Source organism: Stegostoma tigrinum, chromosome 30 (genome assembly GCF_030684315.1).
Source record: "Stegostoma tigrinum isolate sSteTig4 chromosome 30, sSteTig4.hap1, whole genome shotgun sequence".
Taxonomy (NCBI): Eukaryota; Metazoa; Chordata; class Chondrichthyes; order Orectolobiformes; family Stegostomatidae; genus Stegostoma; species Stegostoma tigrinum.
In genome coordinates, this window is record NC_081383.1 from 13,941,675 (window position 1) to 14,085,853 (window position 144,179).

General features: G+C 41.4%; 1 protein-coding gene across 4 annotated transcripts; it reads right to left on the reverse strand.

The window, feature by feature from the left end:
• Nucleotides 1-11,704: 11,704 nt before the first annotated feature.
• On the reverse strand, nucleotides 11,705-89,815 carry LOC125465888 (mesoderm induction early response protein 2-like). Of its 4 annotated transcripts, none has more exons than XM_048559840.2 (13): nucleotides 89,782-89,815; nucleotides 73,317-73,404; nucleotides 67,967-68,088; nucleotides 64,441-64,575; nucleotides 62,051-62,174; nucleotides 55,131-55,219; nucleotides 53,736-53,808; nucleotides 39,653-39,804; nucleotides 38,520-38,601; nucleotides 35,374-35,468; nucleotides 30,543-30,670; nucleotides 23,696-23,826; nucleotides 11,705-22,377 (listed from the first exon to the last, which is right to left on the reverse strand). In XM_048559840.2, exons 1-13 carry the CDS (start codon nucleotides 89,788-89,790, stop codon nucleotides 21,908-21,910), a joined length of 1,698 nt encoding a protein of 565 aa, XP_048415797.1. In that variant the 5' UTR covers nucleotides 89,791-89,815; the 3' UTR covers nucleotides 11,705-21,907. The 4 variants fall into 4 exon arrangements, with proteins under 4 accessions (XP_048415797.1, XP_048415800.1, XP_048415798.1 ...); XM_048559843.2 differs by having other exon boundaries at nucleotides 89,621-89,795; XM_048559841.2 differs by lacking the exon at nucleotides 89,782-89,815 and adding an exon at nucleotides 88,390-88,565.
• Between the last annotated feature and the right edge of the window lie 54,364 nt (nucleotides 89,816-144,179).

Consider the following 144,179-nt stretch of genomic DNA (forward strand, 5'->3'; position numbering starts at 1 on the left):
TTCACTCAGTGATTGGCAGGAGGAGCTCACATGGTATCGTGGCAGTGCCCCTATCTCCGAGCCAAGAGACCTTGGTTCAAGTCCCACCTGCTTCAGAGGTAACTGGTCTCCGATTGCAAAAAAAAATTAAAAATGTGTAGGAGAGTCACACGTGGGAATCATTTGAGAAGTAAACCCTGGCATATTTGCTTAGGGTCCTGGGAACATGGGACACAGTGGGTGCTCATGGTGATTGTCAGGCCTGACATAGGGACTCAGCATTGGGAAATGGTGAGAATTAGTTGCTGTGAGAATCAGCCTGCTTCCCTGCCATCTGCAATCCCTGCTGCAGACTTGACCTACCCCTGCCATCCACTTCTCACTGTTACTGACTTGTGCCTGAGACCATTAGCAATTACTGGCAACAGCTACTGCTCCCTCTGGTGCTGCTGAGGAGTGAAGGTGGGGGGTGTCAACCGCTGATTAGCCACCACTATTCAGCATGTAGAACTTCTACCATAGGTCCTGGATCCTAGGAAAGGCCTACTGCTGTCCAGTTAAGTGCCTGTTTCACAGTTAATTCAGTGAGTCTTCCGAAACAATCCAAGGATCCTGCCAGCTCACCAGCGGGAGGGGACATTTCTTGCCATCCCAACCCACCCCCCCCTTACCTTCATCACATACTGCCCACACTATGAACACATTAAAGTTTAATGAATGGAGTGCAATGTTATAAAGAAATATTCTGTGCTACCAGTTCACCAATGTAACTTCAAAAATTCAAATTATCAATGTATCAAATTATAACAAATATGCTTTCATATTTGTCAATTTGTTCTTGAAAAATATGACAATGAAATAAATTTACGGTATGAAGTGTTGGTCCAATGCAAATAAGGAAATAGCTTGTATTTAAATATTGCCTTTCACAACCTCAAATAGAACCTGTTAGTACTAAGCACTGAAAGACCTAAGTATTCTTCCTTTAATAAACTCAATTAAGCTTCTGAGTACACAAGTAACTCTGACCCACTGCTGTTCTGTGTGAGGTCCCACCTGGGACAAATTCTTTCTGATGTAATCCCTCCTCTACTCCTAATAATCCACCTGTGATCTAGTTCACAATGAGAGTCTGATGTGTTTCCAACTTCTACCACTGGCCAGTTGCAGCAGGATATCCACAGCTCCCAAAGCTGGCCCCAAAATTTCTTGCATCTGTCTTCAATGTGGTAATGGGTCAGTTGGTAATACTCTGGCTCTTGAGGTTCAAATCCCATTCCAGGCTTTGATCTCAAAAGTCATGACACTTCATTGCGGGCTGATGGTGTGCTGCACTATTGAAGGTACCAACTTTCGAAGAAAATGTTTCTGAGGCTTCAAATGCCTGATTGGGTAGGCATAGAACACCTTTGTACTATTTTTAAAAAGAGCTGAGGAATTCTCTCATATCCTGGCCAATATTTATCTCTCAATCAACACCTGCAATATAAATTGGCTGCCTTATTCTCTTCATTACAACAGTGACTACATTTTGAAAATATGTCATTGTCTGTGAAACACTTTGTATCTCAAAGTGCTGCATTAATGCAAGTCTGTTTACTTATTTTAAAAAAAAAATTAATGGTTGTCCCCAGGCATGACATTAGCAAAGATTTGCACCAATCTTAAGAGGGAGATGTAAAGCTAGGTGACCAAAAGATTGTTCAGGCATGTAGATTTTAAAGAACATCTAAAAGAGAAGAGTTAGAGATCAGCATTAAGGTTTAGAGAGCAACTTCCAGATCTTAGGATGAAGACGTAGTTGATGAGGTGAACAAAGTTGGCTATGCACAGGTCAGAGTTGATGGAATGCAACATGGCTGGAGGAGGTTACAGAAATTGGGTGGATGGAGTCTTTTAGAGTATAGAGGGATTTTAACATGGATGAAACCATTCTTAATAGCACACCTCAATCTAAATTCAATCCTTGCAATGTGGTTTTGAGAGCTTTAGACAGGAAAATGACGTGTTAAAATGTTTGTTGTAGGAGTCATTTCATGTAGGGTAGTTAGCTGACTCAGACCTTTTGCAATTCTGAATTAAACATTTGAATTAGCACATAGATCAAGGATATTATTGAACAGTTACTTTAATTAATCCTTTATCTGAGTCATGCATTCTTGCATATGCCGTTTCAGGCTGCTTCCATTTTTTTTCTTTATTAAAATTGTTACATCACACAGAATGATGTTTTATTTTTTAGTCTATACTCATGTTGTTGCACAATGAAGTATTATATTTATTTTCCAGGGGACAATGAAATCTATTGTTTCTTTAGTGAGTTTGAAAATTTTAATAGTGAGAGAGAGAGCTGAATAAATCACTGCATTGCGTGGTTAACAAACTGTCATTGAAGATTAAATGGAAAACGCAGATGATACAGAAAAGAAAGCTCTTGAAGCATGTATTCAGTCATAACAATGGCTTGATTTCCACTAAATAAAGTGGACGAAGGTCAGTACGAAATGACTGTGAGTTGCTAAAAGAAACTTTGTTCATTTGTACAGCAACACAAGTATTTGAATTCTAAGGAAGGTTCACTCAACCTGAAAATCTGATTTCTCTCCACTGATGCTGCCATACCTGTTGAACTTTTCTAGCAATTTCTATTTTTGTCAAATATTTGAATATTGTAATTGCCAGTACATGTCCATGAACCAAAGAGTGAAAGAGGTGGTATAGCCAATCTTGATAGCGTGGAAGCAAATGTAGAGTCACTATGGATCTATTGGACTGTTCTTGCATTAGAGAGACACAACTGGTCATGAGTTAAACCTGAGGGTCACCACACTTTGAGAAGGTGAGATGTTTATGGTGATCACAACCAGTGTGAGAATTGAACTCACACTTGTAGTCTCACTCGGTATTGTAAGCTAGCCATCCAACCAACTGAGCTAACCCGCCCCATTACTTGGTGGAAAGAAGTTAACATTCTTACTGCTTAATAGCCCACCACACGTGCTGGTGGAATTTCAACATAATTAATAAATCTGAATATGAAGCTAGTCTCAATCATGGTGCCATGAAACCAGCATCAGTTGTTTTAAAAGCTCATATGATTCATTAATGTCTTTAGGGAAGGAAATCTGCCATCCCTAACCGATCTCGTCTACATGTGACTTCAGACATGGAGCAAAGTGGTTGATTTATAACTGTAAGGCCTAGCAAGCCACTCAGTTCAAGGAGAAATTAGAGATGGATAACAAATGGTGGCCTTGACAGCGATACCTACACTCTTGAAAGAGTCAAGAAAAAAATACGTTGATTATATTTTCCAGCATCTGCAGCCTGTGTTATAGTTTTGTTACAACAAATTGAATAAGTTGGGCTATTTGCAGGATTAGAGAGGTGACTGTATCAGATGAGATGGGAATGGTAATGTATTTTTCATACTCCTACTGCTTTGCTTTTATTTGTTGGTGGAGGTCATAGAGATTGGAGATGATGCTAAAATAAACTAACCATGCATTTCACTGGAAATTCTGCAGAGGTTAATCCCAGTGCCCGAGCCACCTGATTGTGGGGCAAAACGAAATGGTACCTGTCATGCTTGTGTCTTTCTCAAGGGATGTCAAGGAACATCATTGTTTTCAAACATGTCATGGGATGAGAGTGTCAAAGGATGCCAGAGAAGTATATTTTTTATTTCATCATTGGCCTGACTGTAGAAGATGGCAGAAAGCTCCTCCTAGCCTCACTGCAATAGGCTGCCTCTGTTATGCCCTCATCCCATTTGTTAAATGAGATAGTAGCTTTTATTATGTGAGGAATTGAACATAAAAGTAAGGAAGTTATTGTTTCAGTTAATAGGGCACTAATGAAACCACAGTTAAATGCTGTGTACAGATTTGATCTCCTTATTTAAGGGTTGATGCAAATGTGTTGGATGTCATTCAGATGAGATTTATTACACTGATTCCAGAATGAGCAGGTTGTTTTACGACAAAAAATTGGGCAGGTCAGGCTTGTTTTCACTAGAGTTCAGAAAAGTGTGGGGCAATTCCATTGAAGTTTATATGATCACGAATGGTAAGGTGAACATGAAAAGGATGTTTCCTCGTGTTGGTGAATACAGAACCAGTGGAAAGATGTTTTAAATTTAAGGTGTCCCTTTCAGGAGAGTGACCAGGAAAGATTTGTTTTCTTTCAGATGGCTAGGCACCTTTGGAACTCTAGGCCTCAGAAGCTTGTGGAGAATCGAGTTGCTGAATCTTTTTAAGGCAGAAGTCAATAGATTTTTTTTAATTAGGGAAGAGAGTTAGGTCCAGTACAAAGGTCTGTGTGCAGGATCTCACAGCTCTCTTTTTTGGAATCCTCTATGTTCTACTGTATCAAGGACTATGGTAATTTGTATATGATGCAACTGCTCACTGCTCACATCACTGAAGGACCTGCTCCGTTTCTGATATTCTGTGCACAGGTTCATTGGAACCACATGCAACAGATGCAGCGACGGCAGGGGATCATTGCCACAAAGGGGCAGAGACATTGAGGAGAAACAAATACAAAGGAACAGCCACAACCTTCAGTGGCTGTTGAAAAACCTTCACATGAAGAGATCACAGCTGAAGGTTTTCTCTGGATATGCAGGAGGTACAGGACGCCCAGGGTTTATCATCTTCAATACCATTTCCTCCAGATGAGTGAGATACATTGTCACCGCAGACTGATGGGATACTGTCACAAATCTGTAGTGGCTACTGGAGCAGGATTTACAAATTGAATGGGTTTATGGGCCATCCAGCCACCTGGCCATCAAAATGACAGCTGTGCTAAATTTTTTGCGCAACTTTTTGATTCCAAGGATCCACTGGGGACTGGCATGGAATGTCTCGATCTTCAACCCACAAACGAATCCAGGTTGTTATGTATACAAGATAATGGGAACTGCAGATGGTAGAGGATCCGAGATAACAAAGTGTGGAGTTGGATGAACACAGCAGGCCAAGCAGCATCTTTGGAGCACAAAAAAGTGTCTAGGCCCCCAAAGATCAACTTTTGTGCTTCTAAGATGCTGCTTGGCCTGCTGTGTTCATCCAGCTCCACACTTTGCCATCTGTTATGGATACGATTTGTGCTTCATCTGGTTTCCCTGCAACAGGGTCAGTGCTGCAACCCATGCAGCAGGCTTTGCCAACAATGCTAGCTTCCTCCAGAAACAGGATGTTATTGCTCCACCATAGTTGCATTGAGAAAGGCACATCAGAACAAGGCCAACTTCTCTGAACAAGGCCGATTTCATAAATAGAGAAGTGCTCATTTGTGTCAATGTACAAGTCATCTGTGATCATCAGTACCAACTCTTAGATGTTTACATCAGGTAGACATCATAGCAGCTTCCAGTATATGTTCTTGAGAACTCTCTTGATCCTGTTGCAATTCAAGAGCCAAATGCCTTCAAGGCCAGTTAAATTGGAGACAAGGGCTAACCACTGCAACCATGTCAGATGACTTCATGAGAAAACATTGAGACTGAAACAGATTGCTGATACAATAAAACCATTCTTCTAATAGGGTCATCCTGGACCAGATGTTAGGCCTGCTGAAAATGAGATCCTGATACTTGCATTGATCTGGAGGTATCTTGCAACATACCCCAGACAATGGGTGTTACATAATTCTAGCATGCTGTACTCTACACAGGCAAAGAGGGATGTAATGGATGCTGGAAGAGTCAAGAGCTACAGTCTTCTGTGAAGGAAGGTGGTGACAATGAGCAGGAAGCACATCACCTTCAGCATGACAGAGTGGCGCAGTGTCGAGCGCAATCAACCAGACACAAATTAATTGACACCCATTTCCAATAGGTATGAATTGGACCTAGTAATCATGCCTTGACTGCAAATTTGTCACTGCTTAAAAGGCAAGCATCCCTGTTCATTCCCAAAAGCAAATGCATCTGTTCTTTGTCCCACTTGTTTTCCTGAATTTTTATTGAACAAGCAAATATTTTCAATTGTTTAAATGGTTTCTAACACTTAATGCTCCCACATGGAACAATGACAATGTAATGCAATCCTGGGTATTAGTGAAAAAGTAGCACTCGCTCAGGTAATGTTCTAACATGGTACAGTACTAAGGATGGAGAAGCTGGGCAGCTTCATTTTTGCAGCTGCAGCTGCTATTACTGTGGATTGGACAGGAAATGTTGCAAAGAGGCAACAAATTTATGATTGCAATTCTACTTGCAATGAAGTGTCTTATGTGCCACTTACGTGCTCTCAGGAATGTTTCTTTTCCTATCCCTCCCAGTGTATCTATCATGAAAGGCTGCAGGAATTGACCTGGTCCATAGTTATAGCTCAAATATGGTAAATCGCGGCTATCCCATCAATGGCAGGTTCTTCTGTGAGCACAGGATAGTGTGACAGCAGCACCGCAGAAGTACGGTGCGCACATAATGAGGTGAGCAGTGCAGAATAGCATGATATAATCACTGGAGCTCACTGAGAGAAACCCTCCATATAACTCCCTGAAAATGATACTTTGCTGATTCTTGGTAAAACTCAGACTTCTAAATTTGATGGGTATCCCCCAAAATAGAATTGAAAATGTATGTAAAAATTAAACCTGAAAAGGCACCAAGTGTCTTGCAATTTCAGATTTTACATTTAGTTTCAAATAGAGCTCCTCAGATTAACACATTTTTAAAGAGTGTTGATTTAAAAACTGTAGCCATTTTACATTACTGAAGCACAAATCTTTTCTTTATATAACAGTAATGCAATTCCATCTACTTACTCTTCAGTATTTTGGATTGTGCAAGCGTTTCTGGCTGAGACGACAATTGGTCCCCGGTGAAAAGGGAAAACATCTTTTCGTTCACCTCAACTATACATTTTTCATATGAATCTTTATGTCATATTATGAATATTCACTCCATAACGAAGCAGGAACAGTAGACACCAGCGTCCACTGATGCCCGTTGTGAGGTTATTCACTTACAGATCACTGGTTGAGTAGTTCTTACTGTGTGGCTGATTTTACTTTTTCTTACCTCCAGACTCTTGGCTCACTGGAGTCTGCTCAACTTTGGAAGGTTTTCATGCTACTCTTTTCCATCTGCATGCACTCTGACCATCCACAAAATCTAAGCCTAATTTGTGCATTTGATTTGTCTGACTTCTCTTATCTTGGCTTCCTTTGTCTGATATTATTTGCCACTTTCATCTCATATTCTCCACTGAATACCTTACTGGTCGTATTTCTTACTTTTACCTCAACCTTATAAAAATCTTTACCTTGAGCCCTCTTGTAGCACAGTGGTAATGTCCCTACCCCTAGACTGGGAGATCCAAGTTCACATCCCCCACCCCAGAGATGTGTACTAGCATGTCTGAACAGCCTGATTAGGAAAAGAAGGTTAGTAAAATAAAATTCACATTCTAGTTCTGATCACTGACATCTGAAATATTAACAAAATTGCTGGAAAAGCTCAGCAAGTCTGGCAACATCTGTGGAAGAGAGAACAGAGTTAACATTTCAGATCCCGTGACCCTTCCTCAGAAGGGTCATCGGACCCAAAACATTAAGTCTTGTTTTCTCCTCCACAGATGCTGCCACACCTACTGAGCTTTACCAGCAACTTTGTTTTTGTTCCTGATTTACAGCATCCGCAGTTCTTTTGGTTTTTATCTGAAATATTAACTTATTGTCATGTTTCTGTCAGATTGCCAACTGATTAGGATTTTACTTCAGGTGTTCAGCATTTGCAGTATTGTTTCTTTGTTTGTTCTAGATATACAGTCTGGTTTCAAAGCACATGAATAAATGCCTTTTTGAAACTCTAAGATAAAGACATACCTTATTTACTGGTTTAATTATCACTTCAAAACAATGAGAGATTAAAGAGCACAAATCCAAAAAAATCAAAAGAAAGGCCATAGTGGATTTGAAATATTAACTTGCACTCTCCACAGATGCTGCTAGACTTGCTGAGTATCTTGAGCATTTTCTATTTTTATTTCAAATAATATGGAGGAGCAGAAGTAGATCACTCGCTCATTGGGTCTGCTCCGCCATTCTATGAGATAATGGCTGATCTGTTACTCCTTAACTCGACTGATTAAAAATCTATCTGAGCCTCCACTATACTTAATGACGCAACCTCAATAGTCCTTTCTGGTAAAGAATTCCACAGATTAAGTATCCTCACAGTCATAGAGATGTACAACATTGAAACAAACCGTTCAGTCTAACTCGTCCATGCCAATCAGATATCCTAAATTAATCTCGTCCCATTGCAAGCATTTGGCCCATATCCCTCTAAACTCTTCCTGTTCAAGAAGAAATTCCTTCTCATCTGTCTTAAATGTGTGACCACTTTTTCTGAGATTATGCCCTCTGGTACTAGACTCTCCAATGAGGGGAAAGAACATTTTCACATTTACCCTGTCAAGTTTCTTAAGAATCTTTATGTTTCAATAACATCACATTTTTCTTCTAAATTCCCCAATTTGCATTGGCTGAATATTGTCAACATTGTATACAGTGGTATGAAGCATTTTGAGTTAGTTGGTTAAATTAGCTATAATATTTAGATTTATGTATAACAGTTGATTATTTGGTTTGAAACTGTTCAAACTTCCTGAATTTGAATGAAGTGTTTTAATACAAACAAAAATCACAATTTCAATTATGTGACTTCAAATGTCAGGAGATCATTTACTAAACTGTGTGTCTTTAGGTATGCCTCTCACCCTTTCTGGAGGTACTTGGCTCTTCAGGAAAGGATCATTTGAAACTCTTGCGCTTCCCAGCAATTAGTCATCATTCTCTCTGGGTTCATTTTTTGTTAATAATTAACAGGACCCCATGAATGGCATTTTTCCACCAGAAGTAACTACTACATTTTCATATGCATTTGACACATACAAGCAATTAGCCAATGTCAAAATCTAAAGACAATCTTTATTGTATTTTCAAATGGTCTGTTCTGGATACAGTTAGTTGTACAGAGCAAGTTGTACAGAGGTGATCTGAGGAAGGGTCAGTGGACCTGAAACGTTAACTCTTTTTTCCTTCATAGATGCTGCAAGACCTGCTGAGCTTTTCCGGCAAATTTGTTTTTGTTAGTTGTACAGGATTGTGTTATGAAAGGCAGCTTTGAAGATGAACTGGTTTTCACCTATATTATCTCCTCTGAAGTGGTTAAATGAGAGCTGTAGTCTATTGTATTTATTGTATCAATACTTACCTCAGGCAACAACTGCATTTATATAACAATCTTAAAGCATTCTAGGTACTTTCCAGAAGTGTTATCAATCAAAATATCAATATATTCAAAATACACAAGGAAATATTGAGATTGGAAAGATGAGAGACAGCACCTAAAAGAATAAACAGGATAGGATTGCAACAGTAATAAATACTGTAGGATCTAAATGTCCATACTGAACTTTTGAAATTATTTAAAAATTTGTTCTATGCTGCTGGATCATTGTTTGGTAACGATACTTATAAATGAATGTCTCACATGAAATTTCCCATTATACATTCTCTCCATAAATCCACACCAGAGTCAGGAGTCATATTGATATCATGTTATTCTGCAGTACCCTTTGAATTGTTGCTATGTATGACACAATGATCTGCTGGAGATTAAAGGCATCATGATTGCGGCCAGGATAACATGGATCCCTGATGCTGCCTGTGACCATATGTACACTCTGCATACCAGCTCCACATTGAAGGAGTGGATTTACTTTTCTCTAAGGTGCACTGAGGCTATATGTCACTTTGCTTGCTGTTATCTGGAACGAGAGAATGAATCATAGTCAACACCCTCTCAGAGAGGGTCAATGACCTCCATTTTGCAATACTGGATAGCAAACTATTGCCTGCTCCAGACTGGAAGGAGCCTGACGCATGAAAGGTCATGGGCATGGTCACCTCCACAGCCACTGGCAATAGGGTCTTTGCCCTGCTCGGAGGTTGCACTTGGCTGCAGATTTTAGTGGAGGACATCTGACACACTGTTCCAGGTACAAGTTTGTTCCCTTGATGCCAAGGATAGGTATGTTCTTTTGAACAAAGCCCTCCTCTCTCCTGACACCTTGGTCCCTTTGCCTATGTCTAACAGTTCGCACTTCCATATACTTGGAAAGTATATGTCCTTTGCTCATTGTTTGAGCTGTGCCTTGGTCAAACAGGCGTACCTACCACTGCACCAATTTCTGGGGACAAATTGTGCACAATCCTTGAAGTCAGGACCTCTCTGCAATTTAGCAACTTTAAAGAACTCTAGTAAGCATCAAACATTTATAGATTTTTACATACTTTTAATCAACCCATTTGTACACCTTACAACACCCATCCGGAACAGGTAGAATCTCTGACGCTACCATGCACCACAACAGGCCTAAAGTACAGGTTTCCAAATGCTGTTGCCAGAATTGTATCAGTAATGACATAGAAAGCAACATTCACCCCCTTCCCCCTTGCCAAAGGACCTGTCCCTTGTGTTTCAACTTAGTACATAGCATGAACAGATATTTGGATTAATTTTGCAATATATTGGAACAATGTATAATTCTAAGGTTGTTGGCACGAAATGATCAGCAGTAGACTCTTAAGACATATGAAAAAATTAGAATCAAAGATATGTTTTGTGTCCTTATTTCAGAAAGCATTGTGATCATCCTTGGTTAAAAGGTTTTCTTTCAAAGCAAAACACTGTGTTGTACCTGGATCTACTACAACAGTGTTTCATTGTTCAATTAATTTATCAATAAAACAGAAAATGCTAAAAATATTCAGCAACTTGGCAGTATCCATGAAGAGAAAACTTTAACACTTCAGGACTTAATAGCTTTAATTTTAAGAAATTGAAACAATACTTGCACTTTTCTGGTGCTCTTGCATGCAATTCCTTTATAGGCTCCTTTAATGTACTAACTTTGACCACTGTTACAGGGGTAAAGTTTCCTCATCTGGTTACAAACTTCTGGTACTAAAGTGGGAAAAATCAGGTTGCTGCTATGTCCTCATTGTTGGAGAGACCAATATAGATTATGATACAAGAATGGTCTGTGGAGTAGAAATGTTGTATAAAATATCGAAAATCACATAATTAATATGTTTAAGTAAACATCTGGTTGGTGGAGTGGGAAGCCTGACACGCTGGGTTATAAATTCAGGAAATGGGACTAAAAGGCCCACCAACTAGGGGTAAGAAGTAACTTTTTGAAAACAGAGATAATAAAGTGTGAGCTGGATGAACACAGCAGGCCAAGCAGCATCTTAGGAGCAGGAAAGCTGACGTTTCGGGCTTAGACCCGCTTGGCCTGCTGTGTTCATCCAGCTCCACACCTTTTTATCTCGGATTCTCCAGCATCTGCAGTTCCTATTGTCTCCGATATAATTTTAACCTTTTGAAAACAAATGTGTTTATCAGGTAAAACAGAAAGCAACTAAGATGGGAGATCAAAAGGTAAAGATAATTTTAGTATTGCAAGATTGTGCAGCAGGTTTTTTTTAAAAAAAGATAAGTTTAACAGCAGCATACACTCTTGGGAGTTAATTGATTCAATTATCGCACTAGCGGTAGTAGTTAACTTTGTGTTTTACTTCTTCAGGTTCTTTTCAATGGCTTATACTTTTTTCTTGAAAAATAGAGAGATAACAAATGGAAAGGTGGTAAATCTATGCAAAGCTATTTATCACTGGATTAAATAAACTAGCAAAATTATTTTATTTATCAAGGTTTTATTGTATAGTACAAAATGACAAACATAGGCTTTTCACAGCAGACAAACAATACTAATCTGGTCACAGTCTGAGAGGGAAGTCTACATTACTTTCAATTATTTCAACTGAATCAAGAACAATTTCAAAAGTACATTAAGAAATTTTAGATATACATATTCCTACAAAGGAAAACTGTACAGAAACTGGATAATGAACCAAGATTACTGAGGTACTGAGTTAAGTATCAAATCAGACTGATCATGTGCTGTTATTCTGCATCAACAGGTTGTGACCCACATCTATTTCACACACAGGATGTGTCCACACTTTTCACAAGTGTATTCAGTTACTGTGTAGTTAGCTTTCTGCAACCTGCACGTCCAAGTCAAGGATGCAATTACAGTACATGCACAAATTAGCCACGTAGATAAAACTTAGGCAAAACAAGAAATAGGAGAAATTTTTGTGGTTGGCTGTATCAAAACATTAAAATATTACAATGCATTTATCACTTTGGATGGATATGAACAGTAGTTTCTAGTATTTGAAGAAGCTTTCAGAAACTTCAGTAGGGAGAAGTATTTCATGTAATGCACTTCTTTTAGAAGTCAAATAGCAAGATCTAAGTTATTTCTCAGCATAACATTTACCACACCTCCAAAAGACTTTCACTCAACTTTGTGTTACTTTGACAACTGACAGATGAAAATAAATAGGTTTAAAAAGTCTTAGAAATCTTTGAAAATGGAGAATCACCGTAACTCAACTGAGAACTTTTTCTTCTGAAACAAATGACCACCACAGATGACACCGAGTTCCTGAAATATTTTCTCACAACTGAAGTGCCAGTTATTTTGCATCAGTTAAGTGCTTATAAAAACAATTCTGTATAACCTCCCTCCCCAACAACATTCATCCAGAATTCTGCCACTCACAACCAGCTATCAGAAGGCATACAAATATGACTGTCATTCTCGCATCCTCAATTTTCATTTGAAGGGTAGCAGTGATTAAGGTCAGCAAATACTGAAAAAATTACCACTAATAGCAATTTCAAAAATGCATTATTTCATGTCAGACAAGATTTCACAGTCTGCAGTGTCTCAATTCCAAATGTACACAAATTATCATGGATGAAACATTTCTTGCATTATCTTCATAGTTACTACTTTTATTCAAAATCATTTCAGATATTAGACAAATCTTTTTCAGATTTTCCTTTGATCGATCCATGTTCAAGAAGCCATATACACATTCTCCTCCATCATCTGTGCTGCTCATTCAAACATAAAAGGTGTTATTTGCAATGAACAAACAGAACAGGTGAGTATGACATAGCTATGAACTTACGAAACTTGACTATGTTAGCTTCTTTCAAATGAGTGTTATCTTTTCTCCCCCCAATTCATGCACACAATTTGATATTTAGATCAGCTATGTCCTCTACGAAAGCAAAGTTCCTACTCTAATCATTGCAAGGTACCGCTGCTTTAAAAGTAACTACATCTGAAAAACAAAATTGTCTCTCACACAACCAACACTGCAATTAATTCCAATAAGTTAATAAATTTCAAATATTTCTACTTATAGATAGTATAATGACACGATTTGCATTTTCATAGAACTCATTCACATTGGCAATGGACTGAGAATCTTTCACAACAATGGACAGCACTCAAGTGTCAAAATCATAAGATAAAATTCACTATAAGGCAATAATGAAGATTATAAGATACATGTAAAGTGCCTGCTTTCATCACTGTACTGGGCTTTCACTTCTTGGACTCTGAGCGCAACACTGTAGGCACATTATTACAGACCTGTGCAGGCTGGACTTAACAATTCACAATGACATATATATCTGCATTTAAACAAAATTCTCAACATTTCTAACTATTCTGAAGGTTTCAAAAGGGCATTAATATGTAACACAGTAATCTAAATATGTTGGGTCAACTGATAACTGTGCAAAACATTAACTACATTGTAATCATCTTATTTTCAAAATAGTTCACAATGTATTAAACACTACAATAAAATGACAGTTACATCACAGTGAAATGTGCATTATATAAAGACAGAAATGCTCTGAACAAAATGGACTCACAAATAGCTCTATGTGGAATAAAATGTTTTGAAGTCTCCCTAAAAGTCATGGTGCAAACTGCTCATCTCAATAAGAAATATTGAAAATGTCAAATTTGAGAGAATTGAGAAATGTTATAATGAGAAACCTTCGCTACTGTACCTACTTACACAAATCAGAGAAGTGCCAATAAAACTGATTGTGATAAAATATCTATGTAACAGAATGATATTTTTCTTGGTTTGATGGGCGGCTGATGAACAAAGCACTCTCAGTGGAAGTATAAAATACTGTGCAATATAAGTCTCATTTCTGGAAATCAGCCTGGGCAGATCTGCAAAAGATGAATGTCCTTGATAGTTCTTTAAATGTCCTGAATAGAAACTTTTACAGGCACAGAATGTTGTTATCCATTACAACCTTATAAAGTATAGTGTAGACTTCGCCAGCTAAATGACCACAAAAATAAATATATTTCACCATCTAGTGGTTGCTTCCTAGATTGCAGCAGGGTGCTTCTTTCTGGCAACCTAGGCAGTCCAAGAAATCTACAACATACAAACTACAGGAGTTTTAACATTACAGCATGAGCCTTATAACTTATATTTACAAATAAACATCAAAAATATTTTACCACTATTTTTCTTTACAACAGGAACTTTCTTTACATTTCAGACTTTTAGTGCTGAGCTGTAGGCAAAGCCACAGTCCGAGAATAATAGAGGGCAGTCACATACAAGGAATGTTGCAATTTACGAATGTGCAACTGGTTGTCCAAATACCGGGTCTTTATACTATCTCATAGTGAAGTCACATACTTGTAACATGCATGACAGCAGTGTCTAATCCATTTACACTTTCTCCAGTCCAGCTAATATATAAAAAGGCATATGTAGATTAGTCCAAGACGAATCTGCACAAATGGCAGTTGTGTGTTTTCAACTTTAAACGTAAAAATATAGTCATTGTAGATCAAACACATTTAAGCCAGTCACGTTTTACCTTGAGCATGAGTTATCTGTAGGGAATACATACGTATCACTAGTCCTCCTTAACGTACAAATTTTGTTCTTTAAAATATTGAAAAGAAAACTTCCACACTTTTATAAAATTTGATTCTTTTCAAGAACATAACTAGTAACAATAAGCAATGAATGTTGTTTTAAAAATATACACATAGTTTAAACGTCTCTGAAAAATGCACATTTTACTTTTAAAAAATCCAAAATTAGCAATCTGCTGTACCGTATTTCCTCCATCTCTAGTGAGAAGTCTTGAATCATTGGTAGGTAATTTCACAGTTGCCAACTGCCTATCGAGTACTTCACCCAAGTGAGAAGGTGTAAACTTAGATAAGCAAGATATTGGTTGTGAGAGGTTTGGCCCCACTTCCTCACTCAACCTCTGCACTTCCAATAAGGATCACATAGAAATCAAAAGTAGAAACGCTTACTGATTTCAGCCATCTAACCCAGGGGCACTTTCACTTCAATTGCTTCCCTACTTGTTACCAGATGAGTACATAGCATCCTTCTAATCTGTTTGGTTACTCAATTGAGTATGTTATTGGGAGATGCAGATCAATTTTAAAACTGGAGAACAATCTTAGCTTTTGATTGATATATGCACTTTGTCTACATGCATACTGAGAACAGTACAAAAGGAAAACTAGGTCACACGGAGGATATGACAAGTGGCACAAGGGCAGAACAAGTTTTGATACTGATTATCTGAAAAGCAGTCCTCCCCAAAAACTCAATTTCGAGCTTTAGTCCTTTTATACTGAGTTGGACCAATTGCTAAAGACTCATTCCAATGTCTGAAATTTTAAAACATTGAAAATTTCTACACTCCCATAAATCAGAAGTACAATTGAAAACTTGTTTGGACTTAGGAATTCAGGTTCCCTTTGTAAAACCAAAGCGAAAACTGCAAGATTGGGTGGTTTTTGGGTTCAGTTTGTGCTCATCTTGTGTAGTCATTTTTTTTTGACAACCAATAATGAAGTATTAAGGAGAGATAGCAAAGGGATTTCACATCAAGACAAAATAACAGAGGATGATACAGTAGCAGCAGCAGGACAAATTTTTTCTCTTTTAAAACACACTTATTACAGTTTCTTTTCATTACACAGCACTTGTGTTTCAATTAGTATAAATATAAAGTAAGTGCACATTTTACAATGCACCACATGCTTTGCAACATACATGACTTCTCCATGTCTTCCTGGCTACAGTACAAGAACTGCCCAAGATGCTTTGAAAAGGAAAATATCAGCCGACACCTCATTTTTCTGAAGCGCACCCCCTTCTAACACCCTGAACTGCACACCTGACTCCAAATTCCTAGCTCCCTCCCTGGCTGATTCTCCCCTGAGATCCTAAGTCAAATAGGTATGGGGAGTTGGATCATCAGCCACTGGGATTCAACACCTGAGGGTAAGATCTTTGCAACTAAGCTAATTGGTTGCTGTTCATAATGCCCATTGTTAACAGTATGAACGTCCTTGCTATCGGCTATTGAACTGATGAACAGCTTCTATTTAATCCAACTGAATTCCGTCTATACAAAAACACAGACTGAAATTTAGAAAACACTGATCTCTTCACAGGCTTAAAACCAATTTTAATTTGAAGATATACTTAGGCTGGTGTTATGTTTAATAATATTCATTAGACCAGTGAAGGGATTAAATGTCATTCACAAATAATTAGTGGCCTGTATGAATTAAAATACATAATTGAAAATGCACAAATACTAAGTTAATTTCTAATCATTATTTCTAATAATTCAGTCTATCAATGTCAAGGAGGATCAGTCGCTGTATAATAGAGCAAGGCAGATATGATGCAGCAACCAACCAAATACCCAGTTATTTTGCCATTAGAAACTGTTTCAACGTCACAATTCTTAAAGGGTTATATTGCATTGAAAGTCTACCTTCCTGTAGAATATTCTCACAAAAATACATCTGTTATTTGTTCAGGCTATACTACACAGAACAAGAATAAAGTTTCCATTTTCTCTCAATATAATACATCATGGGCTGTGAGTTATTGCTGCTTCTAGCCACTGCATGAATACCTACAACTTTCTTAATGAATTTGTTGCTTTTTTCCTTTTTACATAAGAGTATTTGAAGTTTGTGGAAACTGTAAATATCCATGGTCAGTTTCAGAAATACAAACTTGGCAAAGATTGCATACAATTAAGCCAATCAAACTCAAATCTATCAACCCTTTTATATTTTGAAATTCTGGCCAATTGTCTCCCCAAATGATTCTGAACTGAATGGTTCAACATCTCAGCTGGATGCATGTATTTGACCATTTGTAGTACTTTTCTTCCGAAGTCAGTCAGATTTGTTGCTATTTAACTGATATTATGGACTAGATGATGCGATTATGATTGCAGGTCAACAATGAAAGGAAATACCTCACTGTTGGTTACGATGCAATTAAGATGCAAACATGTTCACTCCCTGCTCTGAATTATTTGACTCACTCCACAACCTCGAAGCAATAAATTAGGTTGGACAAAAATAACAGTTGCCATCTGGCCATCGTGCTAGAAGATTTATTTAAAATAAATATAAAATCTTTGGGGGAGGCAGACGTTTCTGCCATAACCATATGACAGGTTTAAAGAGATGCAGATGGGAAGTCCATGGCACAAGTAGAAAATAAGCGCAAATAACAAAGCAAAAACAAAAAAAAAACCACAGGAATGTGTACATACAGTGAATGAATAAATAATGCAAAGGTAAGATGGTAAGAAACATAAAACAACCATCATCTATCAATAGAGATAAATCTTTCAATACAATTATTTTCCTTGGAGCTGCACCAACGTTTCAATTCCATCAATTTTAAAGCAGCTCTGAAAATAATGAATAGGGAAAGTAAGCGACAAAGTCAGATCAGCCAGTGTTAAATATTAGGTAAATTAGAAAAGTATGCAGAAGGGGTCTATTTATTAAATTTTTTCCCCAGTCAGCAGTTCTAATCATTAATCAGAAGAATGGTTAGGTTTGTGTGCCCAGTGGCCTCTCCTGGATGGGAAATAAAATTTCAATACTTTGGCAGCTAGAAACATCATCATCCCAAACTTAGAAACAATTGCAACAACAAAAAAATTCTGCATTTCTATGTAATTAATAACCTTAAAATGAGATTTCACATTTCAACAATGCATCTCCCTGTGATTTGCTTCTGAATACTCGAATACAGGGAGCAGAGATCCTGCAGAATCTGGCTAAAAAGAGGAATTTCACGCCAAAGAGACAACAGGCGTACTTCACAGATGGTAAAATACAAAGACAATATACCATAAACTTTCCACAGATGTCAGTATTAGATCACATCCATTCTTTAAGGAGCACAAGTTTATAGATAGTAGAAGAACACTACTCAGATGCTGGCACAGAAGTGAAAAATAAAAAGTCACAGAAGAATCAGGTCATTCAGAAAATATCAAGTTTCATTCCAACAGCAAATGCTGCTTTTTGGGACAGAGGCTCCATTACAGGCATGAAGCACAAGCTGCCCAGTATAGGCCTTGGGACACTTTTAAAGTTTCAATGTGCCAGCAAGTGGTAAATTTGGATACTGTTGAACATTATGCATGTTTGCATATCAACACTTCAGAATTTTTGGTTTGCCTTATCCTTATTCCCATACCATATTTTTACAGATGTCACAACTCATCTATGTAGTAACAATGCAAGTTTGAATTCATTAGAATACTGTTTGAAATAAGTGGTTGTTAGAATATGGACATTTCTAACAATTACAGAAAACTTGTCCAATACAATAAAAAAGAATGACCCTGAGAACATTCCAATTCTATACTCTTTGTATTTTATACAGGCATCAAAGATTACATTGGCCACAGAAGTGACCATATCAGACATATTAAACTGCAGCACAACTTAACATTTAAAGAACTTTCCTACAAAACTTGTTTGTTGTTATGGTCAATCTCTGATTTTTTCATTCCTGCAAGAGGATTTTATCAAAGTACTTTTCTAAGTGACAGCAGAACTTTGGTTTAGTTTAATTTATGCTCCTAGAAATTAATGGACCTCTTCCCAATAAATATAGTGGGACTCTCCAGGGGGATTCAAGATTCGTGTTAAAAAGTCTTTTAGTATTTGTTCACACAGAGTTCACAACATGAATTTCTCTTACACAATAGATGCAACAAATTCATTCTCTCAAATTTTGTCTCATCAGATCGGCTTTTAGGGTGCTCGGAGCTATAAATGTTTGCCTTTAATGGCAGAATGCATAGTTTGTGTGGGAACAATTGTCCTGGAATCATAACATGCTCCCTGGAACACTATTAAGAAAAATAACAATAAAAATGCAGTAGGTTTGTCAAGTACTCTGCCACAGACATGATAGAGGGTTTCACGCCGGTCTGTGCCTCCTCAGTGTTAGACCAGGATTTCAATTAATAGTTGATTTTTAAAAAAATTAAAACAAAGGAGCCTGCTGTAAAATAACAGCACAAATATATAATTTTTACTTCATTGCAAAATCTAAATTTTAAGAACTCAAACAGCTCTTGTTTTGGAGCAGGGAATAACTTAATTGTACATTATATTGCAAATGAGACTGTACAACTTGAACTACTTAAATATTTATTAAAATTTAAAGTGAATCACAATTTCAAGGCAGTGAACTTTGGTGTTTACTCAGGAAAGGAGATGAACTAAGGCAGAACCTAACACTGGTAGGTCAGACAGTAGAATTTTCATTCTTTCCCCTAACAAATCATAGCATTGTTACTTCCAAAAAGTATTAATGGCCTGATAATTTATTACAATGACTACATTGGCCAGGTCACTGGAACAACTCAATTGCTATTTTTGAAATAAATTCAAAGGGACCCTTTACGTACATCTGAATGGTTTAATTTTTCAACAGGAATATGGCCATTTCAGCAACACAACACTGTTTCAATATCATACTGACGTTGCAGTCCAGTTACGAGCTATAGATGTAGAATGGAGTTTGAATGCTGACTGGACATATTGCCACAACTCAGCCAGGGGTTGGCACCATTAAACAAAAAAAATTTCTTCATTCAAGGATCTAAGCTTTACTGCATGCATTTATTGTAACAGTCCTCAGATTGCCAGCACATGACTGTGACAAAAGAATAAAGGCTACTGACTAAGTTAGGCTGAATAATAAATAGCTCTGAATGTTCAGGGATGTATAGTATTTAAAAAAAAATAACTGAATTGGAATAAAGCACTTTCTGATAAGGAAATTGCCACATGTTAACAAATTCTTATTTTGACCACTTGGTGAGTTATATGCAAAATGAGATACCGGGTGACTCTTATGGGTTATTTAAAAATATTGAATAATAAACGACAACATACTACTAGTTTTTTTATCATTAGGTGGGCCATTGGTGCAACGTAAGTAAGACAAAGTGTGCAACAGTTTAAGGTGACAAGTCTTTAGCTTGGCTGGTTGAGAAAGGCCAAGTGATCTTACGTCAACTATGATTTTCAGCAAGATTTCAAACAAAACGTAACTCAAACAGCTTTAGCTCAAATGTGCAATCGTCTGCAGCTTGCTTAATGAACATACAGGATTGTTTTTAAAGTAACACTGATATAGTACAAGAGAAAACTAGCAATGTTTGAGCGCACAGAATATTTTCGGTGCAAGATAGTTAAAATTTTGTTTTATTAAATGTTACATTATTAAAAAATCCTAGAGGCAAAGGTACAGCAACCCCCCAAAATCCAAACGTTTCTACGTCACTGTCTACGTAAGTTGCAACTCAACTGTAGCGCATGGAAAAATCGCTTCACTGCACGGCAATACTTAACAAAAGATAGTGCAGAAACCTGTTTCAGCTTTATTGCATGGAAAAGGTTTTCAATCACAAACCATATTGGGTTAATCACCGTTTCATTCTAGCATTCTAGTCCTATAGATTTTTAGGATCAGAATCTGTGACAAACCAAACATGTTTCCAAAAATGAAACCATTCTAAGCATTTAATTTAGTGATCAGTTAACCAGCCAGCAGCAAGATGGATAAAGCAGTGAATGAATTCCAATTGGACCATGGTGTGGATATTTAGTTTCTAAACTGCTTTTTAGAAAGGAGCTTTTGAATGTCAGCTATTGAAAGATATTCTACCTTTATTTGTGGGAGTTATAAGGGGAGGGGGTGGTGTGTAAAAAAATTCCAAATTTCTACAATCCTTTCTGGTCCATGCAGTACCCTTCCATTAACACTAGATGTACAGCAAAATATTTACCACAAACCATCATCTTGTGGCATTAATTCAACACAGCCACTGCCACACATTTTGGTATAAGGAGTCCCTGGGACCCAATTTCAATAATCCCTAGTACTAGCCTTGTTCTAGTGATTGGATAATATGTGCCCTCTCTTGGCACCCAAATCATTGTTTTGTATCAGTTCAAAATAGTTCAAGTTGGTGCACCTTTAGTTGTCGGATCCAAAAAGGGGACAGATAAACAGCCGATATGAAATAGGATTTCATTAAATTGAATAGTTCATGTTTTCCCAAACCTTATATGAACTTAGCTTTTCCATGTTTATCTTTCTTAGTCATGAAAGTAGCTTCTTTCACCAATAAGGTGGTTTGGTTTAATCAAAGATATAATTAGAAATCGGTCACACAAAATGCACACACACCCTTGTCTAAAAAGAACACTGATTAGCTTCTTAGAGATGCAGGAAATGACTGGAGTTGGATTTTAAACATTGTGCACAATTGAAAAAAATGATCATGTCTATGACTAGAATAAATGTCATGAATGAGACTTGCAGGTGATATTGTTATGAATTCAATTTCACAGACAAGACGAGTACAAAACTGAATAGGTGAAAAAGGTTGCTCTGTAAAGTGTGAGGAAAAATACCTCTCCATGTACCATCCAAAGAGGGTCAGATCCTATCCATGTATCTGGGCCCAAAAATAAATGGTTCTTTCCTCTCAAGAAACAAATACACACTGTAAATAAATAGAAGACATCACTGATGTCATGTCAAAAATTAGATTTCCAGTAACTTTTAAAGTAAATATAAATAAAATATTCTGTGAGACGCCTAGCTCTCACTGAGATAACGATTCCGAATGAATAGTTGCAGGGTGGTGCAATGTGTGAGCACTGAGCAAGCTGTTCACATCTCCAACATCAATACTTCCAAAATCCGTCACAGCAACAGCCATTTTTGCCTGAGCGATGTGTGAAGTGTGGTTTTCGAAATCCACACTGCCAGGGTTATCAGGCAGCCCGGGACTGAATGTTTTCGGCAGAGAGAATTCCATCTTCAATTTTTTTGTGGACATCTCCAATGCTGGTCTATCCAAAATTACTTGATCCAGTTCCAGCTGGAAAAACCCCGATTCTGCTTGACTTAAGGTAACAGTATCACAGTCGTGAGTGGGTGTAACTCTTCCTTGGTCACAGATGGGCTCCAGCGAACAGCTAGTTTCAGACTGGTTCACTGGAGAACTGCAGTACTCAAACATCTGGCTGTTACCACTCATGGTGCAAACTGCAATTTCAACATCTTGCTGTTCTGTAACAAAATGTGGTGGGTTGGTAGGGAATACGTATAAAAAACAAATCAACTCAATAATCCGACTTGATGAATATCTGATCATCAACATATATGAACTTACTCTTAAGGGGGAAGCCAGTAGTTGTGACATATCTGAATTCCCACAAGGCATCTGATAAGGTGCCAAATAGAAGGTTAATAGGCAAGATAAGGGCTGGTGGATTTGGAATAATGTATTAGCATGAATAGAAGATTAGTTTATGGAGCAAACAGTCAGTATAAATATGACATCCTGAAATGTGCTGGATGGAGCTAGTGGAGTGCTTAAAGGGCTAATATTGGAACCTCAGCTATTTATAATCCATATTAATAACACAGGCAAAGTGACAGAGACACACATCTAAATTTGTAGATGACACAAAGCTAATTGGAAACCAGAGTTGTGTGCAGGACATAAAGAGGAGTCAAACAGACATAGAGAGGTTAAATGTTCCATCAAACTTTAGTGTGCTCATGCAAGCAGGTATAGCAAGAAAATTAGAAAGGTGAATGACATGTTGGCCTTCATTGTACAAGAACTGCATTACAGGAATAAAGAAATATCCCTTTGATTGTACAGGGTTTAGTGTGTAGTTTTGATCTCCACATGTAAGATAAGACATATTTGCACTGGAGTCGTACAGTGAAGGTTGGTAAGCAGGAAGTAAGCAGATCAGCTATGATCTTACTGAATGGTACACTGGGCTTGAGGGGCCAAGGGGCCTACTTCTACTTTTAATCTGTATGTTCAACAAGCCACACAACTGACTCCTACACTTACCTTCTGCTCTATATGCATACAACTAAGTTAGAAATAACAATCCTTGAGGTACAACTAACATAAAGGTCACAAAGTCATTTGGTAAAAAGAAATAACAGGTCTAAATTTAAATCTGAGAATGTCCACCCAATTGAGGAACAAAAATACGTTGCAATAATAAAATACCCTCAGCCCCCAAGCCAATATCCTGGCAGGAAGACCACAAGTACTAACCCACTTCAGATTCCCAATTTAAATCACACATGAAGTGCATTTGATTAAATGACTAATCTGTGTTACAAGATATTGATCAGAATTTGGCATATGATAACAAGTCACACACTGCAAAAGCAGAGTTGCAAGAAGGAAATTATAGTAATTACATTTAAACTAGAGGCAAATAAAACAAAACAAAGACCAGAAGCAACTGACAACACACTTAAAAATTGTAGGTTCTCTCTAAAGTACTCTACAGTTTCAAGGTGATGAGCTTTACCTACAAATACTCAGTGTGCCTGGGTACAGAGAAATAATTACCTGAGTTCTGGATGAGTAGTGGATCTTGTTCAGAGTCCAGTCTGCTGGTAGTGGAGGAGATGGGTGGCGAGTTTGGAGTTTGGCTGCAACTCTCACCTTCAATGCCATCCAACTCCTGGTCCATGTAATCTCTTACAAAAGGGAGAAAAAGATGTTAGTACTACATAAAGGTGACCTAAGCTTTGACACGTGAACTGACAGACAAGATTCATGCAAGATGATAAATATATGTAGAAATACGTCACAATTTGTGAAAGATTAGTTCATCACTTTTCAATATGACCTCACATAAACCAAAACCAGATATTGCTCTCACATGGTCCTTTCTACTCACAGTTTCACCTTGTGTTCCACTCTAACAATTACTTTTTTCCTACTAAAAGAGGAAAACCTGCCCTTTACTCCTAAATTATAAAATGATACAAATCATACAAATAAAGCTTTTATCAGTTCTAACAGCTTACATACATTAAAAGGAGGTCACATGAAGACATATATACAATGGTCACGCGTAACTCATACACACATGGTCTTCAGTTCATTTGGCCAGCATGGCAAATTTCCTTGTAACTTCGGTGATTTATTGAAACTCATTAGATTATCCTCCCTTTGGCAAAATTTATACAAGTGTTCCCTTCAAAATTCAGCCATGAAAAAATCTGACTGCAATTGGTATTTCATTAGATTTACAAATGCAGCACGCGTATGTCACGCGTATACGTGGGTGGATAGATATATGTGAGCCCTTTATTTGGTCTGACATTCAGGTGGGGGCGTGGTGTGGAGCGAGGTAGATTGGGGTAAAATACCCATGAAGATACTGGACGGATCATCTTCTTACAGATGTTTGACTTTTAGATTAGATTAGATTAGATTAGATTCCTACAGCGTGGAAACAGGCCCTTTGGCCCAACAAGTCCACACCGCCCCTTGAACCATCCCACTCAGACCCATCCCCCTGAACATTACGGGCAATTTAGCATGGCCAATCCACCTAGCCTGCACATCTTTGGACTGTGGGAGGAAACCGGAGCACCTGGAGGAAACTCACGCAGACACGGGGAGAATGTGCAAACTCCACACAGACAGTTACCCAAGGCTGGAATTGAATCCGGGTCCCTGGTGCTGTGAGGCTGCAGTGCTAACCACTCAGCCACCATGATAAAACACTTTGCATTAGTAGTTTACTGTATAATATATACATTATGCATTATCAATTTTTTCTGTGAACACTCTTCTTTTTAAATTTGGTGACATGTCCAGCCAAGTAAACAATCTGCAAATACTGCAATTTTCACTTTGTTATGTGTGATTGTTAACACATCATAAAGCATGCCAAAGGGTGCCAGTTTAGCTCAGTTGGCTGGATGGCTCTCTAATGAGAGTAGCCCCCTCTCTAACGGCTATAGCAGGCCATTATATTTCCCAGCCTGAATATCCAGTTTAAAAACAAAATGCAAATCAAGACTTTCGTAAAAGTTCTGACTGAATTGGCCTACTGAAATTAATGCAATGTACTTAAGTACTACTGTCAGTATTGAAAGGTACAGATCTGAATCACAACATAGCAAATAGCTTCCAAAAGACAAACAAACATTGTCTGCATTATTATTTACTTCGTAATGCTTTAAAAGCTGTATGAACATCTCAACTGGAAAATTCGTAACTGTAGATCACCTATTTAAACCTGTTAATTTTTTTTTCCTTGGATCTCCAATAAAACAGTTATGTGTGGTAATAAAATGTGAGGCTGGATGAACACAGCAGGCCAAGCAGCATCTCAGGAGCACAAAAGCTGACGTTTCGGGCCTAGACCCTTCATCAGAGAGGGGGATGGGGGGAGGGAACTGGAATAAATAGGGAGAGAGGGGGAGGCGGACCGAAGATGGAGAGTAAAGAAGATAGGTGGAGAGAGTATAGGTGGGGAGGTAGGGAGGGGATAGGTCAGTCCAGGGAAGACGGACAGGTCAAGGAGGTGGGATGAGGTTAGTAGGTAGCTGGGGGTGCGGCTTGGGGTAGGAGGAAGGGATGGGTGAGAGGAAGAACAGGTTAGGGAGGCAGAGACAGGTTGGACTGGTTTTGGGATGCAGTGGGTGGGGGGGAAGAGCTGGGCTGGTTGTGTGGTGCAGTGGGGGGAGGGGATGAACTGGGCTGGTTTAGGGATGCAGTAGGGGAAGGGGAGATTTTGAAACTGGTGAAGTCCACATTGATACCATATGGCTGCAGGGTTCCCAGGCGGAATATGAGTTGCTGTTCCTGCAACCTTCGGGTGGCATCATTGTGGCACTGCAGGAGGCCCATGATGGACATGTCATCAAGAGAATGGGAGGGGGAGTGGAAATGGTTTGCGACTGGGAGGTGCAGTTGTTTGTTGCGAACTGAGCGGAGGTGTTCTGCAAAGCGGTCCCCAAGCCTCCGCTTGGTTTCCCCAATGTAGAGGAAGCCGCACCGGGTACAGTGGATGCAGTATACCACATTGGCAGATGTGCAGGTGAACCTCTGCTTAATGTGGAATGTCATCTTGGGGCCTGGGATGGGGGTGAGGGAGGAGGTGTGGGGACAAGTGTAGCATTTCCTGCGGTTGCAGGGGAAGGTGCCGGGTGTGGTGGGGTTGGAGGGCAGTGTGGAGCGAACAAGGGAGTCACGGAGAGAGTGGTCTCTCCGGAAAGCAGACAGGGGAGGGGATGGAAAAATGTCTTGGGTGGTGGGGTCGGATTGTAAATGGCGGAAGTGTCGGAGGATAATGCGTTGTATCCGGAGGTTGGTAGGGTGGTGTGTGAGAACGAGGGGGATCCTCTTGGGGCGGTTGTGGCGGGGGCGGGGTGTGAGGGATGTGTCGCGGGAAATGCGGGAGACGCGGTCAAGGGTGTTCTCAATCACCGTGGGGGGAAAGTTGCGGTCCTTAAAGAACTTGGACATCTGGGATGTGCGGGAGTGGAATGTCTTATGTGTGGTAATTTATTTTAAATTAAATATTGATTCCAGCAGGTTAGATGTCTGTCATCCAGACACATAAGCTTAATTGTACACTAATGACCTTGAGCTTATTCCTCATATCACACTATGGCTGACAACTCAATTCACATTTAGTCTACACTGTATCACCTCTCCTTTTCTAATAGTCCTAGCTCATCTAACCTGGTGCCCAAAATTGAAGATGGGATCTATACCAAACATTGTGGAGTAACTGGCATTTGACACATGTAAATTCATTACTGTTCTGTCAGAAATCTTCTGTAGAATTTATACAATACTGCTTAGGATTAAAAAAGTATATATATAAAGTTATATATAGGATTAAAAAGTCAAGTTTCTAAGACTTTACACAAGGCGCCTTTACTCAAGTAACATTTGAGAGGTTGAAATCCACCATCTTGCATCAACACTATTTGCTGTCTGTTGTTAAGACAACAGGCAGGCAGTACAGCTTTGAGGAGTGTTTGCAGCTGATGGCAGTACTGACTCAGTAGAGTGGGAGAAATAGTCGGCATTTGACTAACTAGGGTCCTGCTCCTCCAGCAGCTCAAAATACTTAGTATCTCTTTATCCCATCTACCCAATCTATGGGGATACCCCCACTCTCCAACTCAGCACTGCACTGAAACAGATTCACTCAAGTTAGCTGCAGAGAATCTGGCAGGATCTGGCTGCGCCCTCATACCCTAGAAGAGAATGGCTGTATGGAACAGGGGTTATTTTCTTACTGTGAGGAGCAAAACCCAAAAAAACCCTCTTCCATAAAAGGTCTGTCCTCAAGCAGTTGAAATGGTTTCAGACCTGACACATGCTAACCATTCATAGGGAAAATTACAGCTTTCTTAATTGCTTTTGGTCCTTTTGCGATTCACCTTAAATCAAGGTCCTCTTGTACTTGACTCCCTTGCCAAAGGCAATGTTTTCTCTGTTTTGAATATGTGTGAGTCTCTCATGATTTTGAGCATTGCTATTAAATTTGTTACCACTTTTTGAAGGAAAACAATCCCACCTTCTACAATCTATCGATGTAACCAAAGGCACACCTCCTGGGAAGCATTTTATTTAAATCTTTGCAGCATTTTCACATTGCTCCTAAAGTGCTCTGCCTGGAATTCCAGTTATGACTGATTCAGGAACAAAAACAATGTTACTGGAAAAGCTCAGCAGTTTGGCAGCATCTGTGGAGGGGAAAACAGAGTTAATGTTTTGGGTCCAGTGACTCTTCACTGAGGAACTCAACTGAGAACTCAGAACTCAGCTCTGAGGAAGTGTCACCAGACCTGAAATGTTAACTCTTGTTTTCTCCGCCACCGACGCTGCCAGGCCTGCTGAGCTTTTCCAGCAACATTGTTTTTGTTCCTGATTTAAAGCATCCACAGCTCTTTTGGTTTTTATGACTGATTCAGTCTTGGTAATACATGTTTTGCCCCTTTTCATGAATAAAGGCACAAAGTGCTGGAGAAACTCAACAGGTCTGGCTGCATCTGTGGGGGATGAAACAGAGTTAATATTCTGAACCCAATAAGACTCTTCCTTAGAACTGCAAGTTTTAGAAAATTATGTTTTTATGCTGTTGGTACAGGGAGAGGAGAAGCATGTAGAACAGATTGTGAAGGTGCCAGAGCAAAAGGCAAAGGGAATGCGAATGGTAAAAGAGAGATATCCATGAAGAATAGGTGTCAATGAAAGATATTAATAGCAGAAAATCGGTCAACTCTATTTGAGAACAAAACCATGCAAACAAGACATGTGGATGAACGGGGAGGCAGAAGGGTAATCGAAATGGATGGCAGTGTTCATGCTCTGATGTTGCTGAACTTCAGTGTTGAGTCCAGAAGGCTGCATTCTGCACGGAGTTCAATAAATTCAGACCACAAACACTGTCCTCCATTTGATTTCACCGCACGTCCTCTTTGCAAGGCTAATAGGAAGCAGAGTAGGCAAAAATACGGCATCTTCAGGTTGGCAAGTTGTGTTGACAGTAATGACACAGGGATCAGTGGTGAGGCCTCCTAATTTGTCCTATTGTCTAGAAACTACTTACAATGTATATCAATGACTCAGACACAGCTAATACATGGCTGCTAAATTTGCTGATGGGACAAAGATAAGTCAGAAAGTTAGTTAGGAAGAATGCACAGAGTTTGCAATGGGTCATAGATAATTTAAATGTGTTGACCAAAATTCAATAGATGCAGTATAAATGTGGAAAAATGTGCTTTTGTCTATTTTGGCAGGAAAAGTAGAAAAGTGGAATTTAACCAGAGAGAAACTGCAGAACTCAGAAGGTACGGAGTGATCAGAATGCTGTAGTATACGAACCACAACTGGGTAAGCAACAATTAGGAATACAAATTAAACATTATTATTATTTTTGGGGAATGGAATATCAAAGTAAGCATATTGTGCAAGATATTGGTGTATTTGAACATTTTTAGCTTGCTTATTTAAATAAGGATGTAAGTACATTATCTCTTGCACTTTGACAGCATCTACTTCCTGGTTAAATGTAGATACAAAGTATTCAATCTTGTCCTCTGCCTCTGTGCAAATGATCTTTGAGCCCCTAATTAGCTCCAACAGCTTTTAAGACCCTTTACTACTTTTAAGCCTAGAGAAGGCTTTAGAATTCCATTTGGTTGTTTCGCTTCTCATTCCTTTTCCACTTTTGCTCCGAGCATTCTACCTTCAGCCTGATTCTTACACTTGTATTATCAGTCATATACACCCCTTTTCTACTTTATCTTACTTTTATATCACTTTCATCATTCAAGGTTTTTGACTTTGTTTTGTACCCTTCGTGGGAATGTACCCCAATTGTATCCAAACTTTCGCCTTTCAAAAGGCACAATGCAGTTCTGTTAAGAGTTCTGTGCATTAATATTTAATCTACGCTGTCCATATCAATCCTCAAACCAATGAAATTCACCCTCCTTCCTTTAATGGATTTTACTCTAGATTGGCCTTCCTTTGTCCTTTTCTCTAGCTAACCTAAATCTCACGAAACATCAGCAATTGGAAATAATACTGATAGAACAGTGGAGGTAAAATCCTGGAATTATCCCAAAACCAATTAGATATTGCTGTGGAGGAACTTTAGGTCCTCTGTAAATGAAGGTAAGTGAAATTGCCTTCCTCATATCACTTACAAACAGTTAAGTTTGGAAAATTTAACCTTTCATCATTAAATGTAACAACTAATTACTACAAATTATACTAATAATGACCTTAATTATAAAATCCTTTAAAGAGAGTTTTAACTTCATTATATTCAACAATTAAGTGCAAGATTACCAACAGTCCTACTCTGAAGGAAAAGTCTACAGTGCAAACACGTAGTAACACACTATAACAGTCCCAAATTAATTTTCTACGGTCACAGAAGAATAGAATCGAATCCCTACAGTATGGAAACATGCCCTTTGGCCCAGCAACTCCATACCGACCCTCAGAACATCCCAGCCAGACCCATCCCCCTAATCTACACATCCCTGAACACTACGGACAATTTAGCAAGGCCAATCCACCTAGCCCGCACTTCATTGGACTGTGGGAAGAAATCAGAGCACCCGGAGGAAACCCACGCAGACATGGGAAGAATGTGCAAACTCCACACAGGCAGTCACCCGAGGGTGGAATCAAACCCGGGTCCCTGGTGCTGTGAGGCAGCAGTGCTAACCACTGAGTCACCGTGCTGCCCTAAACAGAGGAGGATAAAGAAAGACATCACAAGCATGTGAGCAAGATGGAGAAACAGAGTTCAGAATAATAAGAATTAAATGTCCTGACTTCTCCACATAATCAAATAATAGCCGTGTTGATTTTGTCACTAAAAACAGTCCATGGATTGAATGCCTAGAATAATACTTACAGGACACCTGGGTGAAGACTGTACTTCTTCTTTCCAAATTTTGTTTGCTGAGCAAAATAATCGTAACGTTCAGATTTCTTCCACATGTAATAATACGCAACGCACTCACCAACGGAACGTGTTCTTACCTAGATAGATTCAAGAATGCTGTATGTTGTGAAGCAAATCTATAATTTACTCATCATGCAGTCAATTTTAAATAGGCATCAATTATCAACAGGGTTTATTTTAAAACTACACTTTATTATGTACAAATTTTGTGATCAGTAACATAAAACATAGAACTTAGAATCAAAGTCTCTGCTATTGGATCCATCCTGCCTGGAAACAGTTTCCTCAATTATTTATCCAAACTGCTTAGTACTGAATCAACTGCTACAATTTTGTAATACAGTGAATTTCAGACGACACCTACTTGCCACTCACTGATGCATGCCACTCACAGATGTAGTACTGCAGAACTTATTATGTTATGCACAAACAAACCATGCACAAGAAAATTTTCCTTTAAGATTTGCACAATTGGAGACTCACAACATTCTTAAAAGGGACCACGCAATGCAACAGATCAGCTGTGTGCAGCATTGGGAAATTGGTGAGAACATGATTACTAAGCCATCTAACACTGGAAAGAGTTTATTTTTACTTCTCTACCAAAGCCACTGAGAATTTTGAGCACGATCAAATCTCCCTTAATTTTCAGATATCACTCTGGAAAATGTCTTGTACTTTTTCTAAGCTCCTAAAGCTCAATTCAGAAGTGTTGTCTTGAATGGAACACAATATGTCAGTTGACACCTATCTAGTGTTTTAGAGAGGTTTAATATAACTGCATTCTTTTCATATACTTAACAAAGCCTAAGTGTCCTTTATAGCAATCTTTTCAACTTAACCTGTCAACATCAGAGGTATGTGTTCAATAACATAGTTCTCTGGTCGCGTACCCTCCATAAAATTGTTTGGACCGTTTACTTTTATATTGATTCTCTCAGTTTTTCAAATCAAAATTTATCACTTCACATTTCTCTACATTAAATTTCATGATGCATGCATCTGCCCTGATCTTGAAGTGTCCTCCTGAAGTCTGCAACAATTCTCCTCTGTTTATGACAAACAGGAATTTCATGTCATTTGAAAACTCTGAAATGTGTACCAAAATTTGTAACTACCAAGACCAGGTAGTTAATAAATAGCTGAAAGGGCAATGGTCTCAATACCAATCCCGAAGTAACATCAAGGTATACATCAAGTCCTGTGTGAAATACAAAAAAACCTACTCACCACTTCTCTCTGCTTCTTTCCCTCAACTTATTTTGCGCCCATGCTGTCACTGTCCCTTTCATACACTTAAAGTATCTCCCAGTGTTTTATATATACTTCTGCTTTACCACTTTTTACTTCATATAAGATTTCTAATATTTTCTCCTTCACTGCTATATTAGCAGCATTATCTTTGCTAGTGAAGACTATTCATTCAGTATCTCAGCTATGTCCTCAGTCTCTGCAGGATTTCTTTTCTTTTGATTAATTTTTTATTACAAATCTTATTATTATGCAAAGTTCCTTTTTCTTTTTAAACTAACTCCTAGTTGCAGGATAATTTATTTATTTTCTACAACCCATCTGGACACTATTGCTGAGGTATTAAATATATTTAACATGTATGTACACCACTTAATATTGAATTGGAGAGACTACAGAATGCCAGAAACAGAGGGATGTGGGTGCCCTTGTAGATGAAATAGAACTATTAGCTTGGAGATAGAATTAAACAATTAGGAAAGCAAATGTAATGTGGCCTTTGTTTTGCATGAGACAGCATAAAAACTAGAACTATACCCATCTTTTTCACACCTGTATTATAACACATATTTTTCATCTTTGTTTAAGGAGACTTGTTATTACATTGAAGTTCAATGTTCAGTAAATTGATACATGAGATAAAAATGTTATGAGGAATAGTTGGTTCTATAATTATTGGTATTTAAAATAATGAGATGCAATTCTGATTGCACCTGGCAATATTAAGTGCTGAGAAGATATTTCCTTTCTTGACAGAATCTACAACCAGGAGCCACAGTTTAAGTATAGGGTCATCAACTGAAGGTAAAACGATTTTCTTCTTTCAGATGTTGATGTTGGATATTGCTATTTCAGAGACTATGGAAGCTGAGTCATTGAATACAAACATGGTGGAGATGTTCAAAAAGCTGTCTGTTTGTAAGGGGAAAGGCTCACAGTGGAGTTGAGGCATGGACCTGGTCAGTGGTGACTGCTGAATGATGGTGCAGGCTTGAAAGGCTATAGTGCCTACTCCTGCTCTTATTTCTGATCTCCTTATTTCAGTCAGCTGCTTGATTACAAATAACATATTCAATTAGAGTCATAGTCACAGAGGTCTACATATAGAAACAGGCCCTTCGGCCCAAATTGTCCATGCTGACCAGTTTTCACAATTAATCTAGTCCCATTTACTTCCATTTGGTCCATATCCCTCCATACCTATCCCACCTATGTACCTGTCAAAATGTTTTTAAATGACAAAATTATACCTGCCTCCACCACTACTTTTAGAAGCCTGCTTCAAACATTCATCACCCTCCACGTGAAAAAATTGTACCTCTCACCTTAAACCTAAGCCCTCTAGTTTTAGTCCCCCTACCTTGGGAAAAAGTGTTGGCTATCTACATTTCCTATTCCTCTCATGATTTAATAAACCACTATAAGGTCACCCCTCAGTTTCCTATGCTCTGGGGAAAAAAGGCCCAACCTATCCAGCCTCTCCTTATAACTAAAACCTTCTAGTCTACATAGTATCCTAGTAAATCTTTTCTGCATTCTTTCTAGTTTAATAATATCCTTTCTATTGTAGAGTGAGCAGAACCGCATACAATACTCCAAATGTAGCCTAATCAACATCTTGTACAACTGCAACAAGACGTACCAACTCCTATATTCAATGTTTTGACCAATGAAAGCAAGGATGCTGAAAGCCTTCTTCACCAGCCTATCTAACTGTGACTCCACTTTTAAGGAACAATGAACTCGTACCACTTGGCCTCTTTTTCCATAACATTCTCCAAAGGCCTACCATTGACTGTATAAGTCCTGTCCTGGTTTTATCTCCAAAAAGCAACACCTTGCATTTATCAAAATTAGACTCCATCTGCCATTCCTCTGGCCCAGTTGATCAAGATCTCACTGTCTTGCCAAATATAATCTTCTTCACTATGGACTGTACCACCATTCTTGGTGTTATCCACAAACATACTAACAATACTTCCCAAATTCTCACCCAAATCATTTACATAAATGAAAAACAACAGTGGACCCAGCACTGCTTCCTGTGACATACTGCTGGTCATAGTTTGAAATATCACTACCCTCTGACCTCTACCTTCAAGCCAATTTTGTACCTAATTGGCTAGATCTCCCTGGAGCCCATGAGATTTAATCTTACTCAACAATCCACCATTCCATATCTTGTCAAAGGCCGTGCTACAATCCACGTAGGCAAAGTCTAACACTGCCCTCATCTATATTCTTGGTCACCCCTTAAAGAAACTCAATCAAATTCGTGAGACATGATTTCCCATGCACAAAGCCATGCTGACTATCCCAAATGAGTCCCAGCCTCTTCAAATACTAAATTCTAGATTGTGAGAGTAGTGTTATTCAATAACTGAGAGTTTACATGTCTGAACAAAGTCAAATGATTGAGAGAATTTTTATATCGTTTCACACATCAAAATGGCTGTCTTTTGTGTAACACAGTTCTTTAGATTTTCCTAATCAACCTGTTTAGTGATGTTACTGCACACCTCTTAAGCAGGGGAACTTGAGCCCTGGTCTTCTGGCTCAGAGTCAGGGATATTACCTCAGCACCACAAAAGCCCTTATTAAAATCTTTAAAGACCAGAGGCAAATTAACACCTACAGCCACAGCAGAATATAAATTAATGCTCTGGGCTCTTTCTCATTTCAAAAGTAACAAGTAAGCGCACTTGACATTTCAGCTGGTCAGTAAGACTTCAGTAAAGCTGAAAAAGACTATAAGGTGTCAGTTACATTGGCACTAACAGGATTACATTTTTTTCATTTCTGTATTTATGAGTGAAACACGAACAGGTAATTTCTAACAATATCAGCTGCCACACTGAAGCGTTTCCACTAATAGCCAAGTTGCTGCAACACATTAGCTGAAGCCAAATAATCTTTCCTGTCAAGTGGTGGTACTGTGATTGTGCAAAGCTCAAATGACAAACAGACAAAGGTTCAAAAGAAAAACAAGAAATACTGCCAATATGTGTAAAGCATCGTGGCTAGAAATGCAATGTAACAAGTTAATATAATACAAATCTTGAATCAACTGGTTTCTCTTGACTACTCTTTTGCCATTGAATACTTGTGTTCACGTTATAATGGAATACATAAACTTTACATTAAGGAGTACATTCTTTTAGCACTCTCCAGTTTGATTATCCCCCACAACTTATCTTAGCTTCACCTGAAGACTAAATTTGGTTTGAATTCCTTGTGTGCAACACCTTGGGATGATAGGAAGTATAAAACGTTTTTTATTTATGGATTTAGTTGGAAAAAGACATTCCATTTTAGCCACACTAAAACTAGAAAATATTCAACAAAAATAATTAACAGGTCAGACTGTATCTGTAAAGAGAAGCAAGTTAGTTTTCCAGTTTTATGTTCCTTCACAAATCATAAAAAATAACGCTACTTCTCATCGCAGCAGCTGATGGAACTGACACCTTTTCTGTTTTTAAATTCAAGTTTCCAGCTTCAGCTACACTGTGCCTGGATATCGTTTTACCTTATTTGCTTGTATAAGATGGAAATTTTTGCCATGAACCCGAAGTCCATGTTCAAAATTTCTGCATTCCTCTTCACTCCATGCACACAGTTCATCTGCAAGTGCAAAACCATAGTATGTGATCACTACAATACAGTCATGTGATACTTCCAGACATCGATAAAACAATTTCTAAGCTCCAAATGTAAGGTTATATCACAATTGATAGCCAAGTAATAATTTGCAACACAAGCCAGTTACTTACTCTCATCCTGTTAGACCATAGCAAGTTAGAATAGATAAAGGAAATTTCAGAAAGTCTTTCCATTATGAATAAAGTATCAAAGAAAAAGAGACAGCTTATAAAGTGGCCAAGAGCACTGGGAAATCAGAAGATTCTTTGTTTTTGTAGCCTTCCCAGAGGATAACAAAGAGAGAAATAAGGAAGGAGAAGATCAAATATGAAGGTAGGCTAGCTAGCAATATTAGAAATAGAACATAACAGCACAGTACAGTACAGGCCCTTCGGTCCTCTATGTTCTGCTGACCTGTCATACCGATCTCAAGCCCATCTAACCTACACTATTCCATGTACATCCATATGTTTATCCAGTGACGACTTAAATGTACCTAAAGTTGGCGAATCTACTACCGTTGCAGGCAAAGCGTTCCATTCTCTTAATACTCTCTGAGTAAAGAAACTACCTCTGACATCTGTCCTAGATCTTTCACCCCTCAATTTAAAGCTATGCCCCCTCGTGCTCGCCGTCACCATCCCAGGAAAAAGGCTCTCCCTATCCACCCTATCTAACCCTCTGATTATTTTATATGTTTCAATTAAGTCACCTCTCAACCTTCTTCTCTCTAATGAAAACAGTCTCAAGTCCCTCAGCCTTTCCTCGTAAGACCTTCCCTCCATACCAGGCAACATCCTAGTAAATCTCCTCTGCACCCTTTCCAAAGATTCCACAACCTTCTTGTAATGTGGTGACCAGAACTGTACACAATACTGCCAAGTGTGGCCGCACCAGAATTTTGTACAGCTTCACCATAACCTCTTGGTGCCGGAACTCGATCCCTCCATTAATAAAAGCTAAAACACTGTATGCCTTCTTAATAGGCCCTGTCAACCTCGGTGGCAACTTACAATAAAGGTATAAAAAGCAGAAACAGTTGGAGAAACTCAGCTGATAGTAAAAGTTTCTTCCAATACATAAGAAACAAACGAGAGGCAAAAGTAGACATTGGGCCGCTCCAAAGTGATGCTGGAAGGCTACGGATGGGAGATAAGGAAATAGTTGAAGAACTTAATAAGTACTATGCGTCAGTCTTCACAGTGGAAGACATGAGTAGTATGCCAACAATTAGGGAGAGACGGGGTAAGAGTTGAGTATGGTAGGCATTACAAAAGAGAAAGTGCTAGAAAAGCTAAAAAAGGTCTAAAAATTGATAAATCTCTTGGCCCCGATGGGCTACATCCTGGAGTTCTGAGCAAGGTGGCTGAGGAAATAGTGGAGGCTTTGGTTGTGATCTTTCAAAAGTCACTGGAGTCTGGGAAAGTCCCAGATGATTGGAAAATTGTTGTTGTAACCCCCTTGTTCAAGAAAGGCAAAAGATGGAAAATTATAGGCCAATTAGCCTAACCTCAGTAGTTGGTAAAATTCTAGAATCCATTGTTAAGGATGAGATTTCTAAATTCCTGGAAGTGCAGGGTCAGATTAGAACAAGTCAGCATGGATTTAGTAAGGGGAGGTTAGAATTCTTTGAAGAGGTAACAAGTACGTTAGACCAGGGAAACCCAGTGGATGTTATCTAGACTTCCAAAAGGCCTTTGATACGGTGCGTCATGGGAGGCTGCTGAGCAAGGTGAGGGCGCATGGTTTTCGAGGTGAGCTACTGGCTTGGATTGGGGATTGACTGTCTGACAGAAGGCAGAGAGTTGGGATAAAAGACTCTTTTTCGGAATGGCAACCGGTGACGAGTGGTGTCCTGCAGGGTTCAGTGTCGGGGCCGCAGCTGTTCACCTTATGTATTAATGATCTGGATGAAGGGACTGGGGGCATTCTGGCGAAGTTTGCCGATGATACGAAGACAGGTGGACAAGTAGGTAGTACTGAGGAGGTGGGGAGGCTGCAGAAAGATTTAGACAGTTTAGGAAAGTGGTCCAGGAAATGGTTGATGAAATTCAACATGAGCAAATGCGAGGTTTTGCACTTTGGAAAGAAGAATACAGGCATGGACTATTTTCTAAACAGTGAGAAAATTCATAAAGCAGAAGTACAAAGGGATCTGGGAGTATTGGTCCAGGATTCTCTAAAAGTCAACTTTGCAGGTAGAGTCTGTGATTAAGAAAGCGAATGTAATGTTGTTGTTTATCTCAAGAGGGTTGGAACTTAAAAGCAGTGGTGTGCTTCTGAGACTTTATAAAGCTCTAGTTAGGCCCCATTTAGAATACTGTATCCAATTTTGGGCCCCACACCTCAAGAAGGACATACTGGCCCTGGAGCGTGTCCAGCGGAGATTCACACGGATGGATCCCTGGAATGTTAGGTTTAACGTATGATGAACGGCTGAGGATCCTGGGATAGTATTCATTAGAGTTTAGAAGGTTGAGGGGAGATCTAATAGAAACTTACAAGATAACATATGGCTTAGAAAGGGTGGACGCTGGGAAGTTGTTTCCGTTAGGCGGGGAGACTAGGACCCATGGGCAAAGCCTTAGAATTAGAGGGGGTCAATTTAAAACGGATATGAGGAGACATTTCTTCAGCCAGAGAGTGGTGGACTTGTGGAATTCATTGCCACGGAGTGCAGTGGAGGCCGGGACGTTAGATGCCTTCAAGGCAGAGATCGATAAATTCTTGATCTCACAAGGAATCAAGGGCTGCGGGGAAAGTGCAGGGAAGTGGAGTTGAAATGCCCATCAGCCATCATTTAAATGGTAGAGTTGACACGATGGGCCGAATGGCCTTACTTCCACTCCTATGTCTTATGGTCTTATGCAAGAAACTGCAGATCCGTAGTAAGTAAATCCGTATTCATATCTCTATAATAGTTATCATGAAAGAGGAATGGGTCACATGAGAAGCACTGATGAGAGAGGTGGCCTCACTCTAAAATAACTAGCTTATTGAATAGAGGTAGAAAGATTTAAAAAAAATCCCTACCTTGCACTACTTTGACATTAAATCTTAGTCTTCTGAGGGCTTCCTCTGCATTGAAGTTACATTTTACAAGTTCATACAAGGCCTGTAGATTAAAAAGGGGTTGTAAAATAAAAGAGTTGAAACCTTACACTCTATAGACAAAAATGTAGACTAAATTACCATTGAAATTAATGTCTTGAAACATGAATCTATTTAAAAATTTCAAAACTAAAAAAATCTTGGGAAATGAGGATAGAGAGAATGTGCGATAAGAATAGTGAATTACCAATTGTTCTTGGTTTCTGACATTCACTTTAACATAAAATACTTGTTCTCTCAGACAGTAACATGTCATGGCTTTATATCTATACATGAACATGTCTGTTCCCTCCACAGAAAGACGTGGCCAAAACTGTTTCCAAAAATTTGTTTTGTTTTTCAGATTACCAGGATTTTCAGTTTCTTGTTAAAATTAGTCAATGTATACATTTAAGTTAATGATTACAGTCAAAATAAACAAGGATGAGAACGGCCAGCAGATTTTTAAAAATATCCATTAACATCTAGAAAGATCATGCAGTGTCTCTTTGCACTATCAAGTTTGATCTGCCATTATATCCAGTTATTTATTTCACATATTAATCATTTTGGCTGAAGAACATCTTGATGATATTAGCCAAAAATTTGCCTGGTGCTAATTTGAACCAAACATCATCTTATGCCGTCAACAGTTTGAATTTACTTTAATAGAAGTTCAATGGTCACACTTGAAATGATCACTTGAATGAACATGTCTTTTTAAAAGTGCTAACTTTATCCACGACTCTTGCACAATTTCTTATACATACATTTTGAAAACTGTGTTGCTAAGCTACAACTGAGTTATTTTGCTATCTTTCCACCTCATACATCAAATGGAACATAACAGCATGTTCAATGGTAAATAAGAACTTTCTTGCAATGTATTACCTCTGAACTGAATGATTACAGTATGAAATGCATTCTGAGATTTGTCTGGTAGAGTAATCAGTAATTCTAAGTTGACTTTAAGTCAGTAGATTTTGATAAAACTTATCGATTGTTAATGCTAAAGTGTTCGATAAAGTATACTTCATACTTCTGTTAAAAGTAATCTGTATAGATTGACTTGTCACCTGTTCACTATCTTTAATGAGTACTCCTTCAGGCAGGCTCTCATTGGTTTTCTCATCTCTTGTTCTCTTTACCGCTTTGTATAGAAACTCTTCAACTTGTCTTTCCGGGAGAACGTAGGGATCCCAAAGCAACTGATCCTCATTATCGTAAACTAGAAGTATAGAAAAATAGCGGATGTAAGGATAATCAAAATACAAAACATAAGAATCATTCAATAGTGAATCAATATCACTAGTAGCCTAACTGCAGATGTTGATTCTTCAAAATTACAGGCTTAACAGAGAACATGCACTTTCAATGTGCCTTTCACATCCCCAATAAGTTTCTAAGTACTTTACAGCAAATGAACTACTTTCGAAATATAGTCTCCGGTTGTTTGCTGAATTCATAGAATCACAGAAATATTACAGTTCAGGGAGGAGGCCATTCGGCTTGTTGCGACCAAGCCAGCTTTCAGCAAGCACAATTCACTCTAATCCCTGATCTCTTCCTCGTAGCCTGAAGTTTTTAAATCCCCAAGCAATTGTCCAATTATAAATAAAAACCAGAAGAGCTGTGGATGCTGTAAATCAGAAACAAAAGCAGAAGTTGCTGGAAAAGCTCAGCAGGTCTTGCAGGATCTGTGAAGTGAACTCAGAGTTAATGTTTTGAATCCAGTGGCCTTTCCTAACAGTGCTTCAGGTCTGAGGAAGGGTCACTGAATCTGAAACATTAACTCTGATTTATCTTCACAGATGCTGCCAGGCCTGCTGAGCTTTTCCAGCAACTTCTGTAGAAAATCCCGAACGAATTTGCTTCCACAATATTTTCAGGCAATGCTTTCCGGCATATCAGGCCTCAAATGTGATAAATAACCAGTCAATCATTTTTTGACGATTTTGGTTAATTAATAAATACTGGACAAAACACTTGTAGAAATCCACCAATCTTCTTCAATAATGTCATGAGATTATTTATGTACACCCAAACAGGCAGAACTTCTATTTAGTATCTCATTCATCAAGAGACACTAAATAGATGGTCCAAAGTTGAAATAAAAGAAAAACCATGTGCTGCATTTGTTTAATGCTTTAAAAACAAATCAATGGTTTGTATTATGTGGGCTGGATTACACATCAAAATAAAAATTAGATTAATAATAGTGTCTCTGTTACACATACATGGCACAGCAACTTCAGATAATGAGCAGATGCCAATATCAAATTTCAAATGTTACTGTTTGAGTTGCACTGCTCAACTCAGCACCGACAAGATGTGGAGGTGTTGTGCTGGAGTGGGGTGGACAAAGCCAGAAGACACACGACACCAGGTTGTAATCCAACAGGTTTATTTGAAATCACAAGTTTTGGGGTGTGGCTCCTTCGTCAGGTGAAGTGATACACATGGAATGCCATGAAATGCATGGCAGGTATGCAATAAACCCCCCACAAAGTGTCAAATCTCACAACGTCAAGTGCTTAAGGTGTGAATTGTTCATTACTGCCAATCAATATGCCTGGCGCCGCAAATGTAATGTGGAGTTTCATTCTGTTGGAGATTTCTAAAGATGTGCAATTTTAAAAAGAATATTTCCTGTCTCTTTTCGCTCTTTCCTTCTCAACCTACCTACTTTCCCTCCTTTTCTATACCAGCTTTGACATCCAAACTAATTTCTCTAATTTAAACTTTGTTTGCCATTCATTTCCACAATTATTCAGTGTGACTGATTCATGAGACATGTAGCTGGTTTCCCTCTTCATACAGACTCTATACTCTGTTCACCTCACACTACCACCTCAGTATCTACTTTGAATTTCAGCAACTCCGTGGTGGAGGAGTAAGTTGAGCGAATGGAACATGCCTTACATTTCCTGCGACAGTGAAATCTGACCAACTAGGTTTCTTGCTCTAGCCCACTTCAGTTAACTAAAGAGTCTTGACTCTATTCAAGGGACACAACTGGAATTATGCTTTGGTATCTTCCAAGCAGTGACAACCTTGAGCAGATTTCCACAGCACTGAAAAGGTTCACCAGACTTGCCACTACCATGCACTGCATCCAAATGCATAGCAGCCCACGGAGAAATTTGTTGGAACATTACAACACTGGAAGAAGACAAGAAATGCCCCTTGTTTACAACACTAGCTGCTATATGTTGATGAATGGATAATTGGGTAGAATGGAGTATGCAGTTTAGTGGGTGAGTGATCAGTACCGACTGGATGCTGCAGTCAGATCAGGTCAGTGTGGTGGTCTAATTGGGCTGGGTCCGAATGATAGTTGGGATGTCAGGGAGACAAAGTGATTAGAGCGCCAGTTGTGAAATAATCCAGATTTTAGCCTAAATTCCCAGGACAGCATAAGATTCAGGAATAGAAATAGACCACTGAATCCATCTAGTCTGCTCCTTCATTCAATTAAATCATAGCTAATCAGAAAATCCTCAACTGCACCTTTCTGCTATTTCCCTATAATCCTGGATTCCCTGACTTACAAAAAATACGTCTGTTTCAACTGTGGATATTCTTAATAACCCAACCTCTTCAGCTCTCCATGGTAAACAATTCCAAAAGCTCACTATCACCCAGAGACAAGAAATTCCTTCTTGTCTATCTTAAATGGGTTTTCTCTGAATTGATACTCTCTGGCTCTAGACTTCTCCAGAAGTGGAAACAGTTTCTGAGTACCTGCCTGTCAAGCCGTCGAAGAATCATATGTGTTTCAATAAGGACTCCTCTCATTCTTCAAAACTTCAATGAGTACAATTCCAAATTACTCAACCTCTCTTCATAAGAAAGTTACTCCATATCTAGAATTAATCGAGTGAACCTTTCAGTTCACAGCATTCTAGGTGTGATCTAATGCCTTGTGTAGTTTTAACACCACTTCCCTAAAGACCAACAGTCCATTTGCCTTCCCTATTACCTCCTGAACTTCAATGCTAGATTTCTGTGATTTTGGCATGAGAAAACCTGAATCCCCCTGGGCTACAGCTTCTTATAGTCTCTATTTAAATAATATTCAGCTCTTTTCCAAACCAAAGTGCATAATCTCACATTTTTCCACATTATATCCGATTGGTCAAGCTTTTGCCCACTCACTTAACTCTGTAGAATCTTCGTGTCATCCTCACTACTTGTCTTCACACCTCTTTTTGTCTCATCCACAAACTTAGTGATTGTACATTCACTTCCTTCATGCAATTTATTAAATATATAACTGTGACTGCATTAACGATCCTCATGGCACTCAGTAGTTACACACTGCCACCCTCAATAGACCCCTTTTAGCTATATCGTGGTTAGTCAATACTCATCCAAACTAATATACTATTCCTAACACCACGGGTTCTTATTTTTTTAAAAAGACCCTATCTGTGATAACGTATTGAATGCCTTTTGGAAATTTAAATACACTGCATCTACTGGTTCACATTTATCCTGCTTGTTGTTACCTTCGGTCATGATTTTTCCTTCATGAATCCATGCTGACTCTGCTTGATTATATTATGATTTTCTGAATGTATTACATCTTTCATAATAAACTGTCAATATTGTTCCAAAGTTGGATATTAAACCAAGTAGCCTGAAGTTATCTGTTTTTCATCTCTCCCTTTTTGAACAAGGGAGTTACAATGAAGCTTTCCAATCCTCTAAGACTTTTCCAGAATTTAACTATTATTGGATTTAAGGAGTTTAACAGCATGTTCATTATCTAAGTAACTATTTCCCTTAATATCCTAATCCTGAGAAACTACACAGGGCAGCAAGGTGGCTCAGTGGTTAGCATTGCTGCCCGTTTCCTCTGGTTTCCTCCCACTGTCCAAAGATGCGCAGGCTAGGTGGATTGGCTATGCTAAATTGCCCATGGTGTCCAGGGTTGTTTAGCTTAGGTGGGTTAGACATGGGAAATACAGGGGTAGGGGAATAGGTCTGGTGGGATACTCTTTGGAGGGGTGGTGTGGATTTGTTAGGCTGAATGGTCTGTTTCCACATTGAAGGGATTCTATGAACGTATGAAGTACCGCATAACAGTGCCAAGTGTCCAACTTTAACTCAAATTCAAAAGACATTAAGGGTGCATGCATCCCCAAGGACTGCCCAAAGGTAGTTTAAACTTCCTGTGAAATATCCACATAGATCAATGGGTTGGGACTTCCAGGATTCCAACTTATGCCTTCAGTTGTAAATCTGTCCCCCTTTGAGCTGGAGATTGGAAGATCTGACCTACTGCTTCCTATGAAGTTCAGGGCACTGATGCTTCTCCAGTTAAGCACGAGTCATGCAGTAAGCAGTGGAGGCAAGCGAGTGAGTGAGCATCCGACGTGTTTCTACTGGGGCTGTATACTTAATTCTCCAGCAAAAACAGATTGATAATTTATTGAAACATTTGAAAGAAACATTCTACAGATTCAGTACAGCTTGGTACTAGCATGAACAATATCCAGATGACCAATGCCTCAGAAGATGGTGGAGGGTGGAGATCAGATAACTTTTTCTGCCATGAAATTGCTTCATTGTCGAATATGATTTTACAAGCACACCATGGAAAAAAATTTGCTTTGAAAAGAACGGTTGTTACAATACATTTAGGACTTTTTAAACACAAAGGTGTATAGGCCCTTATTAAACAGGGTTATCAAAAGCTATTGAGTATAGATTGAAAATGTGGAATTTGAAACACAAGCTGATCAGCCGTGAACAAAAAAACATAAATTGCTGGAAAAGCTCAGCAGGTCTGGCAGCATCTGTGAAGAGAAATCACAGATTTCGTTTTGGTTCAAGTAACCCTTCCGCTTTGTCAGAACTGGTCACTGGTCCTGAAACATTAAATCTGATTTCTCTTCATAGATGCACTTTGGTAGGAGTAACCGGAAGGCAAAGTACAGGGATAATGGTAAGATTCTTAGTAGTGTAGATGAGCAGACAGATCTCGTTGTCCATGTACACAGATCCTTGAAAGTTGCCACCCAGGTTGACAGGGCTGTTAAGAAGGCACACAGTGTTTTAGCTTTTATTAATAGAGGGATCGAGTTCCGGAACCAAGAGGTTATGGTGAAGCGGTGCAAAACTCTGGTGCGGCCGCACTTGGAGTATTGTGTACAATTCTGGTCACCGCATTATAAGAAGGATGTGGAAGCTTTGGAAAGGGTGTAGAGGAGATTTACTAGGATGTTGCCTGGTATGGAGGGAAGGTCTTACGAGGAAAGGCTGAGGGACTTAAGGCTGTTTTCATTAGAGAGAAGGTTGAGAGGTGACTTAATTGAAACATATAAAATAATCAAGAGGGTTAGATAGGGTGGATAGGGAGAGCCTTTTTCCTCGGATGGTGACGGCGAGCACGAGGGGGCATAGCTTTAACTTGAGGGGTGAAAGATACAGGACAGATGTCAGAGGTAGTTTCTTTACTCAGAGAGTAGTAAGGGAATGGAACGCTTTGCCTGCAATGGTAGTAGATTCGCCAACTTTGGGTACATTTAAGGCATTATTGGATAAGCATATGGACGTACATGGAATAGTGTAGGTTAGATGGGCTTGAGATCGGTATGACAGGTCGGCACAACATCGAGGGCCGAAGGGCCTGTACTGTGCTGTAATGTTCTATGCTGCCAGACCTGCTGAGATTTTCCAGCAATCTCTGTTTTTGTTTATGATTTACAGTATCTGCAGTTCTTTTGGTTTTTATTCAGATCAATCATGATCTTATTGAATGTAGAAACAGGTTCGAGTGGCTGAATGGTCTGCTTATGTACTCCTATATTGTACGAGCAGATCAACAAAAGAAAACACACATTGATGATTCTCTACAGAGAACATTTATACTCCACAGTGAGGAAGGATCATTTACTTCTAAAGAGCACATCAACTGCTTGGAATTTAATTTGTGGGCTTTAAGCAACTTTCAGCAGCAATCATCCTTTTAAAAATCAATTAGTAACAAAAGGTGCCAAATTTATAGGCCTTAATGCAGTCACAAAGTAGGGAACTTGCTTAATTTTGCGTAACTTTTTGAAAATAATCAAAAGAATGGAAGAACAGTATCTTTTCCAATACCTTCCTAGAACAATCTGCTAACTTTCTTCAGAGCTAAGGCAAAAGATTAGCTAAAGGTGAATGATTGAATAACGCAAGTGATCATGTTCACTTAAAATTAGCTTGTTCACAACATAATACAGATGAATAAATATGTCCCTCTGAGACAGGCAAGAAGGGGTAAGATAAAGGAACCTTGGATGATGAGAGCGGTGGAGCTTCTTGTCAAAAGGAAGAAGGTAGCTTGGGTCAAACACAGCTCTAGAGGATTACAGGCAGGCGAGGAAGGAGCTCAAAAATGGTCTGAGGAGAGCCAGGAGGGGGCACGAGAAAGGCTTGGCAGAACGGATTAGGGAAAACACAAAGGCATTTTACACTTATGTGAGGAATAAGAGAATGGTCAAAGAAAGAGTAGGGCCGATCAGGGATAGCATAGGGAGCTTGTGTGTGGAGTCTGAGGAGGTAGGGGAAGCCCTAAATGAGTTTTTTGCTTCTGTCTTTACGAAAGAAATGAACTTTGTAGTGAATGAAACCTTTGAAGAGCAGGTGTGCATGCTGGAATGGATAGAGACAGAGGAAGCTGATGTGCTGAAAATTTTGTCAAACATTAAGATTGACAAGTCGCCAGGCCCGGACCAGATTTGTCCTCAGCTGCTTTGGGAAACGAGAAATGCAATTGTTTCGCCACTTGCGAAGATCTTTGCATCCTCGCTCTCCACTGGAGTCGTACCTGAAGACTGGAGAGAGGCAAATGTAATTCCTCTTTTCAAGAAAGGAAATAGGGAAATCCCCGGCAATTACAGACCAGTAACTCTCACGTCTGTCGTCTGCAAGGTGTTAGAAAGGATTCTGAGGGATAGGATTTATGACCATCTGGAAGAGCATGGCTTGATTAAATGCAGTCAACACGGCTTTGTGAGGGGCAGGTCATGCCTCACAAACCTTATCGAGTTCTTTGAGGATGTGACTAGAAAAGTTGATGAGGGTCGAGCTGTGATGTGGTGTATATAGACTTCAGCAAGGCATTTGATAAGGTTCCCCATGGTAGGCTCATTCAGAAGGTCAGGAGGAATGGGATTGAGGGGAACTTAGCTGTCTGGATACAGAATTGGCTGGCCAACAGAAGACAGCGCGTGGTAGTAGAAGGAAAATATTCTGCCTGGAAGTCAGTGGTGAGTGGTGTTCCACAGGGCTCTGTCCTTGGGCCTCTACTGTTTGTAATTTTTATTAATGACTTGGATGAGGGGATTGAAGGATGGGTCAGCAAGTTTGCAGACGACACGAAGGTTGGAGGTGTCGTTGACAATATAGAGGGCTGTTGTAGGCTGCAGCGGGACATTGACAGGATGCAGAGATGGGCTGAGAGGTGGCAGATGGAGTTCAACCTGGATAATTGCGAGGTGATGCATTTTGGAAGGTCGAATTTGAAACCTGAGTACAGGATTAAGGATAGGATTCTTGGCAGTGTGGAGGAACAGAGGGATCTTGGCGTGCAGATACATAGATCCCTTAAAACGGCCACCCAAGTGGACAGGGTTGTTAAGAAAGCATATGGTGTTTTGGCTTTCACTAGCAGGGGGATTGAGTTTAAGAGTCGTGGGATCTTGTTGCAGCTCTGTAAAACTTTGGTTAGACCGCACTTGGAATACTGCGTCCAGTTCTGGTCACCCTATTATAGGAGAGAATGTGGATGCTTTGGAGACGGTTCAGAGGAGGTTTACCAGGATGCTGCCTAGACTGGAGGGTTTATCTTATGAAGAGAGGTTGACTAAGCTTGGACTTTTTTCATTGGAGAAAAGGAGGAGGAGAGGGGACCTAATTGAGGTATACAAGATAATGAGAGGCATAGTTAGAGTTGATAGCCAGAGACTATTTCCCAGGGCAGAAACGGCTAACACGAGGGGCCATAGTTTTAAGCTGGTTGGAGGAAAGTATAGAGGGGATGTCAGAGGCGGGTTCTTTACACAGAGAGTTGTGAGAGCATGGAATGCGTTGCCAGCAGCAGTTGTGGAAGCAAGGTCATTGGGGACATTTAAGAGACTGCTGGACATGCATATGGTCACAGAAATTTGAGGGTGCATACATGAGTATCAATGGTCGGCACAACATCGTGGGCTGAAGGGCCTGTTCTGTGCTGTACTGTTCTATGTTCTAAATGGTTGAAGTATACTTGATGCTGGTTATTTTAGCCTAAGCATTTGAAATGTATTTTTAGCTGCAATTTATTTTGAAACATTTACAATTTAAAAAATGTCAACATGCTAGTTAAGATTTTCATTGTTGTCACCTGGAGAGAATTATGGGCGGTTTCACTTGTTCAGTGGATAAATGCATTTCCAACAAATTGTAAATCAATAATATCTTCATTATAATTTCAGGTTTTGAACAGATTTCAATGTGAGTTAACCCTAACCCTATATCAACGTTTTAAACTACCCATAACTTAAAGATCATATCTTAGAGATAGAAGATGGTTGGTTTCTTAGTTAGAATGCATTATTATTTAAACTAACTGTACACTTTTAGAAATTAGGTTATCCGTCCCAGTTATCTTTCCGAGAAGGCTGAAATATTCACAGCAATCTTCAGACCAAAGTGCCAAATGGATTATCCATTTCGGCTTCTTCCCATGCTGCCCAGCATTACAAATGCCAGTCTTCAACTAATCTAATTCATTCCATTTGATATAAAGAAACAGGTGAAGGCATGGAATACTGCAAAGGCTGTGAGCCCTGACGACATCCTGAAATAGTATTGAAGACTTGTGCTCCAGACTTGCCACTCCTGGACTGGCTGTTCATACAGATATAACACTGGCATCTACCAGACAAAGTGGCAAGTTGCCCAGGTATGTCCTGTACACAAAAAGCTGGTGAAATCTAACTGTCCCATCAGACTACTCTCACTCATCAGTAAAGTGATGGAAAGAGTAACCAACACCAGAAAGTCAAGAACTACCCACTTAACAACAATGACCTCACTGAAGCCCAGTTTACGTTCTGCCATGGCCACGCCACTCCTGTCCTCGGTTCCACCTTGGTACAAACGAGGGCAAAAGATCTAACTTTCAGAGGTGATGTTAAATTTATTGCCCTTGACATCAAGGCCACATGTGACCATGTGTGGCATCAAGGAGTCCTTGAAAACCTGGAATAAATGGGAACTGGGGGAAAACTCAGTTCTGGTTAGAGTCACACCTGGCACATAGGAAGATGGTTGTTAGAGGACAGTTATCTCAGCTCCTGGACATCACTGCAGGTGCTCCTAAGGGCATATTGTTCTAATCAACCAATTCAGTGATGGCTGTTTCATATCTAATGCCCTCAACCCATCGGCCTTCACTTGCTTAATCAATGACTTTCCCATTAAGGTCAGAAGTGGAGATGTTCACCAATGGCTGCAGAATGCTCAGTGCCATTCATGTCCCAATGCAACAAGACCTGGAAAATATCCAGGTAGCAAGTAACAATTGCGCCACACCATTTCCAATGACAGATAATTTAACCACCACCCTTTGACATTTAGTAGTGTTAACATCACTGAATGCCCGACTACCAACATCCAGGGGGCACCATTGACCAGAAACTCAACTGGAGTCATCCTATAAGTACAGTGGCTATAAGAGCAAGTCACAGACTAGCAATAATGCAAAGAGTAACTTATCTCCTGACTTCCCAAAGCCATCTACAAGGCACAAGTCAGGAGTGAGATGGAAAATTCTCTCCTTGTGAATACTCCCCACATACATGTATGAGTGCAGCTCCAACAATACTCAAGATGCTTAAAACAGTCCAAGACAAAAGAGGCCACTTGATTGCCATCACATCCACTCCCTCCACCACCGACACTCAGTAGCAACAAGGGTGTACGAGATATAAGTTGAACTGCAGAAATCTGCCAAAGATCCTCAGACACAACAAATCAAACCCACAACCACTTCAAATCAAGAAGGACATGGGCAGCTGACACACTGGAAAACCCCACCTGCAAGTTCCCCTCCGAGCTACTGAACATCCTAACTTGGAAATAGATGTCCATTCCTTCATTGTTGCTGGGTCAAAATCCTCCCAAATGGCGTTGTGGGTCAACCAACAGCACATGGCTTACAGAAGATTCAACAGGCAGCTCATCACCACCTTCAAGGGCAGTACGTGCTAGCCAGCCAGCAACACCTACATGCCATGAGTGAATTTAAGAAGAAGTTAATCTCTTATATGTAATGACTAGCTGATTTTTGAGGACATTAGGAAATGGTCACCAGCACTCTCTGTACAGGACACTGGCAAAGCTGAAAATGTAGCAGAGAAAAAGAAGTCAGTATTGATGTTTACAGTACACTGTACTTCACTGCAAAAACACACCGGGCTGAATTTTACTACATGCTGGTGACTCAACCAGAGTTTGGAGTGCGGTAGAGGGTAAGTAAAAATCGATAAGTTGTTAAATTCAGTCTAAAAGCACTATTTGCTGGAGCCTGTTCTAGACAAAGTAATGCTCACTACTATATGAAAATTGTAAAGGTTACAGTAGAATCCCTGCTTCGGAGCCAGGAGACCCAGGTTTAATTGCAACCTTCCCCAGAGTTATGTAATAACATGTCTGAAAGGTTGATTAAAATATTTTTGATTTTGAAGGCAACACTTTCCTGTTGTGTAATTTACATTTTAGAAAGAAAAGTGACTAATTGCTACCACCCAGTGGATAAAAGGAAGAAGACAATATACAAGCTGCTGACTGTATATAAAAATTGTCCGACAACCTCAGCTTAAATCATACTTTAAATTTCAGTATGATATTGTGCACTGAAAAAATAAAGAATTTTGTCAAGACTGCAACTTTTTGCATTTGAGTTAGTACTAGTATTACAGGGTTTATAGCACATATAGTGATCTTTTGGGTCACTTTTATCTTGCTAAAAAAAAATAGGAATTCTGCTCAGTTTAAGTATTAGCTTCAGTGAAACTGCACCAAATTATTACAGAGTGAAACGTAATTGTCCAAAGGCAACTGTGTGAAAGGAATGAAAGTTTAAAAAGTGGAACAAAAAAAATTCATTACGCAAACTTCACTAGCTTACTGCGAACAAGCAACAATCCAATATTAAAATTATCAGCCTCGTTTTCAATTCTATGTTATGGCTTTGCCCATTCCCATCTCTGTAATCTTCTCTAGCAACAACAAATTTTGTAATTCTACAGCTTCTTCAACGTAGTGAGAAAGCAAAGAGGTTTCACGGGACAGTTATAAAGCAAAACTTGACATTGCAACATAAGTGACACTGGAGTTGATGGAACAATACATGGTCAAAGAAGTAGGTTTTAAAGAGCAACTTAAAGCAGATAAGGAACTATGAGAGATTTAGTGAGGGTAACAGGTCTGGGGAGGGGTGTGGGGCAGCTAAATGCATACCCATCAATTATGGAATAATTAACATTGGGAATATTCAAGACGCTAGGGTTAGACGAACGGATAGTTCTGCCATTTCAAAAGTCAGAGCATCTAAACAGTATAAATCTTTAACAATACCAGTTATGTAATAAAATACATTTTATATATACAGAACTTGTTTTATATATTTCCATCCATTTGTAATGGGGAGGGGGATGGTTTAAGTCTGTTGAAATTGTAACATTTAAGCTTAAAGACATTGCAAGGTTTTTTTCTGCATTTGATTTATCCAGGATCAAGGGCAGAGCTTTTTGCAAGATCTTAAAATAGTCACTCAATCAGTTTAAGGGTCAGTCAGTTTGTGAGAAACACAGAGAAGGTGACTCCATGTTGCTGAACTGCTGCTGTCAGTTTGCTCCACGTAGTTGGGGCAAAGGACAGCCACAAGCAGTGGGATTCTGCACAAAGCAGCCAGAGATATAGAATTGTACCAGTGATTCATCACTGGACTGCAGCTGCGTGAACTGAGAAGCAGTCTTAGGAAAAGAAAGCAAGCAGCTGTGAGATGAGCAATTATTGACAGCAGTGTGGCTGAACTACAGCATGGCCAAACAAGAAAAAAGGGTTGGTATCAGAAGTAAATCAACCTAGCTGAAAAAGGTTGCCAAATAGGTGGTATCTGAGTCCTCGGGGAACTCAGGGGCAGCACGGTCAGTTGGCTGGTGTAAGGTTGAAACTGTACACTAATTAGCAGCCTGCAAGCATTTACAGGAATTCTGGGGAACATCGGAGAAAAGAACTATTAGGACATGAGCAGATATTGAGGAAAACTAGAGAAAGAATGAAGTGAGTTTGGGACAGGGGTGGCTGGGGGATCATTTGCCCAATGTGAAGGGAGGGCACCAACAGTGTTAACTCATTGGATTATGTGAATTTTATTGAATAAGAGCTCCTTGCAAGTGGTGGTATTCCCATGTGTCTGCTGTCCTTGTCCTTTTAGGTGGTTGGGGGTCATGGGTTTGAAAGGTCCTGTTGAAGGAAAATTATAGCACAGAGCTCAGGCCGAGATGTAAGGACAAAGTTTATGTAAGGTGGAGTGAACATAAAGCACCAATAAACTGTTGTCCATGTTTGGAGACGGATCTAGTAAATGAAGACAGGAAGCTGTTTAAGGGTAGAGTATCAAAGGACGCATTGGGAGGTATCGTACTTTGACCATGGTGAATATCTGACCAGGAACAGAATGAAGTTGAAACTATAAAAATAGTATAAACTGTGGCTAGTCAGAAGTTTGGCAGGGAACTAATATCTCTCAGCCACAGCAACTGTGGGGAAAGGGCTATAAATCCAAAGTTGCTTTAAGTTAGAGCAAAAGAGCGGCAAATTGGAGAGAGAAGCTAAATCTTCCAGTAGTCTAACATAATCCCGATGATCACAGATGTCATTTTCAAGCCTGAGACAAAATCCGGACATTTTATTCTTTCCAGAGCTCTCAACCATTTGAAAACTAAACCCACACTCTAAACAAAATCCAGACATATCTGCATTCCTCTAATTCTAGCTTCTTCAGCATCCCTGATTCCACCGCTACAAGAGGTGGCCATAACTTAAATTCTGGAATTCTGACCATACAACTTTCTGCCACCCTAACTTACTTTTTTCCTCTAAGACATTCTTTGACCAGGTTTTAAGTCATTTGTTCTAACAAGTTGTGTGCCTCAGTGTCACATTTTGTTTTAGAATGGTTCTGCAAAGTGGCTTGGGACATTCCATTATATCAAAACTGCTATATTAATACAAGTTCTTGCTGTTGCAAGTGGTTTTAAGCGGGCCACAAATGCCAACTTATTTTGAATAATGCACTAATGTTCACAGGTGTGGCCAGATAAATATATATAAAATGAAATGGGTATGTTACTTTAGGATCAGCACTAGTGCATGATATCAATTAAAGTCAATAGTAGGATCTAAAAGCATCTAAAATCATCACTGACCGGCATTTAGTGGCATTGCAACAATTAAATGCGGGTTTTAAAGAAAAGTTTACTCAATGTGTGCTTTGGCTTCTTTGATCTTATTACTAGCTCAGCTGAGCAGTATTTGATTTTCTAAAAAGGTAAATAGATTGTACTTCATATTGAAATAATGACTTAGGTTAAACCTCTAGCTCATTCAACTATATGAATGCCCACCTGAACATTAACTGAACACAACTTAAACTATATCAATTAGGAAAGCTAATAACCTTGAGTGCAACAGTCAGTTTCTCTACAGTGAGTCAAAATTAATTTTGATTCATACTTGCATTTATATCAGAAAGGCAAGTGCCAAGTATTGAAGCCTGTTGGCCCTGCTATGATAATATAGCAGTAAATGGATTCCAATAAACTACCTTTTACTCATCAACATTAAAATGTCAATCTGTACAAAGTATTCAATACAATCCTAGAATGTTGCACTGTGCAATACAAAGCAAACGAATCAGAAATGTATACAAATACCTATATATTTGTTAAAACCTTTAGTTAATTGATAAAATATTTAACTATGTTGTGGATCAATGCAAATGAATATATTTCATACATTGCTTTACGTGAAAGAAAGATCAGACATTAAATCCATTGGACAAAGAAAAAGGAAATACCAAAGAATAAGAAGTTACATTTTCTCTCCTATTCTTACCTTTCTCATTTTGTCTATATCGGCCAACAAATGGTGGAATAGGGGCTTGATACTGAGGTCCAACCATAATCTCCTGAAATAAAGCAAAATATATATTTGGTGCTTTCTTCTTTAAAGTGTGAAGTATATTCTCAAGTCTCAACGAAAATATCTGAATTGCAACAACTTTTGACCAAAGCTAATCACATCATTCACAGTCTTCACCACCGTATAAGTTTATGCTTTGACACGGCAGAACATAAAGTACTGAGAGGAGTGGCAAGACCATGGAGTGATTTGAAAACGGTGATTTTTTTTTAAAAAAAGGGTTGTTTGCATAACTGGGATTCAAAGTCAGTCAACCTATGTGTAAAATAACCAGTACGCTTTACAGTAACTGCTTTTCCCAAAGATTAAACAAGAAATTGAACAACTTAAAATATATAATAAAACATATCTCAGGTTCATAATGGCCTCAAAATGGCCTTGTTGACTCGCTATGCAGTACAGTTCAGTAGTAAGCAAGGAGCACCCTTCAATATCTCAATCAGCCATTATACATGTCAGCCTGATCAGTCGGTTTTGACAGATTATCAGATAATGATAATTATAGAATCACAATTGTAGAATCATAGAATCCCCAGAGTGTGGGGACAGGCCATTTGGCCCAACAAGTCTAGACTGGCCTTCTGAAGAACATCCCACCCAAACCCACCCCACTATCCTATCTCCATATTTCCCATTGCTAAGGCCCCAAACTACATATCCCTGAACACTATGGACAATTTAGCATGGTCAATCCACATAACTTGCACATCTTTGGACTGTGGAAGGAAACTGGAAGACCCAGCGGAAAGCCATACAGACACAGGGAGAACGTGCAACCTTCACACAGACCGTCCCCCAAGGCTGGAATTGATCATGGGTCTCGGGCACTGTGAGGCAGCAGTTCTAACCACTGAGCCATTGTGCCACCCTAAATCAACATCAATAATTTCACCATTCAATAATCTGTGCTTTTTTCAGCAGACATAACTATTCTTGATTGCTGTTTAGTTAAATTAGCTGATCACCTCTGTTCAGAATTACTCAAATCAATTGTGATGTACCTTCTGGCAACCCAGTTCTAAAAATTAGATAGTTTTCACTCTAGATAACTCAGTTACTCACAACGAGAGCTTGGCAGCATTAAAAGACAGCAAGAGGGGCAAGTAAAGAAAGAAAATTAACCAATAAAATTTAAAAAAAGAATATGGCTAGAATTGTTTTGAAGAGAAAGCGCAATTCAATATTCCAAAGTCATGCTGTGACAGACAATCCCAGCTGACAGTAACTTACCTGGGCCTATGCAATAACACGTTTTCAAATACTGAAGAAATGAAAATACAAACAATACCTTGTTCAAAAGGCACTAACCTTTTTACAGTCATTTGATAAAATTGAATCGTCTTCTTCAGAATCCTCATCTGATAATGACAGTTCCTTATCATCCTCAATAGAATTAGCTGGAAACAAAATAAATGTTACAATTCAATTATAATTATAATTAGTCAAAGTAATCATCACTTTTTTTATTACATATCAGTAATTGTTGTGTAATTGTGTTAATTATTGTTACTAGAAAGTGCAACATGTTATCTCAATAAGAATTTTTTTTATTCCCCAGAACAGATTTTGCATTTGTATCAATGCGATGACAGCATTTTGGAGTTCATCTTGGCACAACGTGAACTTAGCATTTTCTCAAATCATCAAAATAAATGTCTCAACTAATGTTTTAGAAATAATTCTCAGCATATTCCAAACAGAATTTGAACCCATCGACGATTCAATTTTTTTTCAAAACAAAAAGCCTAATTCTGATCCAAGATGCAAATTTTGAATCACACACACACACACACACACACACACACACACACACACAGGGCCTTCAGCAATTATTTCCCAGGAACAGAAAGTGTAAAGATTGCAAGATGCTAAATAAAAACCGAAAGAACTGCGGACGCTGTAAATCAGGAACAGAAAGAAAAGTGCTGGAAAAGCTCAGTTTAGGAGCATCTGTGAAGGAAAAAACAGAGTTAACATTTCGGATCCGGTGACGTCAATTCTTAGGAAGGGTCACCGGACCTGAAATGTTAACTTTGTTTTTACCTTCACAGATGCTGCCAGATGTGCTGAGCTTTTCCAGCAAATTTGTTTTTGTTGCAAGATGCAACTGTTTCCAGTTGATCAGTGGACATTGCAATTACATTGGTTGTAATCCTGTTAGTACGTCAATGTTTACTGTATAGCAGCAAGTTTTGAGGCATTGGAAAATGTATAAAGACAGATTTATACAATTATACCAGAGCAGAGAGATAATATCTATCAGGAAAGATAAGCTCTTTTCTACAGAAATCAGAAGACTGATGTGTGACCTGACGAAGGTGTTCAAAATTTTGAGTTTGAAAAGTAGACATCAGGAAAATGTTTCCACTTGCAAGTTGGAACAGGACTAGGTGCCACATATATAAGGTTGGTAGTGACTCGTAAATCCAATAGGGAATTTAGGACAAACTTCTTCATTAGGGGACATCATAACTTTGAATTGATTAACTCTAGCAGCAGCAGAGGTGGTTACTCCTGGTGAAAGGAAAACCCAAGGATCAACACAGGACGCATAGAATTGGATGCACTATCAAGAAAAAAACTCTGTCCACTGACTCTTGGAGGTCCAGCTGGCATCAACGATCGTCTCATGACTCTCTGTCTACCACCTGCCAAGAACCAGCAGGCAACAGTGAGTGCCCATGTCCCAATGCCTGACGTGCAGATGAGTCCAAAGAAGGTTTCTACTCTTGCCTGGCACCATACTCATCAACATCCCTAAGGAAAATACAATTGTTATCTTTGGGGATTTCAAAGCCAGGGATGGAAAAGATGCCTGACTCTGAAAATAAACCATCAGAAGGGATGCAGTTCGGAGTCAGGAACTGCAACACTTCTCTTAAAAAATCTGGGCTTGAAGCCAATTCAGATCAATTAGAGGAGTATTCCTAATAACTTTATAAGGAAGGATAAGTGGTCAACTATTCTTTCTTCTATAACTACATATCATAACACCCACACCCCAACAACCATTCACATCCCTCCACCAAAAAGAATGTGGTTTTGTATCTGCAGAAATAGCTAATCTCAACTTCAAAGTGCCACAACAACATTACCAACAGGTTACAATTCCTCTGGGACATATTGGGAGAATAAACATGCCAGGTTTCACATAGAACAGTTTCTGTCTATCTGCATTATCTGAGTGGTTGGTGGCTTGACTTCCTGGATCGAGAGTGCTTGAGTCTTAGTTTATTACCCCAGGGCTTGCACCCTTGTCCAGCGTCAGTTACACAGCTCCTGTTGATAACGTGGGGAGAAATGGTATGGGGAGTTGTGTGTGAACAAAGATAAAATGGTATGTGAGCATTGGAGAAGTTGAGGAATAGTTTCTATTTGTGTAATAATAGTTTTAAGGGTTTTCTCCTCAAGGGTCTATTTATTTCTTCTTTGTAAGGCTAACTAATGAAACTAGTTAATACTTTAGCTCTTCATAAACAACATCAAACAAATTACCTGTAAATTACCACATTGCAAGGGATGTCGTACAAACTGGATTTTATATTTACTTATGACAATGACTGCATTTCAAAAACATTTCATTGACTGTGACTGCAGCACTCTAGGTCTATAAAAAGTGCCTTATAAATGCAAGTTCTTTTTTTAAAAGCAAGAATGCAATGTGTAAAAGTCAACAGACGCGAAGCTGGGAAAGCGCAGTAGGTCAGATAGCATCTAAGCAGCAGGAAAGTCAATGTTTCAGGCAGAGACCCTTAATCATGACTGGGGAGGGGGACAGCAGCCCAGAAGTAAATACAGGGAGGGGGATGGGGCTAGGGCAAGGGTAAGTAGGATGATGATAGGTGGATGCAGGTGGGGGGTTATTGTGATTGGTCAGTGGGAAGGGTGGAGCAGATAGGTGAGTAGGGAGATGGGCAGGTTAGGTCGGGTCAGGGAAGCAAGGAGGAGGGGGAGGGCTGGACATGGGATAAGACTGGGGGTGGAGGGAGTTTGAAGCTGGTGAATATTGAGCCATTAGGATGCAAGTTCCCAAGGCAAGATATCAGGTGTTGTTCCTCCAGTTTATGTTTGGCCTCACTCTGACAGTGGACCTGTAGTGGGGGCTTACAGCACAATGGCCCCAATACTGACTTCACCAGCTTCAAAATCTCTCCACCCCTAGCTTTGTTCCATGTCCAGGCCTCCTCCTCTCCTCTCTGACCTGACCTAACCTGTCCATCTTCCTATTCACCTATGTGTTCCACCATTCCCACTGACTAATCACAATAACCCCAACCTGCATCCTCCTATCACCATCCTATCTGCCCTTACCCCAGCCACCCAGTCCTGATGAAGGGTCGCCGCCTAAAATGTTGGCTTTCCTGCTCTTCGGATGCTGTCTGACCTGCTCTGCTTTTCCAGCTTCCCATCTATTAATTCTGGGTTCCAGCGTCAGCAGTCCTTAATGTCTCCAACTATTTACGTATCTTTTTACCTGAAAGAGCCAACAGTTTTAGTCTTCCAAATGTATGTGATTAATAGCATTTTTGATTAAGACAAAAAACGATCACATACCAAATGTGGACATGTGATCACAGTGCTCATTCACATGACACATGCATGTGTACTCAACCTTTTTTATACAGTCTCAAAAGTTGAGAATGGATGTGATTAATTATTGGATGTGCCTTATTTATTAATGGTCATCTGCTAAAGTTAGGCAAAAACACCAGACTTTGGCACGGCAGAACAACTGGATCATGTGCAGGGAGGAATTGTTGTGAACAACTTGACTGTACGAACCACTCCAAGCCAGCATACCAAAACAATCTCAATCAATAACAAACAGCTTCAATGGGCACATTATGGTAAACAACTAGCACAATCTAGCTGTTTTTGGGAATGGAAAGCAGGCATGAATTTTATTTTCAAAGTTCTGAGCTGTCATGCAAATTAAGTTGGCAAGAACACTATACTACACAGAGACAAAAACTTAGAAGCTGCACAAAAATGTGATGCTCTCACCGGTCATGTCAGAATTCAAACCTTTAAAACTTTGAGAAGGGAAATACTACAAGGCTTTGCTCTGAACAGAGGTACAAATTTGTCAAATAAATATACACATTAAGTAACATCATTTGTATTGTGTATGAAGCATAATTTATGAAAATGGCATTGCTTTTGCCAAACCTGTGGGAAATCTGCAATTTCTAGTGGGAAAATTTGTTTCTTTAAATACAACTATCATAGTTTCTGGTTTCAGCTCAAACATCACTGACACTTCTGATTTGATATTTCGATCCTTTGGGACTCTTTACTTCCAGCAATAAAATTCTTTCACGTTCTGAAGGAAGCATCTTGCTAGGTTGCTTTTCCCAGACGAAAACCTGGAATTCTAACAATGTAATTGACTGGGGTATAAAAAAATTCTTGAAAAAATACAGTTGTAATGCTCCCAATCAGTTACATTTCTTTAATGGAATTAGGCAGGATAGAGATGAAAGTGTATTTATTAAGAGTTATGAATGTTAATTATCTGCAAATGAGGTAATTCAAAGCAATATAACCTCAGGACTTCAAATCTATTTTGAAGTAAAGTTGAAAAGATGCCAGCTTATACCAGAGAGAAAAAAAAGCAACACAGAGAGGTCAAGTAACCTGCTTAGACACATTTCTGAAGGAAGAAATCAATGAGGTTCATGGCAAATTGGATGAACTGATCTATATAAAAAGGATGGGTTTGTTGAATATAATGTCTTTTTAATGTCCCTAAAAATCTGAATGCATTTGAAAGCCCATGACCCACACGGTCACAGTATATTCTACAGATTCTGCCTTCTTATTCTAGTCATTTCTTTCTCCTCTAGAATTTTTAAAAATTTTCTTCTGTTTTGTTTTCTACTCATTGTCTGTTTCCTACAAAAACTCTTCACGATCATAAGATCGATTGTACACATATAGTTTACCAGTTTTTTCATGTAACTGCTCCACACATTGCTGACCTTGTCAAGTCCCTGTCTGATTGTCATCTTCAGCTTTAATAATAAAAAAGTGACAAGACTGCACAATCTCATGGATGCAAGTCAGAAAGGTGAAAATAATTCAAAGTTAAGGATTTGGAAGGAACAACAGGAAAACATACCACCAGATTGAGAAGGAAGATGATGGCCAATAGTTACCCCAATCACAACATTTTACCGGTTCCTGCACTAATGAGATTATAGCAGATAATAGAAGCTCAGAAACATAGTGGTGGTATAACCACAGACCAATCACATCACTCAAACTGAATTCAAGTCAATTCTTTTAAATACATAATACAGCAAAATCAAAAGTGATTATTAAAATTGTAAATAGTTTAAGATCACCTCTAGAGTACAGTGACCATACCTGGGCTCTTATTTCACAGCAGACATGATATTAGCCCAATAAAGGCTACATTGCTAAAACCTAGTGAGCTGAATTATGAAGTTCGAACTTTAATTTTCTTCCTCTAGAAGGCCATGGAAGTTGAAATGTAACTTTTTTTTCCTGAATTATGAGACTTACAAAATTAAAAGTTGCCAATTTGTTTGTCTTGTTGTAATTTTGGAATCAAGCTGCAAAAATTCAATTAAATTTTCTTTAACAAAGAGAAAATCAACATTTGGAACTAACACAGGCTGTTGAGCAGAATTTTTAAAATGGAATTTCACTTCTGAGAGCTGAAGAGGATTCATGGTTATTGAAATTATGGAATATTTCATTAGAAAGGAAGAAAAAAATTGGAATGGGTGAAACGTGACGAGCCATTGGTCTTCCTTATCTGAAATGTCTCCTGGTGGTTCTTGTGTTGTAACAGCCAAATATCATTTGTGGAATATAATCAACATTGAATAAAGCAGATTGCTAGGAGAGCTTCGTTAAATATTTGAAAAATGAGAACTTTTTTCCACCTTTCTGTACAAACTGTACTGGATCATATTTTATTAATCTCAACAGGAAGATAATGGTAAAGCTAAAGTTCTGATTAAAACACATTCAAACCAGTACATGAGAGTCTAAAACTGATTTGGAATATCCTTTATAGTGGAACGGCGAATACATAGAATAGACTTCCAGGCAGAGGATGTGCTGATGGCTCATGATGAATTTTTTTTTGGAAAATTGGATTTTAATGTCAACAAAAGCATGTAAAACTTTTAAATTTGATTTGTATTTCTACACTGTGTGAGTTAAGAGAAGGGGTTTGTTCAACTTTTGAGTTCTCAGACTGCCATCAGGATGTCTGGAATCTTTTTTTACATGCATTTAAAATGAAGTTTTAAAGAATCCTTAAAGTCAATAGTTTAATGCTCTAGAAAAAAAGAGAAGAAAACAATTCGGCTGTTGCCTATTAACAAAGTTTCCTGTGCCACAGGCTGACAAAGATAGAAACAAGTTTTGGAAAAGAGATCCATCCAGAGGTGAGGTAGTATGCAGGATTCTGACAGAGCGAACAGGTCTATGACAGCAAAGATTCTGTTAGCTTAGCACTGTTCAGTACAGTTTGGCTGAAAGTAAGTCCTGAGCAGTTAAATGTCATTAAACAAGTGTGAAGGATTGGGGTGGCAAGGTCGTTTAGTGGTTAGCACTTGCTGCCTCACAGCACCAGGAACCCAGGTTCAATTCCACCCTCAGGCAACTGTCTGTGTGGAGTTTGCACAATCTCCCCTTTGTCTGCGTGAGTTACCTCCAGGTGTTCCAGTTTCCTCCCACAGTCCATACATGTGCAGGCTAGGTAAATTGACCATGCTAAATTGTCCAGTGTTCTGGGATGTGTCAATTAAGTGGGTATGGGGGAGTGGTCTGGGTGGGAAACTCTTGAGGACTTAGTTGTGCCAAAGGGTCTGTTTCTACACTGTAGGTTTCCTATGAAATGAAGTAGTTTGTGCATTTTCCTCTCTGTGTGTCTAATAACCTTTTACAATCTTTTGTTAAAAATACATTGACAGCCTCTGTGCAAATACTGAATGACGGACCACCATGATAACTGAACTGCAAAAGTAAAATCTGCGGTCCATCAAAACAGGTTTCACTTTAGGAACTGTCATGTCCAGTATTACCATTAGCTTAGATCGTAACAAGGACAGGCATAAAAACCATGGAATAATTTAAAAACAACAGATGCAGCAATGCAATGTGTATAGAGTTATTCTGTACAAATAAGCTAAAATAGTTTATATGACCTTCCCCATATATAAGTAAACCATGACTTTTTGGGAACTTACATCTCAGAGGGTGGGGAAAAAGATCAGATGCCTCATGGGAAGTGACAGATGGAGTTAAATCATCAGCTGAAGACTGGGTTTCTTCCTCCTCTTCTCCAGAAAGAAGATCTTTAGCTATTTGCTCCTGTCAACAAAAGGCAGAGTTCATCACGCATGTTTACTTACTCACATTTCTGCAGATTTGCAGCAGGACCCAGACAACTTCGGTTGATAACTAGTAACTAACATTCAGAGCAGGAAATTTCTATTAAAAGTCTAACCACTTTCCATCACATTCAATGGCATTACCACTATCAAATCTCCAACCTTCAAAATTAGATGGTCACACTGGACAAAATTTAACCAGACCAGACACAAAAGCACTGCAACTAAAAGAACTAATCAAAGATAGGATATTCTGTGGTGAATGACACATCTCATGACTCCCCAAGCCTTTCCACCAGTTTAAAGGTATAAAAATCAGGAGTGTGATGGAGTACTGCGCCAGCGCTCAAGAAGTTACACATCAAGCAGAACACAGGAGCCTCTTGACTGACAGTCCACCACCACTTTAAAACATTCATTCGTCAAATCATTACTGTAATGCACATCATCAAAAAGATGCACTGCAGCAACTCACCAAGGATTCTTCATGATAACCTCCAGAACAAACAACATTTAACAATCAAGAGGACAATGGCAGCATGTGAACGGGGAGCACCAGCATCTCCAAATTCCCAATGACATATGAAACCCTAACTTGGAAATATATTAATGTTCTTTCAACATCTCTGGATCAAAACCCTCAAACACCCTCCGTAATAACATTCTGGGAAGGCTTTTGTGGTACGAACTGCTTGTGGTATGAAGTGGTTGAAGGCAGCAGTTCAACATTACGTTCTCAAATACTTTTCATTGTATTGTGGTACATTTGACAATAAAAAATCAGAAGTAATTAAGGATGTACAACAAACAATGGTCTTAGCAGTGACTCCCACATTTTATATTTGTTTGTGGAATGTATCATTTATTTTCATCAGTTGTTGTCACTAATGATGCAAAGAAAACTAACATTTTTCTTGTTTATGCAAAAGGATACCGTTTGTAAATGGGGCACAATTTGAAAGGTTCTTCACTGTTTAGTTCAATTTCAAAGAATTTGCCAAACTCAATATTAACTGTGCAATAAACTGGCAATCTTTCTTACTGATCATTCAATTATATAGGCCAAAAGGGTGCTGGGGTCAAGCTACAATATAGCAATACATGAAAACAAGGGCAGTTCAGTCGCAACAATAAACAGCAAGTGGTTCACTGAATGTTAGTTATTAGATTAAAAGACAGAGGTTCAAACTGACTGCCAGACACAAAGCACCTAAACTTTCCAGATGTTGTTTAAAATAAAAACTGCTACTAAAGTACAATACTTGAAAGAGAAAAACGAGTTTCTGTGTCAGGTTTAGACTATTAAATTTTCAAGTTCAGTTTTGGTAATCAAGTCAAATGGTTAAAAACAGATAAGGAACAGTTGCAAAATGTGGGTGAAGGGTGCAAGGTGTGCAGATGCTTAAACATAACAGATCTATCTGCTGTTATGTTTACGCATCTGCTCATCTTGTACCCTTCGTCCACATTCTCTAACTGTTCATTATCTGTTTTTAGCTATTTTACTGGATTATTAAATTTTCAAGTTAATGTGTACTTTCCATCGATAAGCTCCATCTAAGAAATAACTATCCTATCTATGTTCTATGCGGTGGACGGTAGACAGACCTTAGGTTTAGGGTAAAAGTTCGGCACAACATCGTGGGCCGAAGGGCCTATGCTGTGCTGCACTGTTCTATTTCATGCATTTAGGCAGACTCCAAGAATTATGTTAACTGGTGTTTCTTAAAGAGTAGAAAATGGTGCACACTGTCAAGGAAAGTTTTGCATTCTCACTGCGGGTTTATGAAGAAATCATGTCGACTACAGCAAAGTTTATGTCAAAACAGCAGATTTGGTAGATAGAGAAAAAAAGCTGAGAAGCTAAGAGTTTCCTTTGATAAGGGTGTGGATTCGGGTAATCTAAACTTCACCAGCACAAACCATTGCACATTAATCAGGTGTGGGATTCATTGATTACTCCTCATTTAAAATAATTCTGATTACAACAATGAAACTTTAATTTTAGATGTACCAACAGAACAAAGGAAGACCATCTTTCTGATCAGTCAGTCATTTAGACTTCAGTAACCCAAAAACATTATTTCCATCGTGCTCACATATTAAATTTCACACAAACACTAATGTTTTCCTTTGATCTATATGACAGATCAATCAAGATCCACTAGCTTCCTATAAAAGTGCTGCACCAATTAGCTGACTGCTTTAAAAAGTTCAAAGCAACTTAACAGAAGCATAATGATTACCTTATCCAGAGTCATATCTGGCAAGTTATCAGCAAGCTCACTAGGTGAGCTGCCCTCACTTTCATGCTCGGAGATTGGATCGGATGCTTCATAACCATAAAGTGCTAGAAGTTCTTCGAAAGGCACATCACTTTCCTGCAAATGCAATTAAAATTAGCTTGCTTGCATCTTGGCTCCTTGTCTTTCCTAATTCTTTTGAACATAAATAGGCAACTGTTAAGAAGACATGTGGCAACAGAGTAATGAAGCTATAAAAGGCAAGACTAGATGAAATCACATTACTAGTCTCCACAAGACAATTTTGCTGAAATCACCAAGCTTAATTAAATTTTTTGTTAATTAATTTTTAACTCAAATCTCACTTTGTTGCGTTACCATCTTTTAATTAAGAATTTAAGTTAAATATTGGCCTTTAGGTTAGTTTAAGGATGTTTGAATACAAGGAATAAGGGAAGGTCCTTATTATGTATTGAATATTCTTTAAACTAGAGAAAGTAAATAATAAGAGGGTAATTTATGGTTAAGACATGGCAAGGCAGCTTGGCTCAGTGGAATGCTCCTCCTGTACGATTTATGAAGTCTGGGGCATTTCCAGTGTCCAGGGTGACCACAAGTGCATGAACTGTCTCCAGCTGCAGCTACTGAAAATCTGCTTTTTGGATCTGGGGTAGCAGCTAATATAACCGTGGAGAATACACAAGGTTGAGGCCTATGTAGATAGCATGTGCAATGAGGTGGCCACACCACAGGTAAAGAGTGCACAGGTTGAAAAGGAATTGGGTGACTGGCAAAGCACCAGGCAGATAATGCAGGAATCCCATCTTGCCAACTCCCATGTCTCAATGTTGAAGCGGGTAGTTTCTCAGCAGAATGCAACGAGAGCCAAGGCTGTAGCACCAGGAGCAACTCAGCAGCACAGAGGAATAAAAATGTGGAAGAATGGCAGTACGAGGGGATTCTATCCTAATGGGTGCAGGCAGATTATTGGTTCCGTAGTGTAGTGGTTATCACATCTACTTCACACACAGAGGGTCCTGGGTTCAAGCCGCAGTGGAACCACTCCCCATTTAAGACGGCACGGTAGCTCAGTGGTTGACACTGCTACCTCACAGCTCCAGGGACCCGGGTTTGATTCCACCCTTGGGTGACTGTCTGTGTGGAGTTTGCACATTCTCCCCATGTCTGCGTGGATTCTACTGGGTGGTCCGGTTTCCTCCCACAGTCCAAAGATGTGCAGGCTAGCTGGATTGGCCATACTAAATTGCCCATAGTGTTCAAGGATGAGTAGATTAGGTGGGTTACAGGGGGATGAGGTTTGGGTGGAATGCTCGTAGGTTTGGTGTGGGCTTGTTGGGCCGAAGGGCCTGTTTCCACACTGTAGGGGCTCTTGCCCTATGATCTAGGTGTTTCTGACAAAGTGACAACAGGATGGTATGCTGTCTTCCTCATTCCAGCGTCAGGATATCACTGAACAATTGCAGAACATTCTGAACGGGAGAGACAGCAGTCAGAGCTTGTGGTCCAGATCAGTAACAAGAGAGATAAGATCCATAGGCAGAATACATTGGGCTTCAAATGATTGCAGTCTTATATTACAACCAGTGATACATGCTTGTAACGTCAGGGACAGAAGAATAGATTGGTTCAGTGAGTAGTTGGAGGGATGGTGCAAGTGTGAGAGATTTACATTCTTGAGGCCTTGGGGCCAATTCTGAGGGAGCTGGGACCTGTACAGGCTGGACAGTTTGCATCCCATCAGGACCAGAACAGATATCCTCACCAGTGGGGGAAATTTTAAATGAGAGTGGCAGGGAAAGAGAAACCTAAGCATGTAGACACGACTGCCATGGAAATCAGAGAGATCGAAAAGTGAAGAAACAAGAACTAACAGCAAATCAGACGTGTAAAAATGTCAAAAAGATGCATGTAAATATACCAAATCTGAGTGCACTGAGCAGTAGTGATAGGTCAGATGAATTAACAATGGAAATAATTATAAACATGACAATCAGATGATTCTGATTTTGGAGATATGGCAGCTGGATGACCAAGGCAATGAACTGAACATGCAAAAGCATTCAATCTTTGGGAAGGACAGAAGTTAAAAAATATGGTGATGTGGCATTGTTAGTGAAAGGTGAAATCAGTACAAAGAAAACAAACTGGCGCAGGAAACCGAGGTATAGAATCAATCCAGTTGGAGCTAAGTAACAACAAGGGGCATATGACAAAAGTGGGAGCTGACTGTAGGGCTCCAAACAGTAGTAGTAAGTTAAACGATGACACTGAATAAGAAATCAGAGATGCAATCTAAGGTGTTACAGCGATCACAGGTTACTTTAACCTACTTATAAAAGAGTGGGCAAACCACATTAGCGATAGCACTACAACAGATTAATTGATGGAGTGTATACAAGATGATTCTTTTAAACCAGTGCACTGAAGAACCAACTAGATGTTATGAGACAGCAAATGCAAGCCAAACCAAATCAGCCTCACTATCACTTGAATTTAAAATATTCAAATGATCCTCAAAATTGCTCAATTTTTCCTAACCAGACCTCATAAAGAACAGATCTTGGACACTAAGTTTGTAACTTAGACAAAAATTAACAATTTATTATGCAGAATCTAACTTTGGCAGAACACAGATAAACTACAGGGCACTCATATCAATATCTACAATCTAAGCCCAATCTTCTGTGAACATGAACCCCTACTTTCATACCGGTAGACAGACTTAGTTAAGAGATAATTTTTTAAAAAATCTCAAGTTGTCAGCTTGATAGTCATTTCAAAAATGAATACCAGGCTATCATGAAATATTTGCACATTGTAAGACAGGTATGAAAAACCGGAATTATAAAGCCTACTTCTGTAACAACAATCATAAGATCAGTGATCTATCACAAATACCCACTAGGTTCACTACTAAACTTTACAGAACTAAATCTGCCTAAACTGTATCTGATCTGGCCTACACGTGACTCCACACCCACTGCAATGCAAGTGATTCTTAACTTCTACCTGAAACAGCCTGGCGAAACATTCACCTATGTCTCTAGGGCAATAAATACTGGCACTGCCAGCCAAGACTACACCTCATGAAAAATAAATTATTGGATGGTTCCCTTTTTAGTGTAAAAAAGACAATTATTCAAGAAGATACCATTGTTGTCTGCTAGCAATTAGATTGGTGACTGGCATGCTGAACATCTATGGAATTCCTCTACCCACCATCAATTATCAAAAGAAATTGATTTGTTTTACATTTCAACAAATTCCACAGTTCATTTCTGCCAAATACATCTTGCAAATACAACACATAGTCATGCGCAAGTGATTTGCATTGCTTGGAGTTTGGAAAATGGCAGAAAAGCAGAAACAATGGTAAAATATTGCAACAGTTTTATGTTATACAGGTGACATTAATAAATATCTAATTACCAAACAAGACCAGATATGCAGCTTATAGCTAAACGACATTTGGGACTTAAAAGTCAGAAAATTCCTAAGATGAGTTTACCCTTTCCAGATCCTCAAATGATTTATCGGCCTCAGGCGTTTCCTCCTCTTCCTGAGATGGGTAACTGTGAGACAGGATATCGGCCAAATTGAATCTGTGATCTGCTGAGCCCATTGAGCCAGCTAAAAGTCAAAAGTCAAATTTCACAATTACACATTCTTTTGCACAAATTATTAGAGAGAAAAGAGAAATAAACAAGGCAACAAGATTTAGAACTGATAGATTTAGAACAGTAATCTAAGCTCTCAGTTTTATGGATATTCATGTAGAATGACTCCACAGTTCTCAAGAATGAAATTAGGAAATTATTAAAGAACTTAAAAATTTGATACGGAGGAGTAATTTTGCTGAACTTGAATCTCAATGCATGGGGAAATGAATGGTGTTGGAAAGTAGATTGAAAACTTTACTTTGCTAGAGTTTTCTAAACTTTCACCTTTAGCTTGGGTCTTTTTTGCTTTAATTTTTTTTTACACGAAACTCTTTCGTTGTTTAACAAACTTTGCAGCTTCACGTGACTGGTTCACTGATTGACCATCCCATTAACAAAAATAAAGACATATCAAGCTAGATTTCATCTGATTTGTCCAGTAATACCATCAGCTGGGATGATAAAAATATCTCAAGAAATAATCCACACGTTTGGTTTCTTCTCATTTGAAGAAAGCAAGCTGAGGGATGACCTTAATTGATATTTTTAAAATTATGGAATGATTTTACAATTACAGAGAAATTACCCTTCTCATGGGAGAATAGTATAACAGGATGGCAACACACGACAGTCCCCAAGAAGTTCAACAGGGAATTTAAAGAATGGCAATAATGTGCAAGTTACTACCACAGAAAGTGCTTGGAGTGAGTCATGTCAAATCATTTCAGGGGAAGCCAGGCAAACATATGAGGAATGAAGAAATAGAGGGTTATAATGATAGAGATGAAGAAAGATGGAAGGCTTGAGTACAGCATAAATGGGGGAGACAATGGCCTAGCGATATTATTGCTGGACTGTTAATCCAGAGACCCAGGTAATGTCCCAGGGATCCGGGTTCGAAACCCACCATGGCAGGTGGTGGAATTTGTATTCAATTTTTAAAAATACTGTAATTAGAGTCTAATAATGACCACGAATCCTGGGTTGACAGTTTGAAAAATCCATTTGGGTCATGAATGTTCTTTAGGGAAGGAAACTGCCAACCTTAACTGGTCTGGCCTACATGTGACTCCCAACTCACAGCAATGTGGCTGAGTCTTAATTGTCCGCTGGACAATACTGGATGGGCAATAAATACTGCCCTAGCCAGTGACACCCTTATCCCGTGAATGAATTAAAATGGAAAGCATCAGCTGGTTGGGCTAAATTGCCTGTTTCTGCGCTATGTAATCCTATGCAAAATTACAAATAAGCTTGCATATGCAATTGTACAATGAGGGCTTTAAACTAAACAAATAAGGCATCAAGTTTATGTAGATGTAGCACGTCAAGGAGTAAAGTCAAAGTAGGAAGATATTCATAGAATGCTTTTGAGATCGTTTCACAGCTCACTTGGGAACCAACCAGAAAGCAGGTTATATTAATTTTGGTATTATGTACGAACTGGATTAATTAATGAGCTTAAAGCAAAGGCACCCTCATCACAACAACTATATTATGACTGAATTTTATAATCATTTTGAAAGGTAGAAGAGTAGAAAATTGGTATTTTAACTCAAATAAGGGCATCTACTTGGACACGAAAAATGAAATAAACTGTAAGTACTATTTTGGAAGATGGATCAGCAGAAATGCGGCGGCAGATATTTAAGGGGACGTTTCAGAATATTTAAGATGGCTCAGAGCAGGAGGAGACTGATACATGGAATTAGTGGTGTGTCTTATGAAGATAGGTTGGGCACACTGGGCTCATTTCCACTGGAATCTTGATGAATGATGGATGACTTGATTGAAGTGCATAAGATCCTGAATGTTCTTGACAAAGTGGACATGGAGAGGATGCTTCTTTTTGTTGGGTCAGTCCAGAACTAGGGCCACTGCTTAAAAATTAGTGATTGCCCTTTTAGGACAGAGATGAAATTTTTTCTCGCCTCAGAGGGTTGAGTGACTTTGAAACTCTCTGCGTCACTAAGGGCTGGAAGCAAGGTCACTTCATAATTTTAAGGAGGTGGCTGATTTGTTATCTTTGTCTATCAAAAATTTACAGTTGTTGGGTTTGGATGACAATGTGGAATTTCAAACACAGATTAGCCATGACCAAAAATTAGTGTTTCAGTCGGCTCGAGGGGCCAAGTAGCCTACTTTTGCTTCTAATACATACGTATGTTCATATGCCCCTCGTTACCATTCTTTACCATAATTTCTGTCACCATCTTACTCCCATAATTATTAGGCTAGATGCATCTTTCTTTGAAGGATATGATGGTGATCCTGTCAAAACTATGAAGTGTCATAATTCACTAGTTGCTACCTAGTGGAATCACAAGTGGTAGTACGTCTACAATATGTTAGTTAAAGTACAGCATTCTAGAACTAGACATTCTCTGCTTCAGTACTCATTATACTAGGATGACTTCCCCTTCCAAAGTGTTTTCTCCATAGTCAGATTCATGACTGTCCTGCGGTTGCACTATTCTCACTTATTTTAGACAGTGTATCTACTGCAATGGCTTCTCTTTCTCACATCCCATCACTCCGAAGGGTCACTGTTTTTCCTTATTTGTCTGGCACAATTCAGTCCAAGACAGTAGATTTCACAGGTGGTGTCCTCAATACCCAACTCTATTTCTCCCCTGTTTCCTTTAATTCATACAAATCTTTCTGTACTGCTTGTTTGCCTAATTAACATCAATCTATTTGCCCTTGTGGGAGAGTCTAGGATCATACAGCATAATCTTAGAATATGGGGTCAAACATTTAATTCTGCAATTCTGGTCTCCCTTTTACAGGAAGGATGTTGTGAAACTAGAAAAGGTTCAGAAAAAAAAATTCATGAGAATGTTGCCAGAATTGGAGCGTTTCAGCAATAGGGAAAGGCTGTGGCTATTTTCCCTGGAGCGTTGGAGGCTCAGAGGTGACCTTACAGAGGCTTATAAAATCATGATGGGCATGTATAGGGTAAATAGGCAAGATCTTTTCCCTGGGGTGGCAAGTCCAAAACTAGAGGCATAGGTTCAAAGGTGAAAAGGGAAAGATATAAAAGGGACCTAACGGGCAACATTTTCATGCAGAGGGTGATGCCTGTATGGAATGAGCTGTGACAGGAAGTGGTGGAAGTGGGTATGATTGCAACATTTAAAAGGAATCTGGATGGGTACGTGAACAGGAAGGATTTGGAGGGATATGGGCCAAACGCTGGCAAATGGGACTAGATTTGTACAAGATATCTGGCCAGCATGGACGAGTTGGATCAAAGGGTCTGTTTCCGTGCTGTATATTTCTATGACTCTATAACACAGATAAAGAGGAATTTCTTCTCAGAGAGTTGTCAATCTGTGAAAGTCTTTATTGCAGAGGACTGCTGAGGCTTATATTGAAGGCTGAGACAAAGTTTTAGCAGTAAGGGAATCAAAAGCCATGAGGGAAGGTTGGAAGATGGAACTGAGGGTGATCAAATTAGCCATAATCTCATTGAATGGCAGTGGAACAGATTACAGCTGAATTAAACTACCTCTGTTCTTACATCTCATGGTTCGTAAGATGACCTTAATTCAATATTTAATGATTCTTTGCATTCTTTTCAAAAAATTATAATCAAATAAAACTAGCTTTTGTTTTGTGAGATTTATGTTTTTCCTGTTACCATCAAATTGTATGCTTTTTCATCATAATAAACTTACATGCGTTTAAAACTTAACTACTCTAATTCATTTTCTGTACTGAAATACTCCGAATCCAACTCCTAATCCCTTTTGGTTGCCGGGTATGGAGGGTGCTAGCTATGAAGAGAGGTTGAGTAGATTAGGATTATTTTCATTAGTAAGACGGAGATTGAGGGGGTACCTGATTGAGGTCTACAAAATCATGAGGGGTATAGACAGGGTGGATAGCAAAAAGCTTTTTCCCAGAGTGAGGGACTCAGTTGCTAGGGGTCATGAGTTGAAAGTGAGAGGAGGAAAGTTTAAGGGAGATATGCATGGAAAGTTCTTCACACAGAGGGTAGTGGGTGCCTGGAACGCGTTGCCAGCGGAGGTGGTAGACGCAGACACATTAGCATCTTTTAAGATATATGTGGACAGGTACATGGATGGGCAGGGAGTGAATGGATACAGACCGTTAGAAAATAGATGACAGGTTAGACAGAGGATCTTGATCAGCGCAGACCTGGAGGGCTGAAGGGCCTGTTCCTGTGCTGTAGGTTTCTTTGTTCTTTGAATAGTTACTCATGAGCTTCAATGGAATCCTCATAATATTCAGGAAAATTACAAACTAGCTTAAAAACTACTTCTTGATTTCAGTATCAGGAAAAGGGTAAAATTCTTGGCTTGGATTGTTCCTTTGCATGGAGGCAATTTAGATCCAGTGGACTCAGATTCATGTCCTTTATGGCTAGGTCCATCCAGCCGAAATTGAGAGTAATTCATTAGGAAGCTTAGCTGATCATGATAGCTGCAGGTATGGAATGAGAATTGTAATACAGCCTTGGTGGACAACAGAGGGAACAACTCAGGGGGAACAACAGGACTATCCAGAGATTTCTCTAGAATTTGGATTAAAATCTGGGTATTTAGTCTAAAATTTTGGAAATTTTTGGCTTTTGGCCCTGCAAAAGCTGCTTAATGATCTTAAGAAGTTATAACTTCATAATAATATTCTTGCATATTGTTAAAAGGTCTCACTTTGTTGAAGGTTTTTTTGCCTTGCACACATCAGGTCAATTCACAAGGATACCAATAAAGCAGAAAACAAATAAAATCCCAACCAGAAAGACATTTTCAAAAAGTTTCAATGAAATGTTTTTCGGTAATACTCTAGTTCTGTGTAATCAAATGACTAATTATATTTCTCTTCAAAATGATTATAAACTAGGGGGCGTCAATAAACAGCAATACCGTTAATCCTCCTTATATGCTATTTAATGTAAGTGCCAGAAGTCAAATGACTTTACAAATATTTTCAGATTTCTGAATGATATAACTCTATAATTACAAAAGGACACATTCCACAGAATTGCTATCATCAGAGCAGTGTGGCAGACAGAAAAAGATTCCATTGAATAAAGTTCTTAGATCAGCGATACAGTGACTTTTACATTTTAAAAAGTATTAACTAAAATACAATAGCTGTACTTCTTGACAAACCGAATTACACAATCCCTATTAAGTTGCAGCTGTTCTTAAAAAAGTTTACATATTATACCTCCTCCAGACTGAAGCCTGTTTTCTAAGGAACATAGATCCTGTGTTCGATATAACACCACACGTGGACTCTGTCTACCAACAGAGGCCTAAAAATAATAAAAAAAAATTAGCTTTGTCCAAAATAAAACTGTCCAGTCTTAGAAAAATTTCAGCCTAGATTTTATCATCGACATTGAAATAAGGACACAGCCATAGCCCTCAAAGAAAGCTGCCCATAAAGATCTAGCACTCTGTTGTATGATTTTCCCATTTCCTGATGGCAGTTTAAACCTGACACCAAGATGAAGGGATGAACTGGCATGCAGCAGCAGTGATGTTATCAAGGAGGTAAGCAGCTAATCACAGTGAAACACACTCTCCCAAGCAGCAAGTGGAATGCATTTAACATCCTTAATATCTAATCTTAAATTCCAGATAACAGAACAACTGAATGTGAATATTTTCGCTTGTACATTAAATTAGTGATAACAAATTCTACATCAATACAAAATAATTCAAGAAATTTGACATTCTACAAAGTTCACTCCTGAAGGCCAGAAAAGGTGTTTAATAGTGTGCTATTAAAACCCCGTTACACATCAACAAGTTGTAATTGCTTCAAGACTAACAGTTAGACTGGAAGTTTTGTTAATTCATAAGATTCCCATTGATTGTAGCACAGTTGGTACCAGAATAGCCTCCAGAGTAATGCAAAACTGTTGACAGCAATTTATAGATTTCCGTGATATTCAGTGCTTGTGTAGACTTTGAAAGCTGGTGTCACCTTTGATGGAGAGACGAAAGTGAACGCTGACAGTTTCAGTCTCATTAGCACCAGAAATTCTGGCTGACATCCATTTTATATCTCAAATTTTCAATATGTTATATACAGTTTGTCATTTATATCAGTGCAGAGGAAGACAGCTTGCACATTTAAGAGTAACCTGAAGACTAGCTACATACAATGAAATTGAATCAACTGAGCAGCTCAATGCTGAGGTGGGAACAAGGACAAGTGCTTCAACACTTCAATTAGAAAACTGACCTGAAAACCATCTGAAGATGATCCAGACCATTCACAACCCTTGTGTCACTCTTGTCTTTAAGATAAGCTTCCAAAGACATAAACACACCATTGAGACTGCTTATGTGCAAGTCGAAAATACTACCTGACTCTACTCAACTGCTGCTGAAATCCTCATCCATGCCATTGTTACCTTTAGTCTTGACTACCCCTGCAGAGGACTGCAGCGGTTCAAGAAGGCAGTTCACCACCACCTTCTCAAGGGCAACTACGGATGGGCAATAACTGCTGGCCAGTCAGCGATGCCCACATCTGGCAAATAAATAAAAAAGAAATTCCCGAGCTAGCCTGCTATCTTCCACTCTTAAACGTGAGCTCATCCAAATCTCTACTGACCACATCCTAATTATCCCTGTGTTCACTGATCAATTGAACAATACTTAATTTTAAAATTCTCATCATCATTTACAGGTTGTTACAACCTGGTGATGAGGGGTGAATTAGCTCTGCTTTTTAAATACCCCTCCAGTGGCTGCAATAAAGATTTAAAATTCTTTTTAGTGTGCATCTTATAATAACTGTAAATAAAATGCAGTAGTCATCAAAATTAAAGAGCCAATTACAAGATTTTCTCAAGTGAAAGAGGAATGTTATTACTTACTAACCCAGAAGAAAACACAAAAATCGGTGTAAAGTTTAAATGGGCGAATGACTAATACAAGAAGTCTGGAATAAGTAACTTTGAAGAAAAACTTGTAGGGTCCTTGAGGTGTTAGATTTTTAACCTGAATATAATTGCTTAATTGACATCTTGCATTGTTAACAGTGGCAAAAATTTGTTGATATCCTTGAGCTCTGAGTGAATAGATATTTCTCCAATTTTGTTTATCACCAAGCACTGGTTTCAGAGGCAAAGAGGAGATTGTGTAGGCCTTCCAATTCTGATGCTGCAAATCAGTTTTCTTCCGCTTGTCTGCCCTAAATCAATTATCTGAAAGGTAGTTCTTTTGAGTAGTCAAGTGTCTGGTTTCATTGCTTTTCCAAGCTAGATAATCTGCCGGCAACTTTCATCTAATACGTAAAACTTCCTGAAAAGTGTAAATCAAACAGGAGATACAGAAATGAGTGAAAGTCATTTTGATTACGTTAATTTTAGTATAAACAGTTTCATTTATTGCTGATTTTATGAAGCTTGCCTCAAATTGTTCAGGTGGTCACAGTGGTGGCTAACTAATTATTATCTTTCTTTTTTTACAATCTGTTTTGGTCCATAAAAGGTTCTTCCAGTGAAAATCAAATGATGAAAGTTTAGAGTCACTTTATTATTCTGCCACAGAAAACAGGAGCACGGGTACAACACATTGCCTGGGCCTAACAAGATCCCTCCAAGGTCTTGTCCTTCCCTAGCCCTACTAGTCTCGGAGATCTCTGCGCTCCTCTAAATTTAGTGACTTCCCTAAATCTCGATGCCTCCTTATCAGTTTAAAAACCGCTCTCTTCAACCAAGCTTTTGGTTATATATCTAATACATGATGCAGTTCAGTGTCCTGCAAAACATCTTGTTATATTTTACTATATTATAGGTGCTAAATAAATATAAGTAGTCACTGTTATCCTGAGAGCAATGCATTCTCACACAGTGAAACAAAACGTTTCAGCTATAACATTTAGAATGATAGGAATTTAAAAAAAACACCTGTTTACTCGGTTACACAAAACAACTTATACTAACAGGATTTTCAGCTGCTACTTGTGGCAAGCTCCATGTATCTTAATGGATTGAAATAGTAATGCCACTTTTGACAAAGGGGTGGCACAGTTCAGTGCTATATATCTTTGGTTGTTTTGTGCTCAAAAGGAAATTGCAGACCAACATCACTATCAAACTAATTTCAATCAGGGAATCAACTACTTAAAACAGGTGTCCAAAATTTTTAAAAATCAAATAGCATTAATTAGTAAAGAGTCACTCAGTAAGCCATGCCAGTGGTCTAATTTTTATGGCCATGTTCAATCTCTCAATACAATAGCACACATATTTACTACACATAGTAAAAGTAACTCTAAGTACTAAGTTTTAAAATGCTAAGAGATATCAACCACTGTAGCAATTAATGAGAAGTTCAAGTTTAGTGGGGCTTTATTTTACAACTCTGAAAAGACTTAAAGCCAAGCACTGCATGCCTTTCATGTCAAAAGAGCCATTCAGAACTAACAATTTTAATAGGTCAGCTCTACGTATATCTTGAGCAACTGAGCTCAACCTAGCAGCATCTCAGGAGCACACTGCTGTGTTCATCCAGCCTCACATTTTATTATCTTGGAATCTCCAGCATCTGCAGTTCCCATTATCTCTGAGCTCAACCTACGCCTGTTAAGAATATTTCTGAACGCATGGCCTGACAATGAAGATTTTGCACACCTGCTTTGAAAAGTGATGAGTTTACCTGTGTCACTCACTTAACTCAATTCATTTCAGCATGGTTAACATAATTTATATGCAGATATTGTACAAAATGGAGTTCAAATGCTGCAGTGTATTGCATGCTGTGAATTCAGAGTGTCCTTTCTACAGCTACTGGCAGGGAATGAAATACTGTCACATAAGTAGCAAATTAGAGGCACAAAAACTGCAAAGACAAGTATTTACCCTATTGCTGTCCAGCAGTGTTAAGTTCAAACACTTCTTTACATTTACAAAGTAATTGTTCCACATAGAACTCAAATAACCAACAATCTGTGGCTGAAACGACATCCACTGACATCAAGCAAAAAGATCCTCCAGTGCACATCATGTGTTGTTTGTAATTCCATGGTTTGTCATTAGACAACTGGGAACACAATTCTCATTCTGAAAACTGGTTCCTGCTGAGATTTGTTCTGAGCACAGCCGAACTGGTCAAGGACCACTCAAGTACAGAATGGTCAGCAAATGATGAGCTTTGCCTTAAGATCAGTTCAGTATCTGACACATGGCAACGTATCACCATGCTCAAGAGTTTCTAAATCAAACCAATAATTCTTTAGACGCCCACTACAGAAATCTATTAGAAACACTGCCTGCAAACAATCCCTACTCAAGTCTTTCAATAGTAATTTCAAAAGCAATGGTAGAACATAGAAAGCAAAATGAAAAATTACAGGGCTACAGAGAAAGAGCTAGCACCCATAAGATGGGGCCAAGTGGCCTTTCTCTGTGCTGTAAGATTCCAGGACTATATGGCAATTTGACACTAGCTTTACAAATTATGCACCATGACGCTGTGTATTAGCTGCATTCCTCTGTGCCAGAGAATCTAACCACAGTATCACACCTTTCAATTATGCCTTTAATCAAACTGCTATTCTGATGCTTGCATAATTAAGAAAGATGATTTACACGAAAACATCTAAGCAATTTAAAAAATCATGCTTTGAATACGTTTACTGAAAGGAGCCATTGCATTAATCTGTCAAAAGACACTAGTGCAGAGAGTTGGCTGGGTTTGATAAAAGTTTTCATAACAAACCAACTTCAGGATTACAAATACAATTCAAAATCATCACAAGAAATGCTTTACAATAATCAAGTATGAAATAGAAAAATAGGAATTCATTTACACTGTGTCTTATCATATATTATCACAATTCATTCATAACTAAATTAGCATTTCTAATTCCATAATTATCACTCCAAATATTAAACAATATACAACTGCTCTCCAAATCATAAATCACCCTAGTGAGCAATAAACATTCATTCCTTATTGTGATTGAGTCAGAATCCTGAAATTCTCTACCTAATGCTTTTAAGGAAGCACAAAAACAGCAATGGTTTAAGAAGGCTCATCACAACTTCTCAGGTTATCAGAGGTTGAACAATGAGCAGTAGCATGCTGTGATCACCCACATCCAAGCAACACCTCTGTTCAAATTTTTTTTTATTTCTCTAAAAAGCATCTTCCTCTCCAGGTTCTGATTTCAGATTGTGTTACTATATTTGGGCATGGTAAAGGCTCCTCACTCACCTCTACTGATAAGGTCTGATGGCTCAAATATTTGTTCAGCTGATTTGACAGAAAATAAAGCATTAGAAAACCAAAAATCCTTTACAAAACAGTCCAAGGCTGACTCAGAAATTTGACTATTTTGTTTTGATGTGTCCATCAACTACTCTACCTTCAGATAACCTCCCACAACAGTTAACATAGGAACACAGGAACATATGCAAAGGAGCAGGCCATTTAGCGCGTTCAGCCTGCTCCACCGTTTAAGGAAGTCGTGACTGAGTTGTGGCCTAACTCTATATACCTGCCTTTGGCCTATATTCCTAAATATCTTTGCTGAACAAAATTTTATGTCTCTCAGAATTAAAATTAACAGTCGATTTGCATCCACTGCCGATTGTAGAAGAGAGTTTAAAACATTTAGCACCTTCTGTGTATACATTACTTCCTAACATTTCTCCTGAATGGTCTGGCCCAAATTCTGGGACAAGCCCCCCCCAGGTTCTAGAATCCCCAACCAGTGGAAATAATTTATTTTACTTACTGTGTCTTTTTTTGTGATTATAAGCTATTAGGTACTAATATAAGGAATGACAGTTCAAAGTAAACTAAACACATGAACATACAAATTCCGAATAGGAGTAAGCCAGTCAACCCCTCAGGCTTGCCCCATTTTCACTAAGACCACAGATGATCTGATGATATCACATTCCCTCCTTCTGTTGATAATCTTTTACTCCGTTGCTTATCAAGAATCTATTTACTTTTTCCAAGAACTCTGCTTTCACTTGACCAAAATGGGACAGTGGGCTGAGAACGGCAGATGGATTTAATTTAGATAAATGTGAGGTGTTGCATTTTGGTAAGGGAGAGGAGGGCAGGGGACTTGTATAATTAATGGTAGGGCCCTGGGGAATGCTGCCAATCACAGAGGGGTGCAGGTGCACAGTTCCTCTAAGTGGAGAGGCAAGTTGACAGGGTGGTGAAGGAGGCATTTGGCATGCTTACCTTCATGGGTCAAAACATTGAGTATAGGAGTTGGGATGTCATGATGTGGCTGTACAGTACTCTGGTGAGTCCACCTTAGAATACTGAGTACATTTCTCATCGCCCTTCTACAGGAAGGATGTCGCTAAACTTGACAGGGTGCAGATAAGATATACAAAGATGTAGCTGGGATTGGAGGGTTTGAGTTATAGAGAGAGGCTAAACAGGCTGGGCTTTTTTCCCTGGTTTGCTGGAAGCTGAGGGGTGACCTTAAGGAGATTTATAAAATCATGAGTGGCATGGATAGGGTGAATAGCCATGGTCCTTTTCCTACAGTGGGTGAGTCCAAAACTAGAGGGCATAGGTTTAAGGCAAGAAAGGAAAGATTTCAAAAGGACCCAAGGGCTAACTTTTTCATGTAGGTGATGCATCTATTCAATGAGCTGCCAGAGGAAGTGGTGGAGGTGGATGCTATTACAACATTTAAAACGATATCTGATGGGTATATGAACAGAACGGGTTGAGAGGGATATATGCCAAATGCTGGAAAATGGGAATGGGTCAGATTGGGATGTCTGGTCAACTCAGACAAGGTGTGAAAAATCAGTTTTCACTCTGCATCACCGTATGACTTTCTGTGCGAAAAAAAAGTTCTTTTCATCTCTGTATTAAATGGGCAACCCCAAGTGCTTTATTCTCTCACCAGGAAACATTCTTTCCACATACACCCCTTGTCAAAAGCCTTCAGAATTTTATATGCTTCAATCAAGTTACCTCTTATTTTTCTGGACAAGTCAGATCTCACCATAAAACCTGGCTTCATAGAGCATAAGTTTTACTTTTGCAGTCTGTTACCATGGCAGTTGGTCACTGACACATTCATACAGGCTGCCAAAGTACTTTTAACAAAACAAAACCACAAGTTTATTACAGAAAAGAAATAAAAAGACAAATTTAGAAAGATCTTAACACAGACTGCAAAAAACAAATTTCAAACATTTTTCACGGCACTGAATCTTACTGAAGTATTATCCCTGTCTAACTCTCCCCAAGAAACACAGACACGGGTTACCTCAATGACTTTTCCTAACCGAACTTCCAGAAAAGTCTTGTCCACGTAAACTAACAGAAGTTCAAAACTTCTTCCAGCTTTCAAAGCCTGGATTGCTACAAATTAAATAGCCCTTCTGCTGGTAAGAAGCTATTCTGCACAATTAAAAGCTGGTCTGTCTTTCTACATGTCATAGATCTGCAAAATTTTCAACAATTAACTCTCCAGATCATTTATCTCGTCATTTAGCTTAAGTCACATGCTTTCTTGAACTCACTCTTCAAAAATTACTTTGACTTCTTTAAAAAAAGTCACCTCCACACCAAATATAATTTGCCTATAATTTAAAATCCGAATTCTCAATAATAATGATAAACATTTATCACACTAGGCTGTTTAACATCAAAATAACACACTCATTCCAGGTATTAGTCTAATAAGCCTTCACTGAACTGCTTTAAAAGCATTTATATTCTTCCTTAAGGAGTGAAAAGATACCCAGTCATCCAAAAGTGATCTCACTAATTCTTCCAATAATTCAAGTGTAACGTTTTTGTATTCAATCCCCCTCACAATAAATGATGACATTCTATTTACTTGCCCCACCTGCATGTTAATTTTCTGTTATTAATGCACAAAGATATAGACAGCATTCTGAATTTTGGAACGCAGTAATCTCTCACTATTTAAATAATACTTTTTTACTCTTCCTGTCAAAGTAGACAATTTTACATTTTCCCACATTACATAACGTTTGCTAAATCTTCACCCTCTCACTTCAATGATCTATTTCTCTTAGTAGCAATTTTCTGTCTTCTTCACAACCTACTTTCCTCCCTACTTTCTGTCAAATTTAGCAACCAGCCATACGTTCAACCAAGTCAATTCTACAAGGTTTAAAAAGTTGAGGTCTCAACACTGATCTCTGTGACAGGACACTTATTACATCTTGCTAATCAGAAAAAGACCTATTAATGCCTTCTCTCTGGCTTGCTAACAAGAAACAACCTTCTTTCCATGCCTATATGTTACCTCCCTTACCATTAGTTGTTGAGTACTGCTGGAAAAAGACACATTTTGTTGAAACTTTTTGTCTTGCGCATTAAAACAATGTGCAAAAATTATAAACGTAGGGGGAAAAACATGTATAAAGGAGGAGAGAGCTGACTAGTTGCCAAGACGATTGATATTTCTTGTAAATTGTCCTCGTGAGTGAAAGATAAAAAGCTTTGATAAAATGCGACTCTTTCAGCAATACTCAAGTTATTTACAACTAGACTATAACTAGCTTTAATTTTCCATAATAACCTTTGATGTGGCACTTTATTAAATGCCTGTCGGAAATCTAAATAGTGCACATCTACCAGTTCTCCTTTATCCACAGCGCATTTTATTTCTTTGATTAATTGTAGTAAGTTGATAAAAAACAAGTTCTTCTTTTCACAGAAAAAAACTTGCTAACTCTGCCCGAGTAATTTATTTATTTCTAAGTATTTTGCTAAAACATTTTCAATAACAGCTTCTAATATTTTCCTTGTGTCCAAGGAGAAACTGACTAGCCTGCAGTTTCCTGTTACTAGAAGAGTTACAGTTGCTACTTGCCAATCTAATGAAACCGCCCCCAAAATCTTGGGAATTTAGAAAATTAAAACTAATTGAAATCAACCTTCCCACTAGAGACTTATTTTAAGACGTCTGGACTAGTCCATCAGGACCCAGGGCCTAGTCAATCTATAGGTCAATTTGCTCAGTTCCAAATCTCTGATGACTGTAATTTTCAAGTTTCTACCTCCCAACTATTTCCTGGTTTACTGCTATTTCCAGGATGTTACTTACATCCCCTACAAAGAAGACTGATACAAAGTAACTGTTCAATCATTTGAGGAATCTCCATTTTCAATTACAAATTCTCCAGATTTAATTTCTTTAGGACTAGCACTGACTTGGTTAACTCGTTTCTTTTTCAAACTCTACAGAAATACTAACTTTAGGTTTTTATAATTCTAGATAGCTTCCTCTCATATTCTAATTTTCCCTATTAATCTTTGTCATTCTTTTGTTTTTTGTTTCTTTATTCCACCCAATCATTTGACCCTGCCACCCATCTTAGTACCAAACTTAAAAGAAAAAAAATGCTGTTATACAATCTTTAACTCTCATTTTAGTAAACTATGGATGGTGATTTTCCCCTGGAATTCTTCTATCTCATTAAAAATATCTATCCTGTGTATTCCGCCATATTCTAACAAATATCTGCCACTGAATCTCCATTTTAGGGCATAGGAAGGAAAATAATGTGTCAGCTCACTTCATTGAGCTCTACTTTTATGGCCTCATTAGTGGCCTTCTTTAAGTTTAAAATACTAGCATTGGACCCATTCCACTCCCTTAAACTGAAAGTAAAATTCAATCAGAATTTGATCCCTGCTGCTTAAAGACACCTTCCCTTTAAGCCAATCTCGTTGCACAATACCAGGTCTAGTACAGTCAGCTTCAGACGTACTATTAAAGAAAATCACCACAATAACATGCTCTGAACTTCACATCTGGCTGACCTGATCTGACCCATCTGATTTTTTCACACTAGAATGCTGGTTAGAATCATCCATGATCATCACCATAGATTTCTGACAGGGTCCTATTATTTCTTCCTTGATTCGCCTTTCTGCTATGTGATTACTGTGGGGGTCTGTACACCACTGCTACAAATGACTTCTTGCCTCTATATCATCTCCACCAAAATAGCCTCTACCTCCGGTTTCTGGAAGCTAGGTTGTCCCTCTCTATTGCGTTAACACTATGATTAATTAACTGAGAGACTGTCCATTTTTTCCCACCTTCCCGGCCTTCTAATTATCAAACCTAGCAGGTCCAAGCTCCAATCTCAGTCACTGGGTCGTATTTTTTTGTTTTTATTTCACTATCAGTTCACCAGTTTTGTTTTGGAAGTTATGTGCGTTCAGATACAACCATTAATTTTGTTCGTTTAGAACTCTTGTAACTAGTCCTAACTGTAGACTAATGTTTCTAATCTCTATCCCTTCTGTCACTGTTAATCATTTAATATACCGTGTCTTGTTTCTACACTTTGATTTACCACATTTTCCACAAATGTGATGATTTGCCCCAAATACTTAGTTTAAAATCCACCCTCGTTCCCGAGTTATGTGGCTCGCTAAAACACTGGCAACAGCGCAGTGGATTGTTCCAATGATGCAGCCCTTTCTTTCTCCTGTACTACAAAAGGTGCCCATAAACTGAACCCACTTTTGCTGCACCTGTCTTTGAAGGACATATTAATTTCTCTAATCTCATTTGCCTCATCTCATTTTGCACATGACCCTTGAGTTTGCATCTTCATTCTTCATCAGGTGCCTAGCTCCTCATACTGACTATACAGATTCTATTTCCTGGTCCTGCCTATGTCATTGTTGTAGACATGGACCACACCAACTCGATCCTCCCCCTCGCAAATCCTGGCACTGGGCAGGAACACAGTCTTCTGTACAGGTGTGCCTTTCTGCAGAGAACAGTACCGTCTCAATACCTCACTTCCTGACCATCACTATATTCCTTCTGCTCCCTGCATTTGAATGGCTTCCTGTATCATGTGATAGTCAGATAGTTCATCCATCCAGCAGCGCCACTGTCATCTAAACAAGCTGGAAAAAAATCTCAAAAATCAAAAACAAAACAAATCTTTTAAGAGAACTTTTAGTGGATATACAATAAATGAGAATTTAGAAATAAAACAGTCGATTGCAAAAATGAGATTAAACGTACCATGTTAAGGACAGAAATTGATGTCAAATAAATTTGCTCACACCAAACCAAAGAATGTCAATTTTCATTAATCGCATATTTGACTATTTTTTATGTATAATGACAAAACATTGTCTGGACATGCAGAGAATTCTATTAAATAAATGCCTTCGTCGAGGTCAAAATAGACGATTAATATAGGCACTGTAATCTGGACGGTGGACAGGTGTGCAGAACTAATGTTAAACACCATACTAATCACACATTCATTTAACTACAAGCACTGATTTGGCACAAATAAGCAATAACATTAAAAGACATGTTAAAATTACACATAGAATGCTTAACTCTAGAAATCCTCAGGAATTGATTTTGCACAATTAAATGCAAGAAGCAGATAAATAATTACAAGAACTCACAGAAGACTTACTACCTGAAGAGCAACAAGTGTCACCTGATGTGGACATATAAGGCAGAAGGGCTTGTCGTATTGAGGACAAAACGTAAAAGGCACAAGCACTCATAAGGCTGATACAGCAGCAGGGACACTTCAGAAGCTCCTCTCCTACCCAAGTTGATAAGCACCCTAACAGAGTTCTGATACAACAGTGATCAAACAGAATGGAAATAAAATTTTAGATTTAATTTTTCACCTAGATGTGGTCCATAAATTGGAGAATTATAATTAAACAAGTAGAAAACAATGATTCTAACAGAAATAAAGTGAACATTTCTGTTGGCTAACTGGTCACCTTCATTTAGTTTTCTTCCAAAGAGTATTCCTTTATAAAATGCTATCAAGGAAATAGGAGACAGACTTGCAACAAGAATTCAGAAAGGTATAAAAAGATAACAATAGAGTACATGAAGAAGGAAAATTGCATAGATTTATCAACTTAATATATTCTGAGATGTTTCTGACAGATCTTGTAGATAGGGAACAGGGAAGGTGCAATGAGACCTAGTTCACCTTCTACACCAGTTACTCAAAGCAAAGTAGGCAAATAGTATATTAGCTTTCATAGTGTGAGCATTTGAATACAGGTGCGCGTACATGTTGCTGCAGTTGCAGAGAGCCTTGGTGCAACTATACCTGGAGTATTGTGTTCAGGTTTGGTCTCCTTATCTGAGATTGGACATATTGGCTATACAGAGAGTGCAGCCAAGGTTTACCAGACTGAATTCTGGACTGGCAGGGCTGGTGTATGAAGACAGACTGATTGGTTAGGCCTAAATTCATTTGAGTTTAGAAAAATGACAGGGGATCTCACTGAAACCTGCAGATTTACAACAGGACTAGACAGGGCAGGAAGGATGTTCCCAATGATCGGGGAGTCCACAACCAGGGGTCGTAGACTATGGACATGGAGTAGCAAGGAGAGAGTACTGAATTAGGTGATCAGGCATAGTCATAATGAATGGAGGAGGAGGTCTGAGGGACTAACTAGCCTACATGTAATTTCTACATTTCTCAACAAATAAACATTTCCTTCCCAATGAAATCACTGTTTTCACAGAATCACGTAAGAATGGATGCAAACTTGCACAATATCATGGTCTGTTTGGTCGTTTTGCAAAAGAGTTTTATGTAAAACAGAGAATTTCTAATTCCTCTTCAAATGCCATCTCCTGCCCCTAAATTACCAATGTATATTTAATCAGCTGGAGTGTTTGATCTGAAAATACTCTCAGTACTGAAATATCAGCATGGACTCAACCCCATGTGGAATAGGGGTCTAATGTTCAGTATTGATACAACATCAACTGACCAGACAAAAAAAACTAAAGAAGACATATGATCTCAAAGTAGATTCAACTCCCTACCAAGTGTGGGTGGTAGGCTGATCAAGAAACAGTCATTCACAATCATGGCTCAATCTGGTTTGACAAGCAAGGGGCTTCCTAATGTGTACGGAGAAGTTTTGCTGCGGTCATGGATGAAGTGCTCATAGTGTTGTTGATAGGATTGAGCTTGTGCCATTTCGAAAGCTGCTCAATTTGTATGTAGCACTGAACACTATTTTGATTGGCATTCTAGAAGAATGAACCACATATTCATAAAGTTAGCAGAAAAAGGAGATGAACACTTGCTATATTTCAGGCAGCCATATGGAAAATGCTTGAAAAGTTTATGATAATTCTTTGAATCTGGATATCCTGCCTAATGCAGCTGTGCTCTTACTAACATGGTCTTAATACTAGTGACTTCCCACTACTTTCTCCAGGGCAATTAAGGATAGGTAATAAACGATAGCCTAGTCAGTGACATTCAAATCCCACAAACAAAAAACAACAAGACTGCACAACTGGTAATTAGAACACAGAACAGTACAGGCCCTTCGGCCCACAACGTTGTGCCAACCTATTATCCTACTAAGATCAATCTACCCTGCATTCCCTACATTTTACTATCCTCCATGTGCCTATCCAAGAAATCGCTTAAAACTCTCCAAAGTATCTGACTCCACTACCACTGCCAACAGCATATTACACAGAGAGTGGTGGATGTGAGGAAAGAACCTACCTCTGACACCTCCCCTCTACCTTCCCCCAATCACCTTAAAATTATGCCCCCTCATAATAGTCATTTCCACCCTGGGAAAAAGTCTGACTACCCACTCTTACCTATGCCTCTCATAATCTTTTAATACAAACTTATGCGTTATACAAAACTGATCAAAATAACACAGCTGAACATGACAGCACAGTGGGTTGAGTAGAGAGAAGAAAATGGAGATCCTAACCGTTTAACATCCCACAAGGGCAGCTGACAGAACTGAAAGGCATTAATAAATCTAGAGTGCCAAGTTAGTTCTCGTGACCATCATTACTAGACTACTATGTATTGTTATAAAAACCAATCTGGTTCACTAATGTCTTTAAGGGAAATAAATTTGCTATTCTTATCTGGTCTGGTTTATATGTGACAGCAGATCCACAGCAATGTGATTTTTGACTGAAACTCTGAAATGGTCAAAATAAAGCTACTCAGTTCAAAGGCAATTAGTGGGGTGAACAAATGCCGGCTTTGCCATCAACACCTACATCCCATAGAAGAATAAAAAGGAAAAAAAAGTTTGATACTTAAAAGTTATACAAGGCTGCCCAAAGCTCACCCTTTCCAGTTTTGCAAGCAGGAAAAAGTCTTTCAGTATGTAAAGATACTTGATAATCAGTAACAACAGTGTTAAACAGAAAACCTCACTGAAACACTAATTTTGCGGCTTTCAAATATTATTTATTGTGTTCAGGTATTCACATCACTTGCTCTCTTTACTGCCGCTACAACTGTGAGCGTTAAACTTCAGTACAATTAGGCCTGTCCTTTAAGTACAGTTGTGAGTGCACAAAGAACCTCAGCCTAAACAAGTCCTTGGCTCAAATTGAAAAGTTTTTCAGATGTATCATACCTGACGTGCAACTGTCCTTGATCTTGTGTGACAGCAATCACAGCTGTAGAGATGAAAGGAGCTCAGTATCAGAAAACAATCAGGTTTGATCTTCTGAAAATGTTAAGTGGTTTGGAAAGGGCATCATTTACACATTATCACACAGTCCTGCAGTTGATGAACAAACCAGCACAATCTTTTCCTGACATCCAAAGCTGGGCAGCAGATTCTGCAATCAAAATCTGTCATCTTCATCAAACATCAAAGCGGACCTCCAGACTTTTTTATGTATTTGATGTGTGATAACAATTATGTTGATTGCAGTTCCTTTCATTCCGAATCTATTCGGTTTTTCCTGAAGACATATAAACACTGGGGGCTGTAGTCCTCGTGTGAACATGAGCAGATGTTGAATAACCCACTGTATTGCATTTGTATATACACAACAGGAAGGGAGAGAATGCGAACTTCAAATAAATCGCTAACATTTGGTATGAGACCAACTAAAACATCTTCACCAAGAAAGTGCACACAAGCACACACTCCTTACTTATGATCATTTGTTTTGCATTTTCCATTAGAAACAACATCCATTATTCAGAGATCGCTCACATTGTTATGCATGCCATTCGTATTTCTGAAAGGAATATTTAATTATCGACCAAAGAGCATTATGAACAGGTCCCTGCCACCGCGCTGCATTTTATTTCTTTTACGCTTTAACACAAACGTGGTTGGCTTATAGTCAACATTCTATGGTGATCCGAGAAGACAGAATCGTATCATAGGAAATATAGGATTACGCTTAGCCCCTAGGGAAATAATAAACTGAAACTACGTGGGATTGTTACGGTTTTGGGAATTAAATCACTTGAAGCTACCCCTCTCCTTACTTTGCAATACAGAATGATTTCACGTTTTAACACTCAGCTCTCATGTGCTCCTGCACTGCTTGCCGCATCGTCCAGCTTCTGCTAAGTCTCTCAGTTCCAACGCTCTTGGGTTTATTTAAAACGGAGTTTTTCAAACTGTGCAACAATCTTCCGTTCTACTTGAATTTCAGCTGTTTGACGCACTCCCCCATTCAGTTAAACTCGCATTTCCATCTTGCTCACATTACGTCATTGAGCCGACAACTGGGCACAGTCCAGCACACACAATTGTGATGGAATAATGTCCTATATTACACATTGCCACAAGACTCTGTTCTCCAGCTTGCATTGCCGTCAACCGCAGAAGTTAAACTACACGGTAGCGGCAGAAACAAGGCATCAAAACACGTCCCAACACAGCCCGACAAGTTTCTGCCTAGGCTTTCCTTTCAAACAAAAACTATAAAACGGTCCCGAAGTCCGAATATTCAATACATTCGGGAAAGTCAACTTAACACCTCAACTTCTGCCAATGCATAACTGAATGGTACTTCAGGCTGTGCAGACGGTCCGTTTCTGGAGACGAACGAGCTGATAACCCGGTTGCACAAGTCGATTTCGGAACTGAAGCAATTCGCCGGCAGCAAGAGCATTTTGCATACGCGCACACGGTGAAATCACACCTTTGCAAGGCACTACGATTGCCATATAAACAACAGTGTATACTGGATCAGAATCTGCACACGCACAACGGTACGCTCATAACAATATCGCATACACGTTCAAGATTTGATGAGAAACTAGGTGAAAGATCCCCTAGCAGGAAATTGTCAGCTTTTAAGGATGTGCATTGGGATGAAGGTGCTCTGTGTGTGTGTGTGAATGCATGCATTTGCTGTTTGCACGCAGAGGCATATATACACATGTATAATGATATGGAGTGCAGGTATGCAGCAAGTTGTATGGGAACCCTAAAAGCTCATTCCTGTGGTTGTTTTGTGAGCTCCTCTGGGGCAATGTGGCACTAAGTTTACAAACAGAGTAGGCGAAGCACGCAGGCGCAGTGCGCTCCGGGAGCTGTCAGGTTGACAGTGAAGCCGAGGCCGGGACAGGGGCTCCCCGCCCCCCACTCCCCGCCCGCCCCCAAAACACTACCCCACCCCCCCCACCCTATCCAACCCACTGTCACTACTACCACCAATAACCGCTTCTCTCACCCCCCACTCCCAAAAACAAAATAAAAATCACTCGCCGTTAATGCCTGCACCCGCCGACTCCGAATTCAACAACCCCGGCGGCTTAAGCGCTGCTCCCTCGATCTATACCTCAAGAGCCGGCCGCTCGGGAGCCAGTAATAACGCGGCGCAGTCATTAAATCACATCGGGGTAAAACCAGCTCTTGCGCCGCCTCACCTCCGCCATATTGTTTCTGTCTCTGCCTGGGAAATTCGAGTGCCGGGTCCCGGATGTGCAATCGGGTAATACTGGAGCAGCGCCGCTGCTGGCGGTTCGCGGGAGTGCAGTGCTATGACTGCAGAGCCAGGGGAGTAGTGACACTTGGGGGCTGTAGTTGCCTTTATTGCGTTTAAAGGGACCAAACTGGACAGGGCCCTTATTTCTCCCTGCTTTACAAATTAATGCTTTCTTTTCTTTTAATTCTTTCCCTCCTCTTTCCTCCACCATCTTTCTTTCATCCTCCCCATTTCCCTTTTCTCTTCTAACCCTCTTCCCTCCTCTCTCCTCTTCCCTCCTCTCTCCTCTTACCCTTTCCCCTCTTTCCCTCCTTTCTCCTTCCTCTCTGCCCCTCTCGCTTTCCTGCTCCGTCTCTTCTCTCCTAACCTTCACTTTCCTCTTTTCGCTTTAGCTCCCCTCTCGCTCATTCCTCTTAACCCCCCTTTCTTTCCTTCTTTCTCTCTCTTTCTTCTGCCCTTTTCTTTCCCTCTTGGATCTCTCCTTCCTCCTCACTTTTTTGTTTTTCTGCTCTATCCCTTGCATTTAGGTTATCAGAGCCTCAATAAGATTCACTTCCTTACACTGCCCCAGTATCCACATTTCAGCCACGTTTAATTTGACTATAAAGCCCTCTTTTGAGTCCTGAGGTTATCAAAAAAACACAATAGTTGGAGACAACGTGGCTTAGTTGTTAGCAATCCTGTATCAGAACCAGCACGTTATTGGATCATGTTCCACTCCAGAGATGAGACATAAAAATCGAGGCAGCCGCTCTTGTGCTTTGTTGGATTTGCCTTCTTTCAGAGGGGAGATTAAATTGGTATTTAACCACTTCCAGACACAGATATCCTGTGTCAGAAGCCTGAAAATCAAACACTGATGTGTTTGCTGGGGGGAGGGGGGGGGGTTCCCTTCTTCAAAACCAATCAGTGTCTGATTCAGCACAGAGAAGGTGGTGTGAGAGAGTATGTTGCTGAGAGCCATTCTTCCCTGCAGATCCAGTACGTCACTTTCCTGTCTTCCTCATACCCATGATGCTCATCTTGACCTCGCCTTGTCTTTGGACTGGGATGATTAACCAATTCTCAACCTCTGGCAGATATATTACCTGCAGCAGCCACTGATCCCATCTCTCAGCACAACTGCCAGCCTCTGGCCAGCAACTCGGGTGAGGAGGGAACCCACAGTTCTTGTCTTCTTTATTGTAGGGATGGCCAGCCTGATGGGACTTTAATGCAGTGGGTCCTTCCAAATGTGGTGAGGCGCTTGCTAGCCGGTAGCTGAGATTCCTTTTGCCTATATTAAGTACTGCCCATTGGCTCAGGTTATGAAAAACTCAGTCAAAGAGCAAGATTTCAGGAATTTCTTAAAAGAGGAAAGTAAGTTCAGGTGAGAATTCCAGAACTGAAGGCATAGCCCTCAATGATTGAGAAAATTAAAACCATGGATGTTCAAGAGGCCAGAACTCGACGAGCACAGATAGGGCTGGCAGAAATTGCAGAATTGGGGAGAGGTGAGGCCATTGAGAGATTTGAAGACAAGGATAAACTTTTCAAAATTTCAACATTTCTTGACTGGGAGCCAATGTAGGTCAGTGGAATATAGGGGCAACAGGCGATAGAACATGGTGCAAATTAATACAGGAAATGGTTTTTCATTGGCCTCCAATTTATGAGGGTAGAATGTAGGAGACCAGCCAGTAAAGTATTTGAAAAGTTAAGTCTTGAGTTAACAGAAACAAACAGAAATGAAGGTTTCAGCAATAGATCAATTGAGATCGGCTGAATTTGGTTGATGTTGTAAAGTAGAAGTCGGCTTTCTAAATTGTGGCACAAGTATGTGGTTAGAAGCTTATCTCAGGGTTAATTGTGATACTGAAGTTGCAAACACATATCCTTCTTCTCAGTCTGTTGCCAGCTGAGGATCTGGTGGCTTGGAAGTGTAGTTTGGTCAGAAAAGCAACAACAATGGCTTCAGTCTTGCCAATAATTAATTGGAGAGACTTATTGCTAATCCAGTGCTGGATGCCAGATAATGGTGGGATGATTTAGCAAGAGTAGGAGTCAATAGAGGCAGTAGGAAGGAAAAGCTGGGTGTTGTTAGAGTACATGTCAAAACTACAGTTGCGCTTTTGGATGATGTCACTGAAGGTTAATATAAGGTGAGAAATAGGATGAGTCCAAGATAAATCCTTCAAGGATACCAGAAATAAGGGTGTTGGAGCAGAAAGAAGCCATTGTTCTACATAGAATTTGATGAGAATGGTTCCAGTTGAGAGCTGCCACATCTGGCTGGATGACCATGGGGAGGCATGGTTTAGACCTGCAGGTTGCAGATGGATTAAGAAAGGTGGAAGGGAAAGTTTATCATACTAATATTTTATAATATATCCTTTCCAAGATATGGTGTCCCGAACTGCTCAAAGTTTTCCATCTGTGATATAACCAAGGCTTTGTATGAATGTGGTATAATTTCTACCCTCTTGTATTCTAGTCATCTAAATGTAAAAGCCAGAATTCCATTAGCCTGTTTGAACATTTGCTGTACCTTCTGATGGCCTTCCAACAAATGGTGTATCTGGACCCCCCAACTATCTATGACCCTGGATGTTTCTTTAAGTGTGTGTTATCCTGCTTTTTCAAGATGACTTGTATTAATTGTTGTAAAAGCTTCTAATCACCTTGTACCATTGACATCATGTGTGACGTTAACAAAATGGAAGACCTGCTCATTTTCTGAAATGTAACCTTTGCTCAGTTAACCTTCTTAACATTTTCTTTCCTAGTGTTGTGGTATTGTACAATATTGTTGGTCACCAATGCTTTATTCAGGGATCTAGCTCAAGCTATGGAATTAGATTATCTGCATATGTGTACTCAATGTCCCTTGATGCCTTGTGCTTTACAGATATCTAGAAAACTGGACAACTATGTGGGCAGGTGTGAATGTCCAAATCTATTACATACTTTGTTAATTTGATTAGCTTTACTGACCATACTAATCATGTTGACTGCACCTAAAGAATATAATTGTTATTGGTCTAACACTACAACTTTGCACTTATGTCCATACTCAAGTAACGTGTCAATGGTATGGGCCTTCTTCTTGCCCAAAAGATCATTCCTAAAGGCTCTAATTAATGTAGAAGTGATGAATATCTCAATGAGCGTCTCTGATAGTTCCTCTTTGAAAAAGCCATGCTTATGCCCTTTTCTATGACGTTGCCTAATAAATTGGTCAATAGATTGTTGAAGTTGCTGTTTGTATGACATGATGCGGAGTCTGTTAATTCTAAAGTTAATTATTACTTTGTGCTACTCTTCAAAACTAATCCAGGTCTTTTTTGGATCCTTATGACAATCCAAAGAAAGACTGAATATGTTAATTTTGCAAAATACTTCCTTGCTAATGGAAAGAAAGTTTACTGAAGCTCCTTCTTTGGGATCAACTATCATATGGTCTGCAAATTAGAACTGGATACATCGTGTTAACAGTTGTACTTCAGTAAGGGTGTCACTCGAGTCCCAATCCATAATCATAATTCATAATTCCATAATTCTGCTATTCATGTTTTCAACTTAGATCATTGCCACTATGCCATCTTAAGCTGTGTGCCCCTAATTTTTATGTCAGTGCAAATTAGAACAAATCCTTTTGGAACAGCAAAGACTTTGCTACTGTAGTTATGAGAAATCATTACTGAAATATCACATGTCAGGAACAGTGCATTCTAACCTTCCAGCTTTCTGCACTAGAATGCAGTGGCCTTATGTCCCAGTTCATGTGTGAGTTTCTGTTTTTCTATTTGTTTTGATTTAAGGCAATTTTTGAAATTTCAATTTTAATTTCAATTTCAATTTAATCAAAAATAAATTAGCTCTGTTTTCTGGATGATAAATGCCTGTAGCACTTTGTACTTTGATTTGCTAATGGTGCTCATGATGAGGAACACTCTCTTTGACTGAATTCTCTATTGTCCCAAAGCTAGCTTTCAATTAGTTTTCCAAATATCTACTACCAAGATACTGGGGTATTTTACAGATGGCATCCATTGCTGCTATGGTGTATATTTGCCTCCCAGGAAGTATTTTATCTGCTACAATACAGAAATAATATCAGGAGCATGTCTCTTAGAGATATCCTGACGTATTAACTATGAGTCATAACAGAACAGATAGTGCTGTTGGTACCAGTTCAGCAATAATCTGACACTCGAATTGGGTTCCACCAGGCTTACTCAGCTTCTGACTTTATTACAACCTTGGTCCAAACATCAAGAAAAGGCTGAACTCTAGCGATGAGGTGAGAGCACCTGCCCTTAACATTAAGGCCACATTTGACTAAGTATGGCATTGAGGATTACTAGCAAAATTAAGTTTGACGGGAGTCAGAGGGAAAACCCTCCTCTGGTTGAACCACACCTAGCACAAAAGAAGTTAGCTCTGGCAGTTGGAAGCCAATCATCTCAGATTGAGGATAACACTGTGGAATTCCTCCGGGTAATGCCGTAGGCCCAGCTATCTTCGGTTGCTTTGTCAATGACCTTCCCTGAATAATAAGGTCAAACATGAGGTTTTTGTTGATCATGGCACAATATCCAGCATCATTCACAGCTCCTCAGTTACTAAAACATCCCATGTTCTTATGCAGCAAGATCTAGACAGCATTGGATCCAGGTTTGGATTTATATGTGTCGATTAACTTTGCAAATCACAAGTGCCAGTCAATGACCATCTCAAACAAGAGAGAACCTAATTATCTTCTAGCAGCATTCATTGGTATTATCATTTTTGAATCTTACTGTCAACATCCTGGAAGTTACTACTGACCAGAATCTGAACTGGACTAGCTTATAAATAATGTGGCTACAAGGCCACATTAGAGACTAGGAATTCTGAAGTGAAGTAACTCAACACCTGTCAACTTCAATGCCTTTCCATCATCCACAAGGTTTAAGTCAGCAGTGTATGTAATACTCCCAAGTTACCTGGATGGATGTAGCTCCAAAAGCACTCAAGATTCTTGGCATCATCCACAGTGAAGCAGCTCATTGCGTACCACCATATCACGACCATGTCTTGTAGTAAAAACTGTTAAAGTTTCTGCAGCTTTAAATGCTGTTTTCAATAAAATTCCTTTATCAATTACAATATTTTCATCAAGGTCAATGAAAGTATTCCTTTTTTAAGTTCGCTGAAGGATTTCCCAAAGATGTATTGGTAGAACTTTAAAAAAATGGTTTCACTCTATAAGTTGCAATGAATTTTTGACTGCAACAAAGATGGCTGCAATGATGTCATTTGAGCCTTTTTTTGCCACATCTGAGGTATTTTGTCACTACCTTCAACAAAATGTGATCAGATTTGCACTCATTTCTCTTAGCCAATTTGTTGTATTTTTATTGAAGAAAAATGAACAGTACTACTTAATTGTCAAATAATTTAACTTGTTGCTTAACCTGTTGAAATAATAAAGATTTCACTCATTATACTGTTAGCTCTGATACTTTGACTAAGAAAACTTATTTTTATTCCAAATTTTTTTTCCGATTTTTCATTTGATTTTTCTTAAACCTGTACCTAAATAATTATTTTAACTTGCTGGTGTTAACTTTGTCATCAAGTGACTTGTTCAGATATTTTTCAATTCACTGTTAGATATCTTAACTGTGTTCCTCGTAGTTGTTCAGGTGGAACTAAAACTTTTTAGTCAAAATGGTTGAATGTGCTACAGATACACTGGAACCAGCCTTTAATACATGGTTACTCAATTCAGATTTCTCCTCTTAGAGGTTTTTATTGTTTTTATTGCTTTCTTTTAAAAATTATTTTCCCCTGATATTGACTCAAAGACTTTTGAGACTTATTGGGTGGTGGTGGATTATTTGGGGGAGTTGTCTCTTGAGAGCTGTTCCCTTCACAGCAACTCTGTGCCTTTGTTGGCTGCCAGCTGGTCTTAAAGCTGTATCAACAATTTTAATGAAAAAAATTATGTTTTGAATTCTTTTCTCCAGATGATCTCAGGTCTGTTTCTTGTTCTTCAGTGTTGCCACAATTTTCTGGCAGGCCCGGTCACTGTCATCAACTTTTATCATGCAGTTTGAAGCCACACTATGAATTTGGGTTCGAGACATACTGGACAAGGAGAAGGGAAAGTCAAAAACTATCTACAGGCTTTGACTCAAAAGTAACGCTGTTTATTTGACATTATTAGCACATATGCTGTTTGTGGTAATCCTAGATATATCCAACTCTGATCTGAATGTGAGTTTACTCACTGAGCTGGAAGGTTCGTTTTCAGACGGTTCGTCACTTTTCTTTATTTGAAAAAATATACTTTATTCATAAGATGTACAAAAAATAAAACATTTATACACCTACCCAGTCATGCAAGCCGCTCCGGGTTACCCGGGGGTACCTACACCAACTAAAGGAAAGAAAAACACCAAACAAAGAAGAAAAAAAAAGCAAAAAAGAAAATTCCCCGGCAGTCGACACCCCGCACAGTCCCAGTTGGCCCCCTGACCAGTTGGGGAAGATGCCAGCTGAGCCCAGTTACCAGACAGGGCCCTTGTCTCTATTGTGGACGGGGGGTTTCATACCGTGGTCTTTCCCAACCGCGCCTTGGCGGCAGCTGCCCCAAGCTTTAGCACGTCCCTCAGCACGTAGTCCTGGGCCTTGGAGTGCGCCAGTCTGCAACATTCGGTCGGGGTCAGTTCTTTCAGCTGGCAGACCAGCAAGTTGCGGGCTGACCAAAGACCGTCTTCCACCGCACTGATGGTCCTCCAGGCGCAGTTGATGTTGGTCTTGGTGTAGTGTCCCAGGAAACAGCCCGTAGAGCACGGAGTCCCGCGTCACGGAGCTGCTCGGGACGACCCTCGACAAATACCACTGCATCCCCCTCCAGACCTCGTGCGCATAGGCACACTCCAGAAGGAGTTGATCGACAGTCTCATATCCCCCCCCCCCCCCCCCAGCCACCTCGAGGGCAGCGTGCGGTGGCACAGAGATTCCGGGCATGCATAAAAGGATCTCACTGGCAGAGACCCTCTCACCGCCAGCCAAGCAATGTCCTTGTGCTTGTTTGAAAGTTCTGGCGATGAGGCATTCTGCCAAACGACTTTGGCAGTCTGCGTGGGGAACCACACGACGGGATCCACCCTCTCCTTTTCCCGAAGAGTTGAGGATACTACGTGCTGACCACTGCCTGATGGCCTTGTGGTCAAAAGGTGTTTCCCTTCAAAAATTTCTCCACGAAGGGCAGGTGGTACAGAACGGTCCAACTACTCGGAGCGTTCCATGGCAACGAGGCCAGGCCCATCCTTCGCAACACTGGGGACAGGTAGAACCTCAGTAAGTAGTGACACTTGGCGTTTGCGTACTGAGGGTCTACGCACAGCTTGATGCGGACGCACACAAAGGTAGCCCTCAGGTCGAGGGTGGCGTTCGGTACGCCCTTTCCCCCATTTTCCAGGTCTTTGTACATGGTGTCCCTGCGGACCCAGTCCGTCCTCGACCCCCAAATGAAGTGAAAGATGGCCCGGGTGACCGCAGCAGCACAGGTCCAGGGAATAGGCCAGGCCTGCACCACATACAACAGGATCGAGAGCCCCTCGCACCTGACAACCAGGTTCTTACCCGCGATGGAGGGGGACCGGAGCGTCCACCCGCCCAGCTTCTGCTTCAATTTGGCGATACACTCCTCCCAAGTCTTAGTGCATGCCCCAGCTCCACCAAACCAAACACCCAGCACCTTCAGGTAGTCTGCCCTGACGGTGAAGGGGATGAAGGAGCGGTCGTCCCAGTTCCCGAAGAACATGACCTCGCTCTTACCCCTATTGACTTTGGCACCCGAGGCCAGTTCAAACTGGCCGCAGATGTCCAACAGCCTACTCACCGACCGACGATCGGTGCAGAAGACGGCGACATCGTCCATGTACAGGGAGGTCTTGACCTGAAGGCCTCTGCTGCCTGGGATAGTCACGCCCTTCAGGCTCACGTCCTTCCTGATGGAGGCGGCGAAGGGCTCCACACAGCACACGAACAAGGCAGGAGAGAGCGGGCAGCCCTGCCTGACTCCAGATCTGACAGGAAAACTGTCTGATTCCCACCCGTTGATCGAAACTGCGCTAACGATGTTGGTATAGAGCAGCCGGATCCAATTGCAGATGCCCTCCCCGAACCCCAATTTGGAGAGGACATCCCTCATGTAAGCATGAGAGACCCTGTCGAAGGCCTTCTCCTGGTCCAGGCTGACGAGGCAGGTGTCCACCTGCCTGTCCTGTACGTAGGCGATCGTATCCCTGATGAGAGCGAGGCTCTCAGCGATCTTCCTGCCCGGCACAGCACAGGTTTGGTCAGGGTGAATCACTGACTCCAGGACAGACCTGACCCGGTTGGCAATGACCTTGGCCAGGATTTTGTAGTCCACGTTCAAATGTGAAATGGGACGCCAATTCTTAATTTCTTCCCTCTCCCCCTTGTAAATGAGGGTGATGATGCCCTTCCTCATGGACTTGCACATTTCCCCTGCCCGAAGTGCACTATCGTACACCTCCAGCAGGTCCTGGCCGACCAGGCCCCACAGAGCGGAATACAGCTCGACCGGTAAGCCGTCGCTTCCGGGAGTCGTATTCCTCTGCAAGGACTTGAGGGCTCTAGCCAGCTCGTCCAGGGATATCGGCTGGTCCAGCCACTCCCTCGTGCCGTCGTCTAAGACCTCCGTGATAGACGACAGGAACGACTCGGAGGCCGTGCTGTCCATGGGCTTCGTGTCGTACAGTCCGGCATAGAAGGATCTGCTGATCCTCAAAACGTCGGGCCGAGACGACGTCACCGAGCCGTCGTCCTCCTTCAGCCGGCTAAGCACAGAGCTCTCTTTGTGCACCTTCTGAAAGAAGAAACGCGAGCACGTCTCGTCCTGCTCCATGGAGCGGACCCTGGACCGGAAGATTATCCTGGAGGCCTCCACGGCGAAGAGCGTGGCTTGCTGGCCCCTCACCTCGTGGAGGTCCTCCGTGACATCGACCCCCATCAACTGCAGAAGGAGCAGGTTCTGCACCCTTTTCTGGAGTCGCGACAGCTTTCCCCGCCTCTCTCTTGCCTTCCGAACACCCTTGAGGACAAAGAACCTCTTGAAGTTCTCCTTCACCGTCTCCCACCAGTCGCCTGGAGACTCAAAGAGGGGTTTCACGTTTCTCCAACCGGCGTACTCCCTCTTAAGCTCGACGTTCTCTGGGGTCAACAGAGTCGTGTTGAGCTTCCACGTCCCCTTGCCGGCCGGCCGGTCGTCCTGTAAGTGACAGTCGGCCAACAGGAGGCAGTGGTCAGAGAAGAACACCGGCTCGACACCGGTGGACCTGACCGAGAACGTCCGTGACACAAACAGGAAGTCTATCCTTGAGCGGATAGACCCGTCTGGCCGCGGCCAGGTGTACCTCTGCTGCGCTCCGTCTGCAGGGGTGCTGAAGACGTCGAGCAGCTTGGCGTCCTTCACCGTGCCCTTCAGGAATCTGGACGTGACGTCCAGTTGAATCCCCCCACCCGCTGTCCCCACACCGGATCTTCCATCTGCATCAATGATGCAGTTGAAGTCTCCGCCTAGGATGACCAGCCTGGACGTAGCCAGCAGGGGTGGAAGCCGCTACAGGACGGCCAACCGCTCACTCCGTACCGCTGGGGCGTACACGTTGATCAGCCTCAGGGGAGCGTTCCTGTAGGTGATGTCAGCCACTAGGAGACACCCCCCCACCACCTCCTGAACTTGAGAGATGGTGAAGTTGTGCCCCCGCAGCAGAATAGCCAGGCCCGAGGAGCGACAGTCGTTACCCCCCCGACCAGATCGAAGGCCCACAGGTCCAGGCGCCGGACCTTTTCCCGTACCTGCCGAGGTGCGGTATCCCGCACTCCTGCATAAACAGGAGGTCCGCCTTGATGGTGGTCAGGTAGGCCAACGTGGACACACATCTCGCGGTTGACTTGACGCTGCGCACATTAATGCTCGCAATTCGTACCCCCATTGTGGGCAGTGACCGCAGTACCCTCCCCAAGTCCAAGGTCCAGCCCCTCCATCTGTCCCTTCATGCCCATTGCCCGGGCTAACTGCTGGACGCTCTCTGGGCTCAGGAAACCATCTGTGCTGCCATCCGGGTGGCATCCCCCCGTCAGGGGTGCGGAGACAGGAGGGCCCGGCTCCGGATCAGGCTGGGGACGTGCTGTTTCCTCCTTCCCGCCTGGAAGTTCCGGGGGGCCCTCCAGTGCTCCAGCGGCACTTGACTGGGTGTCGGAGTGAGCCTCAGGACGCCTCCCGTCACCTGGAAGCCGGGTGCTGCTTTCCTTCCCCCTCGAGACCATTAACTTCTGCTTCGGGTGGGCTCTCTCCGAATCCTCCTCGTCAGAGGAGCTCTTATAGCCCCCCTGTAGCTGCCTCTTCCCTCCTGATTGTTGCGGTTCCTGGGCCCGTCGACGCACCTTCCTCCTCGCTTTCCGGACTGTTGTCCACCCTCCTGGGTCACCTGTCGCCGCCTCCATTGGCTCCGGGTTGTCGGGGGGGGGGAAAATCGGAGCCTGCAGGGGTGCTTTGCTGGCCTCGGGCCCATCCTGCAGGGCTGGGCCCTCCTGCACGGCCTGGCCCTCCTGCACATTAGTGGGGTCCTTGCTGGGCCCTGGTGCCTTCCTCTCCTCCGGGCGGGCTGGCCCCGCATTTCCCCTGCCGGCGACCTGGGCGTAGGTGGTACCCCGCCGCGGGCATTCCCTATAGAAGTGGCCCGCTTCCCCGCAAAGGTTGCAGCTTCTCTCTCGTGGGCAATCCTTTGCAAGGTGTCCCTCCTCCCTGCAGATGGTGGCTTTGCAGTCGGCCGCCATGTGACCTGACCTACCACAGGCATGGCAGACTTTAGGTTGCCCTGCATAGGTCAGGTAGCCCCTGCTCCCGCCGATCGCGAAGCTGGACGGTGGGTGTGCGACATTCCCGTCTGCGCCCATCCTCAGCATCACCTTGACCTGCCTTTTACTCGTCCAGATGCCAAAGGGGTCCACCATGTCAGTTAGGTCCCCTTCCACCTTCACATACCTTCCGAGGAAGGTCAGGACATCAACCGCTGGCACATGCAGGTTGTACATGTGTACAGTCACCATACGGCTCCTCTATGCTGGCATCACGAACAGGGGGACAGCGGTCAGTACAGAGAGGGGGCCCTCACCTCCTTTCTCCTTGAAAACCTCCAGGAAGCGCTCGCAAAGCTTGGCACTCCGGAAGGTCACATCGTAAAAACCTCCTCCGGGGAAATCCTGCAGGCAGTAAATGTCCGCAGCAGTAAACCCACAACAGTCCAACAGGACCCTCTTCACGAAGAAGGTGCGGTCCACAGGTGCACCTTCATCCACCTTCTTTACAGAAACACGGATGGTGTTCCGGACCCCCTGACCTGGGGCACGAGCACTTGCCGCAGCCATCGTTGCAGGTTGGCTGCTCCCCTGAACCAGCGTTAGGCCGAAGCCAGCATTAAGATCCACTGGTCACAAGGGTGCACAGCCAACCCGACGTCCTCCTTTCACCTCCAAGACAGCACTCTCGTCCTCTCAGTCCACAAGAGAGTGGGTCTTTATTGTGTTCGAGATGTAAGCTGGTTCACTGAGCTTGCCGGTTTGTCCCCAGATGTTTCGTCACCATTCTAGGTAACATCAACAGCGAGCCTCCAACAAAGCGCTGGTGTTATGTCCCGCTTTCTATTTATCTGGATAGGTTTCCTTGGGTTGGTGATGTCATTTCCTGTGTTGGTGATGTCATTTCCTGTTCTTTTTCTCAGGGGATGGTAGATTGGCTCCAAGTCAATGCGTTTGTTGATGGAGTTCATCAACAAACACATTGGCTCCAAATCAATGTGTTTGTTGATGAACTCCATCAACAAACGCATTGACTTGGAGCCAATCTACCATCCCCTGAGAAAAAGAACAGGAAATGACATCACCAACACAGGAAATGACATCACCAACCCAAGGAAACCTATCCAGATAAATAGAAAGCGGGACATAACACCAGCGCTTTGTTGGAGGCTCGCTGTTGATGTTACCTAGAATGGTGACGAAACATCTGGGGACAAACCGGCAAGCTCAGTGAACCAGCTTACATCTCGAACACAATAAAGACCCACTCTCTTGTGGACTGAGAGGACGAGAGTGCTGTCTTGGAGGTGAAAGGAGGACGTCGGGTTGGCTGTGCACCCTTGTGACCAGTGGATCTTAATGCTGGCTTCGGCCTAACGCTGGTTCAGGGGAGCAGCCAACCTGCAACGATGGCTGCGGCAAGTGCTCGTGCCCCAGGTCAGGGGGTCCGGAACACCATCCGTGTTTCTGTAAAGAAGGTGGATGAAGGTGCACCTGTGGACCGCACCTTCTTCGTGAAGAGGGTCCTGTTGGACTGTTGTGGGTTTACTGCTGCGGACATTTACTGCCTGCAGGATTTCCCCGGAGGAGGTTTTTACGATGTGACCTTCCGGAGTGCCAAGCTTTGCGAGCGCTTCCTGGAGGTTTTCAAGGAGAAAGGAGGTGAGGGCCCCCTCTCTGTATTGACCGCTGTCCCACTGTTCGTGATGCCAGCATAGAGGAGCCGTATGGTGACTGTACACATGTACAACCTGCATGTGCCAGCGGTTGATGTCCTGACCTTCCTCGGAAGGTATGTGAAGGTGGAAGGGGACCTAACTGACATGGTGGACCCCTTTGGCATCTGGACGAGTAAAAGGCAGGTCAAGGTGATGCTGAGGATGGGCGCAGACGGGAATGTCGCACACCCACCGTCCAGCTTCGCGATCGGCGGGAGCAGGGGCTACCTGACCTATGCAGGGCAACCTAAAGTCTGCCATGCCTGTGGTAGGTCAGGTCACATGGCGGCCGACTGCAAAGCCACCATCTGCAGGGAGGAGGGACACCTTGCAAAGGATTGCCCACGAGAGAGAAGCTGCAACCTTTGCGGGGAAGCGGGCCACTTCTATAGGGAATTCCCGCGGCGGGGTACCACCTACGCCCAGGTCGCCGGCAGGGGAAATGCGGGGCCAGCCCCCCCGGAGGAGAGGAAGGCACCAGGGCCCAGCAAGGACCCCACTAATGTGCAGGAGGGCCAGGCCGTGCAGGAGGGCCCAGCCCTGCAGGATGGGCCCGAGGCCAGCAAAGCACCCCTGCAGGCTCCGATTTCCCCCCCCTGACAACCCGGAGCCAATGGAGGCGGCGACAGGTGACCCAGGGGGGTGGACAACAGTCCGGAAAGCGAGGAGGAAGGTGCGTCGACGGGCCCAGGAACCGCAACAATCAGGAGGGAAGAGGCAGCTACAGGGGGGCTATAAGAGCTCCTCTGACGAGGAGGATTCGGAGAGAGCCCACCCGAAGCAGAAGTTAACGGTCTCGAGGGGGAAGGAAAGCAGCACCCGGCTTCCAGGTGACGGGAGGCGTCCTGAGGCTCACTCCGACACCCAGTCAAGTGCCGCTGGAGCACTGGAGGGCCCCCCGGAACTTCCAGGCGGGAAGGAGGAAACAGCACGTCCCCAGCCTGATCCGGAGCCGGGCCCTCCTGTCTCCGCACCCCTGACGGGGGGATGCCACCCGGATGGCAGCACAGATGGTTTCCTGAGCCCAGAGAGCGTCCAGCAGTTAGCCCGGGCAATGGGCATGAAGGGACAGATGGAGGGGCTGGACCTTGGACCTGGGGAGGGTACTGCGGTCACTGCCCACAATGGGGGTACGAATTGCGAGCATTAATGTGCGCAGCGTCAAGTCAACCGCGAGATGTGTGTCCACGTTGGCCTACCTGACCACCATCAAGGCGGACCTCCTGTTTCTGCAGGAGTGCAGGATACCGCACCTCGGCAGGTACGGGAAATGGTCCGGCGCCTGGACCTGTGGGCCTTCGATCTGGTCGGGGGGGTAACGACTGTCGCTCCTCGGGCCTGGCTATTCTGCTGCGGGGGCACAACTTCACCATCTCTCAAGTTCAGGAGGTGGTGGGGGGGCGCCTCCTAGTGGCTGACATCACCTACAGGAACGCTCCCCTGAGGCTGATCAACGTGTACGCCCCAGCGGTACGGAGTGAGCGGTTGGCCATCCTGCAGCGGCTTCCACCCCTGCTGGCTACGTCCAGGCTGGTCATCCTAGGCGGAGACTTCAACTGCATCATTGATGCAGATGGAAGATCCGGCGTGGGGACAGCGGGTGGGGGGATTCAACTGGACGTCACGTCCAGATTCCTGAAGGGCACGGTGAAGGACGCCAAGCTGCTCGACGTCTTCAGCACCCCTGCAGACGGAGCGCAGCAGAGGTACACCTGGCCGCGGCCAGACGGGTCTATCCGCTCAAGGATAGACTTCCTGTTTGTGTCACGGACGTTCTCGGTCAGGTCCACCGGTGTCGAGCCGGTGTTCTTCTCTGACCACTGCCTCCTGTTGGCCGACTGTCACTTACAGGACGACCGGCCGGCCGGCAAGGGGACGTGGAAGCTCAACACGACTCTGTTGACCCCAGAGAACGTCGAGCTTAAGAGGGAGTACGCCGGTTGGAGAAACGTGAAACCCCTCTTTGAGTCTCCAGGCGACTGGTGGGAGACGGTGAAGGAGAACTTCAAGAGGTTCTTTGTCCTCAAGGGTGTTCAGAAGGCAAGAGAGAGGCGGGGAAAGCTGTCGCGACTCCAGAAAAGGGTGCAGAACCTGCTCCTTCTGCAGTTGATGGGGGTCGATGTCACGGAGGACCTCCACGAGGTGAGGGGCCAGCAAGCCTCGCTCTTCGCCGTGGAGGCCTCCAGGATAATCTTCCGGTCCAGGGTCCGCTCCATGGAGCAGGACGAGACGTGCTCGCGTTTCTTCTTTCAGAAGGTGCACAAAGAGAGCTCTGTGCTTAGCCGGCTGAAGGAGGACGACGGCTCGGTGACGTCGTCTCGGCCCGACGTTTTGAGGATCAGCAGATCCTTCTATGCCGGACTGTACGATACGAAGCCCATGGACAGCACGGCCTCCGAGTCGTTCCTGTCGTCTATCACGGAGGTCTTAGACGACGGCACGAGGGAGTGGCTGGACCGGCCGATATCCCTGGACGAGCTGGCTAGAGCCCTCAAGTCCTTGCAGAGGAATAGGACTCCCGGAAGTGATGGCTTACCGGTCGAGCTGTATTCTGCTCTGTGGGGCCTGGTCGGCCAGGACCTGCTGGAGGTGTACGATAGTGCGCTTCGGGCAGGGGAAATGTGCAAGCCCATGAAGGGCATCATCACCCTCATTTACAAGAGGAAGGGGGAGAGGGAAGAAATTAAGAATTGGCATCCCATTTCACTTTTGAACGTGGATTACAAAATCCTGGCCAAGGTCATTGCCAACCGGGTCAGGTCTGTCCTGGAGTCGGACCAAACCTGTGCTGTGCCGGGCAGGAAGATTGCTGAGAGCCTCACGCTCATCAGGGATACGATTGCCTCCGTACAGGACAGGCGGGTGGACACCTGCCTCGTCAGCCTGGACCAGGAGAAGGCCTTCGACAGGGTCTCTCATGCTTACATGAGGGACGTCCTCTCCCAGTTGGGGTTCGGGGAGGGCATCCACAATTGGATCCGGCTGCACTACGCCAACATCGTTAGTGCAGTCTCGATCAACGGGTGGGAATCACAGTTTTTCTGTTAGATCTGGAGTCAGGCAGGGCTGCCCGCTCTCTCCTGCCTTGTTCGTGTGCTGTGTGGAGCCCTTCACCGCCTCCATCAGGAAGGACGTGAGCCTGAAGGGCGTGACTATCCCAGGCAGCGGAGGCCTTCAGGTCAAGACCTCCCTGTACATGGACGATGTCGCCGTCTTCTGCACCGATCGTCGGTCAGTGAGTAGGCTGTTGGACATCTGCGGCCAGTTTGAACTGGCCTCGGGTGCCAAAGTCAATAGGGGTAAGAGCGAGGTCATGTTCTTCGGGAACTGGGACGACCGCTCCTTCATCCCCTTCACCATCAGGACAGACTACCTGAAGGTGCTGGGTGTTTGGTTTGGTGGAGCTGGGGCATGCACTAAGACTTGGGAGGAGCGTATCTCCAAATTTAAGCAGAAGCTGGGCAGGTGGACGCTCCGGTCCCTCTCCATCGCGGGTAAGAACCTGGTTGTCAGGTGCGAGGGGCTTTCGGTACTGTTGTATGTGGCGCAGGCCTGGCCTATTACCTGGACCTGCGCCGCTGCGGTCACCCGTGCCATCTTCCACTTCATTTGGGGGTCGAGGATGGACTGGGTCCGCAGAGATACCATGTACAAAGACCTGGGAAATGGGGGAAAGGGCGTACCGAACGCCACCCTCGCCCTGACGGCTACCTTTGTGTGTGGCTGCATCAAGCTGTGCGTAGATCCTCAGTACACAAACACCAAGTGTCACTACTTACTGAGGTTCTACCTGTCCCCGGTGTTGCGAAGGATGGGCCTGGCCTCGTTGCCGCGGAACGCTCCGAGTAGTTGGACCGTTCCGTACCACCTGTCCTTCGTGGAGAAATTTTTGAAAGGAAACACCTTTGACCACAAGGCCGTCAGGCAGTGGTCAGCACGTAGTATCCTCGAGACCCTTCGGGAAAAGGAGAGGGTGGATCCCGTCGTGTGGTTCCCCATGCAGACTGCCAAAGTCGTTTGGCAGAATGCCTCATCGCCAGAACTTTCAAACAAGCACAAGGACGTTGCTTGGCTGGCGGTGAGAGGGGCTCTGCCAGTGAGATCCTTTATGCATGCCCGGAATCTCTGCACCACCGCACGCTGCCCTCTAGGTGGCTGCGGGGGGGACGAGACTGTTGATCACCTCCTTCTGGAGTGTGCCTATGCGCAGGAGGTCTGGAGGGGGATGCAGTGGTATTTGTCGAGGTTCGTCCCGAGCAGCTCCGTGACGCGGGACTCCGTGCTCTACGGGCTGTTTCCGGGGACGCACACCGAGACCAACATCAACTGCGCCTGGAGGACCATCAATGCGGTGAAGGACGCTCTTTGGTCTGCCCGCAACTTGCTGGTCTGCCAGCTGAAAGGACTGACCCCGACCGAGTGTTGCAGACTGGCGCACTCCAAGGTCCAGGGCTACGTGCTGAGGGACGCGCTAAAGCTTGGGGCAGCCTCCGCCAAGGCGCGGTGGGGAAAGACCACCGTATGAGCCCCCTCGTCCAGAAAAGCGAAAAGAATCCTATCTGGTAACTGCACCCAGCTGGCGCCTTCCCCAACTGGTCAGGGGACCAACTGGGACTGTGCGGGGTGACGACTGCCGCGGCGGTTTCTTTGCTTTTTTTTTCTGTTTTTTTTTCCCTTTAGTTGGTGTACGTACCCCCGGGTAACCCGGAGTGGCTTGCATGACTGCGTAGGTGTATAAATGTTTTATTTTTTGTACATTCTATGAATAAAGTATATTTTTTCAAATAAAAAAAAAGGTGTTGAAATGTCTGAAAATGAACCTTCTAGCTCAGTAAGCAAACTCACATCCAGAACCTCAACCTGAGCTACAAATCTTCTCAAAACTCGCTAACGCTGATCTAATAATTATACTAGGTACGGACTAATCTTTCTTCATGTGCTCATATTCAGGTGCTCTTAAGATTTCCTAAAATTCACAACTGATATAGTATAGTTTAGTTTAGATTTGTATGGTCAACTCTGTCTACTCTCTACTCTATATGTTCAGTGAAGTGCAGCTCCATGACATCATCACAAGGTTGCTCCAAGGTTGTGAAGCCTTTGTGGTTGATCAAGACTCCTGGGTGATCTGGGGACATTTTAATTGCCGTGTGTGGCAGGCGACGATGCCCTGCAGTTGTGGGATTCCAGACAGAGCCAAGCCTAAGTGCCCATTAATGGTCTTTGATAACTTCAGTATCAAAGATAATATAACAGTCTGCTCTGGCAAGCAAACCATTTGTGAACTGTTTACTGCAATAACCTGCAAATGCCTTGAGCATAGCTAGGAAGATGCTAGAGGTAAAGAAGTTGAGAGTGGTGGTGACTTTGATAGACATTGGAAATGTGGCCAACAGGTCTATTTAGGAAAAGATATTTCTTTCCATCAAGCTATCAATATCTGTCACAACCATATATAAGAACCCGAGTCTCCTGCGTCATTGATATTTCAGCCTGCAGATGAAGCTTATCCTCTGATTGTAGACTGTGCATTGGGAAATGGCATCCTGCAAGCAGTTGTGCATGCCCTCCTCCTATGAAGCAGCTATTTGGGTTCAGGCTGGACCTGCTCCTATTGGTGGTGCTATAGATGCTGCAAATCTCTTGGTTCTCATCTGAAGAGGAAAATCAGGCAGCATATGTAACATTCAGGCTGATCGGATAGATCACAACTCCAAAGTGGTGATCAAACATACAAATATCCACAGTTGCAAAAGTAACACCTGAAGTCATGAAAGAAATTTCCCTGCAAGAGTTCTGTGAAACAAAATCCTTTATACAGACAAAAAATCAACTCTGATGTTTCCATAGTTACTGTCATATTTCCCTATGATATCTTCATTTCAGTCAATAATTACAGTGTTCTCACTACGTCTTCACTGGTGACTTCCAGGAAGTGCATGAAGATGTAATTCCATTACAATAGGCAAGTTAAGATTGCTCTAACTTATTGATTAACATGTTGAAATTGACTCTTCTTTGCTGAAGGGTTTGTTTACACACAGAAAAAGATGTTACTCTTAAATATGGAAGTTGTTGAGTTTGTACTTCTCACCCACTCTCAAATCCATATTTCAAATTAAAGTTTACACCTTTAAAATTAATTTTAAAAGTATTTCAATGTTATCATATAGTTACAGATTTGACATTAATTCCTTTTGGCTGAGAAACAGACTGCAGTACAAACTTGAGTATGAAACATTGGAGAGAATAAAGAATTAAATTTAAGACCAGTTAAACCACTTGCCTTTGTGCATTCCTTGAAAAATAAGCTCCCCAACACTAGAATTCTCTGCATTGTGTTTCAGAAACAAACTTCAATTAGCCATATTAAATTTAGAAAGAAAATCCCCCACCTTTCTTTGTGCAAGTAACTTTTCTTTGTGCAGGAGCCTGTGCAATGAATATTGCCAAGATTTTCAACTAATAGGTAATTACAGTGAAACCTAATCCTGTCTTTAATTGAAACTCATACACATAATTTTCCAGTAGGGCTCACTGGATAGAGATTAGTTGAGGGAATCCTGTCAGATTTTTTGACTCTGTACTGCAACTAATTGTAATATATTACAAATGTCTCGTAGGAACACAGGAATTGCGAGACAGAAGAAGACCAGGGTCTATTTAATTCACCTTCTGCCATACTTGTTTGCACATCAGATTATTAACCACAAACTATCCCTTCTTTATCAATTAGTCCGTTACAAGCCCAGAAATCACACAAGGAATACCCCAATGTGGAAACACTTTAGCAAACAGGTTCAAAGTCACATATTTCCTCAACAGCATAATGTTTTTAACAATGTATTATCTTCAACTAAAGGCTGCGCCTGAGTTGCAAATGAGTTCTGTTCTTGACTCTGTGTGCACTGAATGCAAGTTGGAACACAACGCAGGACAACATAAAATAGCCATTTGTAAACATGAGAAAGCATTCTTATGTCAGATCATTAAAATTATTATTAATGCACGCCTGTATGACATCATGTTCTTAAGTATGGGTGTTCATTGGTCAAGCATTCATAAGTTGGGGCCCCTTTTATTCGTATGTATGTCATGATCCCAGCAGCTGGTAATGCTGAAGAAGTCAGATCCCGGAATAAACCTGCCTTGAGTGATCATATATTTATTTTTTAAAGTTGTTTGCCGTGGTGATTATTCACTGAGACATAGATACATGAGATTGGAGATGTTGCTTAACAACACAACACATGTGTATTTCACAAAAAAAAGCAGTTTCATATATATTAAAATGGAAGACAGTTAGTTAGCAGATTACGATTCAAAAATCAAAAACATTGTTTTAATCTTGTTTCCTGACACTATCTGTGTCAGGGATGCAATCCCACAGATATATCACTCCTACCTCCAATTTCTAAATCTGTACTTAACTGATGCTTTCCAGGTACTTTATCTTTGACCTCTGAGATCATTTTTTACAATTTATTTCTGAGTCTACTGGCATGAACCTATTACAGCTCTCATGGTCTAAATCTCTTCATTTGATGACTTCTATCCAAAATCTCCTCATTTGGAAACTCCACAGACTATAAACCCCTTCATCTAGGTTGACCAATTCCCCTGAACTGAACTGAAAATCTTAGTTCTCCTGCTAGAAAAACTGTTCTCTTACGAATTTCAATGCAACTTCTTCTAAACCAAAACCTTGAAATTTCAGTTCAGAAGTCAATCTAAGCTCATTTACTCTGTTATGCGCGTGATGGCACAATGACTTTATCCACTAACACTACAAAGATTCTCCCAAGCACTTAACCACGGTCATATTCTTTCTTGGAATTGATGCACTTAAGGTCACTGTTTCAAATTACTTCATGACCTGCTTTAAAACATACCTTCACAGAACTGCCCAAAAAACATTGCTCTCTATTTTAAGTTCAAATTTCCAAAGTGGTACTAATATGTTATTGGCATTTATCAGGTGCTGTGTTCTCATAAGATTGGTTAAACTCAATACACCCCAAAGATTCCAGTGTTTCTTTGTCCTTAGGACTGTGTATGTAGGAGACTGTTGGATTCAGCAAATGTAATGATTGTTCAAAGCTGACTGTAAATCCACTGGCTTTATCAGATCTCCAGTGGACAATGTGTATCTGCTAACATAATGTTAAATTGCTGGATCCGCCTACACAGTGATTGGGTCAAGTCATAACTGATTATGCTATTGAGTCGTGTGATAGTTAATTGTACTACCAGGTCATGTACCTATTAATTTTATCACTAGGTTGATTTGTTACCATGGTCGTTAGCAGCCCTGTATCCCTATGTGCAGATACAAGAAACTACTGGGATGTCAAATAATCAGATTGATAGAACAAAGATGTGGTGATGCAACAAAATGCTCCATAAGGTCTCCTAATGGGGAAAAGTATGGCATGAGAAGAAACTAATGAGAAAAAGACATCACAAAGACAATGGAAAGTGACAGCAAGGTGATTGCCAACTGTCACAGGCCTATACCATTGACAGAAGACTGCCTGATTAGATAGTAAATATATGGAAACTTGGCGGCATAAAGAATTTATATGGCACTACAAGGAGCAATAAATTAGATATCAATTGAACCAGTCCAATTTGTGTGGTTTACATTTGTTCTCACGCACCTCCGTATCAATCTTGTGTCTAGAGTATAGGAGGCAATGTTGGGGTCTACAAATGCCACGTTGGAAGTGTGTTACTTTGTAGAGTCATATGGAGTCCTGAAATCAAAATGATCTTGTTTCTCTTACTCAAGTGTATCTATTTTGTTCAGCACTGTAGAGCTGGTGGAAATTACCAGCCTTTCTAAATACGCAATATATATTGGAATGTCCTTCAGCACTTGCATCACATCTAGAAAAGTGGTCATCAAAGTTAGCTTGATAATTATTCTTAAATTAGAGACAAGGTCTTCTCTAATATTGCTGTTGCTTTGCAGGTACCGTTTAATATTTATGTATGTTTATGTTAGTTATCAACTTGCTTTGTGCAGAAATATAAAAAGTGAAATTAGTTAAACAAAACATCAGATATTCAAGAAGTCCAAAGAGACCAAGCGTGAATGATCTAACCTTTACAGTGTTTGGACTTTATGTTTTTTTATTAATTATTCTCTACACAGAGATATTCAGGGTCAGTTTGTTCAATTGGCTGACAGTTGTTTTGTGATGTAGAATAGCACCAACAGTGCAGATTCAATTTCTGTACCAGCAGACATTGCCACCTTCTCAGCCTCACACCTTGTCTGAGGTGTGGTGATCCTCAGGTTAGACCATGACAAGTTGTTTCTCTCTAAGGACAGAACAGCCTATAGTTCAATAGGACTATGATGATTATACTCACACAGAAAAATATGAACATTTTACCAGGATAACCAGAATACAATTAATTAGAATAATTGCAGACATTACTTGGTACATTATAACTTGTGGTTATTTTGCTAGAACCCAGAATGGATTCTTACCTGCATATAAATTTTACCTCGGACAAAGCATTATGTAAATACAAGATGAATTTTCTGCTGGAACAACATCGGCAAGGTTCATGAACAAAATATTTTTGTACAGCGTCAAGTATGGATATTTTTAGAACTTAAATACAATGTCAATTAAGCTACCATTGCTGCAAGCCATACGACAGCAATGCAAATTTAACTGATACAATGTTCTAAAAATATTCATTGTTGACATCATATAATAAACAGGAATAAAAAACCATCAAATTCTCCCATGAACAAAGTGCGCTTCAAAGTGAATAAAATGAAATAAAACAAGCCATGAGCTTTTTTCCCCTTTATTCATTTGGTTATGTGGGCATTGCTGGCTGGACCAGCATTTAAGAGTCAACCACATTGCTGTGGGTTTGGCGTCTCATGCAAGCCAGACCAGGTAAAGTTGGCAGTTTCCTTCCCTAAAGGACATTGGTGAACTAGATGGATTTTTCCTGACAATCATCAATGAACTCATGGTCATTAGTAGACTCTTAATTCCAGATTTTTATTGAATTCACATTACACCATCTGCTGTGGCAGGATTCAAACCTGGATCCCCAGAACACTATGTGGGACTCTGGATTAACAGTCTAGTGATAATACACTAGGCCATTGCCTCCCCTAAAGTACTATGTGAGTATTATTTCAACAGCGATGCCTTTAAATAAGTGTAGGAGGGTGGTAGGAGAATGCAATATTGAATAAGGATTTTGCATGTAGAAGTCTGTCTGAAAATGCCCCTGAATGTTAGGAGTTACTTAACCTTATTGCTGTAAAACACCATTGAAAACTTGTAGATATTATATTTCCTTCATAACATGCTTTCTACCAAACACACTGTTGTTTGTATGGCAGTATTTGTTCTGTTTGATTTACTTATCGGACATTTAACAGCAACTTTATACCTGAAACATGTCCTTTGAACAACACTGTCACTGTTATTGTAGAGTCCTTCAAAAGGCCAATGGTTTCTCAGGTGAAGCTATATATATTAAGAATCGTTAATGTCCATCTTGACATTTAACTGGCCACTGCTTGTGAAGAAAATGTCATATAAAGAAGAGCAGATTGGAAAGTCCAGATTCAGAGAATGTGAATTCAATTAATTAGTCAGTCAATGCATTCAATACACCATATAAAGTTGTAGCAGTAGGTGTGAATGGCCTAGATTTGAATCTTAAACTAATGTCAAAAACATTCCTGACATTATACAAAAGAATGTGAGGAATTTCTGATCTCAATTTAGAAATTAAAGATGCATGTAGTCACCAGGGAAATAAAATACGCATCAAAGCCAACCAAGCAATCCTAAAAGAAGAACTGATCGGTATGAAACCTATATAGAAATTTACGGCAAAATGCTGACGACATCTTGACAATTAAATTACGTATGCTGCTCTCTGTACATGATTTTGAAACACAGGTAACGTTAAATCATTTAATGAAGGTAGCTTGCTCTCAGCAATAAACGTTCTTGAAAATATAAAAGCAAAATACTGTGGATGCCCAAAATCTGAAACGAAAACAGGAAACACAGATGAAACCCGGCCAGTCTGTGGAGAAACACTGGTAATATTTTGAGCCTGATATGACTCTTCTTTAAAGTATGTCTGATTTTTAATATTCCATCATAATTTGTTACTTATTTCTTATGTGAAACATCACTTGCCTCACATATATTTCTTGTACAATTTACACTTATTTCCTGTAGAACTATTTTTAACCATCTCTCCCTCCTGTCTCACATACTTGCCTGTCAAACTTTCTTGCTATACTTATATTCCCCATAATTATACTTGCCTCCCAGTAAATTTCCCCCAGCTATGTCTTTATCACAGGTTGCACTGTGATTCCTGCTGCCACAAGCCTTAATAGGTGCTTTGAACACAACATTATAATTTCCAGAATCACCACCTGCATGGGCACATAGCACTAGACTGCACAACACCCCACCCAATGTCAATGTTATAATTAAACACACAAGCATTCTCCAACACCTGTTTCTATCCCTCACTCACACCAGCCCCAATTTTCCAAGATCCTGGAACCATTTTTCCAGCTAGTGTAATCCATAAGTTCTTATCCTCCATATTCACACACCTAACCTTCCCTCTACCAATGGTAGTGTTATGTCCTTATTTCTTCCAGACGCCTCATTGATCTTTACTTAGGAGCATCTCCCAACTTTCTGCCAATTCTGGAACTAATTCGTAAGAAGCATCATGACGTACAATCTTGTTGCTTTTAAAAATTACTTCCGTGTAAAGTCACCAATTTATATGCTTTGCAGCTTTACGGTGACAAAGGCTCAGAAGTGAATTTATTAGTTGATTTTGGAAAAGGAAAAAAAGCTTTAAAATGACATTCTGCTGAACAAAGTTTCAGCTGCATTATGCTGGACCATTTTAAACAGATGGCTATTCTTGAATTCGCTAAAGAAATTCTACTGCTTGCTCATTGAGGAAAATACTAGGAAAATCCATTGATCCACTGTTCATGATGTGTATTTACACTTGAGAGACAGTGTGGATAATTGGTGCTATAGAATAATAGGCTTATGTGACACATGGTTCCTCTTAAGGGTGTCTCCCTGCTGAGAACATAAGATTAGTGAATATAGTTTTTCACTGTATGACACAGATTGAGAGGAAATTATTTATCCCTGAATGACACATTTCCCACAGTTGTTAATTCTTTATTCATTTCTTAGATGATTCACACATATTGAAACATCCATTTTATTGAATGTGAAAATTACTCATTAATTCAGACTAAATCACTAAAAATGTCATATCCCATATTTCAAATATACATGTTAACAAAGTAATTCATTTTTCATGACCCCAGTTGATGTCACTACTGGACAAATCAGATCCCAAAATAAAATCTGTTTTAATTGATCATATTTTTCTTTATTTTAACTTAACACAGTGATCTTTCACTGAAACAGGCACATAAGGCTGCTATGAAGGGTCTAGGCCAGAAACGTCAGCTTTTGTGCTCCTGAGATGCTGCTGGGCCTGCTGTGTTCATCCAACCTCACATTTCATTATCTTAGATAAGGCTGCAAAGTTGGTTTCAGCAATATAACATTAGTTTGTTATACGTGCACACATATAAGTAAACTACATTACCTATCTATAACATAGCTTGAAAGATTTTGAAACATAATGCTAAACAAACGAAATGTCGACTTTCCTACTCCTCTGATGCTATCTGACCTGCTGTGTTCCTCCAGCTCCATATTGTGTTATCTCAAAATCCTATCTGTAATCCTACAATCCATAAACTGGTCTTCAATACTACCACTTGATGGTTAATCAAAATCTGGAGAAATTTTCCTTCTCTATCCAGTCTGCAGGTGTGATTTAACTGCTTATTCTCAATTCCTAACCTCTAAGATGTGAAGCTTTCTCCTTTGAAAGTGTACACAACTGCGAGCTTGTACTTTCTCAGCTTTGAATGATCTGAAGAGTTTTAACCAAGCATCACTGGTCTGGTAGTTTCACAAGCTTTTTCACTGCATTACCATATTACCTTAACTGTCCTGAATAATCTTCTTTTCTAAGTGCAACAATATTTCCTTTTGATCACAGTCATATCTCCATCAAACTGAACCCAAAAGCATTTGAACTAAATGAAATAAAAACCTGCCTGTCCTACTCTTCCACAGCAAATGGCTTAATGTGTTCTTTCTCTGGTTGTAAAACACTTAAGTATAAAAAAAATTTCATTAAGACTTGAGTGGTCCTTGCATTAACCTCTGCGTCTGGCACATACTGATCTTAAAGTCATAATCTGGAAGGTCTGACCTAATTCAGTAAGAACAGAGAAGATGGTTAAAGAGGGGGAGGTGTGGCATTGTTGGTCAAGGACCGTATTACAGTTGTAGAACGGGTGTTTGGGGACTCGTCAACTGAGGTAGTATGGGCTGAGGTTAGAAACAGGAAAGGAGAGGTCACCCTGTTGGGAGTTTTCTACAGGCCTCCGAATAGTCCCAGATATGTAGAGGAAAGGATAGCAAAGATGATTCTCAATAGGAGTGAGAGAGACAGGGTAGTTGTCATGTGGGACTTCAACTTTCCAAATATTGACTGGGAACACGAAATAGTTCGAGTACTATAGACGGGTCAATTTTTGTCCAGTGTGTGCAGGAGGGCTTCCTGGCACAGTACGTAGACACGTCAACAAGAGGCGAAGACACGTTAGATTTGGTACTGGGTAATCAGCCCAGCCAGGTGTTAGATTTGGAAGTAGGTGAGCACGTTGGTGATAGCGATCACAATTCTGTTATGTTTACTTTAGTGATGGAAAGGGATAGGTGTATACCACTGGGCAAGAGTTATAGCTAGGGGAAAGGCAATTACGATTAGATTAGGCAAGATTTAGGGAGCATAGGATGGGGAAGGAAACTGCAGGGGATGGGCACATTAGAAATGTGGAGCTTATTCAAGGAAAAGCTCCTGTGAGTCCCAGATAAGTATGTACCTGTCAGGTAGGGAGGAAGCCATAGAGTGTGGGAGCCGTGGTTTACGAAGGAAGTGGAATCTCTGGTCAAGAGGAAGAAGAAGGCTTATGTTAGGATGAGATGTGAAGGCTCAGTTAGGGCGCTTGAGGGTTACAAGGTAGCCAGTAAAGACCTAAAGAGAGAGCTCAGAAGAGCCAGGAGGAAACAAGAGAAGTTGTTGGCGGACAGGATCAGGGTAAACCCTAAGGCTTTCTATAGGTATTTAAGGAATAAAAGAATGACGAGAGTAAGATTAGGGCCAATCAAGGATTGTAGTGGGAAGTTGTGTGTGGAGTCAGAGGAGATAGGGGAAGCACTAAATGAATATTTTTCATCAGTATTCACTCGCGAAAACGACAATGTTGTCAAGGAGAATACTGAGATACAGGCTACAAGGCTAGGTGGGATTGAGGTTCGCAAGGAAGAGGTATTAGAAATCCTACAGAGTGTGAAAATAGATAAGTCCCCTGGGCTGGATGGGATTTATCCCAGGATCCTCTGGGAAGCCAGGGAGGAGATTTCTGAGCCTTTGGCATTAATCTTTAACTCATCATTGTCTACAGGAATAGTGCCAGACGACTGGAGGATAGCAAATGTGGTTCCCCTGTTCAAGAAGGGGAGTAGAGACAACCCTGGTAATTATAGACCAGTGAGTCTTACATCAGTTGTTGGTAAAGTGTTGGAAAAGGTTATAAGAGGTAGGATTTATAGTCATCTAGAAAAGAATAATTTGATTAGGGACAGTTAGCACGGTTTTGTGAAGGGTAGGTCATGCTTCACAAACCTTATTGAGTTCTTTGGGAATGTGACCAAACAGGTAGATGAGAGTAAACCGGTTGATGTGGTGTATATGGATTTCAGCAAGGCGTTCGATAAGGTTCCCCACAATAGGCTATCGTACAAAATGCAGAGGAATGGGATTGTGGGAGATATAGCAGTTTGGATCAGAAATTGGCTTGCTGAAAGAAGACAGAGGGTGGTGGTTGATGGGAAATGTTCATCCTGGAGACCAGTTACTAGTGGTGTACCGCAAGGGTCGGTGTTGGGTCCACTGCTGTTTGTCATTTTTATAAATGACCTGGATGAGGGCGTAGAAGGATGGGTTAGTAAATTTGCAGACGACACTAAGGTCGGTGGAGTTGTGGATAGTGACGAATGATGTTGTAGGTTACAGAGAGACATAGATAAGCCGCAGAGCTAAGCAGAGAGGTGGCAAATGGAGTTTAATGCGGACAAGTGTGAGGTGATGCACTTTGGTAGGAGTAACCAGAATGCAAAGTACTTGGCTAATGGTAAGATTCTTGGTAGTGTAGACGAGCAGCGAGGTCTCGGTGTCTATGTGCACAGATCCTTGAAAGTTGCCATCCAGGTTGACAGGGCTGTTAAGAAGGCATACAGTGTTTTTAGCTTTTATTAATAGAGGGATCTAGTTCCGGTACCATGAGGTTATGCTGCAGCTGTACAAAAGTCTGGTGCGGCCGCACTTGGAGTATTGTGTCCAGTTCTGGTCACTGCATTATAAGAAGGATGTGGAAGCTTTGGAAAGGGTGCAGAGGAGATCTACTAGGATGTTGCCTGGTTTGGAGGGAAGGTCTTATGAGGAAAAACTGAGGGGCTTGAGGCTGTTTTCATTAGAGAGAAGAAGGTTGAGAGGTGACTTAATTGACACATATAAGATAATCAGAGGGTTAAATAGGGTGGATAGGGAGAGCCTTTTTCCTAGGATGGAGCTGGCGAGCACGAGGGGGCATAGCTTTAAATTGAGGGATGAAAGATATAGAACAGATGTCAGAGGTAGTTTCTTTACTCAGAGAGCAGTAAGGGTATGGAATCCTTTGCCTGCAACGGTAGTAGATTCGCCAACTTTAAGTACATTTAAGTCGTCATTGGACAAGCATATGGACGTACATGGAATAGTGTAGATTAGATGGGCTTCAGATCGGTATGACACGTCGGCACAACATCGAAGGCCGAACCGCCTGTACTGTGCTGTTATGTTCTATGTTCTGACTGATTTTTAAACCCCTTCACAATAATAGACCAACACCCACATGACACTAGTTTGAAATTCAAATTGTAGAAAAACTGACAATATATATAAATCACACACCAATCATCGCACAATCTACACACTATTTTGGATGATACAAAGGCTTCATAATAAGGTGTGTTTTTGGAAGTTAAATTATACTGTATGGAATCACAAATTTGAGGTATTTTTTAACACCTGTTGTTCAACAATTTGAAGACTAGATTGAATCTTTCTGGAGAACGCTATCATATTGTAACGTTTCAGGTTTGATTCAAAGGAGCAACCAAAGCATTTGCACAAGTTTTTATTGATAGAAAGTTACCTAGCTACTCAACCCACTCCAAGTAAATGAGTTAATGTTGACAGGAGCCTTCATAATAGTAATCTTAATGTAGAATCTTCAGATAAGAATCACGCTGATTACAATCTCTAAAACTTTCAGCAATTCTGTGGTTCTCCAGGGTGTGGTTGGCTGAATATAGCTGGAGTCATCAATTGTCCAGTATGTAGTCACAATTACAGCACCTGAATATTACCTGTATCCAACCGATAATAATACTCTCAATAGCATCACACAATTATATGTCTGGAATAATACAATTTAAGGCTTGTAATTAACAGGAGAACATACTGTAGCTGAAACAAGCAACTGCTTATTTTTAACAAGAATGACAATACATTATTATTGGCAGTTTTCATGGATAAATGTTAGGCATCTTCATATAACTTTCATAAATCTACTATTTTAATACAAAAATTACTTCCAATTAGTTAATGTCTCTGCTAATGGATGGAGGGATATCATATAGATGTGTTTCAGCATTTACTTGTTAGTGTTATCAAATGTGCCCTCCAGGGTAATCTTCTCACACCTGTGAGCTAATACAACATCATAAACACATTAGTTTTTATATCCATATTTTTAATTTTTTAAATACACATCTATAACCTAGTAACCTTGCTCCTTTGTCTTGAAACAAAAGCTTGAATGTTTTTTCTGAATTAATTCGTTGTTACTGTCCTTATAACAGTCAGTCACTTCCAGGTGCAAATTTCAAAACTCTACTTATTTCTAAGAAGAAAAATCTGTAAAAGTTCTTCTCCATGAAAGTTTCTTTCAAGTGAAATCCATTCTTTAATATTAAACTTTGCCACTGTATTAAATTTCAGCTGATAAAAGGAATATAGAGAACATATTATAAACAACTATAAAGTTAATACAATTACAATTCATGCTGTCTCTGAAATGTCATTACTCAGGTGCCAACGTAAAAGGGAAGCTTGCAGCATTGAATCTTGATAATTTTACCTGTTATGTACAGATGCAGAAGGAATGTTGACCATTTTGTTACCACAGTCTTAAGCACCAGATTAAGCATCATATGAATCATTCCACCCTAAGGAGCAGGAATGGGAAATTCTTCTGATCCCTTAATGACATACACCAGCCCCATCAGATCATCACGGCTTATGTTCAACTCAATTACAACACATTTTCCCGCTTCAGTACTAAACAATGGAGTACACTGGCATCTTACATTGAAATGTTGCTGCCTGACCACTTTGCATGCAGCATCTGGCCCCATCTCATAGATTGGAGCAGAATGTGCCTCATGGCTCTCGGCTTCCTCTCTTGATATTCGTTCACGTTGCACCTCCTTGGATGCTCACAGTATCACTACCTTTCCTTGTCTTTTTGGACTTTCCTGCCTGGTTTAGAATTTACAGGCTCCCTGACTTTGGGTCTCACCTTGCCTTCTAATGCAGACATAACATCAGGCAGCTTGTCATGACTGTCAGTAGTAATCAGTCAACAGGGTCAACTTGTTGGAGCACTGCATTGTGTTGTGCCAAAATAACACCTACAGCATATGCCAGCTGCTTATACAGCAACACAACAAATGTCTCAAAAATGAACTTTCATAAGTTGATTGAGGGTGTATGCTTGCAGGTAAGAGCATGGCTGGAAAACAGGAAGCCATCAAAAATGAGATAACTAGATTCTAGAGGCAGTATGTTCCTATCAGGGTGAAGGACAAGGCTGGTAGGTGTAGGGAATGCAGATGACTAGAGAAATTGAAGTTTTGATCAAGCAAAAGAAGGAAGAGTATGTCAGATATGGACAGCAGAGATCGAGTGAATCTCTAGAAGAGTATAAAGGCAATAGGAGCAGACTTAAGAGGAAAATCAGGAGGGCAAAAAGGGGACATGAGATAGTTTTGGCAGTTAAGGTTAAGGAGAATCCAAAGGGATTCTACAAATACATTAAGGACAAAAGGGTAACTAGGGACAGAATAGGGCCCCTTAAAGATCAGCAAGGCTGCCTATGTGTGGAACTGCAGGAGATGGGGAGATACTAAATGAGTATTTCACGTCAGTGTTTATTGTGGAGAAGGATATGGAAGATTGAGAATGTGAGGAAATAAATAGCAACATCTCGAAAAATGTCCATATTACAGAGAAGGAGGTGCTGGATGGCTTGAAACATAAAAAGGTAGATAAATCTCTGGGACCTGATCAGCTGTATCCTACAACTTTGTGCGAAGTTAGGGAAGTGTTTGCTGGGCCCCTTGCTGATATTTTTGTGTTATCAATACCAAAGGTGAGGTGCCAGAAGACTGGAGATTGGCCAACGTGGTGCCACTATTTAAGGAAGGTGGTAAGAAAAAGCCAGAGAACTATAAACTGGTGAGACTGACATCAGTGGTAGGAAAGTTGTTGGAGTGAAACCCGAGAGGTAGGATTTACGTGTATTTGGCAAGGCAAGGCAAGGACTGATTAGGGATAGTCAAAAATGCTTTGTGTGTGGGTAATTCACTAACTTGATTGAGTTTTTTTGTTATTTCTTCAAAGAGGGTTGATGAAGGCAGAGTGGTGGATGTGATCTGTATGGATTTTAGTAAGGCACTCAAAAAGGTTCCTCATGGTAGACTGGTTAGTGAGGGTAGATCACATGGAATATAGCAAGAACAATCCATTTGGATACAAAACTGGCTCAAAGGCAGTAGACAGAAAGTGGTGGTACAGGACTGCTTGTCAGACTGGAGGCCTGTCACGAGCGGTGTGTTGCATGATTCGGTGCTGGGTCCACTGCTTTTCTTCATTTATATAGATGATTTGGATATGAATATATGAACCATGAAATATGGTCAGTAACTTTGCAGATGACATCAAAATTTGAGGTGTAATGGACAATGAAGAAGGTTACCTTAAAGTACAACAGGATCTTATCAGATGGGCCTGTGGGCCAAGGAGTGACAGGTGGAGTTTAATTTAAATAAATGTACGGTACTGCATTTTAGAAAGGCAAATCAGGGCAGGACTTATAGACTTAATGGTAAGGTCATGCGGAGTGTAGCTGAACAAAGAGATCTTGGGGTGCAGGTTCATAGTTCCTTGAAATTGGAGTCGCAGGTAGATAGGAAAATGAAGAAGGTGTTTGGTATGCTTAGCTTTATTGGTCAGTGAATTGCGTATACAACTTGGGAGGTCATGTTGTAGCTGTTTTAGAATACTGTATGCAATTCTGGTCTGCCCGCTGTTGGAAGGATGTTGTCAAATGTGAAAGGAATCAGAAAAGGTTTGGAGGGTTTGAGCTGTAGGGAGAGGCTGAATAGATGAGGGCCACTTGCCCTGGAGTTTTGGAGGCTGAGGGGTGGCCTTAATGAGTTTTAAAAAACCATGAGGGGCATGGATAGACAAGGTCCTGGATGTGAGTTTGCTCGCTGAGCTGGAAGGTTTGTTTTCAGACGTTTCGTTACCTTTTTTTTTATATTTGAAAAAATAAAACATTTATACACCTACCCAGTCATGCAAGCCGCTCTGGGTTACCCAGGGGGTACGTACACCAACTAAAGGAAAAAAACAAACAAAGAAGAAAAAAAAAACAAAGCAAAGAAAACACCCCGGCAGTCGTCACCCCGCACAGTCCCAGTTGGCCCCCTGACCAGTTGGGGAAGGCGCCAGCTGGGCCCAGTTACCAGACAGGGCCCTTTTTTCTATTCTGGACGAGGAGTTTCATACCGTGGTCTTTCCCCACCGCGCCTTGGCGGCGGCTGCCCCAAGCTTTAGGGCGTCCCTCAGCACGTAGTCCTGGACCTTGGAGTGCGCCAGTCTGCAACATTCGGTCGGGGTCAGTTCTTTCAGTTGGCAGACCAACAAGTTGCGGGCAGACCAAAGAGCATCTTTCACCGCATTGATGGTCCTCCAGGCGCAGTTAATGTTGGTCTCGGTGTGCGTCCCGGGAAACAGCCCGTACAGCACGGAATCCTGCGTCACGGAGCTGCTCGGGACGAACCTCAACTAATACCACTGCATCCCCCTCCAGACCTCATGCGCATAGGCACACTCCAGTAGGAGGTGATCGACAGTCTCGTACCCCCCGCAGCCACCTCGAAGGCAGTGTGCGGTGGCGCAGAGATTCTGGGCATGCATAAAGGATCTCACTGGCAGAGCCCCTCTCACCGCCAGCCAAGCAATGTCCTTGTGCTTGTTTGAAAGTTCTGGCGATGAGGCATTCTGCCAAACGACTTTGGCAGTCTGCGGGGGGAACCACACGACGGGATCCACCCTCCCCTTTTCCTGAAGGGTCTCGAGGATACTATGTGCTGACCACTGCCTGACGGCTTTGTGGTCAAAGGTGTTTCCTTTCAAAAATTTCTCCATGAAGGACAGGTGGTACGGAACGGTCCAACTACTTGGAGCGTTCCGTGGCAACGAGGCCCGGCCCATCCTTCGCAACACCAGGGACAGGTAGAACCTCAGTAAGTAGTGACACTTGGTGTTTGCGTACTGAGGATCTAAGCACAGCTTGATGCAGCCACACACAAAGGTAGCCGTCAGGGCGAGGGTGGCGTTCGGTACGCCCTTTCCCCCATTTTCCAGGTCTTTGTACATGGTGTCCCTGCGGACCCAGTCCATCCTCGACCCCCAAATGAAGTGGAAGATGGCCCGGGTGACCGCAGTGGCGCAGGTCCAGGTAATAGGCCAGGCCTGCGCCACATACAACAGCACCGCAAGCCCCTCGCACCTGACAACCAGGTTCTTACCCGCAATGGAGAGGGACCGGAGCGTCCACCTGCCCAGCTTCTGCTTCAATTTGGTGATACGCTCCTCCCAAGTCTTAGTGCATGCCCCAGCTCCACCAAACCAAACACCCAGCACCTTCAAGTAGTCTGTCCTGATGGTGAAGGGGATGAAGGAGCGGTCGTCCCAGTTCCCGAAGAACATGACCTCGCTCTTACCCCTATTGACTTTTGCACCCGAGGCCAGTTCAAACTGGCCGCAGATGTCCAACATTCTACTCACCGACGGACGATCGGTGCAGAAGACGGCGACACCGTCCATGTACAGGGAGGACTTGACCTGAAGGCCTCCGCTGCCTGGGATAGTCATGCCCTTCAGGCTCACGTCCTTCCTGATGGATGCGGCGAAGGGCTCCACACGGCACATGAACAAGGCAGGAGAGAGCGGGTAGCCCTGCCTGACTCCAGATCTGACGGGAAAACTGTTTGATTCCCACCCGTTGATTAAAACTGCGCTAACGATGTTGGCGTAGAGCAGCCGGATCCAATTGCGGATGCCCTCCCCAAACCCCAATTTGGAGAGGGCGTCCCTCATGTAAGCATGAGAGACCCTGTGGAAGGCCTTCTCCTGGTCCAGGCTGATGAGGCAGGTGTCCACCCGCCTGTCCTGTACGTAGGCGATCGTATCCCTGATGAGCGTGAGGCTCTCAGCAATCTTCCTGCCCGGCACAGCACAGGTTTGGTCAGGGTGAATCACCGACTCCAGGACAGACCTGACCCGGTTGGCTATGACCTTGGCCAGGATTTTGTCGTCCACGTTCAATAGTGAAATGGGACGCCAATTCTTAATTTCTTCCCTCTCCCCCTTCCTCTTGTAAATGAGGGTGATGATGCCCTTCCTCATGGACTTGCACATTTCCCCTGCCTGAAGCGCACTATCGTACACCTCCAGCAGGTCCTGGCCGACCAGGTCCCACAGAGTGGAATGCAGCTCGACTGGTAAGCCGTTGCTCCCTGGAGTCCTATTCCTCTCCAAGGAATTGAGGGCTCTGGTTCGCTCGTCCAGGGATATCAGCTGGTCCAGCCACTTCCTCGTGCCGTCGTCTAAGACCTCCGTGATAGACGACAGGAACGACTCGGAGGCCGTGCTGTCCGTGGGCTTCGTGTCGTACAGTCCGGCATAGAAGGATCTGCTGATCCTCAAGATGTCGGGCCGAGAGACGTCACCGAGCCGTCTCCTCCTTTAGCCGGCTAAGCACAGAGCTCTCTTTGTGCACCTTCTGAAAGAAGAAACGCGAGCACGTCTCGTCCTGCTCCATGGAGCGGACCCTGGACCGGAAGATTATCCTGGAGGCCTCCGCGGCGAAGAGCGAGGCTTGCTGTCCCCTCACCTCACAGAGGTCTTCCGTGACATCGATCCCCATCAACTGCAGAAGGAGCAGGTTCTGCACCCTTTTCTGGAGTCGCGACAGCTTTCCCCGCTTCTCTCTCGCCTTCCGAACACCCTTGAGGACAAAGAACCTCTTGATGTTCTCCTTCACCGTCTCCCACCAGTCGCCTGAGACTCAAAGAGGGGTTTCACGGTTCTCCAACTGGCGTAGTCCCTCTTAAGCTCCTTGACGTTCTCTGGGGTCAACACAGTCGTGTTGAGCTTCCACGTCCCCTTGCCGGCCGGCTGGTCGTCCTGTAAGTGACAGTCAGCCAGCAGGAGGCTGTGGTCAGAGAAGAACACCGGCTCGACGCCGGTGGACCTAACCGAGAGCGCCCGTGACACAAACAGGAAGTCTATCCTTGAGCGAATAGACCAGTCTGGCCGCGACCAGGTGTACCTCCGCTGCTCTCAGTCTGCAGGGGCGCTGAAGACGTTGAGCGGCTTGGCGTCCTTCACCGTGCCCATCAGGAAACTGGATGTGGCGTCCAGTTGACTCCCCCCACCCGCTGTCCCCACGCCGGATCTTCCATCTGCATCAATGATGCAGTTGAAGTCTCCGCCCAGGATGACCGGCCTGGACGTAGCCAGCAGGGGTGGAAGCCGCTGCAGGATGGCCAACCGCTCACTCCGTACCGCTGGGGCGTACACGTTGATCAGCCTCAGGGGAACGTTCCTGTAGGTGACGTCAGCCACTAGGAGGCGCCCCCCCACCACCTCCTGAACTTGAGAGATGAAGTTCTGCCCCTGCAGCAGAATAGTCAGGCCCAAGGAGCGACAGTCGTTAACCCCGACCAGATCGAAGGCCCAGTGGTCACGGCGCCGGACCATTTCCCGTACCTGCTGAGGTGCGGTATCTCGCACTCCTGCAGAAACAGGAGGTCCGCCTTGACGGTGGTCGGGTAGGCCAATGTGGACATGCATCTTGCGGTGGGCTTGACGCTGCGCACGTTTAATGCTCGCAACTCGTACCCCCATTGTGGGCAGTGACCGCAGTACCCTCCCCAAGTCCAAGGTCCAGCCCCTCTATCTGTTTCTTCATGCCCATTGCTCGGGCTAACTGCTGGACGCTCTCTGGGCTCAGGAAACCGTCCGTGCTGCCTTCCGGGTGGCATCCCCCCGTCGGGGGTGCGGAGGCAGGAGAGTCCGGCTCTGGGTCAGGCTGGGGACGCGCTGTTTCCTCCTTCCCGCCTGGAAGTTCCGGTGGGCCCCCCAGTGCCCCAGTGGCACGTGACTGGGTGTCGGAAGGAGCCTCGGGACGCCTCCCGTCACCTGGAAGCGTGGTGCTGCTTTCCTTCTCCCTTGAGATCTTTAACTTCTGCTTCGGGCGGGCCCTGTCCGAATCCCCCTCGTCAGAGGAGCTCTTATAGCCCCCCTGTAGCTGCCTCTTCCTGCCTGATGGTTGCGGTTCCTGGGCCCGCCGACGCACCTTCCTCCTCGCTTTCCGGACCGTCGTCCACTCCCCTGGGTCGCCTGTCGCCGCCTCCATCAACTCCGGGTTGTCGGGGTGGAGAGTGGAGCCTGCAGGGGCGCTTTGCTGGCCTCGGGCCCATCCTGCGAGGCTGGGCCCTCCTGCACGACCTGGCCCTCCTGCACATTAGTGGGGTCCTTGCTGGGCCCTGGTGCCTTCGTCTCTTCCGGGGGGGCTGGTCCCGCATTGCCCCTGCCGGCGACCTGGGCGTAGGTGGTCCCCCGCTGCGGGCATGCCCTATAGAGGTGGCCCGCTTCCCCGCAAAGGTTGCAGCTTTTCTCTTGTGGTCAATCCTTTGCAAGGTGTCCCTCCTCCCTGCAGATGGTGGCTTTGCAGTCGGCCGCCACATGACCTGACCTACCACAGGCATGGCAGACTTTAGGTTGCCCTGCATAGGTCAGGTAGCCCTTGCTCCCGCCGATCGCGAAGCTGGATGGTGGGTGCACGACGTTCCCGTCCGCGCCCATCCTTAGCGTCACCTTGACCTGCCTCTTACTGGTTCAGATGCCAAAGGGGTCCATGATGTCAGTTAGGTCCCCTTCCACCTTCACATACCTTCCGAGGAAGGTCAGGACATCAACTGTTGGCACATGCGGGTTGTACATGTGTACAGTCACCATACGGCTCCTCTATGCTGGCATCACAAACAGCAGGACAGCGGTCAGTACAGAGAGGGGGGCCTCACCTCCTTTCTCCTTGAAAACCTCCAGGAAGCGCTCGCAAAGCTTGGCACTGCTTAAGGTTACATCGTAAAAACCCCCTCCGGGGAAATCCTGCAGGCAGTAAATGTCCGCAGTAGCGAACCCACAACAGTCCAACAGGACCCTCTTCACGAAGAAGGTGCAGTCCACAGGTGCACCTTCATCCACCTTCTTCACGGAAACACGGATGGTGTTCCGGACCCCCTGACCTGGGGCACGAGCGCTTGCCGCAGCCATCGTTGCAGGTTGGCTGCTCCCGTGAACCAGCGTTAGGCCGCTGCCAGCATTAAGATCCACTGGTCACAAGGGTGCATAGCCAACTCAACGTCTTCCTTTCACCTCCAACACAGCGCTTTCCTCCTCTCGGTCCACAAGAGAGTGGGTCTTTATTTTGTTCCAGATGTAAGCTGGTTCACTGAGCTTGAAGGTTTGTTCCCAGATGTTTCGTCACCATTCTAGGTAACATCATCAGTGAGCCTCCGACGAAGCGCTGGTGTTATGTCCCACTTTCTATTTATGTGTTTAGGTTTCCTTGGGTTGGTGATGTCATTTCCTGCATTTGTGATGTCATTTTCTGTTCTTGAACAGATAAACAGATAAATAGAAAGCGGGACGTAACACCAGCGCTTCGTTGGAGGCTCACTGATGATGTTACCTAGAATGGTGATGAAACGTCTGAAAACTAACCTTCCAGCTCAGCGAGCAAACTCACATCCAGAACCTCAACCTGAGCTACAAATCTTCTCAAAACTCGATACACAAGGTCATTTCACCAGGGAGAGGGAGTCCAAAACTAGAGGGCACAGGTTTAAAGTGAGTGAGGAAAGATTTAAAAGGGACCTAATGGGCAAACCTTTTATATAGATGGTGGTGTGGGTATGGAATGAACTGCCAGAGGACGTGGAGGAGGCATGTATGATTACAACATTTAAGAGACATCTGGATGGGTATATGAATAGGGAGGATTCAGAGGGATATGGGCCAAATGCTGCCAAATGGGACTAGTTTTATTTAGGTTATCTGGTTGATGTGGACAAATTGGACCAAAAGGTCTATTTCCATGCTGTCCATCTCTATCTCTAAGAGGAATAGTTCCAGTCAAACCTACGGGGACCATTTCAATTGGGAGGTACTGACACGATTCTATTCCAATCTCAGCCAAGGTACTTGGAGATGATCAGTCAGCTTGAGGCACTTAGGGTGTCATGTCAGGAGGTCAGTGTTATCATAGCTTGGGGAGTGGGACATGGTAATTCTTGTGGGTCCAGTGAAATCTGCTTGGTCAACAGTGGTAAATCAGCTGGGGAGCTCCGCAGAGATCTGACAGGGGCCTGGTCACTCATCAGTCAGGTGTCTCTTTCCAAGGCAGTCAAGAAGTGTTCTATGGTCAAGCCAATGACTTCATTCACTGGAATTCATGATGTTTATCATTGCAGTGATGGGGATACTCGGGAAGTTAATTATGGGAGTTAGAACAGCATGCAAGGAGAGAAATAATTGTAGAGATCAAGGCAACTGAACATAAGGATACGAAAAAATAGAGCATGGGAGGACAAAGGATATAGCAAGAGGAAGTTCATCAACAACTACCACCACCTTTGAAGGGGGTTACATTGCATAATCATGTTGGGCATAACAAAGCTGCCAGGGGCTCAGGTGAAGTAGAAGATGACGGGTAAATAAACTGATTGGGTGTCAACATGAGAAAGATCAAAATCAATGGATTTAGCAAAGAGAGAAAGGCAGGAAGGAACTTGAATGTCTGGTGGCTTACCTAAACACAGCTGTGGGTTATTAAAAGTTAAGGTTACAATAAAATGGAAGCCTTCACAATATCCAACATTCCATCATTCAGTCCCCATAAAGTATTATGCTTGTATGGATACCATGGTAAATATAGCCTTTGCTCAGAAAGGGCAAAAACATGGAATGAAGAGAGTGGCTGGATTCTTTACCTTAATTCTCGGCTAAAATGATGTTCACTTACACAAGTGAGGATGGAAAATGAACATGTATTAATATGCATGGTAATGTATTTAATTTGAACTTTCATAAATGCCACCTTTCTGTGTCTTGATAAGATTTTCTTTTTTCCTTTCCCTCTCACTATATCTTGGTGTCACAGCTTAGGAGGAACGCAATCTGCTGTAAAGTGCAGCCTTTGGCTTTGGAGATTTGAACAAATGACCCCAAAGTGGTTGAGGCTAGAGGTCCAGGCATTCTGAGTGTGTCCTGCCCAGCTGCTTGTTCGCTCTCCTTAGTTTGAACATGCACAGGACTTGGGATTACAGGCAAGGTAAAGGTCTGCTCAGAATCTTGAGATAATATGACTGCTGATGTTAGGTTTAGAGCATCATATCTTTAAAATATGCATTCTACTAAAACTACAGGCACCACCAATATTTTGGCTCTGGCCACTGCCAGGCTTGCCTTTCGTGAATAGTAAATAACCTTCATCCTTCAGAAAATCATCTACCATCGCTAATTGTTAATTACCATTGCTATCTCCAGTACTTGGGCTACAGGCTGTTCAAGAAAGCAGCTCTCTACCACCTTCTGAAGGGTGACTCAGGACAGGCAATAATGTGTCCCAGCCAGTGACACAAACAAGTCTCACAAGTCAATAAAAAAAATCCTTAGAATGACAGATTGGTGGCATCACCTTATCGCATGCACAGGTAGCTGGTGCCACAACATGCAATATCTGAGAAACTATGAATTTAACACCACCTGAAAAGCAAGTCTTGCACCAGTGCAGCTCTCTTTCCTTTATAGCTTTGGGTGTCAGATTGTGTTATGTACTTAAGTGGCTGGGTGGGACATGAACCCATAACCTTTGAACTCAGAAATAAGAGTGTTACCAAAGCTGACACAGTGAGAATTAAATATAATCTGCAGAAGTAGCTGGATGGTACAAGTAACATTCATTCTCAGGATTAACTTACACTTTAAATTTGATAATAGACAAAATCCAGCCACGTGTTGTATCATATTGTTTTACATTTCACAGAAATATGAACAAGGGACAGATAGTCCAAGAACATTGATCTGAAACTGATATTTTGTCCTTAGAGTGGCATGAAGCTCATAACATTGATTTGTTCGACTATATACTGAGAAGATCTCCACCCAGGCAGAATGAAACTCTGCTCATCAGTTAAATTTAACATTAACAATGAACCAACAGGATAGGTGGCCCTTTGTAAAAGTTTAATTTGCACAGGCAGCATTAATGTTATGGTCACAGCAAAGTCATGATAGTGTGGTTCTTCTTACACCATCTACTCTAATAATTCACATGAGAATTATATTACATAGAATTCATCAATGTGAAGTAATTTCAACTTTGGTGAAGAATGTGTACTGAAACAAATTTGCCAGATAAAAATGACCTGGGCTGCAGCAGTTTCTGTTAATTAGTTGAATCTGAAAATCCCAGCATTGAGTGAGATAGAGGTTTTGTGTGAGTTTTAAGAAAGTAAGAAATAAAATCATGATCAGGATTTCCTTCCCTATGTTGTTGTGCTGAAAGGGCTGCAGCTGTTCAAGAAGACAGCTCATCACCACCTTCACTAGGACAACTCGGGGTGAGCCATAAATGCTGGCCAGCCTGCGACACTCACTTCTCATGAATGAATAAAAATGAAAGCGGACTATGCAGCCCCTCAAGTCTGCCCCACCATTTAATTATATTATGGTTGATTTGCTTCTGACCTCAACTTTTCTTCCATGTCAGCTCTGTATAGTCCTCAAATATCCAATATTTCAAAAAATCTAGCTCCTCTTTAAATACTAACAGTGATCTAGCCTCCACAACTCTGTGGGATACAGACAATCACTAGCCTATGGGAGAAGAAATTCCATCAAATCTCGCGTTCAATGTGTCCCCCATATTCTGTAACTATGTCCCCTGTTGTGAGATTCCCTATTAGTAGAAAAATCTTCTCATCAGATACACTGTTAAGTCCCCTGAGAATCTTGTTTGTTTCAATAAGATCACCCCTCATTCTTTAAACTCCAATGAAGGACCAATATGTTTAGCTGTTCTTGATAACTCAACCTTTTGTCTCAGGAATCAGCCGAGTGAATTTCTTTTGAACTGTACCCAATTTAGATATGTTACGTTTTGCTCCCTCTCCCTCTCTGTCGATAGTGAATACTTGATGCCTGAGGAAGGATTCTTGTGGTGGTCCACTAGTTGTCTTTAAAACCTGAGAAGATCCATTAATCCTGATTCTGTCTTTCGTGCATCAAGCAATTCTGAACCCATGCTCATACCTTATCTCTCAAACCATGTGCTCCTATCTTATGCAATAACTTTTATTATGGCACTATCGAATGCCTTCTGGAAATCCAAATGCACTACGTCTACTGGTTGAGTTTGTTCGACTCTGCTTGTTATATCCTCAAAAAACTCTAGCAATTTATTAAACATGATTTCCCTTTTCAAAATGGCCCACTGTTTCTTCCTTATCAATGGAATCTAGCACTTTCCAAATGTGGAAGGTAGGCCACCTGGCCAAACATTTTCTGCTTCTAACAGGACAAAAGATTAGTGGTCTTCTGACCTCCTTGAATACTCCTGGAATCTAATAAATTCTGAAATATTTCAACTAATGTCTCCACTTTCTCTGTAGCCACTACCTTTAAAACATCTGGATGCAGACCATCAGGTCTTGGTGACTTTCTGGTATTAGGCCCATTAGTTCATCAAATACTTTGTGTCTCATGATCAAGACTGATATTACAACATCTTTCCTCCCAGTACCTCATTTGTTAATTTTGTGATGTTTGTGGTGACTTCCACGTGAAGACTGATGCAAAATATTGGTTTAGTTATCTGACATTTCACCATTATTAATTGGCCAGTAGCACAATCCAAGAGCCCCAAAGTTACATTAGTTACTCGCTTTCTTTTTATGTACATTTATTTAATATTTATACCCATAGAAGCTCTTGCTGTGTTTCATTTTTTATTTTTTGTACTAATTTACCTTCATAATCAATTTTCTCCCTTGCTAGTAGCTTTTTAGCCATCTACTACTGGTTTCTAAAAAGTGCTCAGTCCTCCGGCCTAGCATTTATTTTTGCCAATTTGAATGCTTTAGCATTTTGTTGGATTTTCTTCTTGATTACCTTTGTTAATCATGGGTGAATCCTTCTTATTTTGCCCCAGATGTGCATGAGTACCAAAATCCAAAATGGTCCATGCATAGGAGCCTAGAAATAATTTCAAGAATTGACAATGACATACTCAAACTATCTTCAAACACAATCTCCATATCCTTTCATATGTTTGATATGAAGAAATCTAATGATCTCTGTCTTAAATAAACTCAATGGCTGAGCCTCCACAGCTCTCTAGGATAGAAAATTCTGAAGATTCACCACTCTGAGCAAAGTTATTTTTATTCATTTAAATCCTAACTGGCATCGCTGATGTTTTTGAAAAAAATTCATTCATGGGATATAGGTCTCACTGGTTGGACCAGCATTTATTGCCCAACCTCAGATGCCCTTGAGAAGGTGGTGAGCGGCTGTCATCCTGAACTGTTGCAGAACATTTGCTGTAGTTAGACCCACATTGCCATTATGGAGGGGGTGTTCCATGATTTTGACCTGGTGACAATGAAGGAATTTAAGTGTATTTTCAAGTCAGGAAAATGAGTGGTATGGAGGGGAACTTGAAGCTGGTGGTATTCCTGAGTATCTGCTGCCCCCGTTCTTCTAGATGGTAGTAATTGTATTTTTGCAAGGTTCCGCCTAAGGAGTCTTGGTGAATTTTTGTAGTGCATCTTATTAATGGAACACACTGCTGCTGGTAAGTATCATTGGCAGAGAGAATGAGTGTTTGTGGATGTGGTCCCAGTCAGATGGGTTGCTTTGTCCTGGACTGTGTCAAGCTTCTTGGTACTGGACACATCCAGGCAAGTGGAAAATATTCCATTACACACTTGACATGTGCCTTGTAGATGTTCAAGATTATTATTATTCTTAAATACACATCTTGCATTCCGTAATCATTGCAGTGTTGTTCAAAATACAGTAGGTGATTAATTTCTTTGCTAACATCTATTAGAAAAAGTCATTCAGGTCTTAGATTGAATGAAGTACATTGGTAAATAGTACAGAATAGCAGAGTTGATAACATCCATGCAATGGTGCAATGAACCTGTCAGACAAGCAGCATAAAATTTACACTTAATTAACCTTTCATTCTGCTGCTCTATGTTGGGTAACATTAATAAACTTTTCAATCAAATGTGCAGGAAACAAAATATACTAAGAAAAACAAATCAACATTCACTTTCAATCCAGAAGATTAGCACATAATGATGAGAAAGAACAAAGAATCCTCTTGCAAAAACAGGAATGATTCCCCAAAATCTGGATTTAATATTTTATGTAATATTCTTCATTCAATGACGTAAGCTCCAAGAGGTTGGCAAATCATGTGTAGCCTGCTTCTAATTAAAATCTTGTATGGTGCACTTAACCATTATACACAGCCTGCACTGCCTTCCACCATTTATCAGAAAGCTTGGATTATGGCTGCAGAGCGTTGGAAAGTTTGCCCAAGTCTGCTAAAGTCTAGCTTTAGATTTATTGTCATTGGCGTTTTCAATGTTTCAAAACAAATTAGTGCAAACTCTTTCCAAAAATAGTGAATTGCATAATTTGTTCACAATATTGTAATGAGTTTTTACATAATTCTTCAGTCTGCTACTTTTATGTAAATATTACCAATTTGGATTAAATTAAGTGATGATACCTAAAAATACGGTGCTCAATTGCTTAGCACCAATGCATTAACTTTCCCATATGAACATTCGAGATTGTTGTTCTATCCCTATGTTCTGTAATATCTGTCAATAGTTGAAGGGTGAAAAGCTCCACAGATAAGATTACTTTTATTGAAGAAGCGGGCAACCTAGGGTCTAGACTAAAGGAGGCAAGATTTAATTCCCCCTGTGTTAAGTTAGTTGTGTTCAGTTCTGGTTGTCTCATTGTAGGAAGGATGTGGAAGCTTTGGAGAGGGTGCAGAGGAGGTTTACCAGGATGTTGCCTGGATTGGAGGGCAGGTCTTATGAGGAAAGTTTGAGGGAACTAGGGCTTTTCTCATTGGAGCAAAGAAGGATGAGAGGTCACTTGATAGACATGTACAAGATGATGAGGCATAGATGGAGTGGATACCCAAAGTCCTTTTCCCAGGGTGGCACTGAATATTACAAGGGGGCATAACTTTGAAGTGATTGGTGGAAGGTGTGGGGTGATGTCAGAGGTAGGTTCTTTACACAGTGGATGGTGGGTGTGTGGAAAGCACTGCTGGCAGTGGTAGTGGAGTCAGATACATTAGGGTCATCTAAGCAACTCTTGGATAGGCACATGGATGATAGTAAAATGTAGACTATGCAGGGTAGTTTGATCTTAGAGTAGTATAATGGGTCGGCACAATATCATGAGCCGAAGGCCCTGTACTGTGCTGTACTGTTCTATGTCCTATGTTGATCTCAGTTGACCGCCACAGTGGGTGAACTAAGTTGAAAAACATGCTTTCAAGGTTTGCTGCTCAGTGATTTATGCTGGGATGTGTGAATGTCAGACAAGTATAGACCAGAGAGCTGAATAATCTGCTGTGACTCACTCCTTAGTTTCACACATGAAGAATAACAATTTGAGTAGAATGTCTGGTTCCCACAGACTTGTGAGCTTTCATGGTTTAGCAACCGGGGGGAAATTAATGGCAGAAAGACTATGAAGCAAATCAGTTCGAGGACGCATAATCAACAACAAATGGAGTTCTTGTGTAGCTCTGACACTTGAGAGGAATGGGTTTGCAGGGGCAGTTTTGGCAGGTTGAATCATCCCATTTTTGTTCCTTAATGTGAAGGATGAGATTTCCAATAAAAATCAAGAGGGCTGTAAAATACAGATTCAAAAGCACCATTCTCAAATTATGTATAAAATCAAGATCTGCTCCCAGGACTGTTATTCTCTATGTGTGGTATACTGTCTAGTGGAAGCTAAGTTGCAAAACTGAGTAAACTGTCTGAATTTGAAACCCCTCTGGGGTACTTGATTTGCTGACATGCCCTGCTAACTAAAGTATCACTTCGCTGACATCAACATTCATAAAATTTACCCTACCCTGTACTTTTATCTTCCATCAACTGTGGGATATGATGCTGCAGTGGTAATACCACTGAATGAGTAATCATTAGACTCAATGCAATTGCTCTGGGAAAGTGGGTTCAAATCTAAATATGGCAGCTGATGGAATCTAATCAAATCTGGAATTAAAAACTAGTCTCAGTAATGGTGACTGTGAAATGATTGTTGTAAAAATTCATCTGGTTTATTAATGTCGTCACGAAACGCAATCTGGCCTACATTTTTTAAAAAAAAATCTGTTAAAGGGAATATATGTGTTGCTGGCTGGGCTAGCACAAATTGTCCATCCTGGAGAAAGTGGTGTTGAACTGCCTTCTTGATTTGCCGCAGTCCTTGGAGCATAGGAACACCACAATGTTATGGGGAAAGGAATTCTGGGATTTTGACCCAGTGACAATGGGGGAATTATGTCTACAAGTTAGGATGGTATCTGGCTTGGAAGGGAAATTGCAAGTGATTGTGTTCCAAACATTTACTGCCCTTCTGGCTGGTAGAGATCACAGGTTTGAAAGGTACTGTTGGAAGAGCCTTGGTGCGCTGTTGCAGCACACCTTCTGGATGGTACATAATGCTGATTTGTGCATTGGCATTGAATGGAGTCAGTGTTGATGGTGGTGGATGTGATGCCAATCAAAAGGGCTGTGTTACCTTGGACGGTGACAAGTTTCTTGAGTGTTATTGGAGATGTACTCATCCAGGCAACTGGAGACTGTTCCATCACATACAAGATGCTTCTAGTGACTAATACAGCTACAGCTCTACACCTCTCATGAACAGAGTTTAGGGAACATTGAGAGGATTATGTGCTGGTTGATACGAGATGAGAGACATTAGTATAGATCTGAGCCCAGTTTCAAACCTTTTGTTTGCTAGTCAGAAAATCTACTTACCTGTGTCCCAGGCTCACCGTGTATATCTACCCTGTCCAACCTTGGAAGAATTACATAAGTTTCAATGAGATCACCTGCCTTTCTTTGAATCTTCGGAAAACACAACCTCCCCAATTTCTCCTCCTAAGGCAATCTTGCCACGCCAGGGTTTAGTCTGGTAAATCTTTGTTGCACTCCCTCTTTCATAACTCTGTCCTTCCTTAGATATAGAGATGAAAACAATACGCAATACTTCAGGAACAAAAACAGAAATTGCTGGAAAAATCATCAGAGCTGCCAGCATCTGTGGACAGAAAACAAAATTAACATTACGGGTCCAGTGACCCTTCTTCCATTCTTCAGGTAATTCTGCTTTCTCACCACTTATACTGCCAGACCTGCTGAGTTTTTTTCCAGCAATTTCTATTTTTGTTTCTGATTTCCAACATCTGCAATTCTTTCATTATTTTTTCCACAATATTCTGGGTGTGGCCTGACCAGAGCTGTACACAATTGCAGCAGAGATAACAAGGTGTAGAGCTGGATGAACACAGCAGGCTAAGCAACATCGTATTGCAGCAGACATCTTTAATTCTTACTCAAATCCCCTTGTGATATAGGCAAGCATACCATTAGCCTTCCTAATAACTGGCTGCATTTAACAGCTCGCTTTTAATGACTCATGAGGAAGAAGGCCGAGGCCCCTTTGGACACCGGCAACTTCTCTGTCACAACTGAAGACACAGTCTGCCTCTTTGTATTTTCTATCAAAGTATGTAACATTATATTTCTTCACACTATATTCCATCTACCATGTTTATGCCAATTCACTCAGCTTGTCCAAGTTCCCTTAAAGTTTCACATCCTCTTCAGAAATTGTATTCTCACCCAGTTTATGTCATCAGCAAATGTGGAATTATTTCAATTTGTCTCCACACCAAAAGTATTTACAAAAATTGTGAACAGTGTGAACCTTGAACTTATCCTTGCTATACCCCACTTATAACAGTCTGCTATCTGGAAAATAATATGTTTAATCCTACTTGCTGCTTTCTGTCTGTTAATCAATTCTCACTCCAAACTTGTGCCACCAATAATGAAAGGGGGTAAGGTAAAGCCAGGGAACTATAAACTGGTAAGCCGGGCAAAAGAAGGAAAGAACTCAGCTGGTCATGGTGAGGTGATGGCCTAGTGGTATTATCACTGGATTGTTAATCCAGAGACCCAGAGAATGTCCTAGGGACCCGGGTTCAAATCCTGCCATGATTGATGGTGGAATTTGAGTTCAATAAATACCTGGAATTAAGAATCTAATGATGACCATGAGCCAATTGTCAAAAAAGCTCATCTGGTTCTCTAATGCCTTTCAGGGAAGGGAACTGCCATTCTTACCTGGCCTGGCCTACATGTGACTGCAGACCCACAGCAATGTAGTTGACTCTTAACTGCCCTCTGGCAATTAGGGATGGGCAATAAATGCTGGTCTAGCCAGCGACACCCTCATCCCATGAATGAAGAAAGGAAAAACAAAAGGTCTGGTAGCATCTGTGGAGGGAAATCAGAGTTAACTGAAGGACTGAAGAAGGGTCACTGGACCCATTATGTTAATTCTGCTTTTTCTCCACAGATGCTGCCAGACCTAATGAGGAACAGAATTTACATGTAGTTGAAAAGGCAAGGACTCATGGGCATTGTGCAGGGGAAATCATGTCTCACTAACTTGAACGAGTGTTTTGAAGAAGTAACAAAGGCGATTGATTAGGGTGGACCAGTGGATCTGATCTATATGGACTTCAGCAAGGTGATCAACAAAGTTTCTCAAGGTAGATTGGTAAGCAAGGTTAGACCACAAGGAATACAGGGAGAACTTACCATTTGGATACAGAGCTGGTTCGAAGGTAGAAGGCAGAGGGTAATGGTGGATGGTTGCTTTTCAGACTGGAAGCTTTTGATCAGTTGTGTGCCTCAAGGATTGTTGCTGGGTCCACTGTTTTTCATCCTTTATATAAATGATTTGGATGTGAACTTGGGACGCTAGGTGATTCACTTTGGAAAGAGTAACAGGAATACAGCGTGCTGGGCTGATGGTAAAATTCTTGGTAGTGTAGATGAGCAGAGAGATCTCGGTGTCCAGGTGCATAGATCCTTGAAAGTTGCGGCCCAGGTTGATAGCGTTGGTAAGAAGGCATACGGTGTGTTAAGTTTTATTGGTAGAGGAATTGAGTTTCGGAGCCATGAGGTCATGTTGCAGCTGTACAAGTCTCTGGTGCGGCCACACTTGGAGTATTGCGAACCATTTTGGTCGCCGCATTATAGGATGGATGTGGAAGCATTGGAAAGGGTGCACAGGAGATTTACCAGGATGTTGCCTGGTATGGACGGAAGGTCTTATGAGGAAAGGCTGAGGGACTTGAGGCTGTTTTCGTTAGGGAGAAGAAGGTTAAGAGGTGACTTAATAGAGACATACAAGATGATCAGAGGATTAGATAGCGTGGACAGTGAGAGCCTTTTTCCTTGAATAGTGATAGCTAGCATGAGGGAACATATCTATAGCCTCTCAATTTAAAGCTATAGGACAGATGTCAGAGGTAGGTTCTTTGCACAGAGAGTAGTAAGGGCGTAGAATGCCCTGCCTGCAACAATAGTGGACTTGCCAACTTCAAGGGCATTTAAATGGTCATTGGATAAACATATGGATGATAATGGAATACTGTAGGTTAGATGGGCTTCAGATTGGTTTCACAGGATGGCACAACATCGAGGGCTGAAGGGCCTGTACTGCGCTGTAATGTTCTATGTAAGCTTTCAGATGACACCAAAATTGGAGCTCCAGTGGACAGCAAAGAAGGTTACCTCAGAGTACAACAAGATCTTGATCAGATGGGCCAATAGGCTGAGGAGTGGTAGATGGAGTTTAAGTTGGATTTTCATCTGAGGTGTGCATTTTGGAAAGGTGTTGGTGAGTTTTGCTGAACAAAGAGACCTTAGAGTGCAGGTTCATCGTTCCTTAAATGTGGAGTCACAGGTTGATCGGACAGTGAAGAAAGCATTTGGTATGCTTGCATTTATTGGTAAATGCATTGAGTATAAGAGTTGGGAGGTCATGTTGCAGCCGTACAGGACATTGGTTAGGCTATTATTAGAATACTGCATGCAGTTGTGGTCTCCCTGCTATAGGAAAGATGTGTGAAACGTGAAAGATTTCAGAAAAGATTTACAAAGATGTTGCCAAGGTTGGAGGGTTCGAGCTTTAGGGGAAGACTGAATAGACTGGGGCTATTTTCCCTGGAGTGTCAGGGGCTGAGAGGTGGCCTCATAGAGGTTTACAAAACCATGAGGGGCATGGATAGGGTAAATAGACAAGATCTCTCCTCCAGTGTTGGGGAATCCAAAACTGCAGGTCATAGGTTTAAGGTGAGAGGGGAAAGATTTAAAAGGGACCTTTGGGGGAACTTTGTCACACAGAAGTTGGTGCATGTATGGAATGAGTTGCCAGAGGAGGTGGTGGAGGCTGGTACAATAACAACATTAAAAAGGCATCTGGATGGGTATATGAATAGGAAGGGTTTAGAGGAATATAGGCAAAATGCTCTCAAATTGGACTAGATTTATTTAGGATATATGATCGGCATAGGTGTGTTGGACTAAAGGGTCTGTTTCCATGCTGTATATATCTATGACTCTAGTGTATCAAATGGAGCATCCAATTGTGTAATTTTAAGATCTTTATGAATAAGTATTACTTACAATGGATTGGAATTTTTTTTCTGATAAACAGTTTAGGTAAAACAGTAAATTTGCTCTAGTTTCACCCCTTCATTAGAGAGAGATGACTGATGGTGAGTTAACCTGAGGGTCGCCACATCTCAGGCAAGGGGTAAGGTTGAAAAGGTTGAGAAAATGAACCTGCACTTTGGTGTTAGTCTGTATTGCAAACCAGCTATCCAGAGAACCGAGCTAAATGACCGTCAAACAGTGCCTGGAAAGGAATGGTTTATAGCCATTAGCAGAAACCTATGGAACAATTGCTTTCCAGTTCCCAAGATTTTTCTTTCTTTTACATGATACTTGTAAATTACCAATTATAAAAGATAATGAAGCAGACAAAATGTATTAATTACATTAAATGGAAATAGCTCGCTGAGATACAAAAAGCTGATGGCAAATGTGAAAAGTTAGGTTAAGACTTGTATTAGATATTTTAAGATATTCTCTTGTAAGTACATTTTTCTATTGTCATTATTTTTGGAAGAATAGTAAAGTGTCACTTCCACTGTAACTTGCTTGCAATCCTAGAATGTGTTAATAGTACCAAGTGCAGACAATAACAAAACAGATGTCACCCATAGAATGGCTCTCTGAAGAAAGCACTCAACTATGATTATAAAAATCATTATATCCTAATTATTTACTTGTGTGTGGTTCCTGTTACTAGGTTTTTGTAAATATTGTGATAACATTGCCATTGTAAAGATAAGCTATGCTCCTTAGAGAGCTGCAGGTACTCCTGAGATTGGGTTTATAAACCACAAGATATCAAATTCAAAAGGACAGGTCTCAGATTACATTGGACTCAAACTGTGAACCACCTCAGTTAAGATGAAACAATTGAAAATCTCACTTTTAAAGAAAAACCAAAGAACTGCGGATACTCAAAATCAGAAACAAATTCAGAATATTCTCGGAAAAACTTAGCAGGCCTGGCAGCATCTGTGGAGTGAAAGCAGAGTTAATGTTTTGGGTCCAGTGACCCTTCCTCAGAACTGGTTTTGTTTCTAAATCTCTCTCTACAGCTTTCTCTCTTTATGTTTCATATTAGCATCTATACATGTCAGTTAACTGATATCTTCACTTTCCACAAATCTCTAATAAGATAAAACTTGGTAGACAAACACCTTAATTTACAGCACATTGTGCTACGAAAGCTTCTTATAGTTGTTCCCCTAAATATATGTTATAAAAAGGAAGACTTGGCTTTATAGAGAGAGAGCAAGAACTGCAGATGCTGGAAACAGAGGCAGTACAGTATGGAGCTGGAGGAACACAGAAGGCCAGGCAGCATCAGAGGAGTAGGAAAGTTAACGTTTTGGGTCAGGAAGGCTTGGCTTTATGTATTGCTTTCTTCATGACGGGACCAATGTCTTTACAAATAGTGAAATATATTAGAAATGTGAATGATCCACAAGACGCACTGCAGAAATTCACCAAGACTCCTGTGACAGCACCATCCAAACATGAGATCTTTACAGTTCTGGTTGCCCTGCCATTGGAAGGAGATGATGAAACTAGAAAGGGTGCAGGAAAGACTTTCAGGGATGTCACTGGGACAAGTCAGCTTGAGTTATAAGGCGATGTTGGATAGGCTGGGAGTTTTTTTGCCTGGAGCGTTAGAGGTGGTGGGGTGACCTTTTAGAAGTTTATAAAATTTTGATGGGCATAGATAACATGAATAGCAAAGGTCTTTTCCCGAGAGTAGGGGAGTCCAAAACTAGAGGGCATACTTTTAAGGTAAGGGGGAAAGATTTAAAAGGAACCTGAGGAGCGACATTTTCACACAGAACATGGTTTGTAAATGGAATTAACCACCAGAAGAAGTGGTAGATGCAGCTACAGTGACACAATCTAAAACATATTTGGCAGGTACATGAATAGGAAAGATACGAACCAAAGTCACACAAATGGGACTAGTTTAGTTTGAGATACTTAGTCAGCATGGACGTGTTAGACTGAAGGATTTGTTTCCATGCTGCATGATTCTATGACAAGGGCAGCAGATGCAGAAAGACACCACTATTGAAAGTCCCCTCCAAGCTATACACGATCCTGACATGCAAATAAATTGGCTACTTTTTCATTGTCTCTGCATCAACATCCTGAAAGTCCCTTCTAAACAGCACTGTGTTGTAGCTAACCATCGACCCCCAAGGGATACAGCAATTCAAGATGGCAACTCGTTCATCATCAACTTCTCAAGGGGCATTAAGTCATTGGATCATGGAGTCTTAGAGTCATACAGCATGGAAACAGACCCTTTGGTCCAACCAGTCCGTGCCAAACATAATTCGAAACTAAACTAGTCCCATCTGTCTAGTCGTGGCCCATATCCCTCCAAACCATTTCTATTCATGTATTTATCCAAATAACTTTTAAACGTTTTAACTGTGCCCACACCCACCACTTCCTCAGGAAGTTCATTCCACACTTGAGCTACCCCCTGTGTAAAAAAAAATTGCTTCCATGTCTTTTCTAAATCTCTCTCCTCTCAACTTAAACAATGCGTCCCACAGTTTGAAATTCATCCTAGGGAAAAACACATCTATCATTAACCCTATCTACATCCTTCATGATTTTATAAACTTCTATAAGGTCATCTTTCAACCTTTAACACTTCAGTGAAAACATGTCCCATCCTATCAAGCTTTTACTTATTAGTCAAATGTCGCATACCCAGCAACGTCCTGGTATATCGCCATTGAGCCCTAAGTCCCTCTGTTCTACAACAGAGGGCGGCATGGTGGTTCAGTGGCTAGCACAGCTGCCTCACAGTGCTAGGGACCCGAGTTTGACCTGTGTGGGGTTTGCACATTCTCCCGTGTCTGCGTGAGTTTCCTCTGGGTGCTCCGGTTTCCTCCCACGGTCCAAAGGTGTGCAGACTAGGTGGATTGGCCATGCTAAACTGCCCGTAGTGTTCAGGGATGTGTAGCTTGGGTGGGTTATAAGGAGATGGGTCTGGGTCGGATGCTCCAAGCGTCAGTGTTGACTTGTTGGGCTGAAGGACAAGTTTCCACACTGTCAGGATTCTGTATCTATATCTATATCTACAACACTACACCAAAGGCCCTACCATTGATTATATATATAAGTCTTACCATAGAATCATAGAATCCCTACAGTGTGGAAGCACGCCCTTCAGCCCAATAAGTACACACTGACCCATCCCTTTATAACCCACCTAATCTACACATCAATGAACACTACAGGAAATTTAGCATGGCCAACGCACCTAGCCTGCACGTCTTTACACAGTGGGAGGAAACCGTAGCACCCAGAGGAAACCCACACAGACACTGGGAGAATGTGCGAACTCCACGCAGGCAACCTTGTTTGTTGTGCCCAAATGCAATGCTTTGCATTTACACTGACTGAACTCCCTCTTTCATTTTGCAGCCCATTGACCCTTTTGGTCAAGATCTCTTTTTAATCTTAGAAAATCTTCTTCACTGTCTACTATGCCACCAATTTTGCGTTATCGGCAAACTTACTAACCATGTCTTCTATAATCTCATCCAAATCATTAATGTAAATGACAAACAAAAGAGGACCCAGAACTGAGCCCTGTGGAATACCACTGGTGACAGGCCTCCAGCCTGTCCGCCACCACACCACCACCACGCTCTGTCTCCTGCCGTTAAGCCAATTATGTATCCAACTGGCAAACTCACCTCGAATCCCCTGTGACAGAACTTCACTAATTAGTCCACCATGTGGAGCCTTGTCGAAGGCATTTAGGGATGAACATTGGCTTAATTAGTGATACCAATTTTTCACGAATGAATTTTAAAACTATAATAACTATTTTACAATTCAGAAAATTTCTAACCAGTTTCTGCTAGTTTGGGAATTAGTGTAAATGGTAATATTATGCATATGTTTAAATCATTTGCCTGGCATGATGTTTGCCCTATAATTATGAAGAAATATAGTTGTAGGTGAGGGCTGAATGGATTTATCCGACGTTCACATGGCATACTGCCCCACATGACCTTGTTAAATATCAAGGATGCATTGTGGTCAGCACATATCATCTTCTGTTAAATCAGGAGTATTAATATCGATTTTCCTCAATGATTGTCTGCAAGTCTTTTAGATGAGCAAACAGCAGGGCTCTCAATGCTTTCAAAAGCTTTCATTATTTCCAAAATAACTAACATAATAAAGGGTCTAATCCTGCAAAGCTTTATCCTTCAGCAGACTTTTTACCATCTCCTTAATACAGCTAGCAAACTATGCTGCAGTAACAGCTTAGA

Coding starts and splice junctions, on each gene's coding strand:
- LOC125465888 (XM_048559840.2), bottom strand. Junction 23,827..30,542: donor AGTCTTCACCCAGGTGTCCT/GTAAGTATTATT, acceptor CCCTTTTGTAAG/AGATTACATGGACCAGGAGT. Junction 22,378..23,695: donor ACTACTCATCCAGAACTCAG/GTAATTATTTCT, acceptor ATTTTGTTACAG/AACAGCAAGATGTTGAAATT.